Raw genomic sequence first — 130,823 nt, forward strand, 5'->3', positions numbered from 1 at the left:
TATGTTTTAAAATGAAAGTAGTTTATAATATTATCAAAAATATACTCGTATTAAAAATCTAACTCAAAACTGTTTTTCAAAGAAAAAAAATACCGTTTCTAAAACATGTAAAAAAAAATAAGGAAAAAAATTATTGAATGAGGATTACATCCATTGTAAAATGAATAATAAGATGATTAATTTTTAATAATATTTTTATATTAAAAATTAATAGATGGTGTTAAAGAATTCAATGCAAATTGTTACTTATTTTTATTATTAAAAGCATTGTTTACTAAAGTTTATTAAAATATTAACTCTAATATATTCTTATGTCTGTAAAAGTGGCATTTTACCTAATATTTTGTAAACAATTCTATATAATAAAGGATTTCAACTATAGATCTACTTACATTTTATAAAGAAATTTCTTATACTTGTTTGAACCTTGGAAATTTGGAAAGATACATGGTAATTAAATTTAAAAATGAATAATATAATTGATTAGTTATTTTGAACTCGGCTAATAGCAACATTAAATTTGTTAATTTTCAATTAATAAACGATTATATTTATTTAGGGTTATAAACTAATTTAAATGATAAAAATCATCTAAGCTTCAACTGTTATTGTTAAATTAATATTTAGACATTATGAATATATTAATATTCCATTTTTAACACAGAATTTGATTGCAAGCTGAGATTCAAAAAAGTTCGTTATTAACGACGTTACTTTTTTGAAGAAAAGGAACGCCATTCGTTACCCTTTTCTTGAGGTAACGAGTAAATGTAACGCGATTTTTTTTTTGAGTAACGGTAACGCAAAACGTTACTCGTTACTTTATATTTTTTCTTAAAAAATATCAACAAAAAGAAAAATATTTTTTATTGTATTATAAACTTAGTTTTATTTATTTTTTAATTCTTAATATTAATAATTTAAGCTGAGTTTTAATTCATATCAACCACTTCCTTCATTTTTATTTTAAATTCTCGTTGTTAAATTTTCTGTCGAAATTATAATTCAATCAAAATTCAAAGTAAAAGTTAATAATGATATTATTATTCTTATAATTTATAAGAATATTATGTCTACTTTTAAAAGTAGCGCTCTACCGTTATAGCTATTTGTCAAAAAAGTAGCTCGCTATTAGCTACTTTTTAAGCTACTTTTTATAAAAAAAATTTACAAACAAATTTTTTATTTTTTATAATGTTATTGTATAGTAAATATATAAAAATCAACATTAATATAAATATTAAAATATAGTTAGTTTTGATTATAAAAAAATTTATGTAATAAAAATAAATATTTATGGTAATTTATTGCATTTTAATAATAAAATCATTTCAATAATATCATCCCCAAGTCTAGAACGACGATCAGAAAGTATAAGTTTTTCCAATTAAATAATCTCTCGACACTAGCACTTGAGGGTAAAGGCGTATTTAATCTTATATACATATTTTTAATATCGATTATCAATAATTTTATTTGCAAGTACATCGTATGTCTGGCATCCTATTATCAATTTGAGGGCTAATGCCACAGATCTTCTTTTTAAAGTTATAGGGTCTAGCCAATGGCCTGTGATTCCCAAATAAACTAAAAAATATTTAATCAGATCAATTTATAAATATAAATAAGTTTTTACCTTCTGTTATGTGTCAACTATCTCCCGTGGTACATATATATATGATATCTCTGATAACTCTACTATTAGAGCATCTTTCATCATTTTAAAGTTATCTGCTATTTTATTCATTAGTGTCTGGCGGATTGTTGTACCAGGAGATAGAGTTTTAATTATCATGGTAAATGATGAATTATCAACTAAGGACATTGTCTGAACTGTATAAATTATAAAATCAACAATAACTTTATCAGCCAATTTCTGAGAAATATTGTCATTTGCATTATTAATTAATTTGGTTTGAATTGAATTAGTCCTTTTGGATGTAGAGTCGCCTATACCAAAATTATTTAGATGTTTCTCGATTTCCTTAAAACTCATGAACAGTCTTATAAAATAAATATTATTAGAATGTAAAAATGACAATTTACCTTTAGGTGTTTCTTGAGGTTATAGCTACTGGATTGATTTGAGGAAATATTTTTTTTACATTTTAAACAAATAAATTTGAAACCAGTTTTGGTTATAAATTTATTTTAAAAAAATTTCAAATCTAGGGAATGGGAAATTTGTATTATAGCTATTAAGAACATTTTCTTCCCTGGTATCTTTCATTTCACTAATATCATTGTCTGAATCACTTTCAACGATTTGGATATCCATAGGCGATGACATTTTAAATCATTAACACGTGATTTTGGTTTATAATACAAATGAAAATATAAATTAAAAATTGAAATTATATTTTAATTTCAAAATTAAATAAAATTATAATTAATTATGATATTACATTTAAATTTTCATGTTTACACTTACCTTCATTATATTTTTTAAAAGTAGCGAAGTAGCGGCTATTTAGCTATTTTCAAAAAAAGTAGCGCGCTAAAAAATTAAATATTTACAAAAAAAGTAGCCGCTATTAGCTATAGCTACCAAAAAAGTTAGCGCGCTACTTTAATAACTCTGCATAGTACTTACTTCTTCAAATGAAAATGATTTTACCCTTCCTTGGCCCCAATTTGATATATTTTAAACCAATAAAGATAAATGATGGTAACAAGTCTACACTTTGTAAATGTAAATTATATACCAACGCAAATATTTTAACCTCAATATCCAGCAGTTCAAACTTAAAGCATAGGTAAATGGATGAAATAATATATCATTTTTTAAACATTACTTTAATAATATAATAATATTCTTTCATAAAATTTTGAAAAGCTTAATCATAGAATTAAAATATATGTAGGCTATGCCGATATTAAATATCGGATCGGCACCTATATTTAGCGTTTTCCAAAAAAATCAGATCTGGCCGATACCTGAAAAAACCGATCTGATCTTTTTATTTTTTTTTGTTATTTTATGTTATGTATATTTATTTTACGTTATTATAAAATTTTCTAAATAATTTTTTTTAAACAATGTAAATGCACAAAACCCTCTAAATTTTACTTCTTTTTTAAAATAGATTTATAGTATTTTAAAAGTTTTTTTATAAAAATAGAAAGGAACACCTAAAGTTTTATTTATTTTAAATCTTTTTAAATAATAACGCCAATTTTATTATTTATACTTTAAATAAAAGAATTTTTTTAGATTATGGTATCTGAATTATGAAAATATTTTACAAAAGTCAAAGATAATTTTGCAAAATGCGTTATCTGTGGAATCATATGAGTCTGCCTTCAGTACGGCAGGGTATATATAGATAGTCCATATCTAGATATTATTGCCAGAAAATCTAGAGGCTCTCATCAGGGGCGTCGCTAGCCTTTACAATCTCAGGGGGCTCAACTAAAAAAAATTTATGGGGTCTTCGCCCCCCATACCCCCTAATTTGCGGGCCTACGGCCCGCTTTTGCCCTGCCTTCGGTCAGGTTATATATTAATGCAGTTATTTCCTTGCTATGTTTTGCCCTTTCAGGCAAAACATGGGAATAACCGGACATCTTGGCCTTTATGGCTTTGATGTCCCTAAGGCCTTTATTTCTTATTAAACATAATATGTCAATCAAAATTTACAGTATTAGCAATAGAAAAATAAACAATGAGTATAATTAGTGTAATAATAGCTATTTATGTAAATAAATATTAGGGGATGATTCGTTCTTAGCTAATAGTTGTTTATTGCTGTATGTTTTGATTGACGTGGTCAGGCCAAGTCCTGGGAAGTAATGGATAATCGGTCCCAGTTGTATGATACGGTGGAGGCGTCGTCTTCGGGTATCGATAGGTTTGATATCAACGAAGGGGTTTCCAGGTTAGACTGGGTCCCAAATAGAGAGTCGTCGTCTTGCTGGAGTAGAACTGATCCTTCCAGTATAGGTCCCTCGAAGAGCTCTAAATGCCTTCTTGGTGCCATCCAAGTCCTCGATGGTAAATCGGCAGGGTTGTCTTCAGTAGGGATCCATTGAATGTTTTGAGAGATGGCGGTGAAGTTAGGCAACCCTAGCTTGATCATAATCTGTGTAATGATAATCTCTAGGGATGGGGAGCGCGAGCCTCCTTTCCTGAAGGTATAGTACGCCACAGACGAATCCATGAATATCATTGGATGCTCGTTGTTACGGTGTATCGCCATAATCGCTCCCATGCCGACCGCTAAGATCTCTTTGCCGTTGATGTGGGCTATTGCGTGCGTTGGGATGTTAAAGAGCAGGCATGCTTCGCTGTATGCCACCGAGAGGTTATCGGTTTCCCAAAAGTTGATTCCTAGATGGGAATTGGATGCATCGACGTAAACGGGCGAGTTCGCATAATAATGCAGGGGCAGAGGTATCGCTAGAGCATCGATAATCAATTGTGCTTTGGTGAAGGCCAAGAAAGTGTCCACTACTGGGGCAAGTTGTCCACTATTCATGGTGACGTAGTATGGGGAGAATAGCCTTGACATGCCTGTTATGGTGTAGGCATAATGGTTGACAACCCCGAGGACTCTGGCTGCTAGCTCGATGCCTACGTCGAGGTGCTGGTACGAGTGTCGCCGGAAGACTTCTAGGCATTTCAGTAGTCTTCTTCTCGTAGTGGTGTCTGCGGAAACGGTCTTGTTGGATAGGTCAATAGGAACACCTAGGTAGGTGATTCGCGGAGTTGGATCCAAGACCGATTTTTCGGGCGCTATTTGTAGCCCCCATCCTTCCAAAGTGCAACGCAACGAGCGGGTAGACAATTTGACGTCCAATTCGTTAGCTCCATAGATCAGGATATCGTCTAGATAGACGTTGTAGCTAGCTTTCCTAACCGTTTTGGCGCATGCGTCAAGGATGATGGACTGCAGACAATAGGGGCTGAAGGATGCTCCCATGGGTAACACTTTGTATCGGTAGTTGTTATTATTGAATTTGAATCCGAAGAACTTCCTGACCCCGGTAGCAAGGGGGATGGAGAAGAAGGCGGATCTGATGTCGATTTTACAGGCGTATGATGCCTGATCTAGCTTGGCTGACATAAGCGGTATCGATCTTAAGCGGAAGGGATAGTGCAAAAAGTTTTTGGAGACTTCAGAGAAGTCGCTAATGACTCTAGGCGCTCCATTCCCCTTGGGGATCACGAAGAGCGGGGAACATATTTGGTCCTCGTCAGCCAGCTCAATGACATTAGCAACGAGGAGTTGTCTGATAATGTCATGGTATTTGTTATGGACGCCCGCGCGGGTATTGTGTTTGAAATAGGTGTTATTATTATTGTTTATTTTGAGGTGGTCAATGCGCGGGCGAAAACCTCTTTCAGCTACTCTTCTAGTGAAGGGTGACATGAGGGGCCCCACTACGAGTTTCGCGATTATATTATACGTACAAAATAAACTAGAATATAAATAATTAAGACTAGAATATTGATCATTAAGAAATAAAATATCTTGTATATAAATTAATTTTTACCTATTTTCTTTCCTTCTGTACTTACATTATTTACAATCATATCATTCACAATACTTTCTTCATTATTCAATGAATCTAAATAAGATTAATTTTAAAATGTATTTCTTTTTAGTGTATTTATTTTTGTAAATATAATATATAAAAATTAATATTCCATATTATAGTGTCCATTTTTCAAAATATATATAAATAAGCAAACTATTCTAAAATTATTTAGCATTTTTATTGAAATATAGTTTATTATTAAGTTAGGATAAACAAATAAATATATAATTATCAAATTATGAAAGAATGATTGAGTAAACAATTTAGCCAATATTATCTTTATTAATGTAAAAAAAATAATAGTGTATGATTTTTTAAGATATTGACTATTTATATAGAAAATATTTACTATATTTTATTTAGCTAATATTTTGACATCACAAAATTTTAAAAAATATTTCTAGTGTCCTGCTCCTGAAAGGTGAAAATATATTGTAGAGCAATTTGCTTAACTTGAAAACTAAAGAAATCAATATTGTTTAATACTCTGGTGAAAAATGACTTAAATAGAAATTCTATAGAAATTAGGCAAATTTGGGAGGAAATAGGAAAAACATATAACCTCAATTATGATCAAGTGAAAAAGAAACCTTCCATTAAAATAGATAATTAACTAATAAATTTTTATTTTTTAAAACTTAAATGTCCAAAGTGTTTTGTTAATTTGTAAAAATTTTAAGGATTTTTTTCAAAACATTTTCGACACAGACTTATATATAAATTTATTTACCTATTTTCTTTCTTTTAACATTTTTGTTTTCAATATTTATATCTTTTAAAACTACAATTAATGGTCTTTCAACTAAATCAAAGTTTGAATTTTAAAAACTGTATAAAATATACTTTGTTCATTACCAGCTTTATTATTGAATCCTCATTTTTGGTCCTCAAGATTATTGCTACTTTTATCTTTAGTTTTTTTCATAAAGACTTTATTGCTTAAATTTTTAAATCGCAAAGTCATTTTATTTAAATAGTGATTTTAAACTCGGCTTACAATATTAAATTTGTTAATTTTCAATTAATAAATCTTTATATTTATTTAATTAGGGTTATATAATAATTTAATTAATAAAAATCAATTAAACTTCAACTGTTTATGCTAAATTGATATTTAAACATTATGCATGGTATTGATATTTTATTTTTAACAAAGAATTTGATTGCAAGCTGACATAGTGAAGAATTTATATGTATTAATCTAATCTAATAAAATTTAGATAATCTTATTAATTTTTAAATAATAAAATTAAATCTATATATTACTTAATAGAATTATAATAAACAGGGGGACAATCAAAAAAAGTTCTTTTTAGTTTAAGGGGATATTAAGGAACCATTAAAAAAAAATTTTTTTTTGCTTCAGGGGGCTTTTCAAATTTTTCAGGGGGCTTGAGCCCCTGCGCTCCCCCCCCCCCCTAGTGACGCCACTGGCTCTCATATTTATTTAAAAAATATAATATATAATTTTATATATTAAATATTACAATTTTATAATTCATACCAAAATAAAATGGATATATAAAATAAATGTTTTTTTAATTATAGTTTTAATTGTAGAAATAAAGAAATTAAATTAAATGCATAATTTGATTTTTTGTATAATAAATATTGATTTCTTAATTACATTTGTTTCAAAGGAGGGTGGCGAAAAATCAATATAAATATCGGATCAGTATCGGATCGGGTTTGAAGCAATATCGGGTCGGATCGGTGAAAATATGTGGATCGGCACAGCCCTAAATATAAGCAATTAAAATACTACAGTATTGGGTTGGGAACCAACATTAAAAACCCAAGATTAACAAAATATTGGTTTTGGTTCTAAGTATTATATTGAGTTTTTTAAACAATATCTTCTATTTCTTGTTTTAGTATTGCTATTGGTTTGACTATAATTGTTAATATATTTAAAGAATAATTTAAAAACTTTGTTGAAATAATATATATATGGAATAGTGGCGTAGCCAGGATTTTTAATAATAAAATTTTACAAATAATTTCATTATAGATTTTATTTATTTTAAAATACCATATATAACATCCCATTATTTAATCAGCTGTGTTGAGCACTAAGCGCTCTTGTTTGTCTGATCAAAATTTTGAAATCAATTGTTGCTAAAATAAATAAAATATTGATACATAAAGATGTTATCTTATAATATATTATTTTTGTATAATTTTATTTATATTATAATTATATATATGAAATTTTTTTTATATAAAACGATATTATATATTCTTTTTGTATAATTTTATTATATTAAATAATATTTTTTATATATTTAATTTTTTAAGTAACGAGTAGCGTTACTTTTTTAAAAAGTTGGTAACGCATTCCTTTTTTCAGATGTAACTAGTAACGATAACGCGTTTCTCCTTTGTAGTAATGTTTACAGCACTAATATAATCTAATAATTAAATTAGCAGTCATTTAATAAAAATTTAAATATTCTTATTAATTTTTATATGACAAAATCGAATCTATATATAATACTTAATAGAACTATAAAGAAAATCGTTCAGGGGCTATCAAAATATTTTATTTTTAGTTCAAGGGGATATTAGAGAGTTATTTAAAAAAAATTTGCCTCAGGGGGCACCCCCTCTTATAGTAATACTACTGTGAAGCCATGCCAAATATATCTATATTTATTGAAATTATAAATATTTTTTAAATGCATATACTTCTAAAAAAATTGAAAGCCCCATAAAACAGTGTAGTTATAGAGAGCACGGGTCATTACTTACTTATTCCACTCTTCTGCACAGGGCAATATGGCAATATAAATATTTACTTATTGGTTATTGTGTAGAAGTCTTTAAAATATTTGTTAATATCATATGGAAAATAAAGATCATATTATATTGAAATCCAATTGATTTTTTTTAAAATTTATAATATGAATGAAATAAAAGGTTTACTCCTATAACATAAAATGTAAAGCCTATTTCTGTCATGGATGCATAATATAAAACTAAGAAAGATCATATGTCATTACTTTGTGTTACAGGTTAAATCATTTAGTTTTTTTTAAATATAAACCACTATTATAAATTTTCCTTTAAATGATTTCAAACTTTCATAGATAATCTTAGATTTTTTTAAATATTATAACTTAAATTTTATTTAAAAATTATGCTTAATACATAATTACAAATCAATTTTTTTTCAAAAATTATTTTTTCTTTAAAATATATTTAATAATTTTTTATATTTATATTTAGCTTATTATATTAAAAATGTTTAAGGTTATTTATTTTTGAGCATGAATTTTTTTCCATATAAATAAAGTTTAGGTTGGGTTCTAGTTCAGAAACATCAATCAAATTTTTTAACTAAGAAATCTTGCTTTTATATATATTGTTAAAAATTGATATTTTATATTTCAGAATTCTTAAAAGATAAATCAAAATAAAAGTTTTTAATTTTTAAAAATCTCATAATTATCTCTTTAATAATATACATGATTCAATAATATTTATTATAGTTAATACCAATAAGTGTGTCACAAAGAGGGGTTATTAAGGGTTCAAGCCCTACCAAAATTTTGGAGAGCTTGAAATTTTTAAAATAAAATTGAAGTAGGAAATTTAAAAATACATTTAGAAATTAAAAATTTTAGTTTTAAAGATTTTGACTTTGGGTACCCAATGAGTCCTAAAAAACTGAAAAGTCTAGCGATGATAGGAATTATACATTATAATTTATAGACAATAAATTTTTTGTCATTATAAATTAAATTTTATTTTATAATTAATTTTTCTACAATTTTATATTTTAATAAATATCAGACTGCAGAGGTACCATTTGCAAGACCTGGCTCGGATTATTTTTTAAAATATTTTTGGCCCAGACATGCCCAGGTTATATATTTTCAGGCCTGAATTTTTTAAAAATATTACATTTATTTTTAATTTTTATAGGTAATAATGGTGATTTAAAATATTCGGTTTTAAAATATATGGCCTGGGTATTTAAAAACAAATTATTTTGTGCCTGTATATTAAAAAAAATTAATGGATCAGGTTTAGAACTGAGCCTGGCCTGCAGGTCTCTGATAAATATAAATAAATAGATAAAATAAACCCCAAATTTTTCCAAAAATGGATTCAGTTTAGGTTCACAAGGACTTTGAAAACAGGAGCCGATTCACAGCACTATAGGTTCATTTCAAAGCTCTGAAAAACTTATATAGATACTGAACCACTAAACAATAGTGAAATTTTAGGTACACATTGCCAAAGAGGAAGGCATGGGGAAATTTCTAATTAGTGGGCCCCTCCAATAAATTTTTTTTTAAAGGTCTTCCTGGCTATGACTATTTAGTTGCTTGGGATATAGACATAATAATGAATAGCTTTTTAATATTTTGTCCACAATTTTTAAAGATCACAATTCGTTTCCCTATAGTGCAGAATGACAGCCTTTACAAAAACGAAATTATTTCATTTTATCTTTTATAAGGTAAACGGATATTATGATATCGTCTTTTTAGAATTGAAGTATGCTAAAGAAATGTATATTTAGCCTTGTAAAATTAGCATACCTGTCAATTTTTCAAATATCTATTTTTTATTATCTAATTTCTAATAAAAAATTTCCATCCCGCCTTTTTTTAAACGAGTTTTCCTTGTTTTGAACATGCTTCCAAGAGGTTGTGTGTGAGGTGTAAGTAATAATTAGTATTCTCCAGCTCACTTAACTTTCTAAATATTCTCGTAAACACGATAATATATCATTTTTTTATAACGAATCTCCTACGCATTATATTTAATATAGCTTTATTTATTTATAGATGAAATAATATTAATAATATAAAAAAAAACTAATTTTTAATTGAATAATATCAAATTTTTTAAAAATTATATTAAATTCCAAAATCTATAAAATTTGAAAGGTCTTGAAACGACAAATAAAAATGACTCTTTCTTACGAGTTTTTACATCAGGCTATTACTTTAACGAGCTCGACCCCGATCCGAGAGGAGGTTGGATACTTCTTCTAAGCGGGCTTCCGAATTCATCTATTTCTGTTTTAAAATGAGAGGATATACCTTTTTTTTCGGAGAAAACATTATCTTTCGCTTTTTTTATCATGTTCAAAATTTGGGATGGGGGGATGGCTTTCGTCGCCAGCATAAACTTTGAGAGTTCCTCATTTTCGGGTTATTATCACGAATACATGTTTATTTATGAAAATATTTAAATAAATTGAAAGACTAGATCAGATTTTTCCCCATCTTTTTAAATCTTTATAAAATTGTAAAATTATTGGAAATAAATTTTAAAATTTTTCTTATAGTTAGCCATAAAAATCACTTAGATTAAATAATTTTTTCAACACATATTTTATTTTTTCCTTTTTTTGACCCTTCACATGTGGTAGGAATTTAATCTGGGTTAGAAAATTTAAAAAAAATATAAATTATGCACATTTTGCCTTTTTAGTTATGTAAGATGTTATTTAACTGGAATCATATGCTAGAATATAAATAGTACCTACCCTGTGAAATTCAGTCAATTTTGCCCAGAACTTTTGAATCTTATTCATTTATGATAATTTGTTATATACTGATTTATCATATAAATTAAATAATGCCCAAAAATTAATCGCGGAACTGTCTGAAATTTATTATAGGGTAATAAGTATACTCTTCATAAACTCTAAAATAGAATTTCAGTTAAATATAATTTAAAAAAGACAGGTGCTTAAGATGATTTAAGTTTTTGGAAATGTTAAGTAACCCGAGTTATTCAAAATAAGCTTGGATTTTCTCTATTTCTACGACATGTATAACACCTGAAAATATAAGAATAATTACTTCTAACCTTATCTTGACTAAACCCCATAACTAGAAAGGAATTTTAGCTCATGAAATTATTAATATTAGATTATTTATATTATAGTAAGCTATAATTTTATGACGTAAAAGTTTTCACCATTAAATGGAAATCTAGACTGTAAAGCTCTATTTTTAGATTACTCCCACTAAAATAAAATGGTTATTGACTATATTATATCATTAATAATTTATATTTTTTGTTAAAATATAAAAAAAATATTGCTAAAAATTGTTAAAATTATTCATCCCAAATTTACCATTAACCAATCATAATTACTGCATGAATTTGATAGGCATTTGAGATCTGTAAATCCCCGTCTGTTTCGGTCCGTTTTGAATTTTTGTACAAATTTCCCGGCCCAAAATTTTTTTACCCGGTTCGGCCCTTTATAATTCTTTAAAAAATTTGCCCGGCCCAAAATTTTGCGAAATTTAAATCCCGATCATATAAATAACGTGTTCAATTTTTGGGAATTTATTATATTTTTTATAGAGTGGACATCTCCTTAAAATATGTATGCATACTGTATTTTATTTTCAAATAGTATTGATCAAAATCATAATATTAGCTTGAAATTGAAAAAAATATGTCAAAATTTTATGCCCGGCCTGACCTAATATCTGTATTTTAGTCGGAAAGAAGGTCGTCTATCAATATTTTTTACTAAAATGAATACAATGTTGGAATTACACGTTTCAAATAGAAATGTGACACCAAATTTAAAATGTTATTTTTTGTCACTAATAAAATGATGGATTTAAGAAAATCCGTATAAGATGTCATCAAATATCTCGATAGAATGTAATTCATATTATAACTTCTCTATATGATGGAAATTTGTTTATTCCACCACCATTTTATTGTTTCTTCTTTTTATCAGACCAAGGGTAATCGTAACATCATCTATTAATCTTGTTGAGAGGTCAGTCATTTTTTTCACTAATCTGCGAAGAGTTGATTGTTTCAATGTTTGCATTTATTGCAAAGGTATCTATCATTGATTTTAATTTTCCCTATTTGATGCGTGCTTCCAGTCTTAGCTTGTTTTGACAGAATTTATTTATAAGACATAAATCTATGTCTAATAACTTATCCTGTTAAGCAATGTCTTACCCTGGATGCTTTGCAGTCTATTACATCCTTAAGCTTTTTATGTGAGTAGAATATAATCTAGCTTAATTTTCGTGTACCACTCTCTTATGTTATTAGTGCTTGTCCTTTTTCTTAAAGAAAGTGTTAGTTAAATCAAGGTCAAAGTCTTGCCCAGATCTCAATACAAGCTCTCCTTCATTTACTTCTTCGTATCCAAACCCACCATGGTATCTTATGGATCCTTCTCTTGTCGTTCCCACATCTGCATTTAGATCTCCGCCTATTATAACTGTCATCTTTGGGAATTTCTATCAGAGCTTCATCAATGACATCTCTAAAGTTTTATTTCTCGCCCATTCGTTTATAAAATTTCTAAGGCTTTGGCTATCTCTTCTGGACTACCGCATATAATCCCGTCATCTATGTACCAGAGATGAAGATCTAACATGCACCTGCTTTTAATATTTTTAAAACTAGATTACCTATTCCTAGACGAATAAGATCGAACCTAGGGGATCACCCTGTTGAATTCCTTCTGAGGAAGAAAGCCTATATTCACAATATTGTAGGATGGTGGGATTCGCATAGCAATTTAAAATATAACTGGTAGCATGGGAAGCTTGATGAAGGATTTTAGGAAGGCAGGTCGTTTTATTGTGCTGTATACATTGCTAAAATCAATTTTAATTAGGCGTTTGTTTAGTGGATTATTATGGAGATAGATGCTGGTTATATGAGCAGCAGACTCACAGCCACCTTTGACACCAACCCCTAGCTGAGTTGAAGTGAGAAGTGGAGACTTTCTCTTGATTCGAGCCGAGATAAATTTTGATATCAATCTCCTGAAGAGGGTGCCTATGGCAATTAGGCACAGGTCTTTGTTGGGTTTTGTAAGAGCGATTAGTTTTGCTCCAAACATAATTGGCTACTTTCTCCTTTTGAAGCGAATTTTGAGAACAATTTCATATTTTGATATATAGTTTGGGTAAATTACATCATAAATACATGTTAATTTTTAAAATATTCATTTAAAGAAATAACCACCAGGGAAAAAATGAATACTTGTTATAAAAAAAATTTTTTTGAATTATAAATTCTACCGCTTTTTGTTTGAATCAATGTGGCAACCCTGGTTAGAACTCTAGAATATTCAACACAAACTAAATAAAATTAAATTGAAATAAAGAAATAGCCACAAATTAAATTTATTTATATCTTTACAATGAAATTATCACTATAATATAATAATATAAATTTATAGGGAAACCTTGAAAAAAAATATGAACAAAATCCCTGGTTATTTAAAAAAATATTAAGTGCTACAAAAAGAGGAATAAATTTAAAGATATTCCTTTAAAGAATTACATTTTATAACAAAGTTCATATCATTTGGTGTAGACTGTATCAATCTTTTTTGTGGGATATCAAACAGGGCATTTGGGCCTGACCTTGACTAAATTAAAATTAATTATATCCAGCTACAAGAATCTATCTAGGTTATTTTTAAATTTTGTGAACCAGATTACATCTTCTTTAATCCCGATAAAGATTCATCATCTTCAATATTATATTCAAATATGGAATTTGAAAAGACTCCTTCCTCATATAAAGGCATCAACTCAGAATAGGCGAAATTTATTTTTGATATGTAGTTTTTTTTATAGGAAGGAATTTCACTTATTTCTAACTCAATGAAAACTATTCTAATAAAATGTTTATAAAATTTAACGCATTCTTAATATATTTTAAAAGCTATATAAAAATGAGAAATCAATTCACATGCAGTAACTTTAAAAAATGGCAATCTTATATTTCTTAATATCTCCTCTGCTAAAATTATTTAAAAAATTCTTTATCAAATGTTTATATCCACTTCGCAACGGTGACAATAACGTTACGATTCGAAAGGTTATTTTGCTATTTATTTTTAAATTCTCTGATGACATGTCAGCTCATCTACCAATATTCTCAGCTGATAGTCCAACAATCTTAAAAAATCGAATTTTTTACGTGTTTTTTTTGCTCCGAGCGCATGGCCAGTTGACACGATGAAATGGATGGTAGGAAATTATAATTATAAGTAAATCACCTAATATTAATTTAATATAAATTATCATAATTTTCTGCTTAAAATTCAGGTATTCAGTCAAGCGATTTAAATTATTAATTTATTTTAAATTTAAAAACAAATTATTTCTCAATTTTTTTTTCCATATGAAAGTTACGCCACGCTAACCATTAAAATGTAAATGTAACTTTTTTTTAAAAAAAAATACATGTTTTCTGAATTATTTTTTTTGATATAATAAATAACTTCAGTTAAAAAGAAAAATTGGAACAAATTCGATTTTCGATAATTGAATTTGAAAACTATTTACGAGAAGATAAAATGATGGAGGAGAAAGAAAAATAATCAGGTTGTAGCTATGACATCTTATTTTTATTTAAAAAGTTTAAAGATTTTGACGTAAGATGGATGGAATGATATATTACTTTCTAAAATATAGTAAATGTGTACTTAATTATTTTAATTTTTTAGTGTAAAAATCACATTATATTCAAGCAGCTTATTTAGAATTCTAAAAAAATGACGCTAAGTGTAGATATAGTTTTATAAACTAGCTTTTCTACCATATGCTTTGTGGCTTCTATCTGAGCCCAGTAGCATTCGCGGAAATTTTTCCAGGGGAGGATAAAATTTTTATTTTATTTATAAAGTATGAAACCTTTATTCATAAAACATTTGCATTTCGCGATTCTTCCTTACTTCTTAAAGCGGCAAAATGTCTTACTTACCAATTGGCGACATGATATAGAAATATATTTAAAAAAATCATAATAGTCCTGTTCCCGTTGCCTCAATTATACCATTTTATTGTAACCGGGAACTTATTGGTTATAGCAAACCTGACTATCTGGTTGATGATTTATATGATTATAAGTTAATAAGTTGACATGGTGCTTTAATTTTTTTATAATCAAGTTTTCTATCACGATTCACTATCTCCGAAGGAACAAAACCTGTTCATTTTTTGTTCATATTGTTGTAAGTGAAGAATTGTCGAAATTACAAAAGGGACAATCCAGTTTAGTTTCTAAATAGGCAGATATCACGGAGAATAGGAGAAACGTGGATAATTTGCATATAAGAATATTTATGGATTTATACCCATATTGATAGGGCACAATTTATCTTAATAAAATATCTCCTATTATTTCTATGTATGTGTGCCATTCACCCTTCTTTCAATATTCAATTTTTCAACTTCTAATAATGGTCCCGGAATTTGTAAATATGAAATAATTCCTGGCAGGTGCAATACCAAATAAGTTTTCAAAAAACATATATATGTATATATTGAAGGGCATAGGCTCCCCTGTTCTCCGCCATTGCTTTCCAATAGATTCCCTAAGTAAAATATATGAATGCCGACCACGTATGTTGACTGAGAGGACCCCCTTCCCTGATATTTTAATAACGCTGGGTTCGGGTTGCGAAAAAATCACTGCAGACCTCTAGCTGGAGACCCGAAATAAAAAGATTAAAAAGGGGAAAAGTAAAAAATAATGAGATTTTTTTTATTTTTTACTTATCCATATTTATTTCATGGCAAAACTATTCATCCTCTTTATCATCTCATTAAATTATATAAGAATTATCAGAGTAGAGGTAACATTTGCACTGGACGCCCCACCCGTTTTTTGCGCAGTTAGGATTTTTTTTAAGAAAAATTTTTCAGTCCCAGCCCTGATTTTTAAAAAATATATTTTATTTTTTTTAATTTTTAAAGCTAAATAATAACGTTTTAAAATATATGGTTTTAAAATATACGATATGGCCCGAGTATTAAAAAAAAATTTTTTTTAGTCTTAGTCTGGGTATATTTAAAAGAATTAATATACAACCCGGTCCATTTACCCGGGCAGGGCTTAGAGCTAGGCCTCTAGGTTTATGAGAATTATAAATAATGAACTACTAAAATATAAATATAAGGTATTTTTTGAGGCCAACTACGATGCTTCCTCATCTGACACAGACCTTCATTGGCCCAGTCCTGTCTTCAAGGGCCTTATATCATATTTTCTAGTGGGCCTGAGTTTTTAAATTTTTTTAATGGGCTTAAAAGCTTAAAATTAATAAATTTAAATTTAACTAATTTAAAACAGTTGCTAACTTAAAGAAATATTGCCATTTTTTCTTCTAATATTAATAAATGAATAAATTTCAGTATTGTAAACAAAATGATTGCCTAGATAAACTTAAATATTGTTTATTTTTATTAAATACAATAAATTAAATTTTTTGATCTGGGTTTGGGTCATCTCGGGAAATTTTTTTGAAACTTATTATGGGCGTCCGGGCTTGGAATTTTTTTAATATTAGATATAATTTTTTTTTTACTGTGGGCCTAGGCTGGGGTTGGTTAAAAAATGAAGGTCGATCTGACATTTATTTTTTGTCACGAAAACCTTAGGGATTAAAAAATTGATTAAACTTTTGCTTTCTTTTTCAAACATAAGGATTTTTTTAGTATATGGCAACACAGAGAAAATTTTTCCGCGAAAAGCATTATCACAAATGTTGATTACTAAAAGATATTGTCGTGAATGCATTATCGCGAAGGTCCCACCGGGAATATCGCGAAATAAATGACGAATGCATTTTCTCAAAAATATAATCGCGAGTTCATCATCAGAAGTGTATTAACCTATAACGCAATAAAGTGAAAATTAAGATTTTTACGTTTATTAATCTTCAGGACAGAAGGTAGACAAAATTCTAAAAAATGATCGGGATTGGGCTAGGCTCGTCCTAAAAAAATTAATGTTTTCCGAATACAATTAATCATTTTTATTTAGCATAAAAATGCATTTATATAAAATTTCGAATTTAAAATTTCGAGTAAGCCGGGCTCAGGCCTAAGTAGAAAAAAAATGTACATGGATCATCAAAGAAATTTTTATAATCATATCCAGGGTTTCGAACCGTTTAGTATAACGGTTCGGTTCGTTCCGGTTTTTAGTTTAAAATTTTATAAAGGTTTTTTTCCATTTCGGTTTTTTAAAAAAAAATCATATCGGTTCGGTTTATAATTTATAACGGTTCTTTTCGGTTTGTTCCGGTTTTTATAAATTTAATTTTAAAAAAAATTCATCATTAACCATGTATATATTAATTTTAGAGAAAAATCTTTTTTTCCGAATTGATAGTTAAATTTCCACCCAATCCTATAATTATTGGATCTATAATATTTCGAAATGCTTTGTCGTCAATTGATTTTATTGGCCTACCGTGAACTGTTATTAGCTCGGTGCAGGAGCGGATTAAATTTTCTTTATTTATATTGATTTGTATTGTAGTAGTGTTGGACTTAAAAGCATCTTGGATGGTATTATACTGGTTTGCAGTTTTCGTTATTGGAATTTTTTTAATAGTCAAATTTTCTTTCTTTTTTCTTAATAATTTGAATTCCCTATTGTGGAATCTTTCTATATGTCGTTCAAGATTTGCAGCATGGTCTCCAATTAAGATCTTACCACAATCTTCTATTTTACAAATAGATTGATTTTTAATGATATCTAATTTAAAATAGGAACGCACAGGATTTGACTTTTCCCGAACCATTTAATAGATAACTAAAAAGCTATATGATGATAGATGAAAATCTTTTATTATATAAATAGAATAAATAAAAAAGCTTAATAGAAACAATTTTACCTTCATTTTTATTTTTTTAAATAACTTGGATTATAGAATTTAAATGACAATAAATAAAATGGTCAGCAATAAATATTTTAATGATATAATAATTTTTTATTTATAAAAATCATATTTTTTTTAAATTCAGAATTCTAATATTTATTATTAAAATAATATGTTAGTTAGCATTTACCATTATCATATATGCAAAATAAAAAAAATATGATTAAAGAATGGCATTTGTAATGAATATTTTTCTAAATCTGTATTTTTAAATAATAAAAATCTTACTATAAATCTTCAGTTTAAATAAGTTAACTAACATTGCATTAAATTATTTTATACTTTTATTTATTTGTGTTTAATATTAAATAAACTTACATTTAAAAATAGGAATTACATTTTGATGTTAAACTAAATATAACTAGTATAGTTTAATTCAAATTACCCACTCTGATATATTCTATATAAACTAAGATAAACTTTTTTTGAATATATCAATTAATAAGAAATTATTGTAAAACAATATTATATAAAAATTGGTCAGTACTTTATTTCTGTTAGATGTTAATATAATATGACAGAATAGGTAATTTAAGTTAAACTATAGTATTTATATTTAGTTTAACATCAAAATGTAATTCCTATTTTTAATTCACTGTAAGTTTATTTAAATATAAAACACATTAATAAATAAATAAAAGTATAAAAATAATTTAATGCAATGTTAATTAACTTATTTAAACTATTTATAGTAAGATTTTTATTATTTAAAAATACAGATTTAGAAAAATATTCATTACAAATGCCCTTTAATCATATTTTTTTATTTTGCATATATGATAATGGTAAATGCTAACTAACATATTATAATAATAAATAATTTATAATATTAGAATTCTGAATTTAAAAAAACAATGATTATAAATAAAAAATTATTATATCATTAAAATATTGCTGACTATTTTATTTATTGTCATTTAAATTCTATGATCCAAGTTTTTATAATGAGATAAAAAATTTAATTTAGCCAAGAATAATTATGTCTGATTTTAAGATATCTTATCTAATTAACAGATAAATTGTCTAATCTCTTATAAATTAAGTATTTAAAGAAAAAACAACAAATCTGGTATTATTTGATATATAATGTTGATAATATAAAAATATTTAATTTGATATATAATGTTGATAATATGGAAATATTTAATTTGAAAAGAAATCACCAATTTAAAAAATGCCCCCAAGGAAAATTAAAATTTTAAATTTAGGTTAATAATTTAAAATTAATTATTTTTAAAACCGTTTTGAACCGGTTTAAACCGGTTAAAAATATTTATAACGGTTCGGTTTGCTCTTTTAATATTTTCTTCATAACGGTTCGGTTAAGGTTACGTTTCAGAACATCATAACGGTTCATTCCGGTTTTGCGGTTCGGTTCGGTTCGAACCCCTGATCATATCAATCATTTGAGTTTGACAAATATATAAAAATTTATTTAAAAATCGCGACATTACATGTGGTAATTATTCACGATAATGCTTTCTCTCTAGTACATTTGATATACAAGGGAATGTTTTTGCGGTAATACATGCACTGTAAATGCATTCGCGAAATTGTTTTCACGGTGATATCATTCAGTATAATATATTCGGGTAATATTTTTGCGAAAATAAATTCATCGTATTCGCGATAATTAATATCTTCTTCACTGCAATGCATTTGCAATATTGCTTTTGAGGTTGCATTCGCGCAATTATCCTCGATAATATATTTCGTCGTAATGACATGTATGATTTTTTTTCTCATACTACCCCTACCTACCCCTTATAACCATTTAATATTCTGATTGTGAAATATATTTAGTATGTAGTCAGGACTTTATTGAATTTTTCACTTAGGAAAGCAGAGAGACATTTTTATAAATTGCGTATATCTATTTTATTCTTTTTATTATCTTTTTCTCATACGATATAATACTAGATTCTTCATTTTTAAAATAAGATTCGTGACATGAATAAGCTGCTTAGAATATGAATTAGGATAATATAAATAATTTGTAATAAATTGAATTCGGTAACATTTGGCATAATAAAATTTAATTTTAAATGTGAAGGGCATCAAACATAAATTATTATTTTTTTATGAAATTTCATTTGATAGGGCATTTATTTCTTTAATTCGATCTGGCCCCAAATATCCTCTTTAGTTACAACCACGTGTGCGGTGTTAATAACATCAAAACAATTAAACTGTTCAGCAGAACGTCTCAGTTATATTTGTTTAGCAATAAATCAAACCATATATCATATTTTCATCTTGTTTTTCTATAAAACTAGTCATTTAATATCCTTTTTTATTTTAAAATTAAAATTATTATTAGTAATACTTTTATTATATTTTTATTCTAATGATAATTTCATCATATTAACTGGAGAAAGTTCACATACCTTCAAAAATGCAATCGAGATCATCATTATTATATCAGGGTTTAAGCGATAAAATGAGAGCCACGTTTGTATTTTTTAGGTGGAGGATGGTAGTTATCTCATATAAACTTACCTAAACTCACAATGACCTAAACTCACAATGAAAAATAAAGGGAGTCACATGTCCATTAATTTTACCGATTTGCAAAAATTTCATATTACAATTTGATAATGAGTTATTTTTTTATACGAATTGTTTTTGAATGAAATCATTTTACTTGTAAGAATGATTTTTTATAAAATAAATCACGGACTTTACCTTAGCTGATGACTTTCCCGTCAAATTCTTATGTGTTTTTTTTGAATTTCTAGACATGTAGGTGAATACTTTATTATAAAATAAAATTATACACCCATTTTCAGAGATTACGGTCCGATGCGAAAGTGAATTCTGCAGATTTTTTTAATAAATAGTTTCTGGGCATGGGGAGTCAAATCCGAGTCAAAATAGCTCGCTCTGCTATCTCAGTCCAGGTCCTAACCTTCTTGGGAACAACTGCTGTCATTCAACAGTATAATGATCTCTTTTGATATATAATGATAATTAACCCACAATTTAGATATTCTATGAAAAAAACATATAAAAACTAATATCATCAGACGGGGAGAACCTGATTCATTTGAATATCATGAGTTGATTTGAATTATTTTGGTATATAATATACTTGGAAAAAGGGAAAAGAAACAAAATAAAAAATAAATATTATTCATAGGAGTATCCAGGATTTTGCTAAGAAGGGAGAGGAGCTCTATTAGGTGGGGGGTTTCCCCATAAATTTTATTGGAGAACTTTAGGTCGACTTGTCGGACTTTGGCTATATCAAATTTTTATAAAACTAATTTTGGGTCTTCATTTTTTTTGAATATAAAAATGTTTATTCTTCTAAAAAATAGTGATACATTTTTTGAGAAGGGAGGTTGGGGGTTGGGGGAATTTTTTATTAGCTTAATATGATATTTCTGAGAAAAGGCAAATATGCGATGGGGTCCCCACCCCCTCCCCTTGCTTACGCGCCAGAATATATTGATATATAAAAGAGGAAAGTAATATTATTAGAGAAGCGCAAAATAGAGATCACCGTCAAAAAATTTAAAATATTTATCATGTCGATGAATTTCATTATTAGCCAGTGATGGGTGTCCCTCTTCAAAATAAAATTTAATCACTAAAAATTGATTTTTAATAGAAATTATCTCTTCTTTTTTTGAGATATCTGGACTTTTAAAAAATATAATATTATATTGCACTAATATATTAAAGCTAGATGGAGTTCATTGCTACTTTTAAAATAAAAATAATTATAATATTAAAAACCTATAAAATATAAATAAAATACGAAAATAAACCATTATTTTTTTCTTGTCATTTATTTTATTTTATTTTTTATCAATAAAAGTCTTACTTGTTATCTATCATTTTTTACTGAACTATTTAAAAAATTAACAACATGCCATCTGGTCATTATTATAGGAATTATATTTGAATTATATAAAAAAAAATATTTGAAATTAATTTAAGGGCTATTTTTGAACTTAAAGTGGTAGAAAGGAAGGGTCCCATAATAATATTTCAGCCCTAACTTAATTTCGACAAAAAGTGAAGATAGAACCCTTAATAATCAAGCAGCGATATTTAAGATTTAACTTGGAGGTGGGGGGGGGGGGTTGATGTATTTGTGAAGTGGAGGGATCTCTAAGGATAATAATTTAAACACCAATTCAATTTCGACCAAAAGTGGAGTCGAGTGCTTAGGTATAAAATATGGCAACCCAAAGCTAAATATTATTTTTAAAAATTTGGATACTTCTATCGTCTGCACATTAAAATTTTTATCATCTGATTATTAGTTGTATTTATTAAAATATCCATATTTTTAAAGTAATCGAAATATTGTTTAAAACTACCCTCTGTAGTTAATTTATACGGATTATGTATTCAGTTTTTTTAATCATTTTCACAAACTGAATTTATTTGCGTGACCTTGAATAAAATTTTTAATGAGTTTAGAAACCTCTAATTATTTTATAACCCTATAATATTCGAGCTACTTTATTTCATAGTTATAATTTTTAATTTTGGTAATAAAGAGAAAAGGAAGAAATGGAGGGTAGGAATGAATAGAAGATGGAATTGGTTTGAAATGAAGAAAGTCATTGTTTGGCGGGTGATTAAAAAAAAGAATTGTGGTTTCCATGTAAATTTTCAGGCGTGCATCAATGTAGCTCCGTCTTCTACCCTGGTTGTTACGTCATGAATATATGCATTAAAATAAGATTAATGGTTTTTTATAATATATTCTCAAATTTAAGTATTTTTAAAGTAGTAGTAAAATGTCTATATCTATTTATAATACCATTAAGTCTTTTTTTCTTTTGAAAATTTATTAATATGAGGGAGGATTAAATATTTTATTTAAAAAAAATAAATTGATCTAATAGATAATTACAAATACACATTACACGATATATCGATTTTACAAAAAATAAATATTTTTTTATATTTATAAATATTATTATCCAATTTTAATACTGTCATTTTTTTAGTTCCCTAAATGATTTGTTAAGATTTAAAATTTCAAAGGATTCTTTTCTTTTCTTAGGTTCATTTTTTATTTCGAGAGAAATAAATTAAACTTCGCGTTTATGAATGATCTGATAAAGCGCGATTTAACAAACGAATCAATTAAGGACGGAAACAAATAAAAACGATAGAAGTAGAAGAGGATTATAATATGATATTTTTTCCCTCTAAATAGTATATTAAGATTTATATTGACACTTTCATTTGATAAAAATAAGTAAATGTTTAAGCACTTCTATACTTCCCCTAGATCAATGACGAGATTACTCCTTACTGGTTTGGTAATTACTATAAACCGTTTAAGCCAATTTTTAGCCTGATAAAAAATTGACGAGTCCCAGTTTTTAGCCGAAAATGTCAATATTTGAAAGAAATTAATATAAATTAAAACGCCTTAATGTTGACGAATTTTCTCCGTCACGCGCTGATAGATTGAACCGATTTAGCCATACCCAATATATTCCTTACCCCCCTCTTACCATACCAAGTCAAAATTAACAAAAAAGGAAATTCCAAAATCGATTTATTTTTAACCTGAACTCACTGCCACCCAGTAGTTACCTTTGTTAGATACTCATTCCTTATTATTGATGAAGTTTTTCACAAATCATGCTGACTGACCGATCCTGCAGGATTCAACGTTTGGCATCTCTTAATCCCCCCTCCCACGTTCTAAGAGTATCTCCCTTCTTACCCACACACTTCCTTACACCTCCCTTCCCTATTTTTTTTATATTAATTAATAATTATATTTAAATTTTGGAAAAATGCGAAAGAAGAGAAGTAGTGTTAATTAGTCGAGTTCTTCCGATCATGACTAAAAGTAATAGTCAAGCAAAAACTCGAGACAATAAAAAATATGTTCAAAACCCGGAAATCTTATAACATAAAATTTATTTTTTTTAATGAGCGAAAGATATTTAAATTACCTTTAATAAGAAATTCACATTTTCTTCATAATTATTATATTTAATATATAGAAACGTAATATCCCCCTAGATTACGCTTAATTAAATTCCCTTTTCCAGGTTCTAATCAATCACGAATTTGTTAATATTATTACCTATAATACATGTATAATATAAATAGTGCATCATTTTTTTTTACGTTTTTTTTTGCAAGGTATTTATTATATAAAATATGTATTTAAAAATCTATCACGAATTATTTAAAATTAAATATTGACATAAGTAATTAATCAATTGATCCACTTAGTTATTGATTTTGTTTATCCGGCCTTGAAGAAATAAGCGGGCTTAAAATACAAAAACATAATTATCATTTATGTTGCCGCATACGGTTAGCCCCCCTCTCCTATTTATTTTTTATATAACAATTATCAAGATAACATATATAGAGGTTATTAGAGGAACATTTATAAACTTTTTCTTGTAAAATATAAATAATCATATAATTTTTAAAAATTTATAAATTTCAATTTTAAAAAATTTTTCAGTGAAATTTTTATTGATTACTAATTAATATCTCTATTTAGTAATTGATTAATTGGTCGTTAAACTCTTTAATATATTTCTTTACATCATAGGCGATACAATTAATTTATATTCAGGATATAATTTACAAATTTGTGGCCCGTTATTTTTTTTTAAACTCTGCCGTTTATTTGCAAAATATATTTTATAAGATTTTTTTAAAAAAATATTACATTGAAAACCGATATCTTTTGGACACGGAGCCGAAAAGCATAGTTTCTTGTTGACTCCTTATTTTCAAAATTCATAGTTGGGGATCCAAACCGAAACACTGATATTTTTTATCACACCTGAACCGCTAAATGATTTTCTATCCGAACCTGAATCAACCGCCAAAAATGTTGGGAACTGGTCCTTGAACCTCATGATTTTATGCTTAAAAAATAATGTGAAAGTTATTACCTTTATATTGCTAAAATTCTAATTTATATCCGAATTGTTTTAAGATTATTATCAATCACTTTTGATTAATAAGTTTTGGTCACAGTTTTAAATTTTTATATATTGCTTTTTATATTTTTCAATAGCTCAGCGGAGTTTAAATTAAGATTTTAGCCAAAATAATATTATGCAAGCCTCGAGATTCCGTTAATAGATGTCTAAACCGTTCTGCCATCCATTATCAAAATCTCAAGGCTTGCGTAATATTTTTTAATAACACCTATGGTCTGGACCCCAAAAAAGATTGATTTTATATCAAACAATTAAAATCAGTAGATGGAGTTGAAGTTCTATAAATGTTTGATTTTTATAAAAATTATTCTTTACCGACTTCATCAGGGAAAAAGCAGCTAATAATTTTTTTTAAAAATACCGGTTATGTTTTAGAAAACGAACGCTTTTATATATCCCGATGTTTTCAATTTTTTATCATTTATTTTTATATCTAAAAATTATTTAAAATAAGTTTCATTTAATTTACTTAAATGTTTAGAAATCGAAATATAAAATATGAATATTTAAAACTTAATACAAATATTAATAATAAGACGAAGGGATTTAGAGAATAAAATAAATTATTTTAAGTTTGAGATATATTTTTTAATTTCAGTTAGAAGGCCGAATGTTGTGCCGGGCCTGAATCTACCACCGATATTCGGGCTCCAAAAATCGATTTGGCTGGACAATATTTATGTAGGAAGTGAAGATAGTTTTATTTTTTTATTCCAAAACCTGTGATAATTTGTTTTTTTCCCATCATTATAAATATTTAAAATAATATTTTTATTTCAATTTAAAAAAAAATTTATATTTACTATTTCGATTGGCAGTGAAGAGTGCTCAATTATTGGGAAATACAGGTGAATAAATAAAATATGAATTTTTTATAACCTTAATTTTCTTTCTCTATCTTTATACCAAATTTGTAATTCTAACCGATCATATTTCTCTATCCTTTGTCTTCAAATTCTGGAGTTTTTTAAAAAATTTATATACTATTTAGAGAAGGTAAAGAAAAGAAAGACATTTAAATGAAAAGAGAAAGAAGAAAGAACGATCTTTTCATCTTCTTATATTCTTGCACTATTTGCTAATTTTTATCACCAAATCATCTCTATGCCTGAAAATTGACCTTTACACATCACCTCCTTTCCTCATTTATATAAAAAATTCTACTAAAAAAAATAATTTTTTATTCCCAAGATGATTTTTACACGTATGTCACTCTAAAATTGCAAAGCGTTAAATCGACGACAGTCGCCGTAAAAGGAATTAATCCATGCTGGGAACAAGATTTTATGTTGTTAGTATTTTTTTATCATTGACCTTTATATTTTTATATTGTTTATCCATTAACTCGAAAAACTCCCAAAGAAATAAAGTAAGATAGAAGGACTTAAATAAATAAAAAATCCTTTATACATTATTAAGCCAACATTTGGTTTCATAGAATGGTCATTGGATTGGAACTATATAATAGCATTTAATTTTTATTTCTGTCATGACTGCCGCCATCCTTTTTTTAAGAAAAAGTTCTGACAACGAGAAAAAATTATATTGATTATAATTTACAAAAAAAACATTATAGCGAAACAACTCGCACCGACATTGGATTAATTATAGAATTATGGAACAAAGGTATGCTATGGGACAAATTACTCGGGACTCAATGGGTGTCCTTGGCTTTATTACCCCATACCAATCAAGTACCTCTTTTTTAATAGAATTTTTTTTAAGTTAAAATAAACAACTATTTTAAGTTACTTACTTTTTTTTGTTTGAAATTCGCGTATTTTTTTTCTCGCAGAACGGAGAAGGTAAATGGTTATCCATGGATAGTGAAATAGAAATGCGAGACGGTATACTTGTTGGTACCTGCACACCTACTGGACACAAAGTGCTCATAGATGCTCATTTTGAACTGCCATATGGTTTATATTTTATAATTGAAACTCATTTTGAGGTTTTATTAAAATCATTCTTAATTTATGAGGAAATGTTGAGTTAAGAGAAATAGTTTGAAATTTGCACATAATAAAGAATATCGAAAAGGATAATATAAATTTATATAATATCGTTTATTAAAATATTTTTCCTTCTTATTAATTAGCATGTCATTTTATATGAAGATTTTTTAAAAATACGAATGTGACATTAACCATTTTTATATTTATTATTAATATATTTTATACTATAATTTTAATTCCGAAGATTCATTCTAAGAAGGAAAAAATTTTTTTGCTGCTATTTTTCCAATAACGAAAAGGGGGAAACATTTCATAAAATCAAGCGCTTATTTTTATATACATAAAATGTAAAAAAAAATAAATTGCGTTTAAAAGAAAATTAGGAAATTTAACAAATATATTTTATAAGAGAGAAAAATTTTTTTTAGCGGAAAAGACATTCTGATTTTTAGCTTTTGCGTTTATATAAAAAATAGGTCTAAAGCGGGGGTTTTTTCTCTTCTCGAAATAATATATTTTTTCTAAAAATTTTTAAGTGGCATAAAATTTTTAATCTTTTTTTTAAGAAATAAATAACATTATTTACAATAAAAAATAATTTTTGAATTCGTTCATGAACGTTTCATCGGCAGATCTTCAGGACGCGGAAGCCTTGGAACTTCAACAGAAGTTGGAAGTTCTGAACAGCATTATGGATCAAGAAGTAATGAAAATTATAATAATATTTTTTTTAAATAAAATAATTTTTAATTAAAAGTTTAACTATTATAAGCATTTCCGGTCACTCTTAAAAATTTGGCTCCATGTCAATTCAGCCAAACTATTCGCCTTTGCAAAACTTTTATCGCAAATAGATTTTATGGCAAAATTTTTAACACGAATTAAATAACGCCATAATTTCTAATAGTGACTATTTTATTTTAAAAACATTTATTTTTAAGACAATATAAGTTAAATAATATTTTAAAAAAATAGAAATGCTTTTAATTTTTTTAGCCTTAATAAATTTAAATAATGATTATTGGGCTTAGAATTGGTTTAGAAAATTTATTATTGGAATTTAATTTCCTATGCAACTATGTCCTATATTTTTTCGAAGTCATATTTTATAAGAATCGCGGCTTTAAGAATATATTTATCATTGGGGTTAGTTAACCTTGACTGGTGAAGATGATATCTGGGTTGTGGCAAAATTTATTGCCTGATTAGTACTTGATTAAAAATATTTTATCTTATGATTTTACGATATTTATGGATATTTTTTTTTATCTTTTCTGTTTATTAAAAAGTAAAATAATAATTTTCATAAATTTTGAGAATCTGAATCTAATGTCAAGACGCAACTAAGCATTAAATTTGCCAATTTTGCAAGCATTAATTCTGAAGCTTAAGTCATTATGCTTAATTGTAATTAGACCTATTGCCGGCGATATTTTTGATCACGCCGATAATGCATTGTGAAAATCACGGTGTCGCGCCGCCCTAACTTTGGCGCACGGCTAACGCATAAATTCTTTTTAAAAATAATTTATATATTTTATACATTTTTATTCTAATAATTGGTCAACATCCCTGTTGTAATTTTATAATGTCATTAGAGAAAATCGATAAGTACAATAGATCCAAATCGGATGTAATAGATCCTGATAGCACTAATCACCACAATACAAGTTCTCAAATTGGTGATTCCAAGGATTATATTAATAATGCCTCTCAAATGAGAACATTAAAATTAAATGTCCCAACCAGGTGGCATGGAATTTTAATTAAGCTCGAAAGCATATCTGGAACAAATAAAAAATCTAATTACTAATGTTTTGAAAATAATTTAAAACCATCATCTCAAATTTTCAAACTATGAATCGGATCTCATAGAACAACTATTAGTTTTTTTAAAAAATAAAACAGTTGAATATCTATCTTCACCAAAAAAGGGTAGAGCTCAGCATTACTTTTCAGAAGTGAAATAGATGCATTTAATAGTAAGTGATTATGATCTCGGAAATTATTTCACTTAAAGAAAATATGTTAGAAAAAACTTGCCTTACGGATTACCTGTTTGCTATATGTAGGTAATAAGTATTTAATTTACTTTATTTTAAAAATTTTTTTATTTTTTTCTTCCTAAGATTTTATAAATTAAACATTGTGACAAAATATCTAATAGAGCATAATTGCACACCTTCGGAATTTATTAAACACCTTAAACCTATAGAGCATGATATTAAATTAGTAAATTTAGAAATTGAAAACCAAGAGGAGATATCAAATACATACTCTTTGATAAGGTTAGAAAATAAAAATTCTACAACTAGTAAATTAATAATTCCATTTTAAGTGACTAAGAACAGGAATGCCATATTTATCTTAAAAAACGCTATTCTCTGGATATGTTTTCTTAATTTTTGGAGAGAAAAGAAGATCGAATCTTACAATCTTACCACGCCAGCTAAAAAATTTTTGTTCTGGCAACTAGCACACCTAGACAAAGGGCTTTCTCTACCCTGTCTTGATGGTGAATTTAAGAATTCATTCATGTACTATAAAATTACAAAATTGAGGTTAAATTCATAATTGGTTTTCTTTTATATAAAGTCTAAAAATATAACTATATTTCTGTTGTGTATATTTTATTTTTAATTTAAAATTCGATTATCAATTTAAAAATAAAAATATTTATGGGGCATCGATTTACGCCGCCTAAGTTTACGCTGACTAATTAGATTTTTAAAACTCGCACCTGCCGCTGATAATTTTGTTTGGTTGACAGTATAAATAAAAAGTTACTACCAAAATAAGAAAATTTTCATAATTGGCATCATGATAGAACGAAAAATATAGTAGGGGAAATGTGCCATATGTGTGAAGACTGGCCATCACCCTTTAACTTTTTATCTATTGGATCAATTTCTCTCATAATTGGTCAAAATGTGTATATTTATGATATGTACCTTACCTAAGTTCATTTATTGAATAGAGCAATTCAATAAAAAAATATTTCAAATAAACTGTTTTTAGTACCTCTTTCTGGAAAAATCACGTTACACATTTTTTTGTTTTGTGAAATAATTATTAATTTAGATTACTGATATTTAATATAAATATTATCCTTAGGATATAAATATTATCCTTAGGCATTTAGGATTATTCACACTAAAAATTAGACTTTAAAAGATTTATTTAATAGACATATAAAGGCGCTTAATAATAATAGAGAGGTGAGTATTGATTGGCCATGCATTGATTGGCCATAATTCGCACATATGAAAAGCTCTTGCAAAACAACATTTGGTGAAATAAAATGATGTACAAGCTTAAAGATGTTTAGGATGTACAAGCTTAAGAATGTTTAGTATAATGATAATTAAGATATTAATTTATAATATAATCATTAAATAGATGTGGTAATAAATTGAGATTTTAATACTAATTAAATTAATGTATAATTAATTTTTTATATAACTAAAAAATGTAGAAATATTAATGTAGGTCTTTTACAAGTACTTAATATTTTATTATTTCATATTTATAATAAAATTCTTAAATAATATATTATGGCCAGTTAACACATAGTATATGATTATGTATTGACTGGCCAATGTTTCGAGAAATTTTTTTCCTCATCTTTGCTCTAAAATTCCTTCGCGATAAAAGTTTCGCGATAAATGTTTTACTCAATTGACCTGATACGAAATATTTTGCCTATAAATACCCTTAATTCCTATTCAATAAATTTTTTTGTTTGAATTTAGCTAACAACTTTGCAAAATCAAAGGCGGAGGCATCCAAATCTAGTCCATCGTAAATTAATCTAAGAAAAAATAATTAAGAATAAAATTAGTTGCATGGAATGGCTGCCTATCTTGTCTCTTTTATGTTTTTCTTGGACATATCTTTTTGCTAATTATCACAGTTATGTTTAATATCCAATACGCATGCCTAATATCTTTTGGTGGATAAGTGGATAATTATCTCATCAAATCTTTTTTTGACCCTTTAAATGCGTAGCTTTATTATTAAGGGAAAAGCGAGAGTTAGGGATTATTTCTGTTTATCTTATTATTTCTTTATAAACTACTGGTAGAAAAAGCTATTAACAAGCGATAAATTTTTTTAATATAAAAAACTTTACTTTTGCTGCATGTTGAATAGCCTGAATATTAATTATTGATTCCTTTTTTAGCTGGTAAATTACAAGGAATTACGTGACAATAAATTTAAAATTCACTTGTACATAAATTGTTTTATAATTTAATAACTCAAATTTTTTTTTATAACACAGTCACCGGGTTTTCAGAAGATAGCGATTACATAAGCGACGCTAATTTTCCCGCCCTGCATCATCACAACGCCTCCGCCCATCAATTCAATCAACCCTCTACATTGACCAACGGAGTTAGTGATACTTCGAGTAATAATTACATTTTTCTTCCAAATTAATATAAAATGTAAAATCTCCACATTTTTTAGAGCATATTTTTTTTTTACAAACATATTATTTTTTAAAATAAATTTAACATTTCTTCCAAATTTTATAACCTACCCAATAAGTAGAAAAATGATTATTTTTCAAAAACTACAGAATACACCTATAACATTTTTTAAAAAAAATTATTGAGAAGAATAAAAATCATCTATTACAACTTTTCTTTTTTTTCAAACATTGAAATATAACATATAATTTATGTAAAATTTTAAATCGTAATTCATTTTTACCTTACCCCTCTCTTCTAATGGAAAACATTAACAATTAATAATTATATATCTAAAAATCTATATCAAATATACTCTATTCTTACAAGCTGAATATCCATTGCCTGTCCAATAAACTATAATTTGCTAATTTTAGGATACTTTCTTATTCACCTAACCTTAGCTAACCCTAAAACGGCTTAAAAAGTATACTTAAGAATTTGCCTTAATTTCAAGTTATGACTAGTCAATTTTTTTAGCGTAAAAACTTGACTAACGCCGTATTAGTAGGAATTAGATGATTTAACAAATTACATCTTTGTTTTTTTATAATTATTTTATTTTTTTAAAAAACAATATATAATCGGAACATGGCTTGGGAGAAAATAGTCTGAACTTTCCGAGAAATTCAATTCATTTAAAAAAATAATTATTTATTTAAACTAGGAAAGGTACTTGTGTCCTGGTTTTTTTAAAAGTTTACCTGGTCTAGTCCGAATTTTAAAAAATTGATTTTAAAGGCCTGGCTTTTAAACCAGAACCTGATAGTCTCAAAATTATACTTTGTTTTACCTACAGGATTCAATCACACTAACGGTGATATCCCTGCCACTGATTCTAGCATTGCTTTTCAGAGCATCAATTGTGTAGCTGATTATGCTTCTTCAAATAATTTCGACACCTCTTATACCAATCTTACTACTCAAAACGCCTTTTCAAGTCTGGCTTACGTTAATAGTCTCAATGACACATCGACGTTGACCTCGTATTCCAATCACATAGCCTGCCTGCCTAAATCTTATTCGCTCACTTCCCATAGGGATTCTAATAATTACTCTAGCCATTCTGTCACATCCACATTGAATAATTCTATAACATACACTCCATCATTAAGTCGGAGGTTACTGCCATCTATACCCACTTCTCCTCACGTTGAATTATTCACAAAATCAAGTAATAAACATTAAATAAATATTATTAATTTTTTTGACGATATTTTTCTATTGACAAAAATTTTTTTTTGGCATTTTCCCTATAACACGCCATTTTATGATATATCGATTAAACCTACTCAGAATTCTCCATATCTCCTCGAGACACGTCCGAAGCCCTCTCAGTTAATTTGATTTCCAACCAGACGCGCCATAGAAAAGGTTCTCCCAGGATATTGCCAAAAATAGTGGTTCCGACGTCATACCAACCTGTTTACTCAAACGCTACCACCACTACTACCATAATACAATCTTCCATTGATTTATCGCATTTATCCCACCGCACACACTCCTCAAAAATCGCTCAATTTACGCATTCCGGTAATGAAATGTAGCGAAGAGAATATATATATACGGGAATGAGAAAACAAACAGATAAATGAAAATCAAAGGATTGGAGCTAGAAAATTTATTTTTCATTCATTCCAGTTGTTTTAAGATTAAAAAAAATATATTCTCGTTGTTATAGTTGCTTTTAAGATTTAAAGATGTTCCGTACCAATGTTAATTAATTCTAAGTGTTCCTGGAATCTGAAATTTTTTCCAAGAATCTGGATTCGCTTTTCAATTTCGAAACATTCCGAGTTCTCGCTTGAAGTGAATGAATGGCGGAAGATATTTTTATGTTAATTTTTTTTATTTTAATTTTAAAAATGATAACGTATAGAGAAATCAAGTTGGTAGTTTTTATATATATATTCAGGTAGGGTAGTATTTATAAAATACAGTTCTCATAAAAAAAGGAAACAATTTCAATTAAAAGAGAAAATGTCTGACAAAAATGCGAAAATGTCAATTATATTAGTATTATTAATTTTGTGAGTATTTCGAGTTAAAAATAAAAGCCTTATAAGTAATAAGTAACTCTTATCCAAATTTATAAGGTTACATATTTAGTGCGGGCAGGGTCACAGTGGGTTGAACCGCGAATCAATTCCATTTTAAGTGGTGGATCTTAGAGTCATAGTTTATGTCCTGAAGCAATTTAAAACAAAGTAAGCGCTTGGAATATAGGAATTAATTATTTATTTCGCAAATTTGAATTGTGATTTTTTCTAATCAATCAAATAATATTTTTTTTTACAATTTAAAAACATATTATAATATATAAATCGCAGGTGACTTAAAACGAAACGTCGTTGAAAACATCGTTCTCTCCCCCAAAAGAACCAGGTCCATGACGCCCGATTACAGCATAGAGACCCCCAAAGATTATAATGATTATAATGACGTCGATTCTTGTCCTGCCATTTTATATTACAACAGCAGGAGGGAAGCTGCCGACGTTTCTCTTCTAAGCACCCACCTTTCCCATTCATTGTCCTACACAGAACCTATCCTTCATGATAGACACCACGCGACACCTCATTATAAAACGTAATTTTAAAACCCCTATTTATTTCTTTAAACAGAATTGGGCATATTTTATATTTTTAGAGAATAATTTATTATATTTATATTTGTTGTTGCAAATTGCTCATTTGAAAATAACAATTTGATAACCAATTACAAGTAATAATATTCAAAAATTTTAGGAAAAAGTTCAACATGAAATTACAATGCATTATCTATATTAAACTATATAATTTAATTAGTTAACCTTTGTTTGATATAGGAAAACCATATCAAATCAATCCGCTCTTTTTCATCCTTTAAATAAGTAAGAACTTCAAGTTCATTTTATTTATGGGATTATGAGCATAAGTATTATTTTAAGGAGGAAAACATTATCACATTGATTGGCTCACAGCACACAATATAAGGATACTTTTATATTTGACTTTATTTATTATCAAGAACTCGTTTGGGGATCTTCCAATCACCTAATATATAGTTTTAGATGCTAGTCATTGCTTTAATTTTATTCTAGGACTAAACCCATCTAAGTTTAAAAAAGAAGCAAAATAATAGCTAAAATGGAAAAATTTGCTTAGATTGAATTCTAAAGATCAGTAGACCTAGCTTACGAATTATGACAAGTTTCTTCTATAACAACCTTGTAATTTCTAAAGTTATTGCTAAAGGAAATTAAATATTTCAATTCATAATATTCAATTTCAGCATAAAATATCGTTGATAATTTCGATTTTCTTTTCATGTAGTATGCGATGGTATCTTCAAAACCAACTTCATATTCAAAACGTCATATGTCAATTTCAACATTTAAAAAAATAATGGAGGAAATAAATAAATAAAAAGGATTATTTATTGCTTTCTTCTTCTTGTAATTACAATTATATTCTCAGCTACTGCCTAATCCATGCTTAAGCCTTATTTTATTTAAATATGTTTAACTAGTAAAATAATATTATTGGATCTATATTTTATTAAATAGATGTTGTATCAGAGTATTAATATGATATGTCTTCATTATACTAGTAATATAAGAAGTTATAAAGAGCTTTCATTTGTTTCTGAAAGTGGAACTAGTATTCTCCTTGAATAGTATAACTCTAGTCTGTCAGGCATGGCTTTCTGAATGTGAATTCATAACTTTAAAGTTCAAGGTTCGATTTCGAACTTTTGATAATAATTACATCGTCCTTCGATTTAAACCAGACATCAAATAATTTTTATAAGTATCGCGTTAACTTGAATTATATGGAAGATTTTTGGGAATAAGATAGTATAAAATATATCTTCCTAATCATGGCCACGCTTCTATTTTATTTTTCAAAATTTATTTCAAATAATGTTCATTTTTTTAAAAAAATTACAACTCACCTCTCAAGTCATGTTTTTGCCGTTTCGGAACCCCGCATAATAGTGGTTACCCACGCATCTCAACTTCCTTCCTACGACAAAGGGACTGACAGTAAAACAACATTTTCAGAGCCGCGCGATACTAAGACGAAAACAACTCCTTCTACCTCCTTCGACAAAGAGAAAGAGAAGCAAAAAAGATACCTTACCTCCACTTCGATATTACTGAGGCATCAGCAACCCTCAGTTGTGGTGGAACAAGAGGAGCCTTCCGAATCGGATATGTCTAAAAGCTCCTCTAAAAGCTCTACTAAAGAAGGAAGTTCTAAGCGTTCCAGAGAAATTTCTAAGAAGCATTTCGAAGAACTGAACGGAGATGAGAAAACTGTGGTAAAGCGATCTGAGTATAAAAGCTTATCCGGCCAGATCCAAGATAATCAAGATGGAATAGAGGGGTCAGAGAAAGAAGGATCAGAGCTGTCTCAAGGTCAGGTAAACGGAGAGAGTAACGACGATGGGAAAGAAGAACAAAATAAACACAAACAAGTGACTGAGGTCTCCCAGAACGATGCTCGTAAGGTTTCTAGTGCTAATAATGTAGGTGGGACTGGGTTCATTCACCACCTTTTCTCCAAAACTAAGTCTGAGGATAACGCGTAAGTATCATATTTTATTTATTATTCCCGATTACCTAATTTAAGGGAAAAATACTGATTATTATTTACGGGATAGATGGTTCTTATGAGTTTAATATAAGATAGACCATCTTTTTAAAGATTATATTAGAACCAAAATTTCACTCTACAATACCATTTCCCAGAGTTGGACAGGTCCTCCTGAAAAAGAATCTAGATACAGATATAGTTTTTTTGTGAAAAAATGAATCTTAGATACAGATACTAGTATCTTTTTCAAAATATCAAAAAGATACAAGATAAAAGATACTTTTATCTTTTGCCTAATTAGAGTATCTTAAATACAAGATACTTTTAAATTATCATTACCAATTAAATTAGAATAGTTTATAAAATACAGTTTTATTATTTATTTTTGATGAACATAACACTCGCATATAATATGAATGAATATTTACAATAATTAATAAAATATTTAATGATTAGTTAATTATAATAGTCAGACATTTTAATATTATTAATAATAGCCCATTCTTAGCATAGATAGGGAAGGGAGACTAGTATTTTTAATGGAAGTTGAAATACTAATTTGCAAAAGAGTATTTAAAATAGATTCATTATTTTATAAAATAATTAAATTTTTCAAATAATTTATCATTAGTCATTTTTGCACTTTCGGCGTACATTGTACCAAAACTAAATAACCTTTCAATTGGAGCTGATATAAATATTGCATTATTATATTTATAAATTATTTCCTTAATGGAAGGGTAATTATATTTCGACTTCCTTTAATATAATTTAAACATCCAGTTGTTATTTGTATTATTGAACTCAGCATTTGTTTCACCAAAAGAAAAATAATCAATTTTCTTTATTAGATATTAAATCTATTGGTGTTATAGTTTGAGCTTGTTTATATACCTGGTACAGGGCTTCTTTTATTAATATATTTTGATAGTATTTTTTTTATCATCTGTCTCAATCCATAAGTTCTTAAAATATGGATTTGATATTGATGTCAAAAAAGTCTCATTATATATATCACAGGAAAATTCTTTCTTTCTTTCTCATCTTGGGCAGCTTTAATAAAGGTAGACAATATTGTAAAATTGAATAAGATAACTCATGCTCTTTTAACCACACATAAATAGTATACTTTAATATGTTTAACAAAATATGTGTTTAAACCTTTATCATTTTTTGTATATAAAGGGTTTACATCTAGCCTGTTCATTGTCTTTTTTAACTTTTATTTTTAAAAAATTTCCATATAAAATTTTAAGATTGGGATTTGATTCACGGGAACTTAATTCCATAATTTAAATTTCACTACCATGAGTATTAATCATCCTACAAATTAAAAAATATTACATAAAATTGGTAATGATATTCTATCGATTAACATTTATATATATAATATAATCTTAACTTATTTCGTTTTGGTGTTATTTTTTACCTATCTACCTTAATATGAGTTGTAAATTTTCCAGCTAATTTTGATTGTCATCATATTTAAAATATGGCGGAAAAAAATAAGGGAACTAATATTCTCGAGGAAAATAAAATATAAACTGTGATATGTAAAATTTTAAATAAGAATATTAAAAAGAATCTGTATCTGTATCTTTTAAGGAAATGAAAATGAAAAAGATACAAGATTCTTTTCAGAATAAAGGATCTTAGATACAGATACTAGTATCTTATTAAAAAATTTCAAAAAGATACTGAGTACAAGATACAAAAGGATTTTGTATGGATTTTGTATCTTGTATCTTAGATACAAGTATTCGCGGTACTGCCCAACTCTGCCATTTCCCATATGGGAGGTGATGTGTTGAGAGGGGGGTGAGGGTCTTTTAGAGAGCCTGACAGTTTGTTAAATTTATTGGGGAAAAACTAGTGATTTACTGAGATAGAGTTCCAATATAACATCTAATGACGAATAATTATTTATATTAAATTTAAATATATTTCAAGTTACTGAGATAGAGTTCCAATATAACATCTAATGACGAATAATTATTTATATTAAATTTAAATATATTTCAAATATGGCGAGACGCATAATTGTAAAATTTAGGGTGGGAGTGGACAGTTCTAAACAATATATTAACCATTAATTTTATTTTCTATTTAATTAAACAAATTCGAGGTTTGACTAAATTGCAATGCTTAGGTAAAAATGTTTTTATATACCTATTAATTTATATAACATTCATTTTCTTATGATATAAACAAATTATAAAAATTAAATTACTACATATATTTAATAATAAAGTAAAACAAATTAAAAATTTTATTTTATTTAATCTTTAATATATGATTAAATCTTATTATTTAATTATGTATAAAAAAATAAATTAAAATATATAATTCAATAATACTCTATTCGCAAGTTGGCGTTTATTGTTTTCAAATACCTTATTTCAAATTAATTGTTTGCTAGGATGAATGGTAAGACTTATTTTAAGTTATATTAGTTAATAAAATTGAATTTAATTTTTAGGAATAAAAAAAATTATTATAATAAATTCTTTATACAAATTGATAAAATATATCATTCGTTAGAGTCATATTTATATAAATAGTTCGGAAGCAATAAAAACATTCATTTATATTACCTTTTATTACGGGTAATGATATGTAACATAGTGATCTGCATCGGGCCTAATTTTTTAAGCCCGAAATTTTTTTTATAAAGTTTTGCCCTGCCCGATCCAGTAATTTTTTTTTTTAAATTTTGCCGCTCAGGTCCGGCCCCGCCCTAATTTAATTTTTTAATTCAAAATAAACGATATGTTATTTGGTCTATAAATAAAATCACATATTTTTATTATATATAAAAAATTCAACATAAAATTGATAAATTTAGATATATTTTAAAAAATTTCTAAGGCCCGACTCGACCCGGCCCGAATTTTCTTAAAAAATATTAGGCTTGGCCCGGGCCTACTTTTGCAGATCTCTAATATAACATTCAACGTTATTAATTTCACGTTTATTTTTTAATACATTATTTTAATACTATTTTTTTTAAAAATATGTTTTATTTTTATAGCTTATATCTTATTGTAAATTGTAATTGTTTTTAGATCAAAACATTCATTCATTCAAAAAAATATATTATATATCTGTTTTATTAAATCTTATTTTATATACTTTTATATGTAGATATTACTTTATTTAATCGTTTATATTTTAGAATGATAAAAAATTTATAATAATAGTTATATATATTTAAATAAGGAATTTAAAAACAATAAACACCATCTTGCAGATTGAAATATATATTTTTAATTTTATTTATTAAAAATATAATTATGTAATAAGATTTTAAACATATTAATAGATTATATGTAGTCATTTAATTTTTATAACTTGTTTATATCATAAGGAAATGAATCTCACATCAATTAATAGAGAATATAAAAAACATTTTACCTACGCATTTGCAGTTTACCTTAGCATTTGTATTTTACCGCGGCATTTGCAGTTTAGTCAAATTATTGGCTCATTTTTATAACATTACAATTAATAAAACAATTTTAATGTTACAATTTATGCTTCATTTTTTATATAAATCTATAATTATTATAAGTAAAAATTAATTATATAAAAATATTATATAACAATATTTATTTAAATAAGGGCAAGAAATATTTAAATAGATTCTCGTTAATATATTTTACATTTCTAGTTTTATAAATTTGGCATTATGTCAATTTAAATTCACTCTCCCGCTCATTTATATCTAATTTTGTTTAATCAGTCTGCTTTCGCTGTTTAAAAATTATTTTATTGCATTGTTTGGCTCTATTTATTTTTTTAATAAAATATAATCCGTTCAGCTCATTTCATCCCGAAATATATTTCAAATTCGCCTACCCACCCATTATTTTATATTTTTTAACACGCGTGCACCCGACCCCGTCCAATGTATAAATTTATAGCTAAATACTCGCCAGGCCATACCCGGTTAGAAATTTAAACCGGGAACCTGGTCGGACCATGCCCCAGGTTAACTTTCAATGTTCAATTGCGAAATTCCTTTTTTAAAAGTTCGTTCTTTTCTTCTCTTTTTATGACTGACCAATGGATTCCATTATAACTTAATCTCTAATATTTTAATTTATTCCTTCTCACTTCTCCTAAATGGATAAATTAATTATCTGGGTCTTTTTTTGTTAAAGAAATAGATTATTTATTAAATATAGTACAAGAATTTTTTGATAAAAAATATTTTTATCGATTGGTTTATCTTAACAAAAACGAAATTATTTTTAACCAAGTTTTTTTAAACAAGTGCTCATCCTTAATAAGGTTGTTCAAAATAAAAATTAATAGGAAATTGTTTGGTTATAAAAAAAATATTGCTAAAATTAGATGAGTTGAAATCATATTTTATTTAATATTAAAAATTATATAATCTACTAATAATAATAATTCTAATCTTCATGTTCATAAATAATAAGAAAATCTATAATAACATTGTAATTACTATAAATATACTATTTTAAATATATTTGATCGATTTAAAGTGAATTTTTATCTTCTTTATTTATCGAGTTTTAAAAAGAAAGAAAAAAAAGCTGTATATTAGATTATTATATATTTGTAGAATGCTTAAAATTTTCCTTTCCATGTATTTAAATAAAAATATGAAGGTATTCTTCTTTAATAAGAATAAAGATAATGAATAAGATGATACAATATTTTTATTCATAAATTCCCACATTTAAAGCTTTGGTCATTAAAATTTAATCTTTATGAAAAAAAATTAATGAATTAAATACACTTATGAATAAGCCTTTAAAGGTGGCCCCGCTGAAGGCCGAACAAAAGCTGGTCGAAAGCCCTCAAAATTGGGAGTATGTGGGCAAGTCACTATAAAATTTACCCGCGAGGCCATAGCATAGTCCGTACCCGGCCATATCTTTGTTATATATAGAGTATAAATGTACTTTGACCCAAGTAAAAAATAAGAAATATCTATAACATCATATTATTAAATCATGCTATAATCCCATATCTTCAAGAGAAAAAAAATTAAGGACATTTAAATAAATATTAAAAAAATTCTCAATACAATTACCAACAAATTAGCTTACTTATTAACCCCCCCCCCCTCACCATTATCAAGGCCGATATCTTACGAATACTGAATTCGATGAAACTTATGATATAATAAATAAACGATTTCATCAGGATGGTGCCCCCAGGCGCATGCGCAAGACGGACATTGGGACGTTTCACCTTCTTTGGAGATTTACTTGTTCTTGTAAACAACATTTTAAACTAATAAAAAAAAATTCCCAACACTTCCATATACAATAAATATATCACGATATAAAACAATAATTTTTAAAAGTAAATTGATAATTTTTTTGATTTAACTTCATTTAAAATAAATGTAACATGACCCATGATATATTAAACTAAAGACCTTCAGTAATATTTCCGACGGCTGATTATTATAGTGTTTTATCATTTTTCAAAATTTCGGAGAGTATTTTTTTTTAAAAAAATTTCTATTTTAGAAAAGAGATAACAGTAAAAATTAAAAATATGTGAAATGCGCGAGAATCTATAAACTTTGATCGGATGTCGACATTAAGCTGGTAGAAGGGATTTTTCTCACCTTGTAATTTAAGGAAGTTGCAGGTATCATTTAGTAATCTTTCTAGGTTCAACTTTTTAAAATAATATTCATACAAGGAACCTAAATTGATTTAAAAACTTTGATCATATGAAACATTAAATTAATTAGAAATATAAAAGAAATTGATAATAAATTCAGTTTAAATCTGAAAATGTCTGCCATAGACGGGTCAAATATCTATCAGCTGTCCGAATTGCATTAGCCAGTTAAATAGCGGTCGATGACCGAATTATCCCTGTTTCAATCATATTGAAATTTACGGATTATATATTTTTTTAAATTCCTTCATCGACCGTTTTTTATATGACCAAAACATTTTAAAATAATCATTTTTTAAAAAATGTATTTTATTTTAAAGCAATTTATAGGAAATATATTTTTTTTACTAATCATTTATAATTGGTTAATTATGATTTTAAAAATATATTGATTCCTTAATTTATCCTTATCATAATAACAATATTTTTTTTTATAAATTATTGCGCTAATATTTTTTTGTAAAAAGCTAAAATTAGAATGACACATTTTAGAAAGCAGGTAATAATGAGCTTCCTTTTATAGTATTGTATACAACATATTTTTCCGCCCTAAATTTTTAAAATTTATTTTAAAATTTTAATAAATGCAAATTTATAAAAAAATTTACATACAAAAAGATAATTACGGCCCACGAACCCATGTAATATATTTTTCGGACTGAGACAAATTTCAAAAGTATAATTATTAATCATGAATTAGTAAGTTAAAATCAAAATTGGTATAATATTACATTCAGAGATTCTTTTTATATTAAATATATCAATATCTTCATATACATATTGATACTTTGAATTGAGCTTATTTAGTGTAAACCCAGAGGGAAATTGACGATATTTATTTTCGCGATACTTTGTAATTTTAATTTTATTTATGAAGTAATATATATTTGGGTGGGAACTTTAAAATTTTTATCTAGTATGAAATCCCTCGATATTTTTATTTATGCCAGAGTCTACTCTCTTTCCCCAGTAATAGAACTCCCTGGTGGGGGCATATTCTTCTCTCCATTTTCTAAATAGGTTAAATAAATTGTTAAAAAATTTATCAAAAAATCGATTCGATGTAAGGCACAGTTTTAATTTAAATTTGTTTTATAAGGAGTATTGCGATTAAGAAAATTATAAATGATTATTAATTGAGACCTATATTTGTCATCGTGTATAACTTGTTTTATACATTTCGGCCATAAAATCCAATAAACCTCGACTTCATGTTCTATCAACAAAAATATTGGAGGAAAAAAATAGTTTGTAATTTTCGGAAGTGATAACTGCTTTCGGAGCCGAAAATCTCTTGCATTATTAATTGATATACATATGTTCCCAGAGGGATTATAACTTTTGGCATCCGCTTATACGCTTATAGTAGAAATGAGTCACTAAAAAATGTTAACACCGCTCTGGGCTTACGAGCCTCACACATTATACCAATTTTGGTATATATAATAACAATATTAATTAAAGGAAAAAAGAATTTCAATCGGGTTAAATTTTTTTGAATGTTTTATTTTGCTCGACAAACTAAATATGACCCAAAATTTTTATTTTTTTAATATAATTATATTTATTGATTTTAATATTGTAATATATTATTTCTTTTTTTAAAATCGATTTGAAACAATAATTTGAAGAAATTCTTTATTTTTTACATTTTATATTATACCCAACACTTTCCTTATTTCTTAGGCCATAAACGCCGTTTTAATTTAATTAGATAGTACATAAATTTAATTATATTTATTATTTTTTTTATTTCGAAAAAATAGTATTTTTTATTACAAAATAAATCTACTACATCAAAATTTGTTTATAAAAATGACCTTCAAATGGTACAAAAAAGAATTCTCAACAAGTATACTAGCACCCCCCCTAGTCCTTAGGAGATCTCAAATAGTTATTAGGAATTCACCCAATAGAAATAGGGAAAGTCAAAATAAGATTTGTTATTATATGACCAAATCTTTATAAATTTATAAAAAGGACTTATTTATCATAAAAAACGAATATAAATAACAAATTATTTAAAATTTATGAAATCTATAATAAATATATTGGTTTTTTTTAAATATATTTTACTGAGGGTTTTCTAATAATAAACTTTATCAAGATATAATAAATATTATATTATTTAGAATTAAAAAAAATAAAATAAATTTTAAACAATAAATATAAATAAAAAAACATCTTTTCAAAAAATTATCTTAAATTTGTATATTATTTTTATTTCTTACCATCGGTCGGGTTATTTTCTATTTAATAATAAATTCCTATTTTCAAATTCGTATTCTTTTAAAAATGTAATAAAAAAACGATATTTTTTGGTTAAATCCCTGGATTAAAATAAACTATTTATATACTTTTTATATATTTAAACAAGTATTTTTAAAGTATTTTCTTCTTTTTTCAAAAACCACTATTTTTCTGATCCTTAGTTTTTAAAAACAATAATTTTTGAAGAGTTTAAAAAAAATACTTTTATGCAATAAAAAAAAGAAAGAAGATAAAGACAATCGATAAATTGTGAATTATCAATACAATATTTATGAGGTTTATATTCCATCCTTAATTCGGATGGAAATTATTTATGTAACAATTAATAATAAAATAATTTAATATTCCAAAAAATAAATATTAAAAAAATATGGGAACTAATCTTTCTAGATGCTGTCTCGCTGAATAATAACCAAATAATAACTTTCAAAAATAAAAATTGGGCCGAAATCGAGTATCAACTATATTGCAGTCTTTCCAGATTTTCCCACGATCATAGAAGTGCTAATCATCATTCATCCTTATCCCAGGTGTTTAAAAACATGACAATTTTTGGATACTTTTTTCTGGAATGGTCCAAAATATTGTATCAATCTTTATACTCATACATTCATCGCAACAGCATAGTATTCGCTTTCAATCATTTTTGCTCGTTCGGAAATTCTTTCCAAACTTTTGAAACCTCAGAAATCTACCCAACCTACGCGCCGGTACAAGAAGCCTTAATAAGCTTTAATTTTATATCCGTTCTCCTCTATAATATCGCGTGCGGAATATTCACTGAACCTTTATTTTACCCTTGCATTGACGAATTCGTCCATACCACCAACTTTTTATATTATAGAATTGTCGATCCGCCTTTAAGAATAACTATCAAACTCGTAAAAGTTGTTTTGTACAGAGCAAACATGTCAGCCGAGTTGGTGCAAAGCCTTAAATCATGGATTTTAACAACCTTACCGCAAAATTTGTGAGATATAAATCTGAAAATAACTTTAAATTATTATTATTTTTAATAAAACATTATTCGAAGATATATTTAAATTTCAAAAATTTTTATGAAATATACAAATCTTATAAAAGGAAATAATTTTATTTAAGAAATCTATGTGTTCCATATGACATTTTTTCAGATTGTAAATTTTTTGAGCTGATTTCAAAAATATTCCAGTATTTTAAAAAAAATCACATTACCGATTCATTATTTTACTACAAAAAAACTTTATGAAAAATGTACACATGGCTTGAGTCAGCGTTCAAATGGAAGTATTAACATAAATCCTTGTGTATTGTAGATATTTAACCGCCAAAAAAAGATGAAAAATAATTACAAAATAGATATACTAGAGTATAATTTAAAAAAGAATTATTTAGATAAGTTATTATATCAGATCCATAAAATTTTCTCCCCTTTCTTAAGTTACTTATTCGAATAAGTTGGGTTTATCCGTTCAAAACCCGTACGTTAAAAAAAATTTAAATTTTAAAAACGGTTTAGCGCCAACTTGCATTAAAAATTTTATTGTAAAATAAAATATAAAAATTATTTCATAGGCAAAATTTGCCCCTCGCCAACAAAGCTTTAGGCGTGTAATAGTGGTCTTTGTTCTTTTATTTGGGGCATTCTACTTTACTTTAAATTTGCTTTTTTTATTATTATATAATAATTTGTTTTTGTATTCACCTCTCATAATAATAAGAAATAGAATGTTAATCGTTTCGAAGTTTTGAATGAGAGAGAAATTCATTCATACTCCAAATTTAATTAATGATTTTTAAGATCAAGAATTGAGAAATAGCAAATTATTAAAATATATATTTTTAATAACATTATAAAATAAAATGAATAATAGTAAAAACATAAAATCAAAATATAGAGTAAAAATTATAAAACTTTTCTTAATTATTAAATTTTCGATCTCACAATTTTATACTAACTAACATTAAAATTTACGATATTTATAAAATGGGAAAAATTTAACAAACTATTCTTCTTTTTTTCTAAATCTTTTTACAATTCAATTTCAATAACTCTAATAATTAAAATTCGCATACTATAAAAATCTTTCAAATATAATATAATCAATTAACATTTTTATAAAACAATCACGTCTATGTAAAATAGATGGTAGACTAATTCTTTATTTTTGATAAAAATCTAAAATAATGAAATAATAAATTTTTTTTAAATCTTCAAATTATTATATATTCGACTTGATATTGGAATGGCCTCTACAAGCGATGTCGACATACCTCTTAGTGATATGTATCGGGCCTAATTTTTCAAGCCCGGCCCGGAATTTTTTTTAAATAATTGTCCTGCCCGGATATTCCGAGCGAATTTTTTTTATTTGTCGCGAAAAACCTGACTCGAAACAAAAATTAAAATATATTTGCCACTCCGGCCTGAATTTATTTAAATATATAAAAATTTAATTATTTTTTTATTGGGAAATAATATTCTACCTAATAAAAATTATTAGCGCCATGTATCTTGCAAGAACTTTAAAATATATCAATTTATTTGGCAAAATATAATGATATCATATTTAAAAATTTAAACCTCACCCGGCCCGACCCGAAACCTTTTAAAAAATATTACAAAGCATGTTTCAATTCTATAGGTTCGACGATTTATTGAATTTCCAAAATTTCAAACACAAAAAAAAATTCTTAATTGATCATATATATTTTTAAAAAAATCCGAAATTTAATTTTGACGTGAAGAAAAAGGAAAAGAAAAAAAACTAATCTTTCATTTCTTTCACGCTCACTTTATTTCGTTTTGTGGCAAATAGAAAAAATTTTTTTTTAAATATTACAAAGAACAGGATTATTGGTTTTTGACAAATTTGTACTCGTTTTATTTTAGTGATATTTAAATGAACACATTTAAAATGTTCTATATTTATTTATCGAACAATAATTTATTGCATACGACAAATATGTCAACTAATTTTTTTTTTGTGCTAATAAATTTCCAACGTGGCCCATAAGAGTTCTTTTACTCCTTTATGCCTTTTTTAAAGCTTTCGCGATTCATAAATAAAGTAAATAAAAGAAAATCAAAAGCAAAAAAAAGGGATAATGAATGAAAATGAATAGATATTCTATTAAATAATGAAAGAAAGATTGGAGGGAAGCAGAAATGTAGGAAATTAACCCAGGGATCTATTAGGTGAATGATCCCATAAAATATTGTAACTTTATTTTGTATAATACTGAAAAATGTCTATTTCCACAATTATTAAACTCCCATTAAAACAAATATACAAAGTGCCATTTTTTTTTGAAATTATTTGCATAAATGAAAATATAAAAATAAATACGACGCTATCTTAATTTATTTGTAATAAAATACATAATATTTCCATCTTTTAAGAATGAGTGGACTAAGCTGCTAATGTCATTCAACCTAGAAGAGCATATATATTATATCAACCATTTAAATTATATGCACAAACTCTTTATGTTTTTAGTGTATGCTAAAAATCAATATTATTCCTGATAGGACTAAAATCCACCCCCCCCCCCCATTCCTTTATCTTAATATAAAATTCTTTTGGATTTTCCATTACACCCCCCCCCCCTCCATTTTTAAAAATAATACCAAAATGTAAGTAATATATCTGCACGCTATTTTTTTTAGAAACTGCATGATATGGTCAACACTAACAAAACCATTACATTTTTACATAGTTATAAACCACAAAAAGAAATTAGTTTTTATGAATTTCGATAAATATTTATATATATTACATAATATAAATAATAAATAATGGGGAAAAAGAATTAATGTACATATTCCTTTTTAAGAAATATAAAACATACTTCAAAAAAAAATCAATCGAGTCCTTCCGTCTACGAGAAGGGGGGGGGGGTGTATCTAAAATCATTTTACATATATCTTCACAGTATAATATGTCTCTCTATTTTCTTTGTTATACTTTTTCCTAAAATAATTTATTGAATATCGATTTACCAACCGAGGAACTCATTCAAATCCAATACCGAATAATTAATATAAGTTTTTTTTAAAAAAAATATGTTATTATTTTGATCAAATTACGGGCATGTTTTTATGAGTTATTTTCTCGATTTTTTTTGAAAATTATATTTTATTATTACATTCGTACACACAAAAAAAATGGGAACGCAGCGCTTTGGGTTTCAGGAGAGATACTCAATTCAGCAATCAGCTAGACGAAGACTCACCCGGATATCTCTTAGATGTGCCTTCTCCCGCCCGTTCCAGATGGATCGAAGCTTTCAACAGGGTCTGCATTCATTTGTCAGAGGTAAATTTGTTTTAAATATTTACTTATTTTTTTAACCAATGCCCCTTTTTCCTCCTCCTCCATATATTAATTATAATTGTAAATAAATAAATAGAAAATTGGTAATTTATCTTTTGCGTCTATTAGATTCCAGAGACTTCTTTGTGATTTATTATATAAACTTATTAACAAAAAGTATATTCACAACTTATAAACTACAAGATTTGGCGGGGTTTTTTAAAAAAAAGAATATTGATACCAAATTTTGGTAAAGAGATTACTTGATGGGTGTTTTCTTATTTTATTCAACTACATTTTATTTATTGAGCGTATCGATATAGTTTTTATTAAGTTGAAATAAAAAATAACAAAACACTCATAAAACTATTGCCAAACCTAAATTTTTGTTAATTAAATTTACTAGCTTGTTCACTATTGTGTTTTTATATTGGCAAAAAAAATTTTTTAAATATTTCTAAGCAAAAATCTTTTTTTTATGCATAAAAATGACAAAAGATTTTGGTATTTTTGGGGTAAAATTTGATCTAACGTCTCTCTTCTTTATAAAAATAATCAACTTTTAAAAAACATAATTTAATAATTTATGGCTCTTTTTAAAATCTTACTAAATCAAAATTAAACAAGCAAAAAGCGCTCAACGACCTTGAAGAAAAAATATTTTTTTTCATATGGATTTAATTTGCTAACGGAAAACTTATTACTATGTAAATTTGATTTTTAAGTTTTTTTTTGTAGTAATTTTTAAGTGTACCAGAAAAAAAACGTAAATTGACATTTTTCATCGGAAATTTTTATAATTTACATATCTGACAAGTGTTTAAGAATGGGATATTAATTTTTTTTTGTCATTTTAATACAATAATATAGTTTATTTTCGTCAAATTTTTGTAAATGTTTTTGAGTTTAAAGTTTTGTATACAATATTTTTTTTTGAATATGAGAAAATTTTTTTATCTTTATTGCCTGGAATACGAGATTTATACTCCATAATTAATATTATTTTATCAAATTTTATTTATAATAGGAAAGGGAAGACTTCAAAAGATAGGATAAGAAAATATTTTCATATGAAATTTTTTTTATTCATCTTTTTATAATTTATCGCTTATAATCAAATCTTGTTTAATTAAATCCATTTATTAATAAATAAAGCTTGCTTTATAGGTTTACTTTTTTCGTAATTCATTAGTTCATGATTTACTCATTTTTTTTGTATATTGCCAGAGTCAGTAATTTTTCTATGATGAAATTTAAACGCAGTAGTGCCATTAGCCATCATTTTAATTGGAAGACCAGGGGTGGAAAATATAGGATTGAGAGGGGAGGTTGGCAATATGATGGGAAGATAATCTACCTGTTTTCTTGGAATTAGGTCATCGTGAAGTTTCTAGCACGGATGACAAATTTCTAACCCAAGTTATATTACTGTTTTGCAGATTAGTCTGGGAAAACTGTAGATTAGGCTAGTTAACCATTTTAAAATATATTTAACACTGCTGAGTAGTCGGTAACCATTGTGGAAATTATATAATTCGTGTTTATATATCAGATATGCTGTAACGCGAGCTGTTTTTGGTATTAACCTTATATTTAATAATCTTTTTGTTCTTTTATCATAATCTAACATTCAGGATACAAAAATAAAATAAAAAAATTTATGAGCATAAAGGGAGATGGCGGATTTATTTTTCCTCTGCAAAGCTAATCCCTTTAGTCAATCAATCTGTGGGAATAAAAATCAGAAATAATAAAAAAAACACTTAAAGAATTTAACCTTTAAACCAAAGTTTTATCCAGAGCCCGCAAGTTCACATACTATTCCGGAAATTTTTACTACTAATAATATTAAAATCAATCAGTTTCAATATCACCTGATCTATACACATTAGGGATCCGTAGAAGCCGACTCAACCCGAAAGCTCCCGGACTCGTGGAGGGCTATTGTAATTAATTTATAGGGTTGGCCTGGGAAATTTTTTTAGGCAAGCTGAATCTGTTTTGGAAATATATTTGTTATAATTTTGAATTATCAGTGATATCAATAAAATTGCTTTTCTTCTTTCGGATATGAGTTTGTGAAAAAATTTGTGTCTTGCAGGTCTACATGCCCATCCGAAATAGTTGCTTATTGTGCAACAAATCCGTTTAAATAACTAATGCTGAGCTCCTGCCATCCCATAGCACCAAGAGAATCAAATCCCCCCTATCCAGAAAACCTCTATATCAATCCAGCCATTCCTTTTTCACTATAGTACAACCACGCATGACCTAGTCAACTTTACAGCCTTCATACAGATCTTACCTGCCTCAAATTCCTTGCTATAAAATTATTTCTTATTGCTCCAATGCCTCACATTTTATCTCATCATAGACCCAAAAGTTCAAGATTTTATTACAAGAATCTCACAACTTTGCTTAATAATTAATCAGTCAGGCAGTGGCTTGACTTTTTATAATTTCAACACCCTACAAACACCTGTTAGAAAAATAATTGACGCGATATATAATGTATTCATTCAAACATTCCTTCCCCCTAAATCGATATCCCACATATTTGAGGAATGATAAAGAGTTTAACAAAAACGAGAGTCAAACTTATTTTAGAACTAGATAACTTGAACATCATATCTGCCATAAGTCCTGCTACCTCCAATGATAATCTGGCTCCTTGTGATTATGTCATATACCTAGACCCGGTTCATAAACACTTATATATTAACGTCGATACCGATACTCTTGTTTGCACTGAACCTCCCATTCTCACTACTAAGCCACATCTAGATTTCAAGAAAGTAAATCTTCCTTTCCAATGTTACTCTTTATTTTTAGTTGACGGAATCCATCCTATATTCCTTCAGGACCTGACTGCAAATGCTATCACTCTGCAAATTCAAATCCTTTAAAATTACCCGGCTCATCGACTATATTCTTCTTGGGGACATTTTATCTGCTATTTTCCAATTTTTTTATCAGGCCAAGTTTATAGCATTTCATAAACTTAACTAATACGGTAGACCTATACCAATGGCAACACCTGGCATCGCCTCTTACCAAAATAAATTCTCAATTTAGAAATTCACGTTAAAGGTGGATGCAAAGCTGCATTACATGGTCCGAGTATACTTAGACAACAGTCCCTCAGACTTCACTAATACATTCAATGCTTTAGTGGATTATTCAGCCTCTTGTTATACAGTTCCTAGTGTCTAATGGACTGCTGGATCAGGCCATCACACCTAGTATCAGAGATAAATTAATACTATCAATGTAAGGCATCTAACAGGAGTAATCCAGGAACTAATCTTCTTGTCTAGGAATAGATGAAATTATATAAGACATCAATTACCAATAATCTACACTTTTTTTAAAATAACACAATTCATAGGCACCCGTTGCGCACACACCCTGATCCTCTATTCTGGCGATCAACGTAAGCCGACTTCTCTCGCAGCCACTCCACCCCTTCTTATCAATGTAAAGAGATTTAAATTTTCTGGTTGACAACTCTGTCGTATTTCTATCCAGAAGCCTACTTAATTTCTTATAGAAACAGTTATGAATTCCCTGAAGCCATTAACAAATAATGCGCTTCATCAGACACAGACTTACCCGCAATATGGTCATACACTATAATGAATATATCTTTATTATGGGTCATTAATTTATATATATATTTCTTATTATTAATCATTAAATAATATTAAATTGAATGACTATATGTGTTAAGTAAAAGGATACCCCTTGATTTAACCCCCCCCCCCCCCCCATTCATTTTTATTTTTATTTCAATTACCCAAATACATCGTATCATCTCATGTTAGGGCCTTAGCTTTCCTTGTACTATATATAAAAGAATTGAATGATATATATTTCTTCAACGTTTCTAAAAATTATTTAAAAATATCGATAAATCTTAATCTGAAATTTAAAGTGCAATTTGATTAAAATTGAAAGAGAAATATAATGTATTTGTTTTTATTAAATAAGTGAAAAGTATGTATATTATTTTCAATTAAGGTTCCTTTAAACTTTTATCATAGATAAAAAATTTAAAAATATTTTCTATCCATTTTATAATAGAATTTTCTAACCTGACCCGTATTTAAAAATTTAGGACCTATCTATTTCTCCTGCGTGATCAGTAATAATAAGGGAATAAGATATATTTTCATTTTATAGTATTATGCAGTGTTGTTAAAGTATTTAGATAAAAAATGTGGTATCTGTATCTAGATAGATTTTTGATTAAAGTATATGTATCTAGATATTATTTTAGATGTATCTGTATCTGTTTTTAGATACTTTTTATGATGCATTTTGATATACTTTTATTTAACGCTTTTTTATATTATAAATAAAAATACTTGAATGCAAGATTTATTTTATTTCATAAGAGGCTATAAATTAAATATATATATAAAAAATATTAAAACTTATATATAAAAAAATATATATATTTATTAAATATTTTGTGCAAGTTTATCAATAAACCAGATAAATTTTGATATTACAATGCAACTCAAGGAATCTGCCATTTTTATTTTCAATGGAATTGGTTAATTTTATTTTATTATTATAATTTTAAATTTTTATTTTATATTAATATTAATATAGATGAAGAGGGAAAGGAAGAAGTAATAATCAATAAAGCATCTACAGTTCAGATATTGTTTTTTCATGGCCAATTTATAGAGAATATCTCAAAATAAAGAAAACAAATCTCTGATAGTAAAATGTTTGCAATATCTACAAAAAAATAGGAAGATTTCAGTTAGCATTACTTCAACTTGCAACATTGTAAAACATTTAAGGGTATAGAAACTAAATAAATGTATACAATCGTAATTTTAAATTTTAAGAGAAAAAATCAGACACTGTTAATGAAAAAAACAATTAATACATAGATTAGTTGATGAATTATCAAGGTATTCAACTGATCGCAAACAAATAACCTGTGAAAAAACAAATAATTTAATATCCGATTTTTTTCAATACTCCACAGCACTAGATATGATTGTTAATAATGATTTTATTTTTGATACTCAACAAATATTAAAAAATTTTTCGAAAATGAATGTCGAGATTTTATATTTTTAAAGAATATCCTGATATAAAATTGTTATTCATAAAATATAACAACACAATCCCTTAAGCAGCACCCTGGTAGAAAGACTTTTTAGTGTAGCTAAAAATGTCTTTACAGATAAACGAGGATGCCTTAATGACCAAAATTTTGAAAATATTTTATTACTGAAATCTAATAATTATTTATAATCATTTAATCATATATTTTCGTTTATTATATTATTATATTAAAATCTAAAAATCATTATTTTAGTTATATTTTGATAAATATGATATTTAGTCAATAACGTTTTTAGCTCATTTCATACATTTTCACAATAGAATCCTAATTTAGTTTTATGCAAAGCTTATAAAAGAGTATTTAAAAAAATGTATCTGTATCAAGATAACTTTTTGAACGATGTATCTGGATCTACTTTTCAAATGGATTTAAATACAGTTATATCATCTAAAAACTTATCCAAATACATCACTAAAAATATATCTAGATACAGATACATTCTTATAAATGTTTCTAGATATATAGTGACAATTTTTATTATACTTATTTAAGGATGAATTTTAAAATAGGTTTTAAATTGGCCAAGGAAATACAATATTTGAACCTCCTGATGCTGGGTTGATTACAGTTTTGTTAAACTGCTAACCCAATATTTTAGCCAAAAAATAAGACACTAGCCTCGAGATTTTGTTAATAGATAAACAAACATTTCTACCTTCAATGAGCAAAATCTCCGGGTTTGCCTAACCTGGCTATAATATTGGGTTAGCCATTTTAAAAAATTGAGCCTTTTAACAACACTAGTTGATTATTTCATTTGTTTCTGCATGCTCACCTATAATATTGATCTGATATTAAAATTAAATTAATATTAAATATAATTTATATTGACGTCATCCATTATTTTGTAAAATAAAATTTTTTTATTTTGTTTTAGCAATGAAATATACTCGGACATAAAATTTTATGAATTGAATTCAAATAATATTTTTTGTAATATAAAGTACATAAAATAAAATTATATATATCTAAAAAGATATAAATACTTCTGAAAATATATCTTGATATCGATACTTTTTAAGATGCCGTATTTTTGTATCTAGATACTTTAACAACTCTATACAGTAATAACTCAAAAATGACTTCTTATAAAAAATATTGTTAATCTAGGTAACATTCAGATCTATCAATATATCACACTTGTTCTGGTTCTAATATCTAACTTATCTTCATATTTCTTGCTATTTATTATTGAGTGTCAATCTTTCTATTTTTGTGCCACGTATAATTCCCACAATTTAATATACAAATATTTTCAATAAAAATATCAGTTAAAATGCCACCAAATTAACAAAAAATTAAATATTTTTGCTCTATAAAAAATATTAATAATTAATAAATAAATATAATTCTCGCATATATGGATGAGATATTTATTAATGATGTTTTGCTTTTTTTAATCAGCGATATTTAATAAATATTAAAAGTTTCAAAAAAATATTTAAAAAAATTATTTTCCCTACGATAAAATTTTGCCATATTCTATTTTTTTTGTGAATTCTATAGAAAAAATACTAGTTACAAAGTAAAGGTCTACCAATGGAAGGGTTTTTAACCCACCAGTCCTCCCGCACAGTTTTATTTTTTTTTAACTCGTCTGCCTGCCCATAGTTTTGAATGTCAGCCTAAAATGGTTTTTGTTGTAGGGCAAGGGATTAATTTTTAAACATCTAATTCCTCATATTTTTCTCAGATGTCTACAAATTTTTTTTAGAAGATTGATAAACCCGGTTCTTGGATGGCCTTATTATAAAATAAAAAATTTAATATTTCATTAAATAGAACTAAGTTATATTTCATAATTAATAATTTTCTTTTTTTTTGAAATATCGGGTAATTTTTTTGTTATTATCTATTATTTTTACGATCCGGGCAGACACTTATGGCGTTGAATGATTTCCATGACTTGTTGTTAAACATAGATATATATGGATTGGCAGGTATTACATTTAACCCATTTCAATTGATCCCAATTTTTGATCAATACCAATACATATTTAAATTTGATACCAAATAGAGGATTTAGATTTTGCATTTTCAATTAATTTGTTAATCGTTGCTTTTTAATTATTTTCTTTTATGATTTTTAAATAATTTATTAAATACCACAGATTTAGTCGGTTTCCTTGACAATAAATAATACCCGCGCGATTATGCGAGTTTGGGTTTCGCTTAATTTGCATGCGTTCTTTTCAGAACGGGTCGAACACCAACGTGCTAAATGAACGAATGAAATATAGTTTTAAAAAATATAAATTCAATGAGAGAATATTTCTCGGTTCAGGTTCAGATAAAAATAATGGTTGAAGGTTCAGGCTCGGTTCGCAAAAAATAAAAATAACGGTTCGGTCCGAACCTCTAATAATCGGTTTGAACACTTTTGTATTCAAACCTACATTAGGATTATGTATAAGAAAATTTTTTTTTTTATTTCATAATTAAAATAAAAACCTTCATTTTGATTAATTACACATTATAAAATAATATTTAATATATAAATATAACAAATAAATATATCAATCATTAATTTTAATATGAAAAATTACTTAAAATTTTTTTATTAAGCCGCACAATTAATATATTTTCAAAATTTGTCTCGCTCAAATTATATCTATAAGGAGAAAATATAAATTTAATTCTTGAAAAACATCTTTCCACACATACTTGGGTAGCTGGCATTGCCAGTATATCAGATTTGATGTGTCATTTATAATACTATTTGTAAATAATTTATATATTAGATTTAATTTTTTTCTCGGCATTATAATTTATAAGCTTAAAATATTTAAAAAATGTTGTAAAATGGCAATATACTAAAGTTTATAAAAATTTTGATTGATGTTTATCAATCAAATGTGATTGATAATAATTTTAAAACAGTTTGAATATAATTAAAATTTTTGCAATATACTACTAGTAATAACTTACACATTATTTTATAAGCATAAAATTATGAGACTCGAACCGGTTCAGTGGCATTTTAGCGGTTCAGGTTCGGTTAGAAAATTTTATAGAGGTTTGGGTTCGGTTTAGGTTCGATAAAAAATACCGGTTTTTAGCGGTTTAACGGTTTGGTTTGGATCCCTGGAATATTTTAACGAATGATGAGAGTTTTAAAAAAAGTTAATGAAAATTAAATTATAATGTTTGTAAGATATGAAAAAAATTTAAATTATAAATGAATTATTTGAAATAAAAATAAAGGGTTTACTTGTTTTTGATTATGTATGTTCCATGGTGTATATATATTACTAGATTGACGATTCATGTATTTAATGCATTTAAAAGTGTCAATTTATAGGAGTTAGCTTTAATGTCATTTTGTGGTTTACACGATTAAATCATATTAATGTGCATTAGTGTTGTTAAAAAGTCCGATTTGGGTCGATTTTTAAAAACATCCCGATTGAGATTAGCCAAAGTAATATTATTTAAGCTTTGAAATTTGGCAAATAGAGAACCAAACCATTCTGTCATCTATGAGCAAAATATTCAGGCTTTCATAATAATATATTGGCTAAAATCTTGATCGGTCCGTTTTTAAAAATCGACCCAAATAGTCCTTTTTAACAATACTAATGTACATTCATATAATGAATAAATAGAACAATCGACGTGCAACCCAGAAAATGGGGCTACAGCTGACTCCTAGGTATCTACATTCTTAATTAATGAATCGCGAATCTAATATAGTCCGCGCATTTTTAATTTTTAAAATTCGCTCATTAAAATCTCACCTAATACAGATCTCTATTCAGTAGCGTCACTTACGGGGGGGGGGGCTGCAGGGGCTTGTGCCCCCCAAAATTTGAAGAGCACCCTTAAAATTTTAAATTTTTTTAAATACCACTTAAAATAAAAAAGGTCATTTTGAAGATATTTAAAAAAAAAATCTGAGCATGAGATTGTAAAGGCTTGTGACGCCTTGTCTATTGCTAAGCGTTTTATATAAGTACTGGTTCTCGGTCGGTGGTAGCCCAGGTTCAATCCCCAGCTGGATTCATTGTTTTTGAACCCTACCTCTTAGGCTCCATGGGTTAGAATATGGGGTTGAATTAGGTAGGGTTAATATATATTTAAATTTTTTAAATGAAATATTCAGATTACATATTTTATAAAAAAACACATCAAAACTAACATTTCCGATGGGGAATAGTCATGTTATATATATAACCCTTAAACTACAGAGATAGAATTATTAGGTCCAATATGGATTAACTACCTCTTTCCCCCATTTTCAAGTCACCCTTCTTGTTTCATTGAAAACTTGAAAATGTGAGCAGCAAATAAAATGTTAATTATATAATTTTTCGACAGATTTATTAATTTTTTTAAAATTGGCCGGGCTCATGTTTTTAGAAAATATTATTATACCCGGTCCTGTTTTTAAAAAAAAAATTGTTAAATCTGCCCCGGTTTTTAGAAGCGCAATATCACAGCCTTCAGCACTTAAATATATATTTTACCATAATGAGTTAAAAGGAAGGAACGGCTTTAAGACAGGGGAAAAGAACGAATATATTTTAGCACTTATTCGTTAACTACTTTATTATTTAATATATTTTTTCCCCCACCTTTTCAAATAAATCTGCCTACGCAAAAATAGCATAGGGTATAAAAAAACAAACCTTTATCAAAAATATAACCCAAACAAGTAATTAATAAAAAATAACACGTCGAAAGATATATTTTTATGAATCAAGATACAATTTCAGTTTTTTTTTTATTTTGAAAGTCCAAAATTATTACTTTTATTGCCAGTAATATTTTATAATTTAAAATAATCATTCGAATTTATTTTATATATTAAAAAATTTTAGTAATAATATTGATTCTTCTTATTAAGTGCAAAACTGTCGATTAAAGGTTTACCTTAATTAACTAACTTTTTTTTGCTACAAAGTCTTGATTGGGGAGGGGAGGGGGGTTTAACCAAAAGCTCCTTAAAAAATATATAATGCGAACTAGTTTTGTTAAAAGTGATATATCATCCTTAAATATTTAATTAATCCGTGGTGGTCGATATATCAAAGGTAATATATATTGATGATAGATAGATATATTAATAAATATAAACATAAGTTTTAATATATATTTTTTAAAAAAAGAGAAGAACTATTACGAGCATTGTCGGTAACCTGTGAACATTAATTTTACTGGTTCTACATTACGCTGCATTCACAGCTAGCACGAATTCGCAGCGGAATATACAAAAATAAGGCATATGTTGTATTCTTCACTGCGAATTCACGCATATTTTACATACTTCGCCGTAAATTCTCACTGACTGTTAATTCAGGGCTATACTTCTCAATTTATTGGTAAATAAAGATTCCAAATTAAATTTTAAGTTTTCCAATTAAATTTCACAAAATTATATCGCCGCCAGTGGGCTATAAAAAAGGCAAGACGGAAGTTTTAAAAATTATACAATCTTCTTCCTTTTTATTTCAAGGGGCAGATTGAATCTTGGATATTTTAAAAGTGTATCTTCCCAGTCATTTTTTTGTCATACCAATAAGATAGAGCCCTTGCATCCCATCTATTTTTTAGGCCCTATCCTATCCGAGAAAAAATTTACAACCTTTTTGTACCGATCCTATCCCAGAATTTTTTTCCCACAAGATCCGAATCCGCTCCGATAAATCCAAGTTTGAAATTTGAATCCAACGGATTCAAGCTCAACACCAGATTGGTCCTTGGCAAAGCTATTCATAAGTGGTTTGACTTGATGAAATAGTAATGGTTAGTATTTGTAGTAATTTTGTTTCTAAAAAAATAAATATATACTGGTACTTAGATATCCAAAAAAAGTGGCCATTTATATATCATATATAAATATTGATGGGAGATGGGGCAATAAATGTAAGGGAAATTCATTCTGTTTTTATAGGTATTTGTGCTATGACACCTTTTCGATCTAAACTAGTTCCATCAACTTCTTTAAGTATATATATATTTTTTTAAATTGAAAAAAAGAACAAAAAAAAATTCTTATAAACTCGTTTTTCATCATTGAATTTAAACTATATAAATATTTATGGTATAAAAAAATGAAATAAATTTATATAGATTTTTATATTATATATATTAAACATTAAATTGTACTTCCCGTATATACCCCATTTACTAAACACTTTTTATTTTTTTTTTGAGAGAAAGGAAAGGAATAAATGAAAAAAATTACAGTGGAAGAATAATTAATTCGATAATGGTTCGATGTACGAAAGAAAAAAATATATACATAATCGAGATAAAACTATTTTATGCCTTTAATTAAAGGAAAAAGGAGACCAACTTTACTATTAATTATCTCAATTCGAAGTCTGCAGTGCCCGAAAACCCGGCTTGCCAAAAAGGTTTCTGGCCGGGGTAACTTAATATTTCGACCGGACAGGACAATTTGTGTAAAATTATTTTACAGGACAGACCAGATAACTTTTTAAAAAAGACATACGCACTAAATCCTTCTGATCTAGAATCACAATATGATTTGTATTTTTTTTAGTAAAAAAGGCTAGGGCGGGGCTTCATCGAACGAACACCTTTTTTTCGCCCGTTTAGAAATATTTTATAAAAACTTTTAAAAATGTTGTGAGAGCAAATATAAATTTTCTTTTATGACCAATAAAACTTTGAAATTTTTATTGAAATTTATAATTAAAACTTCTTTTTTTTTGATTTTTATAAAAAATATTTTCAGAATTTTCCCGCGCAAATATTTTAGATCTACCATCAATGTTTTACACTTATATTTCATGAAGAAACTAACGTCATATTTTATCATTATGAAATAATCGTACTTTTTAAAAAAAAAATACTTAGAAATAATAATTAGTTATCAAAATATTTTTTTTCATTAATTTTATTCAAAACCTCTATATTTAAAAAAAAAACAAGTACCAACTAAATAAATATTTTAAATAAAATATTTTTTAAAGGTAATTAATATTTAAAAAATATTTAAAAATAATAATATAAATATTTATTATATAATATATAATTATTTTATAAAAAAAAATTATTATCTTTTTTTTTTATTTTTCTGATTTATTATTATAATTTAAGTGTTATCATCAAATACAAAACTTATATATTTTTTTATCAGTCTTAATTACTTTTAATTATTTGGAGAAGCTCATATCATTCTTTCTTTCTTTTTGTTGGCGAAAATTATTTTTTAATCAATATTTATTTATTTTTTGAGAAATTTCATTCTCAATAAATTATGAATTCCTGTTTAAATTTTATTTAAAAATGTTATAATATTATACATCTTACCCATGGTATATAACAGTTGAATTCTCAAAATCAAAAATTTTATGGAAACAGTATCTCATTTTTTCCCATATTTTTGTTCGATTTCAGTGAATTGTGTCCGATGAAAAAAGCTAAAAAATTGAAGGCCAAGATTTACTATGGAACTACAGGTTAGAAAAAAACAAAATGAATCTAATTTAGTGGGCTTATATTCATTTATTTTACCTTTCCTTTTAATTAGAAGAAACAAACTATTGGCATCGTTCCAGATTTTACTTCACAATACTTTCTCCCCTAGCAAAATATTGAGTATTCACACCTAAAATATTTTATATTTGACTTGAATAATTAACACGCTTATATCTAAAAAAAATTGAATTTTTTTGTCACGCCTATCGACTTCATTGATAGAAACTTGTGATTTTATAAAAATTTAAGGTATATTTTTTATAATCATATCATTGACATATATTTTACTTAGCAATAGACCCATTGTAAGCTTAAATTATTTATTTCGTTATTTGCAGTGGCATAGCCAGGATTTTATCATGGGTAAGGGGGGGGGGGTTTAAAAAAATTTTGGGGGCTTCCCCCCCCAAACCTCATTTTTTTGAACACTTAATTGCTTATATTTTTGGATTTGTTAAAATTATTTTATATTTTCATATAACAAAATTTTAGAGTATTTAATTATATATTTTACATTCCTTTATTTAATCATGTATATATTTTTATTAATTAAAATATTTTCAAAATGGTGATATTTTATATAACACAGATTTTAATATTAAAAATTATAATGTATAAAGACTCAATTTAAAAAAGTAATTTTTTACAATTATATAAAATATGTGTAATTCTTATGCAAATAATGGTATTTAAAAAAATATGATGATATTATCTTATAAATAATACTTTTTTATGAAAAAAAATTGATTATATATATATTAAAACTAATATAATTTTATTGCTATTTTTTGATTTGGATTTAAAAAGAGAGATCTGCTTTTCTCTGAGATTTTGCTAATTCATCTAAAATCAAATTTTTATCTAAAATAATCTCCTTATAAATATTCAATAGGGCTAATCCATTTAAACGTTTTTCACCGGTTGTGTTTCTTAAATAGGTTTTTAACGTTTTTAAAGTTGAAAAAGATCTTTCATTAGTGCAGGTACTAATTGGCAAGGTAGCTAAATAATTAATAATGTTTTGATATTAGGCAGGGAATCTAAAATGCAATTACACATGGAAAGGGCCTGCAAAGCATTTTTTGGTCTCAAAGAATACCCTATTCTGTCAAGATTTTTATACCAAAATTCGACATCACAAAGTAACTTATCATATGAACCTACTAAATCATCAGCATAAAACTCTGAGATTTTTTAATATCCTCTCGTGTTTCAAGTGTAATCAACATTTTAGACTCAACCGGCAAAAGAAAATAAAAGCTTTTTAAAATATAATTATGACTAATAAATCATTCTTTTTATTGAAATAAAAATGTATCAATAAGGGGAATAAAAATGTTTATTTTATAAAAATCCTCAATCTTAGATGTATCAATATTTGATCGATTGGATTGTCTAAAGAATACTCTAGGTTTAAACATTTCAATTCCAAACATATTAGCATTCTCCTTTACTTTTTCATATATTTCATGAAATATTTCATCCACATTCTCTCTGATATTTGTTAACATTTCAACAATATCCTTTGCTCTATTCATAATCTCCCTTAAATCCAAATCGATTTTTTATAGCATTTTGCTAAAATTATATGTATAATTAAATAAAAAATAAACACATTGAATTGAAATTAAAAACTGTGGCTTAATAATAGCCTGCAAAAGATTTTCGGTTTCACCGACTCTTGTCTTTCAATGAATCTGGTCGGACAAAATCTTTTTAGTTTTTTTTTGATTTTTTGAGTCAATATCATGATACGTTTGAATAAATAACTCCCTTTTTTGAGTGGTGTGAAAAAGTTGCAAAATGTGTATATCTATTATTATTTATTTAAAACATAAAAATCAAGCGTTTATTAAGAATTTATTAAATTTAAAAAAAAAAAATTTCAAACCCCCCCCCCCACCCACCCATGCCTACACCACTGGTTATTTGGAATATCTTGATATAAAAATTTATTGACTCATATTATTAAGGAAAACTTTTAAAACAATCAAATTTTATAAACCGTGACGCCACAAATACTATATATGAAATATACAAGAAATTAAAAAAATTAATATTTTTTTTATAATTTAAAAGATGAAATAGATCCAAAATTATTAGAAATAGCGTAACGCCGACCCTGCATGCTCAGCTGCCAAGATAAGTTCACTTGCTTCTCTGCAAGGGCTACTAAAAGGCTTGGGGCAGGCTGCAGATATGTATCTATAGTTGTTAATTACCAGTGTAATATTTAAGTGGGATAGACCCTCCTCCTCTGAGAATATAATTTGATTTAAGCCGAATCACTTATTAAAATTCAATCGATTAAATGAGATATATCCATAGTATACGAATTGTAAACGACGAAAAAGGCATAATTTATTATACTAAATAATATAAGATTCGTAAATTAAATATTTATAAAAAACGTGTTACGCAAGAACGCTAATAACAGATCATCTACTATAATATGTAAAAAAAAATAGGTTTTAATTAAAAATATTTTATTCATGATAATGATAACATTATTTATAAATATATTAAATATTAATATTTGCCATAATTATCTAAATATTTTTCCTTTCAATTAATATAAGTAATTTTTTTATTGATTTTTTTTGCATACCCCAAAAATAGTACTTTCAAAACAAAAAATTTTTGTACATTTTTATTATTTTTATCATTGCTGTAAAGTAATTAGTTGCGTTACTTTTTTGGGGAAAAGTAGCGATATTGGTTTTCCTTTTTTTGGAAAATAACGATATATCACTTTTTTTAAAAGTAAATGATAATTATGAAATTCGATTTGTGGAGAGAGAAATGATAAGTAGTAATAGCGGGCTACATTAGAAACCGCTCAAAAAAATCATCATAGAGGAAGCGAAGGAGAGAAAATGAAGGTAAAGATGAACATTTTCTTTTAAAAGGGGGGACTATGTTAGAATAAGCAGAAAATATAAATAATGAAAGTTTAAGGCAGTGGGCCCCTCTCCGACAAATTTCTATCCTCTCGGGATTGGGGGAGGGGGAGGAAGGATTTGTTCCGTTTATATTCATAATTGTTTCCGTATAATTATTAAATTTTGTTATTTAGATACAAATAAGCTAACTAATTTGCGAAGTTGTTGATTTTTTTTACAATATATCGATTTCATGTCTATTTTAAGTCTACATTCAAATATATCAATTATAATTTATATATTTTCAATAAATAATATATTATACCTATCAAAAATTGATATTATATTTAAAAACTAGTAATCCGTGGTCTGAGTTTTATCTACTACTAATTTTAAAAAAGGTACCCCCTCCCCCTTCTCGGAATTTCTTTCACGCCCACCAAATAATAACTGGTTATTTGGGCTGAATGCACGAAATGAATTAAAAGAAATTAACGAAATGGAAATTTATTCATTTTATAATATTGATAATTTTGATTTCGACTCTCACGATAAAAAAAAAGCCCACCTAACCATCTTGATAAGCTTCTTTCTCTTTTTTTTTAATTATGAGAAAATTATTTATACTTTTCATTTCTATAAATTTTGGTCAGAAATACGATTTTATTTTTTGTTAATAATCGTATTTTTCATCCTTTCCCGCATTGTTATTTTTTTTTAACAGGGAATTTTTATAATCGAATTTATCTTATTTTTAATCATAATAATTTTAAAAAGAAAGAAAGGTTACGTTTTTTTTCAAAAAAAGCATTATTATCAGAGAGTCGAAGTTCTAATCCCAGCCCGGATTTATAAACTTGCTCTATTTTTAAGACCGGCAAAGGTCCGGCCGAAAGGATTTATATCTTATTTAATAGATTTGGTAATTTAATATTGGCGGTATTTTATAAGTTAGTTCAATAAAAATATCAGCCCGGAATTTCTATCGGTCGGGGCTGCAAATTTTCGATCATTATTATACAGTTTATAGTATAAACTCGAACTTTTTACCGCGACTTTTTTGATTTCAGGTCACAGAGATCTTGTTTGTTTTTATAAGTTTGTCGATTTTAACCAGGGGACCTCCGAAACAAGTGCACTTTTTCTTTCTTTCTAATTCCTTTTTAAAAAATGGGGATAATATTTTTTAAAAATATTGGTTTTTTGGTAAATGAATTAAAGAGCTTATCCCAAATCAATAATTTTTTTTATCTTCCTGCGATGTTTTAAGCCTTTAAATATACATATTATAATTTTTGAAATTTATAATATAGTTGTTCTCATTATTTTATTCAGAAGATATTACCAACCAAATATTTTATTATCTCTTTATTTTTTTAAAAAATAAAATCGTATAACCCCGCATTCACAGTTAGCGTGAATTCTCGGCGGAGAATACAAAAATACAGCATATTTTGTATAATTTACCGCGAATCCGCCTAATTCTGATTCAGTAAACAGGTTATGGTCTAGCTATCCTTTACAACCGCTGATTTATTTAAATTCCTATTCGTGTATTTATAATCACATGACCTGTCTTTAATAAAAAGGATAAATTTTATTAAAAACAAATCTAAACTCTAACTCATATCTCTCAAACTTTTAAATAGCCCTAATTCACATCTTTCTAACCTTTGCTGATATATTTTATACAATTAAAAAAATTCTTTCTGTTGAACATTCCTTTAGTTGAGCGATTATCGGTTAGTAGAGCATTAAGCCCTACGAAATAACGAACTCGGATTCGTTTACCGTTCTTAGAGATGTTTTTTTTACCTCATAGATTTTTGGCAACCATTTTGAAAATATTTTTTTTCTTTTAGAATATATTTCGGAAAGAGATAAGTATACCTTTTTCTAAAATACAATAAAAATTTATCGCATAAATTTCAATTCTAATAATTTAGGATGAAATTAGGGAGAATGCGTTGGACACTCAATTTTGGCCCACCCAAGCAAATGGAAAGTAAAGCTTTTTTTCATCTCATCAATATATATACCTTATTAATGGCAAAAATATTTATTGTGAAATCAAATAATTTTATTCGTAATTGTAGATAAACCATTCGTTAATTGATCAACGATTTATTCGAATGCATAAAGTTACCCGCCATTAAATGATTATTTGGATTTTTTAATAAAATTATATAAAAGAACGGATATCTTTTTAACCTATTAGGTTTAGTATCGGGAAACGGTCGATTTAGTTGATTTTGAATTTAGATTTTAGCCAATATTATATTATACACGACAAGAGATTTCGTTAATAGATGTCCAAATATTTCTGTCAGCTATAGCGAAATCTCTAAGTTTGCGTAATATATTTTAGCTAATAAATTGGGTTAGCCGTTTTTAAAAATCGAGCCCTTAAACAAACTAATTGGGTTGTTCATTTTATTTATATGAGTTAGGAAAGGTTAAGCTTTTTATTTTCTAATGTAAACAAAGGTTTCTGAACAAATGAATAAAAAAATGAAAAAGTTTTTAATTTTATAATATAACGGGGATTTTTATGAATCATAATTTATATATATAATATATTATTCTGGTCACCAAGGAATGGAATAGGTTACTTTTAAACGAATTTTATATTATTTTTAAATCAATTTTAAATTCTTTTTAAGTTTAAATTAATAATTATTTTATTAAAAATATCGTAGCTTGCCCGAAAATAACCCTTTTTACAGCAGTATCGATTCTATGCCAGACATCAGGCCAAGGAAAAAGTCTATACCACTCGTCAGTGATTTGGTATACTATATAACTCTTAGTTACTATATTATAGTGTTTATTTTTCTTTTTTAAAGTTAGTTTTAAATGATATATTCTCTAATTAAGTAACGATTTTAATAAAATTATACAAGTATCATTTCATAAAATACGATTTCAAAATTCTTGAAGTGATATTTAAATAGTGAAATTATTATATATAAAAAAACAACTAACTAACATGAACATTGATTCGTATCTTCTCCCTGTCACGCGCAACAAATCAATAGGTTCTCAAAGTAATAACAAATTATGATTTATACAATCATAATAAAAAAAATGCTCATAAGGAAGTATTGTTTTAAGCTAAAATTTTAGTCGATTAAAATTTAGAAGATAAGAATCTTTATCGTTAACTTTATTAATAACAAAGACTATGTAAACTAAAATAAAGTTAAAATGATTATATTTATATATTTTTAGTAATTTTAAGAGATCGAGGAGTAAAGAAAAATCAAACCTTAAATATATTTATATTTATAAAGACGATGGCGGCAACGAAAAGAAATGCTGGGCTGGCCTCCGCGCTTGTTAGAGCTACCTTAAATGATGAAGAACTAGTTTAAAAATTATAATAGACCAAATATTTTTATTTATAATTATAACTATATTACCATTTTTAATTAATCTTTTTTTTGCTATTTTCCCCATCCCTAGATTTCTAAAAACTAACTTATTTCAATAGAAATAGATTCAACATTATGTCTACTAATTATATCGCACCACTATAATATATCAAAAGGAGATTAAATTTTTTAATTTACAAAACACATTTCAATCATAGAAAATGCACGTTTACAAAAAGACCTTACAATCCTTGATCTACCCCATATCCAGTACTACCCCTCACAATTTTCAGATTTGGTCGGCTACGAGCCCTACTTATTGCTACGAATGCGAGGGTCTTTTGTGGGGTATAGCCAGGCAAGGGGTAAGATGCTCCGAATGCGGGGTTAAATGCCACGAAAAATGTAAGGATCTTCTCAACGCCGACTGCCTACAAAGTTTATTTTTAGAATATATCTTCTTTTTTTGCGTTCAAGTATGCACATTAATTTTAAAAAAAGTAGAAACTTGTTCATACAATTTAGCAAGAAAAAATTGTTTAAAAAAAGGCTATTAGTACTATTTGCTCAAGTTGAGAAATCGATTACGGATTATTTTAAATAAATCTTTTAATATTATGAAATAATTTCGGTTCGGGCCTAATATTTTTTAATAAATTTCTGGCCGGGTCGGGTCGGACTTGAATAGAAACAAGGCGCTAATATTTTTTAATCGTATAATTTTTTTTACATAAAAAAAATATTAATATTTACTATATTTAAATAAATACGGGCCTTGTCGGGCGGACAAATTATTTAATAAAAATTTCGGGTATGAATCATGTAAAATCCAATCTTAATAATTTCCATATTATTCATTTTTGTCCCCCTTATAACTTTTTAAAAATTTTAAGGAGCTGCCGAAAAGAGTTCTAAACACGGAGCCGAAGAGAGAACCCAAATATTTATGATGGCTTTGAAGGATAGGATGAAAATCAGGGAACGAAATAAGCCCGAGATATTCGATTTGATAAGGTTGGAATTAGTTTTCTTCTTGTTGTTTTTCAGGAATTTGTTATTATTTTTGATAAGAAACATCAAGGTATTAAATGCCAGATAAGATAAAGTTTATAGATAAGTTGATCTTATTAAGATGTTAGATGTTTTGACACACTAATCAAGATTACCAAATAGCACAATGAAAGAAATACTCATACATTCATACTTTTTATTTTATCCTCTCCCCTAATTTTATAGACGGGTGTTTAACGTGGACAAGAAATCCCATTCGGCTAATATGAAACAGGTGAAGCAGAGTGTTCTAGACGGAACTTCTAAATGGTCGGCTAAAATAGCTATAACGGGTTTCAATTGGAATTTTTTCTTCTCTTCCTTAAATTAATTTTGTTTTTTAATATTTCAATGTCATAAAAAAAATTATATTGCGTTTATACAAATAAGCTTAAAAAAAGTCAAATTAAAAAAATTATTTTTGCTTTTTATCTATAGCCCGGTCATCTTTAAATTTGATCATGATGGCAAGTTTTTCTGAGATATTTTTTACGACTCTGCACTTAGTAATAAACTCAACCTAAGTTTCCTTCATGACAATTTTATCTTAAAAATAAAAAATTCCAAAAAAACTTAATATATTTTTTTTTAAATAGTTATATGCGCCCAAGGACTGATAGGCAAAGACAAGAGCGGAACCAGTGACCCCTATGTTACCGTGCAAGTTGGAAAGGTCAAAAAACGAACTAAAACGGTGCTGCAAGACCTGAACCCCGTGTGGAATGAAAAATTTTATTTGTAAATTAAACAAATTTCTGGTTTATAAATTAAATCAATACAAGAAATTTCTTTTTTTATATTGTTTTAATTTAGCTTATCTGCCGGAACCGGCCCGTTATGATTTTTTTTGATAAGAGAAGTTTATGCATTTCAAACTGCTTGAATATATTATATAAAAATAATTAAAATTACAGCGAATGCCATAATTCTTCCGATCGTATCAAAATTCGTGTATGGTAAGATATTTTTTTATATTATTATTTTATTTTTGGAAAACATTACCGAAAAATTTGTTTATCTTTTTAAAATAATTTTTAGTTCCTGACCGAGCGAAAAATAACCCCAGTTGTGCCTCTAATTTTTTTTTGATATAAATATAAATGCCATACGGCTTGGATAAGAATTTTTATAAAAGCTAATTCCTATCTGATGGGCTAACATATTTGCAGAAAATTTGCATATATCTTAAGGACCCATTAGGCAACCGGTGATTTGATAACATTGGTTTATTGATTTTTTTAAAAAATCTTGTTGAGCTATGATTCAATTACATAAGTTATTTGCTAATAAATAGAGCTTTACAACGGATCCAAATATAATTTAAAAGCCTGATAACGAATTCCTATTTTCATTGGTCTTAAAAACAAGGTACTCAATAGCAATTGAAATGGGAATTCTTTTGGATCAATTCACGCTACACGCTTTATTCTTAATTATTTTGAAATTTAAAAAAAAAAATTAGGGACGAAGACAACGATTTAAGATCTAAGCTAATGCAAAAGTTAACCCGAGAATCCGATGATTTCTTAGGACAGACTATCATAGAAGTACGCACGCTAAGCGGGGAAATGGACGTTTGGTATAATTTAGGTAATATGACATGCATTAAAAATTTGTGAACCACCATTATTTCTAAAAGTATAGTAGAGGGAGTTGTTTTTTTAAAGGTACTGATTCTTTTATATAAAACTTTAAACGACTTTAATATCTAAATGTCATCATTTATAAAGTCGTCAAGCTAAAAATATGAGATTTGCATTAATTATTTAATTATGGGATATAAAGAATATTTTTATATGGTTTTTTTTAAATTATCTCCATTCCAATTTTAAGTTAAAACAAAAGAAAATTCTATTAATTAACAGTAAAAACACATATACATCTTCTACACATTTCTTGTTAACTTTTACGATAAAATTCAAATTTAAAAGAATACCTTTAAAAAAAGCAGTTCACAAATGCATTTTATTTTCATGTTTTATCAAATTATAATACCCGCTCAGAAAAACGTACCGATAAATCGGCCGTCTCTGGTGCTATACGTCTTCACATAAGCGTCGAGATTAAAGGGGAAGAAAAGGTGGCTCCTTACCACGTTCAATACACTTGCCTACATGAGGTTTGATGATACTTTATTTTTTATCTTTAATATTATTTATGTGTAATCTATTTAAGAAGTTGACATTCATGAATTTATAATTATGAATCATGTTTTTATCATCTAGTATTGCACATTTTTAAGCAGTGCTGCCACATATACAAAAATAATAAATCATCATTTTAAGTAATGATTAAAATGCAACACGACAGTTACTCATTTTTTCCCCTAATAGGCAACGAGTGACTACTTTTTATAATAACGTCATTACCGCGTTGCCTTTAAGAAGTATATTGGTGATTTATATTTTAGAATTCTCCAAATATTCTAGAACTTATTGATTGATATATTACTTAGATTGCACAGCCAAAGTCAAATAAACATAACTAGATGAGTAACTTACATAAATCATTCCGAGTTACTTTAAAAAATGATTTTTTTTAACCATAAACACGTTTATACAGAACCTTTTCCATTATCTTTGCGAGGAAGCTGGGGGCCAAGTGCGTTTACCGCCCGAACAGGAGAAAAGCGATGAGGCTTGGAAAGTATACTTCGACGACACTGGTCAAGAAATTGTGGATGAATTCAGTATGCGTTACGGCATAGAACTCATTTACCAGGCTATGACGTATATAATTATTTTTATTTCCATTTCTCTTTTTTTACCTTGGATTATTTCCCAACATCTGTTATGCTAATCCATTTTTAAAGTTTTTTTTAAAAAAGATATTTCCTTTCAAAATAAGCCTCAATAATCTTGACTAGTGTTGTTAAACGGTTCAATTTGAGCCGATTTTTAAAAACGGCTAACTCAACATTTTATCTAGAAACTTTTACGAAAGCCTTAAGATTATGGTCGTAGATGGTATATTCGAGATATATGGTAACATTTTTTTGGCTAATATATTGAGTTGGTCCTTTTTATAAATCGGTTCAAATTGAGCCGTTTAACAACACTGATCTTGACTAATCGCTCATGAAATTGTTGTGAAAGATAAAATATAAATGATCATTAACGTTCCATTTCTCTTAAACTGCAATATATATAACTCAAAATTAATGTTATGCTAGTTTACTTATCTCCTGACACTTATCCGAGGGGACAAATGTTAATTTTTGAATTTTAAATGTCTAATATAATTTATATAATATAATTGCTCCTAGTCATTTTTCCTGTTTGTCTTCCAAATACATGTGTTCGGGCGTGCCTGCCGTCATGAGCACGCTACTCGCCAATATAAACGCTTATTACGCTCACAACACTAGTTCCACATCTTACGCCGTTTCCGCTTCTGATCGATTTTCTGCTTCGAATTTTGGGAAAGAAAAATTCGTTAAACTTTTAGACCAACTCCACAATTCTCTTCGGATAGATCTATCTATGTACCGGGTAAAATAATGAAGCATTTAGATATAGAATTTTATAAATTTGAGCCGTTATATTATTGTTATCTAGCGGGCTTAACCTAAAGTTATCTTATAATCGAAGAATCTAGAAGTTAAAAGAGAATGATTGGTTGTTCGATATTTAAAGTAAACATGTACTGGAAATAGAATAAGCTTTTAACTAATTAAATAATATCGCAAAACTTTGAATATAATATATCCATTTAATAATGTCTTTCTTTATGTATGTTAGAATAATTTTCCTGCATCTAATCCGGAAAAATTGCAAGATCTCAAATCAACAGTCGACTTATTAACCAGTATTACGTTTTTCAGGATGAAGGTTGTAATTATTTTATTTATTTTTTTAAATAATTTTATATTAACAAATTATATTTTATATTTTGGATATTTTTTTTAAATTTTCGATTAATTTTTTTTTATAATTTTCAAGGTTCAAGAATTAACCAGTCCGCCCCGAGCTAGCACCGTCGTGAGAGATTGTGTTATTGCTTGCCTAAAGTCAACTTATCAATTTCTTTTCGACAATTGCAACGAGCTGTATCAAAGAGAATTCGAAACCGCCAACCCCAATAAAGATCCTGCGAACATTATAAAAGATCCTAATGCGGCCACCCAAAATGCTAATATAGTGCCTACTAGCGATAGCCAGGAAAATTCCAAATCGGATAGTATGGATATTGATCGTAATAAATGTGAATTTTTTTTTCATTTTGTAATCGAATACTTTTAAGAAGTTTATGCTTTAATTGTATTATGTTGATATTAGGGTACGAATTCGCTCAAGATTTCAAATTACAGCAAAACTATAATACAACTTTTTCTATATTATACAAATTATTAACACCATATATATTTAAAAATGTCGCTGCCTTCATTTATTCTCAATTTGCTTGTATATTTTGTGTCGCCAAATCTTGAGTACTATTTTTTTTAGCTTAGTAGAATATCAATAATAATCTGTAGCATAACCATCTTTATATTTTATTATCACCTCATCGATATTAAGCCAACGTCACCTCTAACAACTCTGTACCTTCTCCCAGTCCATATAATCACAATCAAAGCCTGAAAAATCATCCTAGAAATGGGGTGAACGGTGTCGAATCCTCTCCAAAGTTGCCGAGTACCCTAATGAACCACATTAATCCATCCAGCGCAGCTACGCAACAACCAATAAGTACTGGTCCGAGCCTTAAAAATTTGGATTTTTGGTCTAAGCTTATATCTCTCTTAGTTTCAGTCATCGAAGAGGACAAGAATAGCTACACGCCAGTGCTTAACCAGTTTTACTTTTTATAGCTAGTATACATACATAGCTAGTTTATTAACTAACTAGAGGCTATATAGTTTGTTGATATTTGCTCCTTTTTAGACTTTTATATATTTTCCTCATTTTTTGAATATATGTTTTTAACTTAATTTTTCTCCCTTTTTCGATTACCATTGAATATTTCTACTCATTTTAAGTGTTTGTTTTATCTTTTTTTCAACCCATTTTTTGAGCTTTTTTTTATTTAAAAAAAAATTTGCTTTAAATTATATCTACAAAACTGCACATTTTTTTCCAGGAGTAATTTTTGCCTCTCCCTCAAAATACGTTAGAGCTTTATTAGATAGTACGAGCATTTTATTGGCTTATTTTAGTGTCTTTACTCCACATTCCTTTTGAATTTAAACTACTTCCGACCACTTGTTGCATAACGATTTGCCGTCAGAATATCTAATGAGGCAACTTGTGGATTCTCCCTTTTATAGCCAATTTAATAATATTGGCCTATTAACTATATTTAAAAAAATATAAATAATCTGCTCATTCCGAAGCTGTTAAAGGAATTTGATTCGCTTCAATTTTTTATGGTTGAATTTTATACAATTATTTATAGTATTGTTTTTATGATTATATAAAATTAATTTTTTTAATTAAAAATTATTCAAGATTTCTTCAAGAACTTAACATCGGGCAGATCAGTGCTCTCACAATGTGGTCCCTCTTTTCCGTGGATTTAAAATATGCCTTGGAAGGTTTATTTTCTCATTATAGCAAACTTATATTTTGCGATAAATTTAATTTTACAAAATATATTAGTCAATAATTTATCAAGTTTGACTAATTAATTAACAAGATATGGCTGATTAACCTTCAGGTCAAATGACAAAAATAAGTTTTATTAAATATAAAATCCACATTGCTATTAAAATACGATATCAGAAATATCAAGTAAAAAAAACAATTTTTTTTTATAAGGGATCAGTGTTATTTTAGAAAATGCATTGTTTTCTCTCATTCTTAAAATATAACTTGCTTGACAGAGCACGAACAATATCTAAAATGCAAAAGCTCGGATTACATGAACTTTCACTTCAAAGTCAAATGGTTCTACAATCAATATATCAAGCCAGCCTTGGCCGCCAAATCTCACGATCAAAGTAACGGTAATATTTATTTATTTTTTTACTACATTTTTTTTTTTTTTAAATTACTAAAGATATAAAGAAAGTAAAAAAAAATTATATCATTTTATGCGCTTATGGATAACATACTATAAAAAGAATAATATAAGATATAAATTAAATATTTCTATTTAACATTAAAATTTTATGTTAATATTTTACAAATTTTGAGAGTTCCTAAAAATAATAAAATCTTTTATAATTAAATCTTTTTGTAATCATGCATTAATAATTTTTTAAGATATTCTTCTTTATAATTTATTAGCAGTTTTCTATACCCGGATAATCCAGTTTCCCCTCTGATCCCTATTCTTCACTTATCACAAATTTTTTGAAAAATCTTTTTGAAATTTTGAAACTATGAATTTTACAAATAGTGGGGGAAGAAGATTTTAGGAATCTTCTAATTAAGAACTCTATTTCAAATAATTTTTTATTAAATTAAAAAAAACATATTTGTTTCAAAAATATAAGAAAATTATAATCGTTAAAATACTAAAAATATAATTTTGCCTAAAAGAAGAGGCTTTAAAAAATTTTAAAATAAAATTAATCAATAACGGAATTTTTTCAAAAAAAGATGAATAATTATAAATTATCATTCAGAGGGCAATGGTCAGGAATTTTTAAATATTTTGATATTATAACGAAATATTTCATAATATTTTTTTTGTTTAATTTTAAATGCTCTCGAGATTGACACAACTACGGTGAATATATTATCGGCAAATATATGAAATTGATGATAACAATACTTCTTACCACATAAGATTCCTTTTAAGTGATCTACTAAACCTTTCAAATCTAGTCCATTTCGTTATTAAGTTACTGCATAGAGATCCTGATCACAGTTGGTTAAATACATCTTAGCCCAGAATTTCCCACCCACCTTACCTAGAATACTAAGGGAGAGGGTGTGCTCTCCAAGCAGCTCAAACATTTTTAGCAAATATAATTGAATCTATATTAAATTATTAGATGGTTTACATTCCTAGCCTCCTTTAATACTGGTTTGGTGCTAAGAAATCTGATTATGAGTGAGTCTTTTTTATTTTGCAAAGTTCTTTCGATAACGCTCCGCGTGAAATTTGCACAATGCCTTATTTCGATTTAAGAAGGGTTAATCGAGCGCCAATGACTAAGGGAAGTAAATCATGTGGTACTCTTCATAGTATTTTTTTTTATCTTAAATATAGATGATGTACCTGTGATCTCAAGAAGCTTATACGATTTAATTACTTTAGTCTTTGGCGTAATCAAAAACCGAATTAAGATATTTGGTAAATTGTCATTTTTTAGAAGGATTATCTTTATACCAATTTGCAAACGTATAAAAGACTTATTACCCAGAATCACCCTGGACACTTTATGGTGTTTATATCATTTTTGGAGTTACCATTGATAGGATTTTTTTAAAATATGACGAATATCAATTATATTTCAAAAATTAATCCAAAAAAAATAATTATAATTCTTTTTCCGGAATTTTTAAAGGAGCAAAAGCAAGATTCTGGATTCACGTATATATTATTTATTTTGTTTCAAATAACAGCTGTTCCTGAATACCCTCGTTGGTTCGAGCCCTTTGTCATTCATTGGCTTAACGAAAATGATCAGGTTTTTTTTCTTCAATATAATACTAAATTAAAATATTTATTTCCAATCATATATCATCATTTTTTCTTAAGCCATATAACTTTGATCGAAAATTTTTTTTAACCCCCCCCCCCCTCAGGTCAGGTTTTTAAAAGTAGTCGGTAAAAATTAAAATGGCTAGAAAAATGTTATCAATACCATATATGAATAAAATTATAAGAATCTCCCCAGATAAATCCTGGCTACGCCATTTTAACTTGTCAAACACTCATCTCATTTTTTCTTAGATCTAAAACTTTCCTTCTAAATTTTAAATCATTCATTTTTTTAAATTTATTATTTGCATTTATTACAGTACATATTTTTTGTAATAACTAATAAGATTGAAACAATATGTAAGTTTATTTTCTTTTTGGTTTTAGATATTTTACCTTTCTTATTAAATTTCAAGTTAAAATATACCACATCTGTTTGAAAAAAAGACAACAAAAGAGACTATGTATATATCCTTGCTTTACAATTGGTGTGCAATCACGCACTCTAATGGCGATTTGTATTTAATCGAACTAGTTTTTTTTTAAAAATAATTAGATGCATGGATGATAATAGTATAATTTTACTTTCGAATAATATAAAGGTTTCGATAGCTTATCTTCACGGAGCCTTCGAACGCGATTCCAAGGATGGTTTTAACCGTTCTGCCGCCCACGCCCTTTTCAGCACAAGCGTGGTTGACGTTTTCAGCCAATTAACCCAATGCTTCGACGTTATTAAAAAACTAGAATGCCCGGATCCCGTAGTGCTTGAACGGTACATGAAGCGTTTCGCGGTGGTAAATAAAAATCATTTTCGGATTTTTTTAAAATAATAATTATTAAAAGATTCACCAAATCGTATAGATTTTTTTATTACACAACCTATATATTTTTTTTAATTTGAGACCGTTAACAAAGTCCTTCTGGCCTACGCCGACATAACCCGCCTAGTTTTTCATCAATATTGCCATAAAGAACGCGAAAAATCGGCTTGCATTCTGATGAACAACATTCAACAACTCAGGGTTCAATTAGAAAAGATGTTTGAAGCTATGGGAGGCGAACACCTCGACTTAGATGCCACGGATATCCTTAAAGATTTGCAGGGGCAACTCAGTTCCGTTATAGACGAATTAGCGGCTATGTTTTGCGATAGGTTTTTTCTTTTTGCAAATTTTATATCTTTTACAACAATTTACGTTATAATGTATAATAAGAGATATTGTGCATAAATTTATCTATTTTCTAAAATTTTAAAATATTATTAATGTTACATTTTAAATCATTAATATACCTTTATTCATCTGCAAATAAAATCATTGGCATACAAAAAAATGCAATTAAAAATTGAAAATGGGAAGGTTAGGAGTGAGAAAAGTATAATGTCAGTAAACGAGAAGATTATTTAATGGAAAAGATAATCTAAGATACATAGAGCGAATAATAAACGGTTGCAAGGGTCAGCCTTAGTAATTTGATTAGATTGGTCTTTTTGCAGATAGATTTCATATGGTTTTGGTACCAAAAGAGGTTAGAGTAAAGGAAGAAATAGATGATTGAATGAGAATGATGGAACGGTATTTTTCGATATTCTTCCAGCATAAAATCATTGAGATAAATAAATAAAATTTTTAATGTTGAATTGAAGCTATATAATATAACTAAAAAATTAGCTATTTAAATGCAAACATTTTAAAATAAATTGATCAAATAGTTAGCTTTTCATTTTTATAAATTTGCTGCTATATTGCTTGTTAATCTTTATTATATCAGCTTTTTGCCATTATATCGTCTCTAATTTATCATACAATAGCTTAATATGATACACAGTAAACATGCTATATATATAGGTATGCGAAGAGTTTTCCCGAGTGATATCTGCACTCTAGAACTTAGATTTAACACTAATTTTGCAAATGATAAAATAATGAAATAGAAGTTTTTTTATGCATATCACTATCAATTATCTAATCGTCTCTACCGAAATATATTCATATGAAAGTATGTATACTGATCTGGAAGTATGCGTAGAAGAGCTCTACCAACTATTGCAAAAGATCAGAGGCTCGTCCCAGCCCAGTCAAAGAACGAACGTTGCCTTGGAAGCTGATATGGTTCTCAGGCCTTTAATGGATTTTTTGGACTCAAGTCTATCCGTATTTGCGCAGATTTGCGAAAAGACCGTTCTCAAAAGACTCCTCAAGGAACTGTGGAAGAAAGTCATGATTTTGCTAGAAAAAGTCGTAGTACTTCCACCCCTCACGGACACCAAACACGTAAGAACTAATTTAAATATTTTTTGAAATCATAAGTACGAGAAGTTGGTCTAATAACCTTATAACGCTTTTATTTATTAATTCCTCACGAACGATTAGGGTAAAATTTCATTGATCAATTTAAAATCCTTTAAAACATATTTACAGGCCATGCTGCCAAACATAGAAAAAATGGATGACGTTAAAGAGCTCCTTTATAGCGTCAGTGGGAAAAACTTCCTTATGGTTACTTTATTTTTTTAATGATATTTTATATTTTTACTTGCAAAATTTCATTATAAATCCCCATAATTTCTAAAAAAAATTTAATATAAACTATTTTAATGAAGAATAGTGTTTTTAAAGTTTTATAATTATAGGTTTAAGAAAAATACTTGAGTAAAGTCTGACCTGGGACTGATTAAATTTGAAATTGTTGGACTTGGACAGATAGATATTCTATAGGACGGTTTGGCCCGATCTTGATTGTAAAATTTTAATTAAAGCCGTAATTAGAGCTCTGCAAAATTTTAAATTAAAAAGAACCAATATATTAAATATTGTGATTAGTTTAAATATTGTGATTAGTTTAAATATTGTGATTAGTTTAAATAAAATGATTGATTCAGCTTGAAATTTTATTCAGATATACACGAATATTAACTTTTTTAAACTGATATAATTATGATTCCTTTTTTGGAACACAATTATTAAATCTATAATTAAATATGCAAATTTAGACTTTTTGATGTTATTTTTATAAATACTTTTAATAAATAATATTTTTTAATTTTTAAACCCTTATAAATATGGGGTAGTTTTAAACCTGGAACTAGATTCAGAAGGATATAATTACATCATGATGGAGTTTTCGTAATTATCTTTTTAAGTTTAATAAAAAAAATTTAAAGTGTAAAATATAAGTAGCTCGATTTTTAAAAACGGTTGTAGCCAAAAAATTACGCAAGCATGGATATTTTTACTCATAGATGGCTGAAAGGTTTGGACATTTATTAACGAAATATCTATACCTGCGTAATATTATTTTGGCTAAATCGAACTATTTAACAAACAAAATTATATTTTAAATAACATGTAAAAAAATTATTTGTATGAATTTTTATGTTATATACAAAAAAAATTGAATTAACTTTCCATTTTTGTAATGAAACTTATAAATTAATTACTCGTATCACAATCACATTTACCAAAAACATATTTAAAATTTTATATTTAATAGCATATTCATTTTTTTTAAATACTTCTCCGTAGGACATGAATAAGGCCGCCGAAAAAAACCTCAGTCCCAAGCAATGCGCTGTTTTAGAAGTTGCACTCGATTCTATCAAACAATATTTTCACGCCGGTGGTAGCGGCCTCAAAAAAGGTAACATTTGTCATTATAGATTTTTTTTAAAATTATTTTATAAAAAATTGTTGTAAAGTTTTGCCGTTGCCTTTTACTCTAAGCATTTTTCTTTTGTTTGTAAATTATTTACTAGGACTTAAAATTAAATATTGATTCCCCTAGACGAAATATTCAATTGTACAACGATAATTTAATTTTTTTTTCTTTACATCAGTTTTTTAAATTGTTAATCATTCCACAATAACAAAAGATTACTTGCATATAGAGAGTAGTTATTAGTAACTAATGAAAAATATAAAGTTTGGATATCAAACTCACTATAAAGCCAAGATATTGGCCCTCAAAATGCATAATTTTATCATATGGTTGAATTTTGAAATATACATATTTCTGGAAGTTATTGAGCAATAAACATTTCATTCAAATATATTCTAAGTACCTTAATAATCTCACTTTAAAATTTTGTAAAATTTAACTAATGAAAATAATATATTAAAGGATAATATCGAATGTATAAAACCAAAAGGCTTATAAAAGGATATCAGTGCCTTTTAGTGATAAATCATCGTTTAAAATTTGATGGTTTTAACCAGGGATGCTAACCCGGTAAAAATTTTGCCATAGGTGTGTTGGGGTTCGGTTCAGCGAAATATTTTTGAACCCGGGTTTGGTTCCGGGTTCAGTTCGGGTTTAAGAATTTTTGAATTGATAAAAAAAAAAATTTTATATTTAAATCATAATTAAAAAATTAGACATGAATTTGGTATTAATCTTTGAGAATAAGTTAAAAATTAAAAATATATGGCGTGAATGAATTTAATTGTTTTAAAATTTATTAACAATCGAATAGGAATCTTGAAAATAAATTTTAAAAAAATTTAAAAATGGTGTAAATGAATTAAGTTGTTTAAAATTTATTAACACTTCACTTAATTGGAAATTTGAAAATATTATAAAATATCAGGTAAATTATTAATATTTGTATTTACAATTATACAACTATCTTATATAAATTTAAACAATACACTGGTTCGGGGTTTTGAAAATTTTAAGAACAGGGTTCAGGTTCGGTTCGGGTTCAAATTTTTTTCCCAAAAACCCGGGTTTTCTTCTCCGGGTTCGGTTTGAACCCCTGGTTTTAACTTTAGTAATTTAATAGTTATTTTGGATAAAATGTTGTATTAAGAGTAATATTTGGTTATTTATGTCCGATGATCATAACTCCTTAGCTTGTAAAATTTCCATCCTAATATTTTTATACACGTACCTCGATCTTAGATCTAGGTATACAAAGAAAAATCAAAGTGAAAAAATTCTACCGATTATTTTCCCTTAATATATGTTTCTTGCATTCGTTAAATTTTTATATAATAATTAAAAACTACTAGAATATATTAGAATGAATATTAGCTAGACAAATTTTAGAGATATTTCCATTTCAATAATTTTATATTTGCACTTTGAGTGCCTCTAACATGCTCCCTTGTGTAAGGCTGAAATCTAAAATTTTATACTTTTTCTTATCTAGTATACTATCAATTAACAAAATCTGAGGAAGCTGAGCCAAACGGGAATTCAACATATATCTATTTATTTTTTTAAAACAAAAGGTTTTTTGGAGAAGAGTCAAGACCTTATCAACTTACGTTACGCGCTTTCGCTTTACACCCAAACCACGGATACGCTGATCAAAACGTTCGTTAACACCCAAAATCAACAAGGTATCTTGGAGATTTATATCTTAATTCTCCATCTTACCTCTATAACTTATTTTAAGTAGTAGAGCATTTTAAAATTAACAGAGATAAAGTTGTTTAATTTTTCTTTTTTTAAGAAACACGTATTATCAAATTTCTTTGAAATTTGAAAAGAAAATACTTTGGTTTGAAGAAATCTTTTTTTTAAAAAAGATGTCTTCCATTCCTAATACTCAATTCATCTTTATTTTAAAAAAATGGCATGCCATTTTTTAATTCGTTTCCGTTTAAGTTGTTTTAAAGACAAATTTTTTTTCTCTGTCGATATTAAAGATCAACCGGGAGCCGATTTCTCTGTTGGAGAAATATCTGTTCAAGTGGATCTGTTCACCCATCCTGGCACAGGAGAACATAAGGTAAATTTAGCGATTCTTAACAACTTCTAAAATTTACTAATATTCGACTTGCAATCAATAAATAAATTAGTTTTATAATATAATATCAAATATTTATTTAGGAAAAAAAAGAATATTATATATATATTAATCCCAGTTTTATCAGAAAATTGATGAATTGGAACGAGGACATATTATGTTTTATTCCCTTGATAATTAACTCTTAAAGGTTTAAGATATTTATTATAACATACCACAACGTTTTAATATTATAACCACATTTTTAAATAAAAATTTTAACCAAATCATTTAAGGTCACTGTTAAAATTGTAGCGTGTAATGATCTAAAATGGCAAACGAACGGCATGTTCCGGCCTTTTGTCGAAGTGAACTTGATAGGACCCCACTTGAACGACAAGAAACGCAGACAAAACACTAAGTCAAAAAACAACACATGGTCTCCTAAATATAACGAGATTTTCCATTTGTAAATGAAAGCGATTTTATGAATTTAGATTATTTTTTAATGTGGAACGATATTTTTAATAAAAATGAATGATCAGATCAATTATTGTTAAAAAAAAATCAGCAGGCATCCCTAGTGTAAAGAAAATAATTCACTTTCTTTATTTCTTTTCTTTCATACGTCAATATAAAAATGCCGACATATAATTAATGACCTTGTATAATTATATTTATCTTAATGGCAAAAGTATATTGGGCAACGAAGATGACCCCTCTGCTTTCGAATTGCAATTTTGTGTCAAGGACTACTTTTTTGCGAGAGAAAATCGTCTCATCGGTAACTCCGCTTATTTTACAAAATATTTGAGTAGTTTGTCACCATTTATTTTAATCGTGAACCTTTTAAATTTAAAGTGCATGATAATAATACTAGTATTATAATTTTGAATCGCTAATTTCAAGTTATCAAATGAATATAATGACTTACAGGCCCTAGCCCAAAACTGGTCGATAAATAATAAAATTTTTAAAATCCGGTCGGTTCTATTTTTTTTAAAAAAATATTTAAGTTATATCAATTAATCATTTGGAAAATCATATAGAACGTTTAAATTTCATTATATGCTTTTATTTTTTCAATTTCCTTTAGGTACAATTTTCAAAATACTGCTAAAGTTATTAAAAATAATGAAATCTTAAAAATTGCTGGCCCGGACCGAAAATTTATCAGAGGCAAAAATTCTGAGCCGAACCTGAATTAAATTGTGACCTTTGCAGTTAAGTCACTAACTTTTGTTTTTAAAATACTTTTTTTGTCTTCCTTCCTTTATTTAATTGATGATTAATTTTGAAGAGAAATGATGTGGCAAACAACGTAAGACCTCCTTTTTAAAAATTTACGAATTTGATTTTACCATAAATGATTCCATCATGTTTGGAATACCTACTCTATGAATTTGATATAATTTTGCCATATATTACTCTTTCCAAGGTTTTTTATATAAATTATAAATGATTCAAAGATTAACAAATTATCTACAATTCATAAGATAGGATACTGGAATACATCGGTAAAATCAGATTTTTTTAATTTAAAAAAATGCGTTCAAAAAATGATTCAAAGTTGAAAAAATAAGACATTGCCGGAAAAAACACATTGACGTTAACATATTTATATATATAATCATCTTACTCCAAAATACTCCCTCCCCTTTCTTCAATTTCAGGCATGAGCGTTATGCAGCTAAGGGATGTGGTGGAATGCGGAAGTTGCGCTTGCTGGTTTCCCCTTGGTCAACGTATCAAGATGAATGAAACCGGTTGGACCATTCTCAGAATTTTAGCCCAAAGGACTCATCTCGATGAAATCGCTAAAGAGTTTGTTAGGCTCAAAACCGAATGCAGGAGTCAAGAGGAAGCTCCTAACGGGACCCAGACCGGTGGTGGTGGACCTCTTAATCTTCAAACTATTCAAACAAATTAATTATTTTTTCCCGGGGAGTACTTTTATACTTATACTATCCACTCTCACTAAACGTGTGTGTACCATATCTACCTATTTAATAGAGATTCGATAAAATCAAATCTTTTTTTTTTAAAAAAAGAACATCCTCAAATGAAATGAGAATTTTAATAAGATTCGGGTGCATCATCGAGCCTTTGTGGATAGGAAAATAAAAAAATGAATAAAATTAAACGCTTATTATCGAAGTGTTTATGGTATAATCGTGACTTAGAGAGAATGTAACATATAGGGTCAATGGAAAATAATCAAAACAGACTTCATTACCTAATTGACCAAAGCCTTGTTTAAAATAACATTTAAAGCTACTTTGAAATACATAATACTATTATACACATTATAATTTCATTATATTGTTACATATCCCTTCCAAAAAGTGAGAGTTAACCTTAGCGAATCAAATATTAACGACCTATGCAAAATAAAAAAAGTTCCTCTTGGGTTAAATGTACTTTTAGACCTCTCTGAAATCATGTATAAAGCTTGTCGTTATGGAATTTCGGTTAACGCCAAACCAACCTTTTGATAATAAATTAGCATGAATTCAATATCTCTTAGGAAGCTTTGTTTTTAAATTATGCATTTTAATACTCGTAATCATAATTACTACTCATAAATATTTTTTATAAAAAAAAATGGCAATAATTATTCACATAAGAATTTTATGTCTCCCTCTTTTATAGTTCTCATTTTTTATTTAAAATGCGTGTGGGCAAAGATTAAAATTTAAAAAATAGCGCATGATCTCATTAATCTTTCACAAAATCGAGTTTTTTTGGATAATATATGGTTTAGAGACCAAATCATTTCTCAAAACAATTCTTTCACACAAAACATTCCTGTTTTAAGATACCCCTCATTTTTTTAAGCCCCTCTGTTTATTTATACTAAATCTATGCAAAATAAATATTCATAATTACCTTCATATTTTTTAAAAAAATTTTAATTAAAATGAATTGTTTATAAACTTGCGCTCTCGTAAAAATGTAATATCCTATTGACGCTTATGCTTGCTGTATATTATGGATTTTCATTTTTTTTTCTTTAAAAAAGATTTACGAGGTTATAAGTGTTTGCTCCCAATGAATTTAACATGTTATTTGAAAACAAACAAAAAGGAACCCATAAATTGTAAATCAAAATTGTGATTGTTTTTTAAGATCAATATATTTGATAATTAGGGCTCTATAATGAGTTCGATTTTGGCGTAACTGTACCTTTTTATTTTATCTCAAAGATATTAGCCTATTTCATAATATCATTCATATTATAATGTAAAAGAAAAGATGCTATTTTTTTTTATAGAAACACAATACATTTTCCTGATCTCTTTCAGGGGACACACGTCGTTTTGTCGATTAAAAGAAAGAATTATTTTTTAAATATATAATTATAATATAAATTACCTGTGATACGATACATATTTAGATTATTATGAAAATCATTTTGTTGTATTATATAATAAATATATTATTTATGAAAAAAATAGTTCGAATTTTGAATAAATGAAATTTAAAATAAATAAAAAAAAATTCCGAAAATAGTGTTAGTGATCAATGTTGTGATTAATTAATAATAGGTAACGTTGATAGTAAGTATCTAGATACAATGATATGTTTTCTATATCTAGATACACTTTTATAGATTTTATTTTATGTTTTTTTATATTAAAAAAAATAATATTTGAATTCAATTCATGAAATATTATTTCCGAGTTTATTTCATTGTAAAACAAACCAAACAAATTTAATGTAAATTTTAAATGATGAACTATTAAAGTTTCCAACTAATTTTAAACAGATAACCTAAAAACTTTTCAATACTACTTAAGGGTGATGAATAATGATAAAAATTTTGAATGATTCTTTTTAAAAGTTGAGTGTCAGAATTTTAGAATGCTACCAAGTGTCCCATTAAAAAAGACTTTTAATTGTGGCTAAAAATGCCGGGGATGCCTTAATGATGAAAATTTTGAGAATGTTTTATAAATAAAATCTAACAATTATTATTTATAATAATTTAATTATATATTTGTATTTAAATTAGATATCAACTCAATAATTTTTTTAGCTCACTTCAAAGTTATAATATTAATAGAATCCTATATTCCTTATTGCACACCTTACATAATTGTAATAAAAATGTAACTTGGGAGAAATTGCAACTATATCGAATATTTAGCAAAGAAAAATTTAGATGATTTATTTGTATTTAATATTTGAAAAATATCTTTTAACAACTCTGGTATAAAAAATTAATTGTAAAGGTTGACAGCCCATGTATAATGAATTAACTGATTGCGGAATGAACGTGGGATGCCAAAAGGTAGAGTAAGTCCATCGACATATTTGTAGTAAACATTAATGGATCAATTCATTTTTGGGACACGATAATTAGATTATGAAACTGGACGCCTATGGAACAGGAAAAGTGTTAGTTTTGACGCAGAAGGCATTGATTGTTATATTACAGAAAAAAATTGTTTCTATGAAGTGTATATTACATACTACATGCAAAATTTGTTACTACTAATAAGAGGACAAGTAGTTCAATATTCATATAGTAATTATATTAAAACAAGAATGTATTAGATTCCTTTTTTTTATATAAAATTTCTTATCTTATTTATGTGGAATAGGTGTGGAATAACTGTAAACAGGGAGGAATCCAATTATATAAAACCTAGATTGACCCAATATAAAAATCTATTAGGGGAGACCGGAGTTATTATTTATAAAAAATTTGAGTGTTATAAAGAATAGATTAAGCTAATTTTTCAATTACATATCTTTGTAGTTAATTAATATTTAAGAAAAATGCTGCGGGATATAACTATTCCCAGTCTCTTTTAAACATCGGCATATTGATACAAAAATAGCGAGCCATGTTAGATTAGATATCCCCATTTTTTAAGACTAGATATACTATACTAGCCATGGTGAACAATTGAATATATATTTTTAAGTGTATATTGCATGACAATTAATTTTAAGTTTAGAAGAATCAAATAAAATTTTTAAAAATCAAACTAGTATTTTGTATATAGATCTGCCCAATTTTCGTAAATATTTCTAATTAATTCATCTATATAAACATAAATAATTGTTTTCTTAAAAAATATCATGGCTTGTACTTGCAAGATTTTTAAATATATCAATTTATTGACAAAATATAATATCATATCCGGCCCAAAATTTTTAAAAAATATTAAGCCCGACCCAGATCAAAATAAATGTTGTGTAATTTTTATATTATTTTGCAGATATTTAATTTTTTTAAAAAAATTTTAAATATAAAAATAAACAAAAATACTTGTGAATTTAATTTATTTGTGTTTTTTGTTTTATATGTATGGCGCCACATATATATCTATATCTAATAATAATTAACATTTTTAAAATTATAGATTAAGAAAAAATATTTTTGCTTTTATATATGGGGAGCTTAGGGGATGATTATTTATTTTGTGTTTTTTTTAAAAATATTTTATTTAAGTTTTTTCTTTTAACCCTTCTCAAATATTTGTTACAATAAATAAAATTATAAATGTTTATTTTTCTGCTATTCATCCAGATAATAATATTAGGAATTAAAATTTCTTTTTCTCATTTATCTATTTTATATTTTAAATAATTGCCTATATATAAATTAAATTGTCCTAATAAAAAATATGATCACCACATAAAAATATGATAAATAAAAATGAATGTCAAATCTCAAAAGATAACGTTGTTTAACAAAGAGCCAACTCCTGTTGTAACTAATGCCAACTCCTTTGACCATGATTTTTTTTAAGAAAACAATTATTTCTTTTTTATAAAGATAATTAATTAGAAATATTTATAAAATTGGACAAATATATGTACAAAATACTTGTTTAATTTTCTGAAATTTATTATATTCTTCTAAATTTATTGTCAAGCGAGTGTTTTTATCACTACTTCCCAAATTTTTTTTTTGTTATTCTCTCAAAATTATTTCGTATTACCAATTGTATTTTCAATACTTGATTTTTTTTATTATTTTTTTTGGAAGTGATGCATGTTACATATTAGTAATATATTTTTTTGTTTTGCAATAAACACTTAATAAAATCATATATATTCAATTGTTCACCATGACTAGTATAATATATTTTTTCTAACTTGACCATTTAACAACCCTAGGGATAATAGGGGTGGTTTTCATTTTGATTTCCACTTTTGCTAATTTTGATTTGGTACGGAGAGGGCGTATAGGTCCTTAGCCATGGGCGTATATATATATGGCTAACGTTGATTATATTTTAAATTCTAGATTTTAAATAAATATTTATAAATTATCTGGGTATAATTAACCATTCATACATAAATATTCAAAAAATGAGTTATTTTTTTAAACAAAAATCAATGTATTTGATTAAATTTAGGTTAATTTTAATACATGAAATTTTCCCTAAATTTTATATTAAAGACAGATAGCCAAGAGTTCTAATAATGAAATTTTTTCTAATAGAGTTTACACAATCAAAGAAAGTATAAATAATTATTTTAAATAAAATTTCTTTTTAAAGTAAGAGAAAAAATAATTGATTGGGTAATGCCTCAAATGTCATGGAGGTAAATTTATAAATAAAAGTTTAGACAGAATTATATTAAATAATAAATTTTTATGAAATGTTTTAAAATTTGAGATTATATTTAAAATATTTATTATAGATTTATTTCACAATTATCAATAATTTCATAGATTTATGAAATAAGCCAATGATTTATTTTATGTGAGATTATAAACATAGATATTCATTAGTGCAAACATCAATGTTTAACATATAATTGAAATAATAATATAGCAAAAAATTAATGTAAAAACAGTTTGGAACCTCCCAAAACTTACACCAAAAATATTCAACACCTAAACCCAAAATCTCAGAAAGAATTGCCTGTGAGGACTATGATGGATTCTTACAGTACTGCAATTTTACCCTTAGCTGAAGATGTGTCACTCCGAGATTACTACATCTTGTCTGACAAGAAAATACGATTTGGCCGCCTACTTGAAGATTTAGATACCTTTGCAGGTGCATTTACTCTTACCTGTATATATTTATGAATTGATGGATTATCAGCATTTTTGCAACTCTGTTTATGCTAATAGGTTTATTTGTTTTATAGGCCCTCACATAATTTAAAAATGATTTATGACTTCTTTTTAAACCAGTAAACTCAGAAATACTATATATGTAAGGATTGTTGACATTTTTTATTTTGTAATAATCATTTTTGATTGATAGAGAAAAATTATCAATTGATGAAGAAAAAAATGAAACTTGGGAAAATATTTTTTTTAAATTTATTTCTATTAATGAGGAATTTGATAAGTTTTTATCTGGCAAGAAAATCTTAAAACCAATAAGAACCTTAGTTAAAAAGGACTGTGGTTTTGATTTTGGTTATAAATGTCAGTTCTGGTTGACCCGGATTCGGTATTTCCAGTCTCAAACTCCAAACTAATTATAAATAAAATTTAACTACAAATAATAAACCAGATTTGGGTGTTTGGTTAAATTCATATGTATATTTGTTTATATGACAATATTAACTTTATTTCATGTAAAATTTATAATACAGTAAATATAAAAAATATGGTCATTAATGAATGCATTTGATTAAATTCTGTGAGATTTTGATTGATTTATTCCATAAATAATGCTTTATTTTCTTTAACTGTCTTGATTAACTGTTATTATCATTTTCTCTGATATTTTAATTTTTAATCATATGTTATTATATCATATTTATAGCTATTTTTTCTAAATCAAATCGATTTTGGTTCTTTTATAAATATTGCCCCAAAGGGACTAATTTATTTTAAAAGAAGTTTAATTTGAAAGCATTAAACATTTCACACCCCTTAAAGGCAAGGTGGGAAAAATTGTTTTACATAACTAATATCAAAGATACCACTTTTACAGCAAAAAATATTTATTATATCAGTTAAAATGAATTGAATCATCTTCATCACCCTGTATTTTTTTGTTTTATTAATAATCGATATTATATAAAGTAATTAGAATTAACATGTAAACTATGTATAAGATAACATATTTAGAAATAAATTTTAAAATACATAAAAATATTTTTTAAAAGGGATTAAAAAATAGTCATTCTCCTCTGGTGATGGCCATGACTCTTTAAATAATTTAAAATTGATCATAAAATTTCAAAGCTCATTTTTTGTTTGATCAAAAGGGCCCTTGAGATTTTGTTTTATGGCTCTTTATTTAGCCTCTTTCCAATGATCAATTTGTTTATACCACAATGGGATAAATATATTGGTGTTGACTAGATTTCCATATTTTTGGGATTTCCTCTATACCTAATACATCTTAATTATTATTTAATTGGGTGAAATTTATATTTGTGTAGAGTCCCAATACATGTTTTTCCTATATTCCTGTGAGGGGGGGGGGGGGTATGTACATCAGGCTATGTGTTATTAATAAAGTAAGTATCTCTTGGTTCTAGATGTTAAGGAACAACGGCTTTGAATAATGAATCTTTTATTATTTTATAAATTCTTTCATGCCTTACATATTTGTATCTGTTCATGAGCCAATGGAGTGAATGTTTCTCTTTAAAATCAACCATTACCAACATCTTTTTAGTTGTATGGTAGAAATATGTTTAAGCCCACCCAAAGCATATCTAAATTCCTTATTTCTCAAAAGATTTATTTAACATACATGAATTAGCTTCTAACCATACGTGGCCTGATGTATCCATTACCAATGAACGAAGATTAGTACATTGCTGTGTGTCATTACTCGAAAGTAGTTAATCAGAGCAACGTGACACGATTGCAACATTCCAATCCTTATGTGTTGTAAATTAGAGAATGGATAAATTGCGCCAAAAGATGTTTCAGCGGACCAGCTTAACAAAGCATTGTTTAACATGATTTTCTTAAAAGGTTTAACTAATTTGAGAATAAGATTTTTGTTTTTTTAATGGTTACCATAAGCTAAGTCCGCCATAATTTGTTGGAAGGGTGGTTTATAACTAGTTACTTTGTTGAAATTTTAGGTTGACTATATTCTCCAGTATCAATTAAATTTTATCATCATATTTTTGAAGTTAGTCCACAGGTGATCTGAAGCAGATTTGTGTTTTGGGAATATTATTTTTTTTTAAATTAAATAAAACGCCTGATGGGAAGGTAAATGCTCTAGAATATTTTCTTTTGAATAAATAATCATATTACGTGATACGTGATATATAGCGCTTATGCTATCTAGTGTTGAAATGCAACAGAGCTACGCTAGGTTTTCCTCATTTCCATCTTAGTGGAATTAATTTAATTTGGGTATAAAAGTCAAAATATGAGGAGCCCTCCACACGTTTGTGGGCAAGCCGCACGTACTTGTAGGCGCAACATTTCGAAAAACATTACTTAAACCTCTATAGGCTTATTTAAAAGGGAGTGGGACAGAAAAAGAGCCTATACCCTAGAACTTCAGTGAAAGTTAATTACATTTTCGTGGGTTGAGGACAATTTTAAATTAAAAATCTTTACTATATTATAACAATTTTTAGTAAGGAAATGCAAAAGAATACTTATAAGCAGATTTGAATGTTTGTTGATATTGGAAATATTTAATAATAATGAGTTTAAATTTTTGAAATTTATTACGATAGGAAATATAAGATAGGGATTATTAGATAATGATAGTGAACATTGAATTCTGAGTTGTATTTTTATTCTTATTAGAAGTAACTTTTCTTGATGCGAAACAGCTTTTTAATAGATCTTTTATTGTTATTTTGTTTAAGGAATTGTTTAATGTTCACGTTTAAGTCTATTATATCTTTTATTGTTTTATAATACCATAATGTTTTGTATTTTGTGTATTGTTCCATTGTATGAGTACAGCCATGTTATGGCATCATGGACTAAGTTATTATCTGAATTTCTTATTATGTGGCCTAAGAACTGAATCCGGCGTTTTTAAGAGTAATATTTATTGGTGTGTGAGTTGACTTCCTCCAAAGATTTGAGTTTGAGATAACTCTTGGATAGAAAATACCGTGTATAGTGCGAAGACAATTATTTATAAAAGATTGAAGACGCCTTATCTCTTTGCCTCCCAGATATCCCCACCATATAATACAATTGGAACTATCAACGAGTTGAATATCCTCAATCTAGTAAATACTGGGATTTCTCTAGCTTTTCATATTTTCCTATATCTATAGAACGCACCTCTAGCTTTTTGTATTCTCATCTTCATCTCATCTTTACAACTTCCTTTATTATCTAAGATTACACCTAAGTATTTTATTTTCTCTACGATTTTTACTGTATTCTCTCCAACTGTAAAATTTTGAATTGAAGGCGCGTTTGGGGAGGGAAGAATAACAGTTTTGTTAAAGTTGATCCTAAGTCCCACTCTATAGCTCACAGTCTCAATTAGATAACGTAGATTCTTGGTTTCTTCAATACTTTTCGAGATTACTACAATATCATCCGCATAGGATATTGTCCTATTTACAAAAAAAATCTTCTCATTTGATCCTATATCAACTAGATCAGCAGCTCCGAGTACATCTTTTATTTATTGATTATTATGTTGAAAAGGAGAGGTGAGAGGGTGCAGCCTTGTTTTACACCTTTTTTTTATCCTGAAGAAGGGAGAGATTTTATCATTTATTTTGAAACAAGCAAATAAATTTGAATAGTGATTTTTTAAGATTCGAATTATTTGGGTTACAATACCGCATTCTGCTAGCGTTTCCCAAAGAGCTACATGGTTAACGTTGTCAAATGCTCTACTAAAATCAATGAATGTGTAGAATAAGGGTATCTTGTATTTATGACACTTCTGCATTATTATTTTCAGAGATAATATAGGTTCCAATATATTTTTATTTGGCCTATAAGCACAAATATGTTTAGGAAAAAGTTTAGGCGTCGATTGAGCAATTTTATTTTTTATAAGTACCATAAATATTTTGGACACGCTAGATGTTAGAGCGCACGCACGATAATCAGTAAATTTTTGGGGATTTGCAGTTTTGGGGAAATTACATAAAAAGGACTTGTTCCATTCTGTTGGGATACTTCCACTTTCCCATATTTTATTGAAGAGGGCCAGAAGGAAGGAAGATGTCGTTCTAGGTGCTATCTTTAGATACTCAGCAGTAATGTTGTCGAGCCCTGGAGCTTTATTGTTACGTAATTTTTTTATTCTTTGTAAATTTCAATCAATTTTACGTTCCTCTTTGTTAATGTTATTAAATTTTACGGGACTTAAAATTCTTCAGAATAAATTGTAAAGTGTGACTCTTCGTTATCATGTGTCCTATTTAGGTAAGACTTTTTGCTACCATTGTTCTTATCTTGGTTAGCTGGTTTTACCTTCTTTTTATACTCGACTCTTGCTAGCTGGTTTGACCTTCTTTTATACTTGACTCTTGCTATCAAATGTCTTATTTAATTTCACTGGTAAGATTTTTCATATCTTATTTAATGTCGCTGGTATAACCTTTGTTTTATACTTATATCTTACTAGGATAAATAGTAAATGATAAATTAAAATTTCATGGATGATGTATCACACCTTACTAGTTATCTATCATTGTCTTGGTGAGCCTTCTTTCCCTATGGTCTGTTCTTTCTCCTTATAATATCACTCTCCTAAATTCTTTATAGTTAATTCCTTAACGGCCTTGTTTCTTACGCTTAAATACTTTGTTTAGAATAAATTTACAGGTAAGCTACAAATAGCATCTCTTAACATTAATGGATTTATGAATAAACTGGCAGTTCTTTTAAGGTTGTTAGATGCGGAAAAAATTGACATTTTGGGCATTCAGGAAACCCACTACCCTGGAGATATTACGGCTAATTTTAATGATTATAAAATGTTTTGCTCGGGCACCACCTCCAATAGTTGGTCGAGGATCGCTTTCCTCATTAATAAGAGAATGCAGAAATATGTCATGAAATTTGTACCCATCTTGGAAAGGTGTGGGCTTCCGTACTCAAATACGAATTTCAAGCCTACAACTTTCGCAAATTTCTACGTCCCACTAAACAGGAATGAGGGTTCAGCCTTTATAGATATAATGATTATAATACACTCCTTACCAGAGAGATATAACATTATAATATTAGGTGATCTAAATATGAATATTGGCAGGGAAGTGGAATATATGAACAGAAACGTTACTGGGCATGCCACCTTAATACAAAGGAATAGCGAATACAGTAAGAAATTAATTGATTTCTGTAGTAATAAAAGTTTTAAAATTGAAAACACTTTTTTTAGTCATGGAGATAGGAGTACTTACACCTTTGTAAGAGCTCAGCAGAAATCACAAATTGATTTCTTCATCTCGAATATTCATCGTTGGTTCGTTGATGTAAAGGCCCTAACTAATATAAACCTATCGGATCATAGACTGCTTAGACCAATTATTATGGTTAAAAATTTATGGGGGTATCACAATGGAAACAGACAATCTTCAACTAGTTCTAGCGCTACTCCTTCGCGTAATGGTATAACTCGCAAACTAAATAAAATAAGAACATTGGACGATGCAAGATATTTTGATCAAATATTAAGTGGGAAAGAAGCCAACTTCTTGAATACAATTAGGCTAGAAAGTGTTAAGGAAAGTTGGAATCTTTTTAAAGATGTCCTTGTTGATACATATAAGGTCCTGCCAGAAGTAAGTCTTATCCCAAGGAATGAATGGATTTCGAATGATACCCTTGAGAAAATAAACCAGTTAAGAACAGCGAATAGCTCTAATAAGGATCTATGGAAGCTGATACAGAGATTACTGCGGAGAGATAGACGGGTCTATAGCGCGAAGAAAGCTTTTGACATTGACAAGGATGTGAGAGAAAATAGATTATATGATGCATACAAGAAATTAAAATATTTCTGTAAACCTTGTAGCTTTAAGAAGACCTCAATTGTATTAAATAATGGTAAAGTAATAATTGACCAAGATGAACAAATGGCTTTGTGGCTTGATTATTATATTACGGTTTTTGACGGGCGCAAAGTAACTAAACCAACTAGTTTAAATATAAATATTGCTTCACCCCAGTCTGGGTTCTCGGTAAATGAAATAATGAATGTAATAAAAAAATTACGTAACAATAAAGCTCCAGGGCTCGACAACATTACTGCTGAGTATCTAAAGATAGCACCTAGAACGACATCTTCCTTCCTTCTGGCCCTCTTCAATAAAATATGGGAAAGTGGAAGTACCCCAACAGAATGGAACAAGTCCTTTTTATGTAATTTCCCCAAAACTGCAAATCCCCAAAAATTTACTGATTATCGTGCGTGCGCTCTAACATCTAGCGTGTCCAAAATATTTATGGTACTTATAAAAAATAAAATTGCTCAATCGACGCCTAAACTTTTTCCTAAACATATTTGTGCTTATAGGCCAAATAAAAATATATTGGAACCTATATTATCTCTGAAAATAATAATGCAGAAGTGTCATAAATACAAGATACCCTTATTCTACACATTCATTGATTTTAGTAGAGCATTTGACAACGTTAACCATGTAGCTCTTTGGGAAACGCTAGCAGAATGCGGTATTGTAACCCAAATAATTCGAATCTTAAAAAATCACTATTCAAATTTATTTGCTTGTTTCAAAATAAATGATAAAATCTCTCCCTTCTTCAGGATAAAAAAAAGGTGTAAAACAAGGCTGCACCCTCTCACCTCTCCTTTTCAACATAATAATCAATAAATAAAAGATGTACTCGGAGCTGCTGATCTAGTTGATATAGGATCAAATGAGAAGATTTTTTTTGTAAATAGGACAATATCCTATGCGGATGATATTGTAGTAATCTCGAAAAGTATTGAAGAAACCAAGAATCTACTTTATCTAATTGAGACTGTGAGCTATAGAGTGGGACTTAGGATCAACTTTAACAAAACTGTTATTCTTCCCTCCCCAAACGCGCCTTCAATTCAAAATTTTACAGTTGGAGAGAATACAGTAAAAATCGTAGAGAAAATAAAATACTTAGGTGTAATCTTAGATAATAAAGGAAGTTGTAAAGATGAGATGAAGATGAGAATACAAAAAGCTAGAGGTGCGTTCTATAGATATAGGAAAATATGAAAAGCTAGAGAAATCCCAGTATTTACTAGATTGAGGATATTCAACTCGTCGATAGTTCCAATTGTATTATACGGTGGGGATATCTGGGAGGCAAAGAGATAAGGCGTCTTCAATCTTTTATAAATAATTGTCTTCGCACTATACACGGTATTTTCTATCCAAGAGTTATCTCAAACTCAAATCTTTGGAGGAAGTCAACTCACACACCAATAAATATTACTTTTAAAAAACGCCGGATTCAGTGTGTTTTTTAAAAATATTTGAATGCCTGTAGATCCTCCTGATCCGAGAATAAAAATTTTATTTTTTAATACACTAGAAAAAAATAGCAAAGCTTCATATTCATAAGATGCCTCCCTTAATATTGTAGATATAATATGTAAATAAGATAGCATTGTGGTCAGTTATATTGAGATTTTTTTCACTTACGTATATTTTTATTATATTTTTCTAGCGGAGAAAGTGTTTTATCATAGCACCATTAAATATGATATAAAGACAGTGCTAATCTTTTTATGCTGTCCAACGTATATGTATCCTTTTTTCATAATGATTTAGCTAATGATTGAAATTTAAATATTAAATTCTTTAGACAAAATTGTTCACTGCTAAGTAGTGAAGGTCACGGTCCGGTCTTTGGTACGGACTGGACCGATACCCTAGGACCGGACTGGACCACGGTCCTTAAGAAAAAGATTGATCCAGACCGTGGTCTTAAATAAAAAGACCGGTCCAGGACGGACTTTTTATTTGTTTAAAAACATATTTTGTTTAACCTCATTTAATTTGTTTTATCATTTTATTAAATATAAGAGTATTATATAAACAATATAAAATTAATTATGAATAATATAATAATTAATACAAATATTTAATTTAAATAAATGCTAATGTCTTTGTTTGTAGAACTGCCATGAAAGGAATTAGAAGAGGGACTTTAAATTTTTGTTCCTTATAAATATTCTGCAAAATATCCACGCTTTTTAGGATGTTATTGGCATTATCTGTAGAGGCCAGTATATTCTCCTCCAATTGATATACACCAATTACTTCTTTTATAGCTAAGGATATTTCTTCAGAAGTTTGAGGAAATGGGATATGATTTATATCAAGTAAAATATTTTTTAATGTAAAAGAAGAATCAATAGTGAGCAGTAATGGCTATGAATGAAATTTTATTTATACTGCTCCACATATCTGTGGTAAAGCTTATTAAAGAATTATTTTTATTTAAAATATCTTTTAAAGAATTTCTTAGTTTCTCAAAATTAGCTGCATAAAAAATTTTAACTTTGTTTTTAGACCAAATTGTAGCAGTTGAGTTTAAATATTTGATTAAATTATGAAGACCTGAACTTTCAACAGTTTTCATTGGCAGACAGTCCATTATTACCCATTTTATTATTAATTGGTTTATATGTTAGTTTGAAATTTATCCAATGGTATTGAAGAAAGTAATTTTGTGCTTGTGGAGGGCATATTAAAATTAAGAAGTAGATTGTGTTTTTGAGATATTTTCATTTTCATCATTAGAAATATATATTTTATCAGAAGTTTGCTTAAGGTACTTAATTATTTTATTAAGAATAGGTTAAGTTATTTTGACAATGAATTATTCAGACAGTTTCTTAAGAAAAAATAGAATTATATAAATAATAACCAAAATATTTTAATAATAATACTGCTTATTTTGATTAATTTATTGCTTAAAATATTATAAACAATAATTTTGTTACTTGTTGCTGACGATACATTATATTTGGTACTGCAGTGAACACATACTTTATGTTTTTTATTAGGACTATAAGTAAAATGTTTCTTGGACAAACTTATGGTTTTCATATTGTAAAATATAAATTAACAAAATCTAAAATAACTCCTCTAGAAAAATATTTAAAATATGCAAAAAAATTATATTAATTGAATAGTAAAGCAAACTTAAATATTAATAAAAAACCGGTCCGGACTGTAAAAAATAAAAAGACCGGTCCGGACCAAGGTCCTCAAAAAAAGATCGGTCCCGGTCTAAGACCGATAGGACCGGACCGTTGACCTTCACTACTGCTAAGACATTATCACCAATTTCTCTTGGGCATATTCCGCAAACCGTTTCTTCAACCATGCACTATATTAATTTTTATAATATGCGTATGAATCGTAGTTTGTATTAGGTTCATTGTGGCTGGTGAAATTGATTATAGATAAGTAAGGTGCTGAATATTAACGCAAGCCAGATAGTTATAACTTTTATATAATCTGTTCTGGTATGATGCTAATTTTGACAATTTTTATATTACCAATAATTCTCTTACCATTTAAACCATCTAACAAACAGAATAAAACAATTAAATTTTCTAATAAAACCCTACTTACGGGTTTAGTATAAGTTTCAGATTTTTCTAAAAACTTGGCTACCTTCGCGTTTTAAAGCATGACGTCATAGTTTTTATTTTGTTTATAACTCAATTTTTTTTGGTTCCATATTTTGATTTAGGACTTAAAAAAGTACTATTCAGGCACTAAATATTATCCTACGCCAGATATATAGTTTTTTAAATATATTTTCCATTCTAGCATAATGCCAATTTTTTTTCCTACTGTCTACCAACCGGATATAATCAATTTACAATTTAGCATTAAACATTGATAAAATTTTCAGAATAAAGCTTTCAGTTGCTCTTTAATCGTTAGATTTTTACAATAATGCTATCAGTTGTTTTTTAATCTTAAAGTTGGCCAAAATATTGTTTAGTATAAAAATAACGACGAAAAAAAAATTGTTTTTTTATAAAAGGAACTATGCCAAAGGGGCAAAACGGGCTTTGGGAGCGAAAACTCCTCGGAGAATTTAAACCCTACCCCCATAATAAATCTTTGCTACGCCACTAGGTCATGTATAAAATGTTAATAATACTCCTAATCCTAACAATTCAGTTATAAGTATTCAATTATTTGAGGGCAAAGATATATAGTAATATGTATATAAAATAATTTTGAATTTATAAAAGAAAAATTTTTAATAAAATTCTAATTTACCATCTTCTGCTCCAGTAGAAAGATTACTCAGTTTAGCAAATTTAATAGGCATAGATAAAAAAATGATATTTTATTTGAAAAAAATTAGTCATCATTTTGATAAATAATTATAAACTAAAAATTTATTTTCTGTAATCTAAGTGAAATTATTCTGCGTGTGTAATATATTTCATTTTATTGTTCAATTATGCTTAAATTTATCTGTGTAAAACTATGCAATTAATAATATTGCAGTTATAACATTATTTTTATGATATGATGCTGCAATAAATATATATAATGTATTACCGCAGATAAAATATGATAATGAGCAATCTTCGATATGATGGATGATATTAATTTACATAATTATTTAAATTTTAAAAAATTGATAATAAAAAATTGTTACTGATACTAGAGGTCTGCAAAATGGCAAAATTTCACAGCTCCGTCTGGTCGGAATAGTTTTGTCCCGGCGCGCCTAATTTAACCCCGTTTGGCCCATTTCCAATTTTATACTAAAATTGCCCAGCTCGATTCTTTTTAATATAAGGCCTAGCCCGAAATGTATGTTAGTTGAACACCAAAATAAACCACTATTTATAATATAGGAGAGTTTAAATTTAAAAAAAAAACACTACTCTTGGTAAATTACTATCAAATATCAGAATTCATTAATATTCCTATAATTTTTTGGCCCGGCCCAAATAAACCCCAACCCGGCTTATGGGCCTGGCCGGGTACCGGACCGGGCATTGTAATCCTCTAAGTAATACTATATAAATACGATTTGCAAAATTCTTCAAAGTATTTGAATTTAATGTATTTAAATTTAAAATACATTCTTTAAACATATTTGTATTTATATTATATTTTTTTGAAAATTTGTCCAACCTAAATTGATTCTAATCAAATTTGATCCATAAATTATCATGTTTTTTATGATATGTAAATGGTTACTTATGTGATTGACATTAGTAATAAGTAATATGTATAAACGTTCATTGATATCTTTGTAAATTGTTTCAATTAAGTATATTTTTTACTCAACATAAAAGATAAATATAATTAATAAAATTTAAATGAATGAAAAACACATTAGGCACAATTTTTTTAAAATCATTTAATTTAAAAACAAATGTTATAGTTTGGATAGGCTACAAGCACAATCAAAAACGAGCCGGATTGGAACCTGGAAAAATTCCCTTTAATATGGTAACTGCATTAGTGGATAAAATTAGTAATTTTAAATTATATTTGCGATATATTAATTACATTTTTTGCCGGCTCCGGGCCGGATGTCTATATTTATTTATCCGGTCGGGTTTGTTACTATAGGAGGGGATTATAATAGGGTTTAAAAATTGAGCAGAAGTATTTAGCATTGTGTTTTCCCCTCAAAAAGCATATTATTTTTTTAAATTTAAGTGTCATTTTCTAAAAAAGAAATGAAAAGGGTGCTTCCAAAGTCACAATTTTATTTTATAAAATATTAATTTATTATTGTAATATACGAAATCGAGTTAGGACGCATGATGTATAAATGCGAGTATCATTTTTTTTTTATTTTGAAAATTTTTTGACTTAAAGGTAACAGGATATTTGCTCATTAAAAAAACTTAATAATCATATTTATAATTGAATTTTTTTTAAATCAATAATGTAAATACATTATTATAGCGCTCGCCGATTATTCCATAACCACGGATAGAAATATCAAATTTTCCGGCATGACCACATGGGTAGGAACCACTTCCATGGAAATCACGATGAAAATCGAACAAATGGCCCAACCTTTAGTATATAATATAGAATTTTTAGTTTTAGAGGCTGAATATTTTATTTGTTGCTTTAAAAAGCTCAGTAATTTCGATGGCAACAATATCGAGCAAAATGTTACGATAATTTTACGACGCCTTTAGTTTATTATGAAGAAAGTATTTTCTATTTCTAATTGTAGTAATTAATAGTTTTTTAATATATTCGTCTAAACGAAATTTGCCAAATTATAATACGCGAATTAATCAAACAGCATTTTATTCTTAAAATTCCATATATCTAAGGTTTTAATATCTTTTCCTACTACTTAATTTTTTTATCAAAAGTGATAGTCTTATTACCGGGACTGCACCTAACCACTTTTTACCCCTATTCCATTCTAATATTTACCAAAATAGACCCGATATGCTTTATTATTCAAAATCTTATATAGTTGCTTGATTATACCAGGTTCTATTTCCACTTTTGGTCGAAATCGATTTATTGCCTAAATATTATTCTTAAGGGTTCCTTCTACTACCTTTACATTAAAAAAACCTTCAAAAACTAATTTTAAAAATGTTTTCTATGTAATAAAAAAAAGTTCTTAGCCTAATATTTTAATTATTATAGAGTCCTACTTTTTTAGTCTATTATAAACATTATTTTTATCTCGTGATAATCAAAAAAGCTACAATAATGAAAACTAAAATAGAGAGTTTTAGCAGCCAAGTCATATTTTAATCAGCTTATTCACTTTGAAAATGATCAAAAGTAATTGATATGCAATTTCCTATCAAGACCCTGATCTGATCAATAGTTAAACAATCAGTCAATCCTGGAACTTACTTTTTCCATAAAATTAATACTTATGGAAACCAGGTACCCGACTTTCTAAGCAGAGTTGTTAAAGTATCTAGATAAAAAAATGTTATATCTGTACTACATCTTTTAAGATGCACTTTTATAAAAAAATTATTAGATACATTTTTAGATATATTTTGATGTAATTTTTACGTTTTTTTATATTAGAAATATTTAAATTATGTTTATTAAATATTATGTCGGAATTTATTTCATTACAAAGATAAACCAGACAAATTTTATTTTACCCAATGGATGATAACAACATAGTGATGATGAAGAAATAATTAACCCAGCATCAATCTCCTGATCATTTATAAAGCCTAAATTTCTCATAATTAAGCAAACAAATTTCTAAGGATTCGCCATGTCTTCCTAAAAATACCCAAATTTTAGTTAACATTACTTCAACGTGCAACATTTTAAAAGGCTAGAGGGGTAAATAGTGAATATTGACATTTATAATCATTTAATTATATATTTTATATATAGCAGGGCGTCACTAGCCTTTACAATCTCAGGGTGCTCCTAACTTTTTCAAATAAGCTTTTTTTAGTTAACATTTTAAAAATGACATTTTTTTTCTTTTTTGGGTTAAAAAAATCTTCAAATTTTTCAGGAGTCTCAAGCCCCTGCTCCTCCCTCCTTTAGTGACGCTACTGATATATAGATGAGATAACAACTAATTAATTTTTTTTATTTCACTTCAAAAATCGAAATTTTACAATAGAATCCTAAATGAGGCATTATATGCACATCCTACATTATTAAAGTAAAAATGTATCTTGAAATTGTATATGTATCTGAATACATTTAGGCGATGTATGTATATATCGATGCATTTGAAGTATCTTTTACCAACTCTGATTATAACTAATTAAATTTACTTATTTTTCTTAATATTTTTTTAGAAATTCATTTCATAAAAATTATGATTTGAAGCCCTCTTTAATTCCATCGAACAAACAAGAGAAAATAAATATTTTAAAACTTGTTTAATTGATAAAGCAACAATTTAATTCTGACATATTTCAAAAAGTTATTTCCATAAATATATTTTAATATAAATTTCAAATCTGGATAACTTTTTTGAAAGTTGAATAAAAGATATTATTTTTTAAATGATAAAAATCGTGATTATTTTATCTAAAAACCACAATATTAAAATTGGGAAAACTTGGAGGAAATTTCCAATTTTTCCCTCGAAATTTTCCCTACGTTTTGCTATATGACTAGCAATGATATCCTCATCTCTCTACATTTAAAAGGGTCCTGACAGTAGGTTAAATTATTGTCTAACAGTACCAATATACACAAATCTACTGCACTTGTATGTTGGATCTTGATGTGGAGATTTTATCTTCCATGATACGTACTACATCAGATCTTAAATGGACAAAAGTTATATTTAATTATTTAATAATCTTAAAATCAAAAAGTGAATAATTAAAAAATAGGATGCAAAATTAATTTATAACCTAATGTTGTTAAACGGCTCGATTTGAGCCGATTTTAAAAAACGGTTCGTTTAAATTTACCTATATAAATGTGGCAAGTCAATGAATACATTTATTGAGAACGATAGTCATTGATTTTTTAATTGTACTAAATACAATTTCATATATATAATATTTGGATATTATTCTATAAATTTAATATAACCTTTGACATATAGTTTATGAATGTATCAGTACGATATTACACTTAACACTATGGTAACATTACTATGTTACTCCCAAATATTGTTTACTTTATAAAATATTATTTAAAACTTTTAGAATGAAACTATTAATAAGGATCATTTTTATAAAAATATTGGCTCATTTAATATTTTCTATGGGCGCTGATCCGATTTCGATCTACTTGTTTCTTACCGTATAATCATATTCTTTTAAAAAAAATTTTATTATTCTTTATATAACGTCAAGAAGAATATATAAATTTAAAAGGATAGCACACCCTTAATATTTTTTTATTATTTTCTCCTGTTTACTTATTTATATCAACTCTTTATGATCTAATCTATTTCTCTAGGTAAACTCCCAGTCTACTAAATCGTCTTCTAACACCTCTCAAGAATGGTGTCACGTGTTAGAAACAAAGTTCTTGATGGTAGCCAGAGACCGATCTGATCCGGCCAGAATTTCCGTTTTTGTTAATCCTCTCCCACCTTTTGCTAAAGCTGTTGAATCATCTTCCCCTTCAAGTCACCTACCAATGACGAAAGATGAAGAACATTTGTTCGGTCAGGGAGCTCTAAATCACGCTTTGCGAAGGGCAGCCGCATCTCGCACCCTTCTTAAAATGGCACCTTCTGCTGAGGAAAGGGAAATTATGCATCAGCTTTTCTCCGAAACTATAGATCCCCTGGCCGGGACCTTTAAGCACAGGTTTTTACCTCATAGAAGTAGATGGATGCATGACACACTTGTCAAAACCGTGATCATTTGTCATCCTCAGGTAAATCTTTTCCTGTCTATCTAATTTAATGACATACGTTTTATATATATAGCATAGTATTATGGTTATATTATATGTTGTCGAAAACCTCGTCAAAATTTTAGCCAAAAAATAAACCTCTTTAGAGATTTGGTAAGAGAGTTACATCTCTCATCCACAAGCCAAATCTCAAGGCCTTGGGTAATCTTTTTTGGATCAAATCTTGATTTATCGTTTTTAAAAAAAGCGCCTAAGTTTAGGTGACAACACCATGTCATCCTATTGGCTTAAACAATTTTTGAGGAATATTAAATAGATAAAAATAACTTAGTAATGCCAGAAATAAAGGGAATACTTCAAAAAACTAAATGTAATAGCTTTGAAATCTAATACCCCAAAAGACAACCTTTTACTCTTAGGTATAAAAAATATAGTGCGAAACATAAAATATGTAATAACGGTTAAATTTCCATGGGCCTTTAAAGCATGCTTTATATCGAGCCAGTATAATCAATTAGGTTGTGAATGATATCAATTGGTACTGTATTTAAACGATGTTATAATGCAGATGAATGAAGTTATTCCTTCACTATCTTTCATTTTAACGCAACTCCCGTTTATTAACGACATTTTCAATAACTTGATGAAAAAAAATTCTCCATATCAGGAACGCAATTTGAACAACACTATATTTGGAGGATTTCTAATGCGCCAAGCTTACGAATTGGGTTGGGTTACTGCATTTTCTTTCATGAGAATTAGGCCAAAAATTTTGCGCGTTGACGATGTAGTTTTCAAACAATCCGTCAGTATAGGATCCATACTCTATCTTTCTGGACAAGTTTTTAACCACTTTTTATAATATACTTTCGTTTATACATAATACGTGCTTTAGATTCGATTATTATTCTTATAAAATTTTAGCTACTTCTTTATAACCGCAATTAATATTCAAAATTAATTATCGATAATGCTATTAAGTTAATACAATCTTTTTTTTAACGCAAAATGAATTTTATAAGGTAGTTTACACATCGGGCAAAAACGTAATGGTAAAGGTTCATTCTGAAATGAAGAACATGGAAACTGGGAATCTTTCCACTTGCAATATCATGCATTTTTTATTCCAACCTTCCAATATTCCTCTCAATGATCATATTCTCATACCAGAAGATTTACCACCAAGAGTCATACCTCAATCTTATTCTGGTAATATTAAATGCTTCTATAGGGGGAGGGGGGCATTCCATGACAAATCGATCAAAAAATAACCTTTTTCGTGGACTCCCTTCAAATCGAATAAAACTGTGCAATGATTATATATGTTGTGAGGACCTATGCAATTTAATTTTTTAGGCTTTAACTCATTAGTTCTGAAGATATATATTTAATATCATTAGAAAGCCCTATCCTTTTCTTAAAAATAATTTTAAAAAATTTAAAAATCGCGTTTTTTATTTCCCGAAAAGGTAAAAGTGTATTTTTTAAAATATACTTGAACACAAAATTTTTCTAAAAATTGGTATTTATATTTATTAAATTAATATAAATTTTTATTGAAAAAATTAGGGTGAAATAACTATTGTTTTTTTAGTTATTTAATTTTTTATTGATAAAAAAAGAGTCATTATAGATAACAATGGGCTAATAAAAATTTTAATTATTTTATTTTAAAAAATAATTAAAATATTTAATTAAAAAAGCGTCATTTATGTAATTTTGAAATAAAATATTATTATTTAGTCATTGATTTATTTTGTTTTGATTGATAAAATGTCTGTAAATGTAAGAATGTAAGTACGCCTCTGTTACGGGATTTACAATTCCTATAATCTTATTGACAGTTATATATAATTTATCTTCATTATGTGGGGAAGTGATGGATGGAAAGGTTCATGTAGATACCGAAAACTTGCACTTCGATTATATCATTTTTATCTATAACAACCTCCAACTACCAAAAGGATTCGTTCAAACAAGTAGTATTGTTAAACGGCTCAATTTGAATCGATTTTTAAAATGGTTGACTCAATATTTCATCCAGAATAATATTACGCACGCCTGAATATTTTGGGCATCTATTAACGAAATCTAGAGGATTAGACAATATTTTTCTATTTAATATATTGAGCCAGCCAAATAATTGGCTCAAATCGAGCCGTTTAACAAGACCACAAAGTTACATAGCCATAAATATCATTCCCTTTAAATCTCATATCTTGATAAGTAATATTTTCCACTTTATTTTTGTGAGCATTTAAATAAATGTCGCATGTATATATTAATTGGCACTTATTGTGCGGGGTTTATCAAATCTTTTTAACAATTTATTTAGTAATGATTAAGACGAAGAATAAATTAAATTATGTAACAGATTTAATAAAGCACGCGCAATAAATGGCACATAAAGATACATGTGATTATTCCACTAGATCTGGGAACTATTGAAACAAACAAGTGAAAACGAGATTTAGTATGAATGATATGGCTATATAACTTGTTTTTGCCATATATTTAGGTGGTTGACAGTTGTTGTAGATAAAAATAAATGACCGAAGAAATGTAAATTATTTTTCTGCGTCCAAATGGAATCTCTTTATCTTTTTTTTCTACCTGATGAAGTATACCTTTGTCAAATTATAGAAATTGTAAATCCCCTTACAGCAACGCATACTTACACGCTTACATATACATGCTTTTTATAAACCGCACTAAAATAGAAATCATTGAATAAATAATGACATTTTATTTCAAAACTAAATAAATGTTGATAAATTATATATTTTTTTAAAATGATAATTTAGATTTTTTATCACATTTCCATCCATAATGACTTAACTAAAAAAAAGCAATGGTTATCAACCTATTTTTTTCAATATAAATTTATATTGATCTAACATGTAAATTTTAGAAAAATTTTATGCTCAAGTACATATTAAAACTTAAATTATTTTTAAGGAAGGGATTCAAGGGCTATCGTGATACCAAATATGGGTCTATCAGTTACATTTTTTTGTGTAATATATATTTTTATCGGCTTTTCCGAATTAGGTAGGAGGCCATTTTTTAATATTGGTCTGCCTTATCTCATGAACAAATTGATTTAGAGCTTAAAAAATAAATTGCATAGGTCCTTCATTCGATTTGAAAAAATCTTATGTGATTGGTAGAATAAATTATTTTTATATTCAATTATTTAAATTTTTATATAAATTTTGACTAATAATATAAAGTTAATTGTAATCAGACGATATTATTTTAAAAATAATATTTTGACTAATAATATAAAGTTAATTGTATGTAATCACTAATCAGGCGATATTTTTATTTTAAAAATAGCTTTTTTTGTTTATAATTCATAAAAATTTAAATATGAATATAGGAATCAGACGATATTAATTATGTAATAATCGGATGATGTTAATTTTATATAAATAAACAATCTTTTATAATTTTAGATCACTTGTTAATTTTTACTTTTAAAATTTTTAATTAGTTGTAATTTAATAAGTTAATTATCTCCGAATCCTATACACACGTTTTAATCTCCGACTCCATTACTCACGATTTAGAAAATAAATTTGATCGATTTCACGAGGAATGACCCAAGAGCTGGCTACAAAAATCGTCGCATTTTGAAATCCATATATTTCTAAACACTTATTTTTATTATAAAATTTTGAATATATCGAACTTAATATCCCCAAATATATTTAGATTTTGAAAATTGAGATAAGTAATTGTAAAATTTGATAAAAAAATAACTTAAGATTCAATTATTTATTTGTTTTTAAACTACCTTAATGAGTTCCCATCTTTATTTGAACACCATTATAGAATTATCAAAATACATAAATATAATTATCAGAATATATATTGGATCGGTTCTCTTTTATCTTGTATACACCTAAAAATCTTCATCTATGACATATTGAACGCCAAATAATTTTTTCTTGCGAATTAAGGCCCATACTTCACAAATTTTATCTAAAGTTTGTTTAAAGATCCATATGGTTATAGCCTATTTTATAAACTAAAGTCTCTAATTCGTTTCACACTTTGTAATACAGTATATTTAGATCATGGGTTATGTTCGGCCCAAATATGAATCCTGTATTTCTAAGTCGCATTAAAGCTCATTTAACTGCACGAATATTCAACTTTTTCCTAGGTAATTCATGAATCAAACTTATTACATTTCGATTTCTTTCCTCGTATCATTATTTTTACAAAATTAGTTTAATTTTTTGGGGTGTTAATAAAAGACATTTAATAAGCAGATTTGTTGGATAATCTAAATATTTTATGTTATAATTTATAATTACGGCAAAAATTTGAAAAAAGGCTAGGGCTATAGTCCAACATAATGGGAACCCAATTAGCCAATTTTTTGAAAGAAAAAAATAAATAATTGAAGGTATTGAGTTATTTTTTACCAATAATTAGCTTCTTTTTTTACTCAATTTTTTTTAAAATGACTTGATCAAATCCCCAAAAATTATGATGATATTTAGTAAGATATAAAATATTAAAAGAATGAGTGGCACGTTTTCGAGTTATAGAGATTTCAAAACACGACATTTTTTTAGCCACTCGGTATATATATTCTTATATAATTCTTTTTTTCCTATAAATAAGAAAATATAATCGAGGCTTTTATGATGTGTGTCCTTGATCTTCACGTTTTTTAAATAAATGAATTGTAGTTTTTCCCAAAATAAAAATTTCAAATGAGTTTTTTTTTTGAAATTATAATATTATAGTTTTATAAGTTGCTATTTTATGTTTCAATGCTAAGTGAAAATTAAAATATATTAAAATGAGTCTCTTTGTGATAACAATTAAGGTGATGTAACATACCGATAATCATTTCTTATATTTTAATTTATTTTTGTTTACTTTTTCACAATTATGAATAGAAATGATGTTGTATATTATGGGGAAAAGACATTTTATTCTATAATTATTCGCCTTAAAATTGAATCCCAAAAATTAGAATCAAAATTCTAGATAAAATATTTATTTATATATTTATTTACTTATAGTATTATTTATATGGAAAAGAAATATTTCATCATATTAATTGATGGAATTTATAATAATATACTCTAAATACTCAATAATATGTTTCCCATTTACATTTATAATATTATACTCTAAATGCCTAATAATATGATTTATCATTCTTAAAAGAATTATGCAAAGTGTTTATTTATATCCAGCACAATATATATGTGCAAAAAGTATATTTACATATAATTTAACTAGCTCGGGTTTTATTTATTTACTATATATATAAATATTAGTATTGCTAAAGACACTACTTACAGTAATAATAACTGTAATTAATTATATTTTTTTGAAAGTAACTACAAAAGTAAACTAAATGCTTTTCAAGTTACTTTTTAAAATTTGTTAAAAATTTTAATTTAATATCTCCTTTACATCAGGCACTCCTAGAGGTCTGCATTGGGCGGGGTTTCGGCCCGCCCGCCCATCTAAGTGGGCGGGAGGATGGGCGGGTAAAAAAATTTTCGAGAATGGGCAGGCGGGCGGGTTGAAATAATTTTGAAACAATGGGCGGGCAGGTTAAGGAAATTTGAAATTTTTGTTCAAAAACAAACTAAAGAAAAATCATGGTTAATTAAATGATCAATAACAATATTTATTTTTTTATTGTACCAACGTTATTGAGTGAAGAATACTTTACTAGTTTTTCGATATCTTTATCTAATTGTTCCCACCATATATAATGTCTCGTAATGATTTCATTGATGTAATACCCGGATGTCCCTTATGCAATATATGTAAAACTCTTTTTTGAAGTGAGTACGGAATGATTAATCTGTCATTCCAAAATAAAATACTCCATCATTTTCTATTTCATCTATTCTTGTTCTAAAAGCTTGTAATTCTGATGCTTGATTTGTATATTCATACCATTTATTAATCTTTTTGTTGGCATTCATTCCCTCGTTGGGTATCAGGGTTGAATTCATTCTTGACTTGGTTCCATTGTTTCTACTGTTTTACTCCTAGCTTTATTGATTCGGTTTCCACTGGTATTGTTTTTGACAACCACTACAGCTGTTTACTAGTTTTTCGACCCACCATATATAATGTCTCGTAATGGATTTCATTTATATAATACTCGGATGTCCCGTATGCAATATATGTAAAACTCATTTGAGAGTGCGAAATGATTAATCTGCCATTCCAAATAAAAAAACCCTCATTATTTTCTATTTTATCTATTCTTATTCTAAAAGCTTGTAATTCTGGTGATTGATTTTGTATATTTGTACCATTTATTAATATTTTTACACTTCTTAAAATTAGATCTTTTGCGGTTGCCTCTCTAAGTTCTTTTCTTGATAAAGTTAATGTGTCATAAGTAAGATTTCTTATATTCATTCTTTTATTTTCGCTTGTTATATCATCATTTTTCTCTATTGGGTTTCTCGATAAAGCATCTGCAATTATATTATTAGCGCCTTCTTGTACATTATATCATGATCATATGCAGATAATTTATAAACCCAATGTAATAATCTTTGGTTTGTTAATGAGCTAATGAGCTTAAATCTCTGTTATTACCATATGTCTTTATTAAAGGTTTGTGGTCTGTTCGTATTTTAAATTTTCGTCTATCAATAGTTATGAATTTTTTCTGCGCCCTTTATTATTGCTTTTGCTTCTTTGTCTATTGTAGAATAATTCTTTTCAGCATCTTGTATAGTTCTTGAGGTGTAAGCTATTGGAATCGTTATATCATATTTTTGCATGAGTACAGCTCCAAATCCATGGTTAGATGCACCTGTTTCTCGAGGTCCGGTTTATAAAACTGTAGAGTATTTTGTTCTGTTGCTATCAAAAAGAGCATGATATTTTATTTTGTAATGGCAAATTAATCATTCCGTACTCACTTCTAAAAAGACTTTTACATATATTGTATACGGGACATCCAGATATCACTTGAGTAAGAAGATATACTTCAAACGGATATCCTACTTTGGTGGAAACGACAAGAGTTGCCAAAGCTATCAAGATTAGCAATAAAAATATTGGCAATTCCTGCAACTAGTGCTTCTTCTGACGCATTGCTGGAAAGTTTTTAGAACAAAGAAGAACTTGTTTGAATTCAGAAAATGTTGATTCATTATTATTTTTGCATTATAATTACATATAATATCAATTATATATATATATATTTTTCATAAATATTTTATTTGATCAAATAAATTGTCATAATTTAAATTTAATATTTTTTATGCTCAAATTAATTTCCTAAATTTTAAACTTTTTGTAGAGGTGTAATGCTGAAATATTTTTATTAAATGCTTAAAAAATTGAAAGAATGGCCATAATTAAATTTTATAAGCAGGTTTGGGTTAAAAAATATTTTATAAATAATGGGCGGGCGGGTAAAAAATTTTAGATTAATAGGCGGGCGGGCAGACGGGTAAGAAATTTTAGACAAATGGGCGGGGCGGGCGGATATATATTTTTTTGAAAGCTATGGGCGGGCGGGTTAAATTTTTTTTAAATTGGGTGGGCGGGTATTTGGGGCAGGCTTTTGGTCCAAAAACCCACCTTGTGCAGACCTCTAAGCACTCCTGTAGGACGTTTTTTTTACTGTAGGTTGGCTTATTTTTGGATAAGTAAAATAGTTTATTTATAACAAAGTTAAATAAAATTGATTAAGTTTAAACCAAACTTTTATGAAAAATAATATTATATATTTTTTTCGGTGCAAATAAATATTATATTGTTATGCCTTTTTCGGTACAAACATTTGCGACTCATTTTATAAACAGATGTACTTGTCACATAAAAAAAATAGCGATGAAATTAAAAAAATCCGGCCAGAAAGTTCGTATCTAGTTCTGAATAGGATGGCATATCTGGAATTAATTGCTCGGCTTACCAACATAATAATTCCTTTTAATCTTTGGTATTTCTAAGCCTTAAATGGTCCCGATTAAAAAAAATTTGAGCCTAAACTGAGTTGCTTGCAGGATTTTACTATCTAACCATTGAAGATGCTATGTTTATACTTTTTATTTGGAATAACATTATTCAACTGGACCCATGGTCTGAACCCCGGATCTATGCTCAGGGTTCCTGCTCAGAACTGGTTTTGTCGATTTTTTAGACCCAAACCCCAGGTCTGGGTTTTACACAACCACCCAATTAACAACATTAGTCTACATGACACTTTTTAAAAATAATAGTAGTCCCTTCATAAATTTTAAAAAGAATAATTTAAATTATTAATGCTCTTCTAACAACTATCAAAATATTGTGAACGTGAAAGAGTTATTTTTTAGAACATGAATTCAATTTAAAAACTCCCATTTACAATAAATACATTATTATCGTATATTGTTTAGCATGAATATGAGTTTACTGATAGATTCTAACCCTTTTAAATTACTTTTAAAAGGTTAGCAGAAAGTGATCTAGAAATTGTTTATTTGGAAAATAATGTCTATGATTGTGAGCAATGTATACATTTGATCGATGTTTAGCAATAACGTTGTATTATAATTCTATAATAAAAGTATTAATTTTTACAGATAAACATGCAAATAATGAATCAGGATAATTCGTTACCTTTTTTGGTAATAGTTTTATGTTACTGATTACTTTATATTTTAATTATGATTATTGACATTTTATTTCATATTTGTTTACTTAGGGTTAATAAAAATATAAAAAAAAGCGATATAAAACTTAGTTTATTAAATATTTATCTTATTTGTCTTCTCATTTTAATTGATATCTAATGTCATCAATTATATCTGAAATTAGTGAGGTTAATGATATTGATGTGAGTTTTTAATACCTTATTTAAATATTGCGAATATCTTCAGGTTCTAAAAGACATAAAGGGAACCAAATCCAATGGGAATGCAATTTTTTAAGTGGATACTTTGGTTTGGGAGTAAATTTAAAATCTGAATAAAAATATATTTTAGAAGGGTCGCGATTTAAATATTATTATAATATATTGTGATTAGGGCCTAAAAATATATATCTTAAAATTTCAGAGTGAGAAATACTTTTCACTTTAGTGCATTAACTTGGAAAAAAAGAATAAAATAGGCAACTTAGTATTTTTGTAGTCTAAAGCAAATGTACCATTGTTTCACATCTTTATTTGAGGAACGTCTACGGCAATAAAAATAAATGAATTATTAACTTAGAAAAAATAATGTTAAAGATTATAGAATAAAGAAAGTATTTAATACCTTAATATTCTCTATATTTAATTATTCGAATATTTTGATGTACGCTGAAATGATCAAATCTAAGGAAGATATGACCCGATTTCATGATAAGTGGCCACTTATAACTTTCTTGAAATAGTGTAATACCAAACTGTCAATATATTAAACGAATTTCATATACTCAACATAATAAAATCGTCGATATATTTATTTTAAAGTATCTAAATATTTTGCAACAAATTACAAATATGTTGTAACGTATAAATAGATGTTTCAAGAGAAATAAAATGCACTTTAAAAAATTTCTTCTAGGAAAGGGAGGAGGGAGGGGGATAATTTAAAAGGATAGCTAATAACTCTTCTACTTCATAATTATGCCAATAGTAGAACTGTTCTAAGGTTTCAATAATTATTATTTTATAATTCGGATTTTTAGTAAATAGAGTAATATGAAAAAGGTTTTGTAATAAGAAAAAACATATAATAAATATTCTATACAGAATATAATTGAATCCTTGAATATTCTTTAGAAGTTAACAAATTTTATTTTTATTGCTAATTTTGGGACAACATTTAGTAAACCATATGAAATTTTAAATTTACATAAGATATTTTATTCTCATTTATTCACCTATTCCCAAAATTTTATTTTTAAGATGATCTTTCCTCCTATACTGACACCTTTTACTGATCTTGATCAACTTATGAGGCCACATCTTGTATAAAAAAAAATTGTTTATTTAACATAATATAATTTAGCCTAGTACATGTACTATATTCGAGATACAAATGGCAAAATGTCTGAAAGCTTATGGACCAATGAATATGCATGCCAAATGTTGGGAAGAATATGAAGATCTGCAAGAATGTCGTTATGGTGCTAAACATGTATAAATTATAAATATATAGATGATAAACCCCTATTTTAAAATATAACTAATGATTACAAAATATTAGCCTACTTTGCAAATAAGCTAAAAGTGGTGAAACTTAAAAATATCTTTTAATACTTATAATTTGTAAATAGCTTAAAAGATATCAAACTCTCAGGATTGAAAGATTAAAGGCCATATGCAAAGGAGAAAAAGACAAATATATACCTGATCCTCCAGCCCATTCTTATTCTAATGTTACTCCACATTTCATTGTTGATTAATTTATATATTTCATATTTACTTTATGGAATTTATTTATATTAATTAATTTTCAAGGTCTAATATATTTTTAAGTTACATGGCATTAATCTATAATGACCAAATAAATAAAGGTGTCATCAATATCACTGATAATAATTACAATAGATATATTAAGAAGGGAAAGCCATTGAGTTCCTTGGAAACTTTTACAATCATTTCATGTAAATTTTACTTGTAAAATTATTTATAATAAAATTTGATTTGAATTTTAAATGATTTTTTCTTTTTTGTTAATAAACAGTTTATTAATTATTTTGTAAATTTTATTATAAATAAACAATTTTTTAGTTGAAACCTATTGAAAACAATATATTTCTCCTTATTAGATATATTTAAATTTTAATTTAAAAAATTTATTTTTAGTTTTTGAATATTCAATAAAAATGTTTTTATATCAGACTATGTTATAAATGTTAATAAAATCAAAATTTTAGAGTGCTGGCTCCACCAGATCCAAAGATAAACGCCTTCAAAGTCAAAAATCGTGAAGTGTATGATTTTATTAAATCTTGTTATTTTAAAAAATACTTATGATAGATAACAAAATATATATCATTTTATATCCCTTAAAATTTTATGTTGGAATATATAAAAAAATTAAAAAATTTCAAATGTTTACTTATTTCCGGTAAAAATAAAAAATTAACATGGTTAGGAAAGTATTTTTTTTGGGTGTTAAAATTCACTAAAAATGTTTATTACCTTTATATTAAATGATTTAATAAAAAATCTCGATAGCCATTTTTGTTTTTTTAATTTTATTTGAATTTTTATAAATAAAAAATGCAATATAGATGGCGTTATATTAAAAATTTTTATAATATTTTATTTTTAATAAAAATATGAATAGTATTGTGATTAAAATTAAAAAATAAATTGAGTATAACCAAGAATGATGTCGTGGGGCGATAGCAGGCAGCCCATACAGATATGATTTTATTAGGACGCTATATTGTAAAATAAACATATTTTAAAATTTTATACACAAACAATATAAAAATAAATACCCTTTGTTTTAATCTTATCCCATTTTGTGTTTATTAATAGAATTTCTTGAGACGATAATTTGTAGGTACGTCCTGTAACTGTAATAGGATCTACTATTGTTTTTATTTGATTAATGGGTAACCACCATATCTTTTACGCAATTGTGGGGTAAAAGAAGGATAGTGATGGTCCATGGGGATGTAAAACTCAAATATATCTCCTCAGTAATTTTATTCTTTTTTAGTACTGTGGCTAACCACCAAAGATCGTCATAAACACATGTTACGAATCCTTTAATATCGGCAAAATTGCAAAAGACAAATTATCGGCATTTGAGTAATTGTTAATTTGAAAGTCCTCTGCATATGATGATTTAAGTTTACTTAAACTCAAAGGAAATATAGCATGTATTTTCCGAGTTCCTGGAATGGGACGAGCTAAATTGAATCTTTCTCGTAGTTTAATCTCTTGTAAATTGTATTGTTCGTAGGTTATATATGTAAAATTTACTGATGGCATGTTTTGTTTTGCAAATTGATATAAATCAACTGGCGTTAAAATGTGTCCAGAACTGATGCGCTGAAGGCTTGAACGTGCTGCTAATCTTTTTAATGTTCCGCCAAAGCCGTCACTTGGACCTTTTTCATTAGATGTAGTTGAAAAGTGCCATTCAGCTGCTACACCATAATCTGATTCATGATAACAGATTTATAAAAAAATTTCTATTTTTATATTACGCAGCTGATCTGTCAGAGCTGTAATATATTTTGTTTGGCTTTTTGCTGAATTGAATGGTCAAAATTTATCATTTTAGTCTGTTATAAATGAACTGCAATAACATTATGTTGAAGTGACTGATATTACCATATAATTAAGGTTTTCTATATTGCCATTATTATTATAATATGCTATCATATGATGGATAGTGGCTTGATTAATATTCCAGTGGAATCATTGAACAGAGTCTTGGATTATAGATGCATAATTTTCAGAGAAATCATAAATTCATTTGGTTGTAAAAAGTGTTTAAATTTTAAACTATATGATGATTGATTGGTGGCGATTATAGGACTAAAAAAAATAAAATAAGCTGATAAAATCGTTATTTTCAAATAATAACGATAGTAGATCCACAACATTGAAAGGATGTATCTACAAATTATGGCCTTAGGAATTTCTATTAATAAGCGCAAAATTATAATCGTTTGAATATAAAATTTTAAAATATGTTTATTTTACAATATAGCGTCAATAAAATAATATCTGTGGGCTGCCTGCTTAAATATCCGGGACATAATATTGGTTATACTTAATTGATTTTTTAATTTAATCACAATACTATTCATATTTTTATTAAAAATTATATATGATAAATATTTTAATATAACGCCATCTATATTACATTTCTTTATTTATAAAAATAATAAAAATTCAATTAAAATTAAAAAATCAAAAATGGCTATCGAGATTTTTTATTAAATCGTTTAATATAAAGGTAATAAACATTTTTAGTGAATTTTAACACCCAAAAAAAATCCCTTCCTAACAATGTTAATTTTTTAATTTTTTTTATATATTCCAAAGTAAAATTTTAAGGGCTATAAAATGATAAATAATTTGTAACTCTATCTTAAGTATTTTTTAAAATAACAAGATTTAATGAAATCACGCACTTCGCGATTTTCGATTTTGAAGGCGTATATCTTTGAATCTGGCTGAGCTAGCACTCTAAAATTTTGATTTTATTAACATTTACAACATAAATAAGTAAGCCAAGTTTCATTCATTTTTGAGATGGTCGGCCGAATCGCTGATCGATTTTTCATGGAATTACCCATATTATATTTTCCTACATGCATTGGATATAACTTAGGCTTGTTAATTGATCCTTTTAAAAGATCGAATTACAATCTTTTCAAAAGAAAAGGATCAATATCATGTCTTTAATAACATGTTTAGCTTTTGTACGATCACTCCACAGGAGTGCTTGGTGCCAAAGTGGTGTTATATTCAATAAAAAAAATTAATTTACAAAAGTATTAATAATATTAATGAATCATCTGAATAAAAAAAACATTATTAAAGGAAAACACATTTTGTAAAGTATATTTCCTAAAGAAAGTGTCAATTTTATCCATAAAATCATTTGAATAGGCATCTGCGTGTGGTTGATCCTGCATGTTCTCCAAATGGTTAATTAACCTTTCTTTTACCTTTAGATTTTATGGCAGATTTAAAGCCAATTAAGCTTAATGGGGTGATTTATTGTTGCTAATTGCTGTTCATTCAGTGAAGGAATACTATATTAAGAAATGATGATAATATTATACAGATCTGAGGAAAAGGTAAGATTCTCATTTATATATGTTACTTCAATAAATGTATGCATATTATCTTCTAGATCTAGGTTTGTAAAATTTGTAAATATAAAATTTATGAGAAAAATAGAAATTATGACAGAGGATGCTAAAATATACGATGGAGTTAGATTTTTTTAAATTAATAAATCCAGGTTACCAATATTAGGATCAAATCTAGTATCATCGATCCTTTGATCTCGACTCTAGCATAACTAGATATTTAATTAAGTAGTTAGGGCAAACTTTGATTTAAAATGGGTTCGAATTGAAATGAACTATTAAATGCTAACTTTTTTCTTACCTATTTGAAAATTATAATATCCACTCGTTTTTATAAATTTGAAACTACCCGAGTAAAATAAAAATTTATTACAAGGTTAATTTATTCTGATGATTATCAATTGTTTTTTTATAAATGTGATTTTGGAAAAGGGTTCTATCTTTGAGCAGAAAATTTTATTATCAAAATTTCTCTGCGTTATTACTTATTTTCGTAAAATTTTATCGAAGCCGAATAGCATATATGCAAAAAAATATCGTGGTTTTTCTTGCTAATAGGCATATGGAGTTAACTATAAGCTCCTTAGACTATACTATCAATCAAAAATTGAAATCAGTTGCAATGTTATAAATATGTAAAAATAGAATAAAATATAAATGCGGCTGAAAAAAAATGCTAGATGATTATTTATTAAAATATTACTCGAAAATTTAAAGAGTATTCAAAAAATAGTACAGATTTTTAAAAGATTTTTACTTAAAAATTTTCCGAGATAGAAAAAAAGTAAACATAAATCTAGTTAAAATAAAATCATAAAGTATTGTTAAAAATTATGAGCATCATTTATGTTTAGAGCATGGACTTCATAATTTGGTTACAGTTGATGACATAAAAGTTACCAAAATTGATATTCTCATTAAAAAAATTAGAGAAATTTCAGCCCTCAGATATCGAGTAGCTGATTTGGAATGTGAAATTAAGGCTGAACTTCGTAAATGTCTGCAGTCAATTTATGAGACAGGTAATATCTTGGGTATTGATGATTCTGATCCATACCTTGGTGACCATTTTAATATGTCTGATGAATCGGATAATAGAAATGGCATTGCACCAACCAATCCAATTAATGCAAAAACTTTAAAATTAAATTGCCCTACCCGCTGGCATAGCATATTAATTATGCTAGAAAGTGTTCGCAGTGTAAACAAAATAATGTTCTAAATAAAATAAGAAAAGAATCTTTAAAACTCTTTAATAATGAATGGGATATGATAGATGAGCTTTACGGAGTATTAAATTCATTCCGAGAGTCGGTGGAATTTCTCTCCTCACAAAAAGGATCTACAATAAACTTAAGGTTATTATTATGCAGTGAAATAGAAGCTCATATACAAATCAATAGATCTGATTGCTCAGATTTTATATGCTTAAAAGAAAATATGAAAAAAAGCTTGACCATAGGTTTCCGATCACTGAACTACAAGTTATTTTATATTTTTATTAATAAAATTATTTAAACATTAGATATTAGCAACTCTACTTGATCCAAAATTTCAAAATCTCAAAGTTGTTTCACAATATTTAAATTCAAATTCTACTACATCATTGCAATTTCTAATACGACATTTAAAACTTTTAGAGCATGATAGAAATGCTCTGAGTGAAATTCAAGTCGAGGATGGTACATCATGCTTTTATATAGCGAAATTAGCTCGAAAACATTCCCTACCTATTAATGATTATTACAATATTACTAATTTTGAACAAGAATGCCATATTTTTCTAAAAAAAAAATATCCCACAAGATGATGCATTGCTCTTTTGGAAGAGAAAGCGACTGGAACTTCCTATGCTTGCTAATTTAGCTAGGAAGGTTCTTTGCGTACCTGCAACCAGTACACCTAGCGAAAAAAAATTTCCATTGCTGGATTAATACTCAATGCTAAAAAGAGTTTTTTATGTCCCACAAATCTTGATAAAATACTGTTTATTCATGACAATTATAATTTTGCTAAATCTAAATTCTGACTTTATTTCATATTTTATATTTTGCTTACATTCCAAATTTATTTTAATAATAATAAAAATCAATAGAATATTTCTTATATGTGATGTTGATATGACTCTGATTGAGTAAAAATACAATTCCTAAGTCTATTTCTGAGAATGAGAAAATACATAAATTTAAATTGGAGTGAGACAGGAAATAATTTAAGATCAATTAAACTATGTTAACAATGTTTTAGAAAAGATCGCCTAAATAAATTATAAAAAATGTAATACATTAATTTATAAATTAAATTCATTAAAAAAAATTTTAAAATAAATATTGCGCCGCCGCTGCCGAAAATTTAGTAGGCAGCGGCCAAATCAGCGCCGCCGAACGCCGATAAAAAAATTTAAAAAAACCGCCGCCGTTGATTGAGACATCGGCGCACAGGTCTAATTAGAGTATCCATTTTAGTAAATTAAAGATTTTCTGAACACCGAACCCGAGGGTACAGCGATTTTTCACTGAACCCAACCCGAGACCGAGCCTTTTTTTAAAAAAAGAGGAATCACAGTCCTGAAATATATATCCACTAAAAAATAAATTTAGTTGATTATGAACTATTTATTCTCAGAATCTATGGGTTGACAATCAGGGGTGTATTGCGTAATGGGCTACGAGGGGCTAAGTCTCCCACTAATTTATTTTTGATTTTTAGTCTCTTTCTAAATTTTGAGAAAAGTCTGAGCCCCCTCCCCACTAAATTTTTTTGCATTTTTTCAAAAATGTTACTTGGAGTCATTTTTCTTTTTATTATTATAGTCAAAATATTTTCCATATTTTTTTTATAGCTATATAGAAAATAGATAAGCGAAAAGTTTTCTTTTTATAGAAATTTTAAGTAGACCCAGTATAGATGGCTCGCCATCAACAAGTATTGGTGATAAATAGCTCCATTTAAACATGTTTTGAGCCAACTTTAAAAAGGTTAAATCAAATTTTTATGCGAAAACTATCATCTTAGCCTTCTTCGAGATTTGAACCTAAAGAATAGCCAACCTTAAAAATGCATACCCCTTCTTAAGGCTATGTCAAATTTCCTGTTATGATTGAATCGATTTAACGACACTGTTCAAATTTAGCAAAATATTTTAAATATTTATTGAATTAGTTAAGATTAATCTACTTTGAAAGAAACATAAATTGGAATATCTTATATGAATTTACCATTTTCGATTAAATAATATTTTTAAAAAAATTATTAGGTACATTTGACAATAATAAATAATTGAAAATCCATTGGTGACAAACCCCTTCCAAAATAAACCTCTATCCCCTTAAAAAAATTTCATGGCCTTCATCCGTGATATTTACCCACCCATTATGCTATAACAACCCCATGTTACTAATAAAAATAATAGTATTATGAGCCATTTATTAATAACATAAAAAATTTTAATTAAGCTCTTTAAGTCCTCATTATTATTTAAGCTAGGAATAACAAATAAGCATTAATTGGTGGTAATCAACTAGTTGTTGCTAATCATACTAAACATTAACCACAAGCTTGTACAACTTCGACATGTACTAAAATCTTATCTGTAAAAATGTCTATTAATAAATTTTCTTTTATTTCAGTTATTTATATCTTTAATCTACAAATAGTATTTATTTTCCCTACCCCTCTTTGATGCCTACCCTCATTCAAAAAAAAATTAAAGGAAATTCCCACTTTTCATTTAGCTTGTAGTCACTCGGTTCAGATATTTCACTTTTAATATACAATTAAAATCCAAAACTGTGAGATAAAAAAAGTACCAATTTAATATTACTCTAGAAAATACACACAGTCCCGTTAAATGGATATCTTTGAAAACGAGGGTAAAATGATTTGAATAAATTTGAATCAAATTATTCATTTATTTTAGAAATAAAAATTGGCTTAAGAACCTAGATGCGCGATATAGCAAGCAGCGATTTAAGAATATACTAACTGGGTTTTTTGTTCTGTAATACTGCCGAATGTGAAAGGGACATTCATATTATTTGATCATGGTAGATCAAAAGAGTTAAGAGTCAAGAATATATCAAATTTAATGTTTATAAATATAAATGGGCCTTCGATATCTGAATGGACTCCAGATCTATACATAAAAATATAGATCAACTCAGGCGAAAGAAATCTTTCCAGAGAAAAATACAGCCCAAAGAAAAAGAAGAATTGAAAGATGTATAGAAGTTATTTAAATTCATATTTATATATTTATAGATATCGGTGCAATTTGTGACCTTGTTTTTAAAATATAATCTATATTATAATTTTCCGATGTCCTCACTACGTCATCGTGACGTCATGTCATCGGTACGTATTTATTTTTATTTTTTTTATTTGTTGATTTTATTTATTTTATACAAACAGATGATGATGCTTATAGTGTAATATAGTTGAAAAATTAATTCCTTTTCATTAAAGTAATCGATAAAATAATTATTGAAAATCGTCTGCGGGAAAATGGCTGATGTTAAATCGTTTTAATCAATTTTCCTTAATATCCAAAATATAAATGAAATAAACAACATGAATAAAACATAATTCAAAAATTAATATTTCTTCTTCCTCAAGATTCAGGCTAATTTTTATTTCATTTTATCTTTGTATTTTATAGATTCTCTCATCAATCCTCACCCATCACTACCACTCACACATTAATGAAACTTGTACTCTACAAAATATTCAACTCATTTAATAATCTTTATTATAATCAAAATCTTCTCAATACATATATCACAAATCTTTATACATATATATATTATCTTTCATAAACCAAATTAAGAAGAGATTCAAGTATATTCAAATATTTATATATTCTTATCCTAAACTATTTCTAATCTCCAATTCCTATATATAACTTTTTCTTTATTTCCCCTTTATCAAAGATCTCATCTATTTATCAATAAACTTTTTCATTATTATTATTTTTTACCTATTAATAAAAATTCTTTCATAACATTATAAATTTATTTAATTTAACTTTCTTATCTTTTTTTATAATTATGTAATCTATTTTTTTACATAATTTTTTTTAATCTAATACTTCTTTACCCTAGAATTAATTAACTTTATTTTTTCAATAACACTACACTCAACATGTTATTTTTTAACTTTAAATTAAATCGTTTGTTTTTTTCCTCTTCATTTCTAAATAAAATCGTCTGCTTTCATTTTTAATTATCTAACTAAAACCAAATTTTAATATTTAATACTTATCTTTTTCTTAAAATTATGTCTTTAAATAAAAAATTAATTATTTACTCTTATAATATACCTGGTTTATTATTACTATATTAAGAAAATTAATGGAGAAAAAATATATCTATATATTAATGACACAAGAAACTTTAATCAATAATAACATTGTTAAAAAATTAAGAGGTTATACAATCTTCAATTCTAATAACTATCATAATGGTGTATCATTTATTATTAAAGATTCTATTCTAAAATATATATCCAATTTCACTCCAATCAGTGATCGCATTGCTTCAATTACACGAAAAACTAAAGGAAAAATAACCCATCTTATTAATATTTATGCTCCCGTTAATCACTCAGAATATCCCAAATTCATTACATCTCTTAATAACCACCTTAAACAAATTAATACAAATCATTTTATTATCATAGGTGGCAACTTTAACATGAAAATTGGTAACGAATATATAAATAAACTGCCCTTGATCAGAAAAAATCAAAAGTAAAAATATTATTGAAACTTGTAAAAAATTTAATCTTAGAATAATTAACACTTTTTTTAAACAAAAAAATAATTATTATTTTACCTATTTTAAACCTAACTCTTTATATAAAAGTCAACTTGATTTTTTCCTTACAAGTATTAAAATGAACTTTTTTATACAAAATATTTTAATTCTTAATGATATCGATTTCTTATCGGATCATCGCCCTATTGGCCTACATCTCCGAGGCGGGAAAAAATTTTCAAATTATAATGGGTAGGACTGGGCTTGGAACCTCAAAATTTATATTAGCTTGCACCTGACTTGGGAATATCTTTTAGAAATTATTAAGGGTTAGCTGGGCTTGATAAACTTTTTTAAAATTATAAGATCTTGGATACTTCCTAATATTGTAAGCTTTAACCTGGCATGATATCTATCGTAAAAAATGAATAAAAATCTCATTCCCCGTCATTTTTGACGGGCTTTCTACTAGTATAAATAAAGAATTCATTCGTATTCGTAATATAAAAAAAATCAGTTTTAATACATCATAATTTTAATTATAGAAAATAAATATTGTAGCAACCCCCCCCCCTCGCCCTCAAGCTAAATTTTTATTTATCCAATACACTACTGCTGAACAACCTGCTATATGGCTCCTATAATGGATTAGTTTAATAATAGTCCTGACTTGAGGAATATATTTTAATTTCCTTATCCGATAATTTCCTTATCCGATAATTTCCTTATCCGATAATTTCCTTAAAACTAGTATAATTTCTCGTAATTGATTATTTTAACATAAGTTTTTATGTTTATTACTATGATAAAATTGAGAACTATTTTGGTGTTTCAGTTTAATACTTAAAGCTTTGGATATTAATCCTATTATATTTCTTAATTCATAATTATATCTATTCCACTTAAAAATAAAAGATAAATATGTTAAAGTACAATAAATGAATAAAAGTCAAAATAGAAGATTTTGTACTTCCACTGGTAATGCTTCCGATAAATAAATTTATAATTTCTAAAATAACAATCAATTTATAACCCATTATATATCTCATGTCGATCTCACATTATAAGAACATGGATAATAATGCTTTACTCAACAAGAGCGGAACATTCATAAAGGTCTTGAACTCTCCTTATCAAGCACAATTTTATATCCAAATTTTATATCCATGCTAAAGGGGCTTAGCATCTTCATGAGAGAAAAGAAATTGAGATAAAAATGTAGATTTTCCACTCAGTTTTATCATCTATTATCTCAGTTTATACCTATTGATCTTTAGGCACTACTAGCACCTTCCTCCTTACTTTAGCTCTGAGTCTGGAAATATTTTAATTTATTTAAATAAAAAGCATTTTAATTTTTAAATAAAGTTAAATTTAATTAAACCATAACTAGACCCGATTAAAATTTTTTTATCCCGAAGCTGACTTGGTTGCAGGCAGCGTCTACGTGAGCGGGAGGGGTAGGGACAGTTAGAATCCTATTTTTTGAGGGGGCTAGGCTGCTTTAATGGGGGTGGGACAAATTTTTTTGGGGGTTATCTATTAAATTTTGAGATGAAATAGGACAAAATTTATTGCTGTAAAAATTAATACTTTTATTATAGAATTATTATAATACAATTCATCGACCGAATCTATATATTGCAAACAATCATACCATTATTTTCCAAATAAAACTTTCTGCTATTCTTTAATTTAAAAGGTTTAGATATTTCAACAAGCTCATTAAGCCATAAGAATTAATTCATTGTAAATAATGGAGGTTTTAATTGAATTTATTATCTAAAAAAAAATTCTTTATTATCTAAAAAATAAATTCTTTATTGTCTAAAAAATAAATTCTTTATTATCTAAAAAATAAATTCTTTATATTCACAAAATATCGATAGTTGGTAGTAGAGATAGATTAATTTGAGTTATAAATTCTCTGAAAATAGTATCAATAAATAAAAAATGCGAAAATAATAATAGGGAGACACCGGTAATTTTTTAGGGGGTGAGCAAATGTTTTTGAAAGGGTTTGCATCCAGTGTAAATCCTGTCATGTAGACGATGGTTACAGGGCTATGCTATTTAAAAATTATAAACAACTCCGGGTCTGGACTCCATGTTTGAACCTCGGCTTGGTTTCGTAAATATTACAACCAAGCAAATTAACAACACTTGTGCCAATCATTTTTAAAATTTGGACGCAACACGGCTCGAATTTTCTATAAGAGCTTGGAGGGGAAAAGTTACTTCAAAATATTTTTTTTTATCTGCCTGATTGATTAAATTTGAGGAGGCATCTTATAATACCTTAAATATTTCGTTTTTCTCTCCATTTTATCATTATATACTATGTGTCCGCTTTAGACTCCAAATATTGTTAAAAATATTAAAAAAATTAATTAATTGCACCAAAATTATTTATTTTTTATTAGTGTTGACATTGAAACACCAAATAACGATGTACACTCTAAAACCATTTCAAAAATTACATTTTCTAAGTGTAAGCTATTGTGGAATAAAATGGGTGCATTAAGCATGGGAAAGAACTCTTTTTATAACGCCTAAAAATTAATAGATAGTCTTATTAAGAATCATTGCATATGACGACTCTTATAATAAATCTGAATTACATAGATTTTTAGATAAAGACAAGTCGTTCAACGCGCGTTCCTTTTTAAGGTAACCGTAACGGGTTCCTTTTTTCAGATGTAACGAGTGTCTGTAAAGCGTTTCTTTTTTGTAGTAACGTTTACAGTACTAGAAGTAATTTAACTATCCACTTAAATATCTTCATAAATATATACACATTTCACTATCAATGTAAAATTTATTTTAGCTTAGAATCAGATGGGTTCAGAAATTTCAGATTAATCTTTTACACCTGAAAATTAACATAAGTCAGATTGTCTAAATTCTGTTATTAACAAAAATCATTTATATTAATTAATTAACTATTATAAATAATTTTAGCGATGATTATATATTTAAATACATTCTTCCTATATTTTATTTATTAAAAATTAGTTTATATATATTTAAGTATTACTTTATATATAATTTAATATTACTTTATATATATATTTAAATATTACCATAGATATATTTAAATATTACCATAGATATATTTAAATATTTTATATTTAATTAAATATTCATAAATATATATTGCATAGATTATAATATAATTTATTAAATTTAAATGTTAAATGTGTCTTGTTTGTATTCACCTTCTTTCTTTTTTTTTGACTCAAAATCAGCTGTGGGAATATTTCGGCCCCGAACCATTTCTGGCGTGATAATGAATGAATGAATTTTCATAATGCATGATTTAAAAAATGTATAATTAGGGCGTTAATAATTTATTCTATTGCTCAGGGTGGCAAATATTGTGAGTAAGTTAATTTATTTATAAATGCCGAAATTTAACGATAAATATGTTTACCAATTTGTATAATCTAAAAGTATTCATTAAATGTGACTTTTTAAACCTTAAATATTATTAGCAATGGGAGGAATATGGCATGGTATTTTCAAAGAGTGATGATGATTCTTGTATATTATATGATTTAATTCTAAGACAAGTATTGATATATATTTAATTGAATACTAATATAATATAGTATATAACATTATTGGATGATCCTAAGATGCTTTCTTTAGCAGAAAATATAAATCAGATTGCCACATACAAGGAGTTTGGTAATATATAGGTCAATATTATTTTAAAAAATTTATGTAGTTATGGGAAATGTGTTAACATTGGGTTTACATTTAGTTTCTGGATTAGTTGATCCAGTCAATGATGATAAATTTTCAACAAAACTACAAATTTTATTGTCTAATGTAGAAAATAATGCAATCAAGGATTTTCATAGTAATTTGATTAACAATGAAGATTTGCATATTAAAGCTATTAAGTTATTGTCTAAAAAACAGGTATTTATTTTTATAATACTTTTGTTTAATAAAAATTTTAAGTTTGTTGAAGCTATAGATATTTGGAAAAAAATTATTGAAAAAAATCCCAAAGATTTATTAGCTGTTAAATTATGTCATGATGTTTGTTTTTATATGTGTAACATGGACAAAATGATTAATATTTATATATTAGTCACTAAATATTTGGATAGAAACCACCCTTTATATAGGTTATTTATATTAATGTTTGTATGAATTATTAACTAATTCTTATTATAGATTTTATTCTATGATTTCTTTTTTGCTATATTTAAATTATATTTAATTTTTCTAATGATATACTTTAATCAGAGACATGCAGAGGTTGAAATGTTAACCTCCTAGTCCTGGCTTTATGAACTATCGTGAAATAAATGAATAATTTATTTTATTTTTGTAATTAATTTTGTCAGTGTATATTTTTACAAATAAACATAAATACATCAATTAATCATAATAAACACAATTAACCAATATATTTGAATAACAATTAATCCATTTTTAAGGTTAATTTGATAATCCATTAATGATAAACTTATTATTATAGTACATTTATTTTGAAATGAAATTTTATCCTTTATGATTTTAGAAAAAAATTATATAATTAAAAACATGTTGAACATGTCTGCTAAGATCAATGCTAATCATTTTAATTTTCAATGCATTACATCTACTCATCTCATATACCTTTTAATAGTAAAACATCTATAATTTAACTATACCATTATAATGCATTTAAATAGGTTATATTCATGAATCTAAAAGTGTATAAAATATTTTTAATAATAAATCACATATTATATAATAACATTGATCTATTTACATTATAAGTAATAAATTAATGTATTATAAAATTTGAAATTATTTTTTTTAAATTAAGATGCCATTTTATCAGATTGGAAAATTTTATAATATTGGCCAATAACCAATATTTTAGAAATGGTGAAATATTGGCCCAATCAGATAAAAAATATTGGTACATCCAAACTGATCATAAAGTTTATTGTTGTTTCATTCTGTAAAATGATACCAAAATGTAATGCTTGATGTATTGTTTTGTGAATTATTTTCCTTAATGCTGGATTAGCAAACAATTGTTGCTATGCAATATCAGCAATGAAGAAAATATAGCAAACAATTTAGTAACAATTCTAATCTTCCTGATATAGTAGGGAAAACAGAAATACATTGTGGTGAATATAATAAGCTTATTGGTAATTAGAAAGTTTTCTGAGGAAAGGGGATATTTTGTCTTCTCTAATTAAAAGATGTAATTCAAATGTGAACGCTTCATCATTTTGTTTGAAAAGTACAAAATTATTTGCCTTATTTCTATGATGATGACCTTTATTCTTTTTTGACTTATATTTATATATCACAATTATGCTGATAATAGATTTTCTGATTTTATTATTTTAATGATAAAAATGTTTGTAGAATAGAAATTTTACACTGGGTATTACGATCTTCAGCTAGAGCAAATGTTCTAATTAAATAATATAAACTCATCTCTTCCTCTTATTTGAAAAACCCTACAAATATAAAACATTAAACAACAAAATTTTAATTTAGATAGTCTACTGACCTATAAAGTTAGAGATTTGAGTCTGGCATGTAGTTTTTCCATAAATACTAATGCTGTAATTCATTTCAAGTAATAATTTGTTTGTTTTAAAGATTATTACCTTTAAAATCATAAAATCATGTTTATAAATTTTCATAATCAAAATAATATTAAATTTTTAATGGATTTTGATATGGGTAATGTAATATAGTAGTTAGGGTACAATATATAGTAGTTTAAAACACTAAAACCTGATAAAATATTGGGTTGATGTTTTTGGGGCTTCTTAATTAATAGGGCCATTAGTTATAAAAATCTAGAAAATTTTATATACAGGATATGAACCTCGATTAAAGGGTTAAAGCTTTAGCTGGATTTTTTGAAAAAATATTTTTGGCCGACTCTGCATTTTTTTTGATAATTTTTTGCTACATAGAAAAATTAAAATATGAGCAGTAATTGAATGTTAATTTCATATTATTTTTCATTAATTCTAGTCTTAATTTTTTGCTGGGTCTACAGGTCTCTGATATAAGTAAATTATTATACCTGAAATATTTTACCTTCTTATATAATGTTAAACAAAATATTTTACATTGTTGTTTAATAATAAGCAAAATATTTTATTTTTACATATTGATTTTAATTATTGCTCATTCATTATTTTACAATTAGCTATATACTAGCCATGTTTGCTTTCGCAAAAATTGAATTATTTTGCTATCATGAAGCCGAATCTTTAGCAAGAGAGGTAAACTTTATGTTTGTTTAAATTAAAAAATTTACATCTAAATAAATCAGAGTCTCATTCTAAACCCTTTGAATGCATGGGGCACTCATTCATTGATTCATGTATACACCATGCAGGCAAATATAGATGATGGTATAAATTTCCTAGTTAACACACACTCTGATTGGAAACAAACCCAATTTTTGGCTTGCCATTTATATTGGCACATGGGCTTATTATATCTTGAAAAGGTTTACAATACTCTCAATTTAACATTTTAAATAAAACAGATTTTATATAAAAAAAACTAGCACAATTTCAAATCTTTTTAATATTAATAATATCTAATTGCTCTCAGAGGGCGAAAATTTAAGGACAGCCTGATCCCTAATTTAAAATTCTTTTCCATTATGGAGCTTAACCCTGATTTAAAAAAAAATTGGTTTGGCTAAGTTTTTTAATTGATGTAACTTAAATTTATTTTATAAGCCTCCGTTTTGTGAAAATATTGTTATTTCTCTGGGTTAGAGATATTTTAAAAAAAATTTTTGGTAAGGCCTTGATTTAAAAAAAAATTATTTCTTATTATGGCCCTTTTTAGACCGGTCTACAGGTCTTTATAATGGCTAGTTTATGTTAGCTTAACTTAAATGTCCTTTTTAATTGGACTTTGGGGTCTAGGCTGCTGACACATTTATAATCTCTTTATCAGAAGTCAAATTGAGTATTTTTGATCTTGCTAAAAATCTTGATACTGTAAATCCCCATATAATAAATTATTTTATTTTAGAATGACGTAGATACGGCATTCGAAATTTTCCAACGCCAATTAAAAGTAAGAGTCAAAGAATCTCTCGCCCTTTTCCACCTAACGGATGCTGTATCCTTGTTATACAGAATAAACCATACAGCCAATATCAATACTCGTATAAAATCTTGCCTTCCTTTTGAGTGGTCATTTTTAGCGAAAGAGATAGCCTCGATCATTGCTGGATTAATACTCAATGCTAAAAAGAGTTTTTTATGTCCCACAAATCTTGATAAAATACTGTTTATTCATGACAATTATAATTTTGCTAAATCTAAATTCTGACTTTATTTCATATTTTATATTTTGCTTACATTCCAAATTTATTTTAATAATAATAAAAATCAATAGAATATTTCTTATATGTGATGTTGATATGACT

General features: G+C 27.0%; 4 protein-coding genes across 10 annotated transcripts in view; all 4 read left to right on the forward strand.

Annotated features, from left to right (window-relative positions):
* Positions 1-8,414: 8,414 nt before the first annotated feature.
* Positions 8,415-84,473, forward strand: LOC135923965 (protein unc-13 homolog A-like). Of its 5 annotated transcripts, none has more exons than XM_065459001.1 (41): positions 8,422-8,555; positions 26,016-26,045; positions 26,389-26,488; positions 26,774-26,891; positions 26,993-27,116; positions 27,785-27,855; positions 30,905-30,953; positions 31,435-31,563; positions 32,424-32,798; positions 32,921-33,157; positions 33,955-34,213; positions 35,569-36,195; positions 48,305-48,443; positions 65,867-65,925; positions 66,620-66,710; positions 67,214-67,288; positions 67,513-67,732; positions 68,188-68,308; positions 68,531-68,637; positions 68,941-69,082; positions 69,259-69,300; positions 69,807-69,934; positions 70,348-70,463; positions 70,907-71,073; positions 71,610-71,835; positions 72,085-72,174; positions 72,286-72,547; positions 72,862-73,138; positions 73,792-73,877; positions 74,166-74,282; positions 75,859-75,923; positions 76,540-76,734; positions 76,843-77,093; positions 77,940-78,213; positions 78,361-78,438; positions 79,465-79,579; positions 81,172-81,282; positions 81,592-81,674; positions 81,968-82,140; positions 82,367-82,455; positions 83,345-84,473. In XM_065459001.1, the coding sequence occupies exons 1-41, from the start codon at positions 8,534-8,536 to the stop codon at positions 83,599-83,601; spliced, it is 6,297 nt and encodes a 2,098-aa protein (XP_065315073.1). In that variant the 5' UTR covers positions 8,422-8,533; the 3' UTR covers positions 83,602-84,473. The 5 variants fall into 5 exon arrangements, 4 of the variants coding, with proteins under 4 accessions (XP_065315073.1, XP_065315072.1, XP_065315074.1 ...); XM_065459000.1 differs by having other exon boundaries at positions 74,166-74,288; positions 83,345-84,472; XM_065459002.1 differs by having other exon boundaries at positions 8,423-8,555; positions 72,286-72,538; positions 74,166-74,288; positions 83,345-84,470.
* A 3,632-nt stretch (positions 84,474-88,105) lies between these two features.
* Positions 88,106-108,869, forward strand: LOC135924566 (acyl-coenzyme A thioesterase 9, mitochondrial-like). The gene is made up of 9 exons (XM_065459632.1): positions 88,106-88,154; positions 88,193-88,238; positions 88,494-88,699; positions 99,949-100,041; positions 100,482-100,600; positions 103,458-103,883; positions 104,530-104,703; positions 104,885-105,071; positions 108,782-108,869. The coding sequence occupies exons 2-9, from the start codon at positions 88,219-88,221 to the stop codon at positions 108,823-108,825; spliced, it is 1,269 nt and encodes a 422-aa protein (XP_065315704.1). The 5' UTR covers positions 88,106-88,154; positions 88,193-88,218; the 3' UTR covers positions 108,826-108,869.
* Positions 108,870-113,708: 4,839 nt separating this feature from the next.
* LOC135924893 (uncharacterized) lies at positions 113,709-114,873 on the forward strand. 2 transcript variants are annotated; one of them, XM_065460020.1, is made up of 4 exons: positions 113,709-113,814; positions 113,855-113,983; positions 114,123-114,224; positions 114,726-114,873. In XM_065460020.1, the coding sequence occupies exons 1-4, from the start codon at positions 113,752-113,754 to the stop codon at positions 114,777-114,779; spliced, it is 348 nt and encodes a 115-aa protein (XP_065316092.1). In that variant the 5' UTR covers positions 113,709-113,751; the 3' UTR covers positions 114,780-114,873. The 2 variants fall into 2 exon arrangements, with proteins under 2 accessions (XP_065316092.1, XP_065316093.1); XM_065460021.1 differs by lacking the exon at positions 114,726-114,873 and having other exon boundaries at positions 114,123-114,540.
* Positions 114,874-126,632: 11,759 nt separating this feature from the next.
* LOC135923389 (tetratricopeptide repeat protein 38-like) overlaps positions 126,633-130,823 on the forward strand; it is an 8,535-nt gene continuing 4,344 nt past the window's right edge. For both annotated transcript variants that reach the window (XM_065458101.1, XM_065458102.1), the window contains exons 1-8: positions 126,633-126,774; positions 126,886-126,963; positions 127,003-127,081; positions 127,122-127,318; positions 127,361-127,530; positions 129,579-129,654; positions 129,705-129,884; positions 130,424-130,615. In XM_065458101.1, the coding sequence (XP_065314173.1) occupies positions 126,904-126,963; positions 127,003-127,081; positions 127,122-127,318; positions 127,361-127,530; positions 129,579-129,654; positions 129,705-129,884; positions 130,424-130,615 (954 nt within the window). In that variant the 5' untranslated portion in view covers positions 126,633-126,774; positions 126,886-126,903. The remainder of the gene's footprint in view (positions 126,775-126,885; positions 126,964-127,002; positions 127,082-127,121; positions 127,319-127,360; positions 127,531-129,578; positions 129,655-129,704; positions 129,885-130,423; positions 130,616-130,823) is intronic.

Source organism: Gordionus sp. m RMFG-2023, chromosome 2, assembly GCF_954871325.1.
Source record: "Gordionus sp. m RMFG-2023 chromosome 2, tfGorSpeb1-WG-v2, whole genome shotgun sequence".
In the NCBI taxonomy this organism is placed as follows: Eukaryota; Metazoa; Nematomorpha; class Gordioida; order Chordodea; family Parachordodidae; genus Gordionus; species Gordionus sp. m RMFG-2023.

Excerpts from the sequence above, each read along its gene's own strand:
- LOC135924893 (XM_065460020.1), top strand. The coding sequence starts at position 113,752 with ATGATCTTTCCTCCTATACTGACACCTTTTACTGATCTTGATCAACTT. Across the intron at positions 113,984-114,122 it reads GTCGTTATGGTGCTAAACAT|CTTAAAAGATATCAAACTCT; the intron begins GTATAAATTATA and ends ATTTGTAAATAG. Across the intron at positions 114,225-114,725 it reads CAGCCCATTCTTATTCTAAT|AGTGCTGGCTCCACCAGATC; the intron begins GTTACTCCACAT and ends TCAAAATTTTAG.
- LOC135924566 (XM_065459632.1), top strand. The coding sequence starts at position 88,219 with ATGCCTCAAATGTCATGGAG. Across the intron at positions 88,239-88,493 it reads ATGCCTCAAATGTCATGGAG|TTTGGAACCTCCCAAAACTT; the intron begins GTAAATTTATAA and ends ATGTAAAAACAG. Across the intron at positions 105,072-108,781 it reads CATACCTCAATCTTATTCTG|AAATGATGTTGTATATTATG; the intron begins GTAATATTAAAT and ends AATTATGAATAG.
- LOC135923965 (XM_065459000.1), top strand. The coding sequence starts at position 8,534 with ATGTCATTACTTTGTGTTACAG. Across the intron at positions 32,799-32,920 it reads TGAATTATTCACAAAATCAA|AATTCTCCATATCTCCTCGA; the intron begins GTAATAAACATT and ends AAACCTACTCAG. Across the intron at positions 75,924-76,539 it reads GGCTTAACGAAAATGATCAG|GTTTCGATAGCTTATCTTCA; the intron begins GTTTTTTTTCTT and ends AATAATATAAAG.